At 52.6% G+C, this 141223-nt stretch overlaps 2 protein-coding genes across 2 annotated transcripts in view; both read left to right on the forward strand.

Moving 5' to 3' along the window:
- Positions 1 to 18642: 18642 nt before the first annotated feature.
- Positions 18643 to 110913, forward strand: FAM120A (family with sequence similarity 120 member A; the record flags this gene model as incomplete). The annotated part of the gene is made up of 18 exons (XM_080709038.1): positions 18643 to 19116; positions 44437 to 44683; positions 48588 to 48670; positions 61101 to 61229; positions 61952 to 62048; positions 68119 to 68216; positions 68421 to 68704; positions 76566 to 76653; positions 78846 to 79073; positions 81945 to 82119; positions 87537 to 87786; positions 91780 to 91894; positions 100920 to 101129; positions 101713 to 101896; positions 102248 to 102382; positions 104525 to 104666; positions 105012 to 105108; positions 110602 to 110913. The coding sequence occupies 18 exons, from the start codon at positions 18643 to 18645 to the stop codon at positions 110911 to 110913; spliced, it is 3348 nt and encodes a 1115-aa protein (XP_080565164.1).
- Positions 110914 to 120502: 9589 nt separating this feature from the next.
- PHF2 (PHD finger protein 2) overlaps positions 120503 to 141223 on the forward strand; it is a gene marked incomplete at both ends in the record, with an annotated part of 96516 nt that continues 75795 nt past the window's right edge. The window contains one exon of the mRNA XM_080708668.1: positions 120503 to 120600. Within this exon, the coding sequence (XP_080564794.1) occupies positions 120503 to 120600 (98 nt within the window). The remainder of the gene's footprint in view (positions 120601 to 141223) is intronic.

The raw sequence follows: 141223 nt of genomic DNA on the forward strand, positions 1-141223 counted from the left end.
GCCTGCACGTTGATATCACAGCTATGTCTAGTCCTGGAGATGTGAACGGGTTACAGATCTGAGGCTGAAGCCTGGTCTTTTGTTTTCTATTATAAATATCTTGAAAGAAAGAAAGGAACTAAGAAGAAAGAGGGAGAGAGGGAGGGAGGGAGAAATGGAGAGAAGGATGCCTGTAATGCATGCCTGTAATCCCAATACTTGAGAGGCTGAGACAGGAGAGTCACAGATTCAATGCCAGCCTCAGCAACTTACTGAGATTCTCAGGAACTTAGTGAGACCCTGTTTCAAACAACAACAACAAAAACAAAAACAAACTAGCTCAGAGATACAATGCTCCTGGGTTCAACCCACATTATAAAAAAAGAAGATTGAATTTGTGACCTTGAAAATATCAAGGAGTTGCAGATATCAGGTGAGCCCAGGTTGGTCCTCCACAGAGTAAGGTCTCCCTGGAATTACTGGCGATAGAGGGACAGTCTTGCAGACCATGTTCATGGAACCTGCCTGAAACGCCAAGCACTCAAATGTCCTAGCTTGTCACTTGTGTGTGAGAAGACAAACACGCCCTTGGGCTCAGGACCCCCATTCCCTCTCCTTCTGTCACGAAGGCCTGCGCCCTGTCCACCCAGCCCGCAGATCCCTCCCTGGCCATCCCCGCACTGGCCTGCCAAGGCGGGATCCAATGGGACTGGTCCTGTTGGGCGCACAGGAGCCCCAGTGGCGGTGAAGCCCCATCACCGCCAGAGCCGAGGTTCCACCTGTCGCTGGAGGGCAGGCTGCCGGGGCTGCCCCGCTGTGAAGGGCGCAGCTCCACTGTGCCGATTAGAGCCAGCTGGATCACTTTCATGTAAATATGCTATTCCATGAATGCAGGTGGAACTGAATTTTCTAGTGGACCGTTCAGAGTCTTCTGCTGGGGCGTGAGAGTGTGATTAGAGATTTCTGTCCTCTGTGTCTGGTCTGAGTCGTGTGGACCTGTTTCTCAGTGGGCAGAGGCTGCTGGCTCTGTCCCACTTCCCCGTGAGCCTGTCCCTCCTCCTCCGGCAGTAATGGCACGAGATCCCCCAAGAGACTGTACGTGTGAAGGAGAAAAATAAACATTTTTGCTTGAAAACACTGTGAAACCATATCTTTTTCTTACCCTGTGTCCACATACAAGCCAAACTGGTCAGCCTCATAGACAGGGCCAGTGCAGGTGGCCAGTGGGCTCTGCTCTGAGTCCGCTCTATGGTCCCCGCACTCCAAGGGAGAGGCCTGGTGGGGGTAGGGGCCCAAGATCCAGGCCTCCAGGGGGGTCACCTGTCCCCAGCCCTTCACTTGCACGTCACAGGGGACTGCCCACCATCCTGCACCTGGCTTACTTTTAGAAGGGCAGATGGAAAAGCAGGCATGGTGGCGGACACCTGTAATCCCAGTACTTGGGAGGCTGAGGCAGGAGGATCACAGGTTCAAGGCCAGCCTCAGCAACTTAGTGAGACCCTTTTTCAAAATAAAAAATAGAAAGGGCTCTGGAAGTAAAATGCTCTGGATTCAATCCCACGAGCGCGCGTGCACACACACGTGTGGATAGAGGGATGAGCCTGGTTGTCAGGTGGACTGAACTCTTGTCCTTGGGCCTGGCCCCAGGAAGCTATGACTGCCCATGGCTCCCTTGCCGTCCTCTCCTAGTGGGCCCAGCTTGGGTCTGGTGAGGCTCTGCTTTCAGGCCCTTTCAGGACTTGAGGCGAGGGTCCACACGAGTCATGTGGGGGCAGGCTCAGGCCTGCGGGAAGGTGTGGCTCAGGGGCCCTGCCCTGTGGGTCCCAAGGTCCTCCCTCCGAAGCCTCCAGGTGGCCGCTTCCTCCCCCCCATGCCATGGGCCCACACTTGGTGAGTCAGGAGTAGCGGCCTCTGTTGCCCACAGAGGTTCCCCTGGGCTTCGCATGTCTGCCCAGGAAGGAAGGCAGTGCTGGGCTGGGCAGCTTCGGGCCCCTGTGGCCTCCCCACACCCCACAGGCTCAGGGACACTGACCACGAGGGGCCGGGGCGGCCTTGTCTGGGTTTGGGTGGTCCTTTTGAGTGCCTGGCTGGCCACAGAGAGGGCAGAGGGCGCCCACTCTTGGGAGGCCTGTAACAGCTGTGGTGTTTTGTCTTCTAGATCAGGAGAGTGAGGACCCTGACTGATCCCGCCAGCCTCGACCTCCCGCGGAGAAGCGACGACCTCCCTCGAGCCAGCCCGCTCCAGGACTCCAGTTCACGCTGTTTTGTAACCACTTTCTAAGCATTTTTTATTCACAATTGGAAACACAAATGTAATGTGAGAATAAAAAATATTTTGGGGGAGAAAGGACTTTGGTTTTTCAAACATTCTCCTTTCTGCCGCCCCCTGGCTGGCCCGCCATGTTCCCCAGGGACCGCTCCGTCTCTGTAGGAAGAGACCTCATGCATGGGGGCCCGCAGACGCCACTCTTGGACACCTGACATGGCCCCCCTTCCACATTTCATGTGCCCAGCCAGAAATGGCGGCAGCCTCCTGGGGTCCGTCCAAAGCACATCGGGGGGGCGGGACAGGACAGCCGCTCCACGCTCCACGGTGGGAGGGGTGCTGAATCCAGCGTGTGGGACGGGAAGCCGTTCTCCGGAGCGCCTATGTCATCCACCGTGAGAAAATGCCCAGCCCCTGGAATATAAAGGACATCTTATCGCAAGGTGCAGTGAGGCAGTGATCCCAGTACTTGAAAGGCTGAGACAGGAAGATTGCGAGATCAGGGCCAGCCTAACCTAACCCTAGCCCTGCTTTAGTGAGGCCCTGTTCCAAAATTAAAAAAAAAAAAAAAAAGGCTGGAGGTGTGGCTTCAAGGTAGAACTGCCCTGGGTTCAATCCCCAGCAGTGCGCGCACGCGCACACACACACAAACTTTGGCAAGCAGGTTATTCATGAAGTGGAAATTATACTTGTCTCTTCTTATATAGATTATACACACACACACAGTATTTGGAGGAAATCAAGATACATTGTGGCAGAAAACTTAGAGGTAGGGGCTTCCTTTCCTGGGCCCCAAGTGGGCTTGTGAGAGGGAACCCACGCAACCCTCCTCAGCCCTAAAACCTCAGCACCATGAACTCTGGATGGCAGTGGCCAGCGGTGACCCCGTCAGGTCAACTGCAGAAGGGCTGGTCAGCAGACAGGTGCCCAGCACTGAAGAGCTCTTATCTAGAGCCCAAGCACCCAGGACTATAGAGAAAGACAGAGGAGGTACAAAAATAGTCCTGCTATTTACTGATAGACTTAAACCTAACTACATTTTGTGACAGTATATTAGATGAGCTTATCACTTTAGTTAAAAGACATTGTCAGGTTATATTTAATAAGCAGCTAGACACAAGTATATATTCCCTACAGTAAGTGAGCCTTAAATATAAAAACACATAGGAGCCGGGCGTGGTGGTGCACTCTTGTAATCCTAGTACTTGAGAGGCTGAGACAGGAGGGTTGCAAGTTCGCGGGCAGCCTCGTCTACTTAGGCCCTCGCAATTTAGTGAGACCCTGTTTCAAAATAAAAGAATAAAAAATAGGGCTGGGGATGTAGCTCAGAGGTAGAATGCCCCTGGATTTCATCCCTAGTACCACGAGAGAGAGAGAGAGAGAGAGAGAGAGAGAGAGAGAGAGAAAGAACAAGCCCTGGGTAGCTGCTCACATGCCCCTTGGGGTACTCCTAGAACTTGCTCCTGCCAGGCTTTACCCTCTGTTGCTGCCCCAAGTGCAGGATGTGTAGCGGGCACGTGGTTTTACAGTCGGCGGCACTGGTGAAAGTCGGCTGAGCCTGCGGCGCCATTCGGGCGTGACGGATACAACCTGCAAGCGACATCCATCGCAGACCCGTGGCTGCAGGATCAACACGCAGGACCCCAGACTGCGTATCTTACGTCCATCTCTCTTCCAAGCTTCTGCTTTCTCCTCGTGCACGGGGTTGCACGGGGTGTCGGAGGCCGTGGCCACTCAGAACGCGCACTCGGCAGAGACGCATCATCTCCCCTTCCCGTCGGAAGGCAAGTCGCTGTCCGCGCTTCCTCTCCAAAGCTAAGAATCCATGTTTATGGCTTGCAACCTCTGGAAACGCCATTCCTCTGTGGAACTAAACCCCTTCCTCCCCCTTCAGTGAGACGTGGTGAGACTTGGTCACAGACCAGTTTTCAGCTCCCAGGAAAGTAAGTTCTGTGCTCTGGAAAGCACACTCTGGAAAGTTCTGTGTATGGAAAGAATGCTCTGGGTGGACAGCAGACACGTAAAGCTGTTGAGGCGCGCTCTTCACAGCCCCTGCGGCTGGTCCTTGTCACAAGGCAGAGAGAGACACAGGAAGAGATTGAAAAAAAGAATGTGCTGTCTTCTCAAGCATGTGGACAGCTAACTACCGTTCCTGAGACGGGAGCCCCTCTGCTGAGGCCTCACGCGGGTAGAACTGGCCCTCCTCGGCCTGGTGCAGTTCTGTACCGAGACTGACATTGGTATACTCACATCTGTACACGTGGTCGATGGTAGTATTTCCATTAATAAACGTCAGTCTTCCTCCTCCCTTTCCCTTAGACCACCTCTCTGGCTTCATTGACCCCCAAGTAAAGCGCTCAAGTTAGGATAATAAATTATAAGAACAAACAATGGTGCTTTACTTGGGGTCAAGTTTTCCAGCAGAATTGTAAAGCTTTAATGAACCACAAAAGCTCTTGAGCAGCTGGGCGGGGTGGTGCACACCTGTAATCCCAGTACTTGGGAGGCTGGCATAGGAGGATTTCAGATTTGAGGCTGGCCTCAGCAACTTAATGAGGCCCTCAGCAACTTAGTGAGACCCTGTTTCAAAAGAAAAAGAAAAAGGGCTGGGGGTGTAGCTTGGAGGTAGAATTCCCCTAGGTTTAATTTCCAGGACCAAAACCAAACCAAAACAAAAAAAACTCATTAGCAAGGTTGGAACTATGAGCGACACGGTCCAAATGCATCAACGATCAGTCAAAGAAATAACATCTCTTTTGCCAATGTAACTGATGTAGGATACAAGAAAAAATAGGTAAGAAGGAGACAGACAGAACAGAAAGAAAAAGTAAAATATAATGTTTGAAATCTTCTCACGAAAGACCCCTGCTGCCAAGGTCTTGCGATGTGATGTCCACGTTGCTTGTAGACAATTGAGCCACAGATTAGACTCAGACTCAAGGGGTTTTGTTACGTTTTTATTGGTGCGTCGTAATTATCCATCATTTCAAAGTGACGTAGACATCTGTGCACACAGCACTTGGGCCCCACCCCGACCAGCCTCCCCCGTCCGTGAGGAAGCCTGGCGGCCGTACCCTCCCCACGGGCAGCATTGTTTGAACTCTCCCCTCCCTCCAGCCTCGGTTCCCCCTCCTCAGCCCTTTCCACTCGTCTCCTCCTCCTTTATCTCAAGTCCCTCTTGTTTGCTGGTTTCTCTCTAACTCCCACATAGGAGGGAAAGCATGTGAGCCCTGACTTTCTGAGACTGGCTGATCTCAGCATAGTATTTTCTCATCGCAGCGTTTCCCTGAGTGACACACTTCTGTCTTCTTTGTGGCCACGTAGAATCCCATTGTGTGCATATACCATGTTTTCTTCATTCATTCACCAGTGGACAGATCCCTGGTTCCATGATTCGGTGAATTGTGTTTCTAAACACACGGGTATGCATGCATTGCTGTAGCATTTAGCGTTAATTCTTTGGGAAAGATAACATTATTTGAGCTGTGTTTTCCCTCACTCCTCCTTGACCCCTTCCTCCCCCATTCCCTCGCTCTACCCTGATGGTCTCTCTTTATTTATCTGAGGTCAACTGGTTTCATGTTTTCTCTCTGCCTTCAACATAGGACAGAAAAGATACCATCCTTCCCTCTCTGAGCCTGACTGCTTTCACTCGACGTAATATTCTCTAGATCGATCCCTCTTCCTGCATGTGAAATAATCTTGTTCTTTAAGGATGAGTAAACTTCCATTTGTGGGTCTTTTTGTGCATTGAGGTAAAACATCGATTCTCAAGAGAGGAAGTCGTGATGCCAGTTGTGGAACCACTCTGTGTATGAATACAGTGCACCAATAAAAAATAAAAAATAAAGATAAGGAGCAAGCCAGGCACCGCGCACATGCCTGCGGTCCCAGTACGGGGAAGGCTGAAACAGGAGGATGGCTGGTTTGAAACAACCTCAGCAATTTAGCGAAACTCAGCAACCTGAATTCCCTGTTCCAGAATTAAAAAAAAAATAAAAAAGGGCTGGGGATGGAGATTGGAGGTAGAATGACCCTGGGTTCCATCCCCAGTACCACAATAACAATGACAATAATAATAATTATTATTTTATTATTTTGGTGGTACTGGGGATGGAACCCAGGGTCTTTCTACCTCCGGGCTATACTCCCAGAACTATTTTCTATTTTATCTGGAAACAGGGTCTCACTGAGTTGCTGAGAGCCTCACTAAGTAGCTGAGGCTGGCTTCGAACCTGTGCGATCCTCCTGTCTCAGCCTCCCAAGTGCTGGGATTACACGCGTGCGCCACCACGCCCAGCTATTATTATTATTATTATTTTGAAAAAGAGAGAGTACAGTAGTGAGTGTGCTCCTGGGAAGTTTCTGATTCTCCTGCTCATGGGTGGATGCCTGGACATGTTCAGTATCCAAGTTTCTTTCATACTTCTGATTTTCAGCAAAGCCGGGCACCTACTTACAATAAAGAGCCCCGTGTTATTCACCTACACCGAGACATATCATAGTCAAGCTGCAGAAAAGGTAAGGTAAAGAAAAATCACGATAGAGGCTAGGGAAAGGAACCTAACTGCGGGGAAACAAAGATAGTAGCTGTGTCTGACTTCTCAGAAACTGAAAGCCAGAAGAACGTGGGAGGGGATATTTAAAGTGTTGAAAGAGAAAAAGTCCACCCACCTAGAATTCTGTAGCCTGAGGAATTATTAAAAGGGGGAAAGGCCGGGCGTGGTGGCGCACGCTTGTAATCCCCGCGCCTGGGAGGCAGAGACAGGAGGATCGCGCAGGTTCGAAGCCAGCCCCACGCTGGCTTAGGAGACCCTGTTTCCAAATATAAAAATGTAAAAAGAGGTCTGGGAGTGTAGCCCGGAGGTAGAAGGGCTTCCAGGAACCCCAGTACCACAAAAAAAAAAAAAAAAAAAAAAAAAAGGAGCGGGGGAAGAAACACAGAGAACCTGGGAATCTGTCTCTCCACCTAGCAAACAGCAGCAATGGCAGGATGTTGGGTGCTAGCCATTTCGGAACCGTGTGGTCTATTGAAAGCCTGAAGCTTTCAGGGGCAGGCTCAGGGCTACGAGACAGCTCATTCTAGTCAAGCTCAGTCCCCACATGGTAGGTAGGCTCTCCCCACCCCAGCCCAGCCCTGAGAGGCTCCAGCGCAGGTGTTCTGCAGCAACTACGTGCGGCATGTAATCCCGGTACTCGGGAGGCCGGGAGGATCGCAGGTTCGCGGCCAGCCTCAGCTACTTAGGGAGGCCCTCCACAACTTAGTGAGACCCTGTTTCAAAGTAAAAGAATAAAATTGGTCTGGGGTGGAGCTCAGAAATAGAACACCCCTGGGTGATAACGCCAGCCTGCCCTTTAGATGGCAGGGACTTGCAGGGATTTATTTTTATGCTTTTCCTGCCGCATTATCATTCTACATTCTACTGAGGTTCAGAGTGATAGAAGCTTCCATGGACACAGTGCTTGGTGAGTTTCTCTCTGGATCCACCCACCACCCACCCTTCTCAAGACTGGAGGTGACAGGCTCATGTATGACTTAGCATTATTTGCAGTTTTCTTGTTCAAGTGTGCTCACCTCTTTTCCCAATCTCCTTCAGCTATTCTACTGGTCCCTTTCTTTTATCTGAAATTGATTTTGGTTTTCTATTTTCTCTCCAGCTTCTGCATGTGAGAGGAAGTGTATGACTCTTGACTTTCTGAGACTGGCTGATCTCACGAGCATAATGTTCTCTAGGTCCATCTATTTTCCTACAATTGACTTAATTTTTTCTTCTTTATGGCTGCGTAGAATTCCATTGTTTGCTCTGTGCAGCAAAGGAAATAATCATGACTGTGAAGAGAGGGCCCGCAGAATGGGAGAAAAATCTTTGCAGGCTACTTCTCTGATAGGGGACTGATACCTAGAATATATAAAGAACTTTAAAAATGCGACACAGATACATAAAAAAGACATTCAGCATCATTGGCAATCAGGGAAATGAAAATCAAGAACACATGGAGATTCCATGTAACTCTAGGTAGAATGGCAACCATCAAGAATAAATGTGGCCGGGTGTGCATGGTGGCGCACGCTTGTCATCCCAGCATTTGGGAGGCTGAGACAGGAGGATCGCGGTTCGAAGACAGCCTCGGCTACTTAGTGAGGCCTTTTACAACTACTCAGTGAGACCCTGTTTCAAAATAAAGAATAAAAAATAAAACTGGGGGTATAGCTCAGAGGTAGAATGCCCATGTGTTCCATACCTAGTACTGCAAAAAAAGAAAATAGAGTAAATGTGGAAGCCAGGCGTGCTGGTGCAAGTTTGTGAGCCCAGCATTTGAGAGGCTGAGACAGGAGGGTCACGGTTTGTGGGCAGCCTCAGCTACTTAGTGAGGACCTCTGCAACTCAGTGAGGCCCTGTTTCATAGTAAGAGAATAAGATTGGTCTGTGGGTGTAGCTCAGAGATAGAATGCCCCTGGGTTCCATCCTCAGTACCACACATACACAAACACATACAGACACACATGAAAAAAAGAATAAATGTGAGTGTGAATGTGGGGTAAAGGAACCCTTACACACCAATAATATAATATAATCCTGTCGGTGGGATTATAAATTGGAACAACGCTACAGATATCAGTATGGAAGTTTTTCAATAGACTAGGAACAGAACCACCATATGACCGGGCTCTATACCATTCCTTGGTATTTTCCCAAAATAATTAACATCAGAAAACCACAGTGCTATGTGTCCTCTGTGTTTGTAAGCATCCCGATTCACAATAGCCAAATGGAGGACTGGTGTCTTCATCACTCTTGACCCGGGTTCCAGGGGCCAGAGAGGCTGGGGTCATGGTCATTCTTCCCCTGCTGTGGCAGCCTGGTCTCCTCCAGCTGAGGCTACATGCAGGAGATTAGATAGATAGATAGATAGATAGATAGATAGATAGATAGATAGATGATAGATAGAGATTTTTTGCAGGATATATATATATATATATATATATATATATATATATATACTTTATATAATTATTTATATTTTGTGGTGCTGAGGATGGAACCCAGGGGCATTCTACCTTTGGTCCACACCCCCAGCCCTGTTTTTTTTTAAATTTTTATTTATTTTATTGGTGCACTGTATTCATACATCATAATGGGATAAAAAAATAATACTTTTGTAGACATACATGCACACATCACCCAGTTAGCCCCTACCCGATCCCCACCCCGTTCCCTCCCCCTGTTTTTTATTTTTCATTTTGAAACAGCATCTCACTGAGTTGTAGAGGGCCTCACTAAGTAGCTGAGGCTGTCCACGAACCTCGATCCTCCTGCCTCAGCCTCCCGAATACTGGTATTACAAGTGTGCACCACCATGGCCAGCTTATACAGGATGTTTTAAAAGTCAGCACTCTTTCCTCCCCACTTTTTTTCTTTTCTCTACTTGGGAGCCGGACACAAAGCCTGGGACATTCAGAACAAGCTGCACACACAGGGAAGACCAGGAAGGGACTTCACCAGCCAGGGAAAAGCCAGGGTTCAGAAAGGACCTGGGACAGATTTAAGTTTGGACTTAAAAACTTAAGGTCCTCAGAAAGGACAACGTACAGTGCTTAAGAAAACAAGCAGTAAACAAAAGCAGGGCCCTGTGGCACACGCTTTTGATTCCAGTACTTGGGAGGCTGAGACGGTAGGATTGCAGGGCCACCGAAAAAAGAAAAAGAATAGAATGCTCCTGGCCTTGATCCTCAGTAACACACACACACACACACACACACACACACACACACACACACACACGCCAATGAACTCAAAGATCAAAAGAATGAACTAAAAGAGAATACAGAAAGTGTTGGCCTGGCTGCAGAATCCGATTCTGCACCCTCCCGCCCGAGCCGTGTCCCCAAACCTGCACACCTCACTTGTCGTGGGTGCCTTCATCTCCCTAGTTGGTATTAGCCTCTAATGAGGCTGACGGCTACTGGGAGAACAAGTCATAAATTAGGCGGTATTGTCCAAGAAGACGTACAGCCACCAGGGCTTCAAGTGTGGTCTTGAAGGAAGCGAAGGTCTGTTGCCAACTCCAGTTATGAAAGCACACATCTTCATGGTGTGTGTGTGTGTGTGTGTGTGTGTGTGTGTGTGTGTGTGTGTGGCGCTGGGAATTGAATCCACAGGTATTCTACCTCCAAGCTACACCCTCAGCCCTATTTTTTATTTTTTTATTTTGAAACAGGGTCTCACTAAGTTGCGAAGGGCCTCACAAGTTGCTGAGGGTGGCTATGAATCCTCTTGTCTCAGCCTCCCACATACTGGGATCACAAGTGTACCTCCATGCCTGGCCCCGCTGCCCTATTTTATCTTTTATTTTGAAACAGTGTCTCACTGGGCATTCAGAAACAGAGAAATAGACAAGATAACACAGAACCTCTCCACAACAACACAGTGTAATGAAGATGCCTAGCATACAGTTGTTTTAAAGTTTGGGTAATTATGAATAAGACTGCTATAAACTTCCATGTGAGATTCTTTTTACAGACATATATATATATATTTTTTTTTCTTTTCTTTTCTTTTTTTTTTTCAGTGCTAGGGATGGAACCCAGGGACTTTCAACCTCTGAGCTTCACCCCCAGCCCTATTTTTTAATTCTTTATTTTGAAATGTATGTCCCCGCTTGTGGACATAAATTTTAAACTCATGTGTGTTATTCTGTGTGTGTGTGTTATGGCAATTTTTTTTAAGTGTGAAGACATCCAGAACGCTCTTGCCTCAGTCTTAGTAAAATTTCTTTAGCGAATGCCGACAGGAACAGGAATGAAAGCCTTGGGCGGGCATGTCCTTGATCCAGTAGTTTTATTCTTAGAGCTATAATCTCAAAAGTCAGAGAAGGGATGCTACTGTCAACACATACACACACTTTACCACCTTGGGTGTGTGTGTGTTTGTGTGTGTGTGTGTGTGTGTGTGTGTGTGTGTGTGTGACTGGAGACTGAACCCTGGGCATTCTACCTCTCAGCTGCATTCCCAGGCCTTTTCGGTTTTCTTTTATTTTGAAACAGGGCTCTCTCAGTTGCTGAGGGTCTTGTTAAGTTGCGGAGGCTGGCTGGGACCTGAGTCCTTCTGTCTCAGCCTCCTGAGTCCTGGGGTGACAGGGGAGTCACAGCCTCCGACTCCTGAGCGTTTATTCTTGGCCAAGTTCCTAAGAGGCCTTCAGTTCCCACAACAACCCTTCCTGCAGGCACTTTCCTTACCCGTATTAGAGATAAGGACTCAGGCTGGCTGGGCCGTGGAAGGCGGCAGGGCTGGAGCCCTGGCTGCCGCTCCCTACAAGGGCGGAGTCTGGACAGCAGCGGCCAGTGCTCAAGAAAGTGAGGGCGGATTCAGAGGAAGATGCGGCCACATGGTGGCGGACTTGAGGCTGGGGGGAAATCCTCAGTGGAAGGAGGGAGCCCAGGGAACTTCCCTGCAAAAGGGCAGGGAAGCTGGATGTGGTGGCCCACGCCCATAATCCCAGAGCCTCCGAGAGCCAAGGGCCTATCTCCATGGTTGGTGAGTTCCGCCCTGATAGAGCGCAGGAGCTTGCCGTGCCAGCCTTAGGCCCAACTTCACTTCCGTGTTGAAACCTAGCTCTGAGCTGGGCGCGGTGGCACACGCTGGTAATCCCAGGCCTTGGGAGGCTGAGGCAGGAGGATCACGGGTTTGCAGCCAGCCTCAGCTACTTTGTGAGGCCCTCCACAACATAGCAAGACTGTTTAAAATAAAAAATAAAAATGGTGGCCGGGCGTGGTGGTGCAGGCTTGTAATCCCCGTGCTTGGGAGGCGGAAACAGGAGGATGGCGCTGGTTCGGAACCAGCCTTGGCTGGCTTAAGAGACCCTGTTTCCAAATAAAAAAATAAATAAAATAGGTCTGGGAGTGTAGCCCGGAGGTAGAAGGGCTTCCAGGAACCCCAGTACCACCACCACCAAAATAATAATAATAATAATAATATTAATAATAATAGAAAAAAAAGGTTGGTGGTGTAGTTCAGAGATAGAAGGTCTCTGGGTTCAATCTCCAGGAAAGGGGAGGAGGAGGGAGACAGACAGACAGATACAGACAGATAGATTGGGCACGATGGTATACACCTGTAATCTTAGTACTTGGGAGCTGAGACAGAAGGATTGCAGGTTTTGGGCCAGCCTCAGCAATTTAGCGAGGCCCTCAGTGCCTAGTGAGACAGTTTTGAAATAAAAAGTAAAAGGAGTGGGAGTATAGCTCGGAGGTAGTGTACCCCTGGATTCAGTCCCTAGTACAAAAAAAAAAAAAAAAAAAAAAAGGAAGGAAAGGAGGGAAAGGAAGAAACCCAGCTCGGATGCATAAGTTTTGCCTCATCCGGTTGTGAGCAGACCCCTCACTGCCTGCGCCCCTGAGTGCAGGTCACTCTGGCATCCCAGGAAGTCCTGCCTGGCTCCCTCCCGGGACTTCAGTTCCTCCAGGCTGACGCTCTGCCCTCTGCTGGCCGCTGCTCTGTAAGGCAACACACTGGCGGCTGCCTGGGCTCCTTCTCCCTGCCGGTTCTGTCACCAGATAGGGGTCCAAGGACAGCCTCCAAGGTGGCAATGTGGCCTCAGCTTACCCCTGGCAGGTTAGTAACTTTCCCTGCTAAAAAGAATTCTGGGATGTGTCAAAGGCAAGGCACAGCCAAGCGTGGTGGCAGATACCTGTAATCCCAGTACTTGGGAGGCTGAGACCAGAGGCAGGCCTGAGGCCAGCCTCAGAACCCTTCATGAGGCCCCCAGGAACTTAGTAAAACTCTGTTCAAATAAAAATAAAATAGAATGGGGGGGGTAGCCTGGGGGTAGAACCCCCCCAAAAAAGGGCACAAGCAAAGACTTATTTAAAAACAGGACAGCAAAGGTCTATGCACTCCAAACAGTACCACTGCGTCTCCGAGAAGAGGATGTGGTGGTGTACACCTGCAATCCCAATACTTGGGAGGCTGAGGCAGGAGGATCAAAGGTTCCAAGCCAGCCGCAGAAACTTAGTGAGACCGTTTCAAAATATAAAATATGCTAGGTGCGGTGGCATGTGCTTGTAATCCCTGCACCTGGTAGGATAAGACAGGAGGATCACACAGGTTCAAAGCCAGCCTCTCAGCTGGCTTAAGAGACCCTGTTTCCAAATAAAATATAAAATAGGTCTCGGAGTGTAACCCGGAGGTAGAAGGCCCCTGCATTCCATCCCCAGTACCACCACCAAAAAAAAAAAAAAAAAAAATTACTAAAATTTCACTTGTTATTTTCCAGTTTGACTTCACAGCACTGTACTGGGGTCACTCTTTGGCCTTTCTATGGGTGCTGTGTGACTGGAAGAACTTGCGAATTGGGCCTCTGGTTTATTTCCTCCGCTTAGTTTTCAAAAGGTGGCTTCCTGGATGTCTATTCATGTGTGCACTACAGCCTCATTTTCCTTTTGTAGATTTGGACGATTCTTCTCCCTGCGTCTCTTTGATGTCCAGAAGCCTTGGTCCAGGAAGCACTGTTGCTTAGCAACAGTTAACTCTCCGCCGGGAACCTCCACTTCTCTCTTTACTCAACCACCAGAGGCTGTGCTGCTGGCGGACAGCAAGTGCTGTCTGTCTCTCAACTGCAGCAAGATCAAAAAAGTATGTTTAAAATCCAACATTTCTTGTGAAAACACGCATATTGGTTTGACTTGATTTGGAAACGATCCTTTTGCTTAAAAAAAAAAGTCTTCATAATGAAATCAATCTTTCCCCCAAAATGCAAACTAAAAAGAAAAATAGGCATGATTTTAAGCTGATCACAAAAACTCCTCCAAAATATCCTCTCTTCTTTCCTTAATTGTGGTCTGGGGATTGAACCCAGGGACATTTTACCTCTGAGCTAGACCCCAGCCCTATTTTATATTTTATTTTGAAATAGGGTATCATTAAGTTGTGGAGGCCCTCACTAAATTGCTGAGGTTGGCCTCAAACCTTCAATTCTCCTATCTCAGCTTCCCAAAAACTTGAATTACAGGTGTGTGCCACTGTGTCCAGGTCCAAAATACCTTTTCTTATGAAAGTTTGTTTCACTTAGTATTTGGAATAGAGAATGGTGACCAAAATAAAATAAAAATATTCATATTATGCCAAATTTAAATATGTAGGGGAGGATAATTTTGAATTCACAAATATAGTACTCTAACACTTTGAGAAAAACATTTTTAAAAACTTTTTTACTGAAGATTGATTTTCAGGGGTGTTCAACCTTTGATTACATCCCCAGCCCTATTTTATTTTATTTTAAATTTTTGTGGTATTAGGAAATTAACCTAGGGGCATTCTACCTCTAAGCAATGCTCACAGCCTTATTTTATTTTTTATTTTGCAACAGGTTCTCACTAAGTTGCGGAGGACCTAAGTTGCTGAGGCTGGCCATGAACCTGCGATCTTTCTGTCTCAGCCTCCCAAGTACTGGGATTACAAGTGTGCACCACCATGCCTAGCTTTATTTTTTATTTTGCAACAGGGTCTCACTAAGTTGCTGAGGCTGGCCTTGAACCTGTGATCCTCTTGTCTCCGGTGTGTACCTCCATGCCTGGCTCTGCAGTGGGCTGCTGCTGCACAGACACTGCTGATGTTGTTAGAAGTGTTCTTGGACATGACATGGAGTCCGAATTATTTTTAAGTGTAGGGTGGCTGGGGAGGAGACAGAGATCTCCTGCTCTCTTTCCACCAGCATCTTTCTTTTATTGGGAGTTTTAACCAAAATATTGTAAAAATGATTAATCACAGGAGACAGGAAAGCAGTCGTGGGATGAGTCAGGAAGAACAACAAGGTAGTCATGGATAAATCAGGGAAGGAAAGAAAGGCCAACACAGCTGAGTGAGGGAATGAAAGGGCAAACAACTCTGGGGAGACTGTCAGGGTCCCTGCTTCTCAGTCCCACTTGGTCCTTGGAAACTTGCTTGCGAGGAAACAAATCTCCACTTGGGTGGGCAGTTTGTGACCCTCCCAAGCCAGACTGAGGTGCCTTCAGAGCCGATAACTAAGAAGGCTTCCAACATGGCTCCAAATAATTTTTTTTTTTTTTTTGGTGGGTCTGGGGATTGGAACCCTGGGGCATTCAACCTCCGAGCTATACCCCCTGCCCTATTTTTTTTTATTCTTTATTTTGAAACAGGTGTCACTGAGTTGCAGAGGGCCTCACTAAGTAGGTGAGGCTGTCCGTGAACCATGCTCCTCCGGTCTCAGCTTCCTGAATGCTGGGATTATAAGCATGCGCCACCATGCCCGGCTTCCAAATATTTTTTTAAAAATGCCTTTAAGAAATTCTAAAGTTAACCAGGTATGGTGGTGCACACTTATAATCCCAGTACTTGGGGGGCTGAGACAGGAGAATTGCGTTTCATAGCCAGCCTCAGCTACTTAGTGAGGCCTTCCACAACCTAGTGAGACCCTGTTTCAAAATAAAGAATAATAAATAGGGCTGGGGGTATAGCTCAGAAATAGAATGACCTTGGCTTCAATCCCCAGTACTAATACCACAATAAATAAAATAAAATAAATAATTAAAAATAGGGCTGTGGGTATAGCTCCGAGGTACAGTGCCCCTGGATTCAATCCCTAGTTCTGAGAAATAATATTCTAAAGTTAAATTCTATTGCTCTTTCTCTCTCAGTTCGTGCACAGACTCTGAATCCGTTCTCAGAGATTTCCTGGGAGATTCCCTGGCTCCAGGATTTTTCCTTTCCTGGTGCTCTAGTTAGAAAGGCGAGATCTCTCTCTACTTATTACCTTCAGTACCTCATGATTTTGCCAAAAGAACTACTCTCAGAAGAAAACAGAATAAACATGGATTCCTGGCATGTTCTTTAGACCACAGATGACTTCCTACTTGCCCTGGCTGGAGCCGCAGCAGGGTGCTGCAGCAACACCTAGCCAACAGAGAAAAGAGAAAGGAGATTTAAGAAGCAAAGACCAAAAGGGGTCACTGCCATGCTCTTTGGCTGGGACCCACTTACCCATACACTTATTTATTTGTGGTACTGTGGAATGAACTCAAGGACATTCTACCTCCAAGATACATCCCTAGCCCCCCCCCCCACTTTTTAAATTTTGAAACGGGGTCTCAGTTGCAGCGGGTCTTGATAAGCTTCTGAGGTTGGTAGTGAACTATTTGTCTCCTAAGTATTGGGACTTACAATTATGTGCCACTACATCTGGCAGTGATGTATCTTATGAGAACCTTCGTGCTGAGATGCTAGATATAGACTTCTTAGTGTAGTTAAGTGAATCTGTGGTGTTAAATAAATGCAAATTTTAAAAGGTGAATGAATCAAATAAAAATGGGACAGTTCTTTAGACATGTGGCTCAGCAGTACATGAGCTATTTGAGTTTAAGACTCAAAAGGCATGGGTTTAGCCCCTGTATCTTCTTTGCGTGCATGCGTGCGTGCGTGCGTGCGTGCGTGCGTGCGTGCGTGTGTGTGTAGTTCTGGGGATGGAACCCAGGGGCCTTCTACCTCCATGCTATACCACCAGACCTATTTTTTATTCTTTATTTTGAAACAGGGTCTCACTGAGGCAGTTGCAGACGGCCTCACTAAGTAGCTGAGGCTGTCGGTGGACCGCGACTCTCCTGTCTCAGCCTCTTAAATGCTGGGGTTACAGCGTGCCCACCACGCCCGGTTAATAACATGTAATTCATCACTGACTGTGTGCACAGGCGAGTGGCATAACTTAACCAGTTTAAAAAACTTCGTGGTACCTCATCAAAGCACCAAGAGCAGTTTATTCCCACACCTATCACACGGGCTCTATCAGGCTCCTGGGGGAGGAGGCGCCTGGTGCATCCTGCCCCTCTGCAGTTTTCTCCAGAAAGAGGACACACCAAGAGTAAAAAGGTAAGCAAAAGCCATGCGTTGGGACTCTAGAGAGCACGCGGGAAGCCTCTAGAGAGCACTGATGTCTCCCCGTAATATCTGTAGGTGCACGAGGCACAGGGGGCCTCCCCAGAAGACTCCCTCCCGGTGCAGGGCTGTCCCTGCCCAGAAGACTCCCTCCCGGTGCAGGGCTGTCCCTGCCCAAAGCCGCCCGCATCCCCGCAGACTCGCAACAGGCTGTCGACCCACCCCCATCTCCTGCACTCCGACGCAGCGGCCTCCCACCATCCCTGGCTCCAAACTCCGGGCCCTGGCCGCCACCATCCCCGGGCCCGCACCGGTCACCGCCATCCCCGGGCCCGCACCGGTCACCGCCATCCTCGGACCCGCACCGGTCACCGTCATCCCCGGGCCCGCACCTGTCACCGCCATCCCCGGGCCCGCACCTGTCACCGCCATCCCCGGGCCCGCACCTGTCACCGCCATCCCCGGGCCCGCACTGGTCACCGCCATCCCTGGCTCCAAACTCCGAGCCCTGGCCGCCGCCATCCCCGGGCCCGCACCTGTCACCGCCATCCCCGGGCCCGCACCTGTCACCGCCATCCCCGGGCCCGCACTGGTCACCGCCATCCCTGGCTCCAAACTTCGAGCCCTGGCCGCCGCCATCCCCGGGCCCGCACTGGTCACCGTCATCCCCGGGCCCGCACCGGTCACTGTCATCCCCGGGCCCGCACCTGTCACCGCCATCCCCGGGCCCGCACCAGTCACCGCCATCCCCGGGCCCGCACTGGTCACCGTCATCCCCGGGCCCGCACCGGTCACTGTCATCCCCGGGCCCGCACCAGTCACCGTCATCCCCGGGCCCGCACCGGTCACCGTCATCCCCGGGCCCGCATTCCACGCACGCACCGCCCGCCATCCCTGGGCCCGCGCCCCACGCACCTCCCGCCCGCCATCCCCGGCCTCGCACTGGCCACCGTCATTCCGGGGCCCGACACTCTGCCTCCCGCCATCCCCGGGGCCGCGCGCCACCATCTTGCCCTGGAGCCCGCCGGCGGGCGGGCGGCGGGAGCCGGAGCGGGGATGGCGGGCCGGCGGGCAGTGGTCCGGTGGCGGCGGCCGGGGCGGCGGGCGAGGCGTGGCGGAGGCGGACCGGCGGCGCTCGGCTGCGGCGGGGAGGCGCGGCCTCGGGCCCCGTCTCTCCCCTCCGCCCCGCTCCCGGCCCCGCCCCGCCAGGCCCCGCCCACCGCGCGGCCCCGCCCCCGGCTCGCCCCGCCCCGCCCCCGGCTCGCCCCGCCCCTTCCGCCGCCCCGCGCGCTCGGCGTCCGCGTCCGCCCGACGTCAGCCCGCCCGCCCGCCCGCCCGCCCGGCCTCGGCTCGCAGCGGCGGCGGCAGGTCCCTCCCAGCCATGGCCCGGGGAGGCGGCAGCACATGGCGGCCCCGGCGGCCCTGAGCGCGCCCCCGGCCCGCCGCAGCCCGCCCTAGCGCCGCCCGCCCGCCACGGCCCCGCCGCCCGCGCGCGCCCGCCCCGCCGCCGCCATGGGCGTGCAGGGCTTCCAGGACTACATCGAGAAGCACTGCCCGAGCGCCGTGGTGCCGGTGGAGCTGCAGAAGCTGGCCCGGGGCAGCCTGGTGGGCGGCGGGCGGACGCGGCCCCCGCAGACCCCGCTGCGCCTGCTGGTGGACGCCGACAACTGCCTGCACCGCCTCTACGGCGGCTTCTACACCGACTGGGTCAGCGGCGGCCAGTGGAACCACATGCTCGGCTACCTGGCGGCGCTGGCCAAGGCCTGCTTCGGCGGCAACATCGAGCTCTTCGTCTTCTTCAACGGCGCGCTCGAGAAGGCCCGGCTGCACGAGTGGGTCAAGCGGCAGGGCAACGAGCGCCAGACCGCGCAGCAGATCGTCAGCCATGTCCAGAACAAGGGCACGCCGCCGCCCAAGGTCTGGTTCCTGCCGCCCGTCTGCATGGCCCACTGCATCCGCCTGGCGCTCATCCGCTTCCACGTCAAGGTGCGGCCGGAGCCGGGGCTGGGCCTGGACTCGCCCGGGGCCGGGGTCGGGGCTGGGCCCGGGGTCCCTGGGGCCGGGGTCAGCGCTAGCCTGGGGTCCTTGGGGCCGGGGTCAGTGCTGGGCCTGGGGTCCCCCGGGGCTGAGGTCAGCGCTGGGTTTGGGGTCAGCGCTGGGGCTGGGCCTGGGGTCCCTGGGGCTGGGCTCAGCGCTGGGCCTGGGGTCCCTGGAGCCGGGGTCAACGCCGGGCCTGGGGTCCCTGGGGCTGGGCTCAGCGCTGGGCCTGGAGTTCTTGGGTCTGGGCCTGGGGTCCCCGCTGGCTGGGGTCAGCGCTGGGCTTGGGGTCCCTGGGTCCGGGGTCGGCGCTGGGCCAGGGTCCAGGGGAATCGGGGCAAGGCCTAGGGTGGTCCTGTTTCTGAAAGGCCCTGGGCCTCCCCGCCACCCTCCTGGCCCCTCCTGGGGCGCGGCGTGTTACCAGGCGGGGAGAGCGCGCCTGGAGCCGGCCGGGAGGCGCAAGATGGAAGTCCAGCGGTCCAGGCCGTGCACCGTGGGAGTCACCCCGCAGCCGGCCACCTCGCCGCGGCCTCGCAGGCGCGTGAGAACGCCGCGGGGTAGGTGGGGAGCCAGCGACAGAACTCGCGTGGGCGGCTGATCGGCCCGGGTGTTCCTAGGACTTTCTCTCCGTTTGAAGGCGGGCAGGTTACTCGCTTGCTGTGCACTTCAACGACATACTAATTTTTCGAATTGAGCCCGTCCTTTGCCAGCAACAGGTTTTTCTTAGAGGCCTGGAGGGTGAATAGCAGTAACGGGGGGGTCACGAGGACTCTGGGGAGAAGGCTGGGACAGTGCTACCCCCTGGCAGCGGGGTGGAACTCGTGTAGGGCCAGTGCTCGCAGCTAAAGCAGAACGCACCCTGCCCCCCGCCTTCCAAAGTGAGATGTTCACAGAAAGTGGCCATGTTTTTTTTCTGTGGGGTGTCAAGAAGTTGTACAGCCGGATAGGATAGGATATTGTCAGTTTTGGTGACTTAGAGCCTGTTTTTAAAGTAGTTCAGTTCTGGATGTCTGACATGAAAAATATAGTTCAAAATTAGGGGTGGGAGTTCTGGGGCCCTGCAGCCACAGGTCTGGACTTGCAGGCCAGCTTTTTGGGGTGCATGGTTGAGTGTGGCGTGACCTTCAGCAGTGCCCTGGTGTGGGTAATCAGAGCTCGGCACTCGCCGTGCAGAGCGCAGGGTGGCCTGCGCCGGGCCGGAGGTTCACCTCCAGTGTGGCGGGTGTGGGCCTCCAGTTTTGCGTGTTGCTTTTCATTGTTTCCCTCACAGCAGCTCTTCTGGGGGCCCCAGGCGGGTTTTTAGCACTTGCCACGCCGTCGCACCGCATGTTGTTTTCATTTCCCTTGGAACGGTACTGGAGTTCAAAGTTTGTGAAATTCTCCCTCTTCCTGATGGCCCCGCTGCCGGGATGAGATGGTGGTAGCTAAGCCTAAAATGATAGCGGAAGTCCCACCCAGGATCCGGTTGCAGTTGGCGAAATGTTTTTAAGCCTGTGGGTAGAGGCGGCTTGGGGACTGGTGATTGGTCCGTGAGCCTGGCAGCTACGCCCTGTGCCATTCCTCTGGGAAGTTCGTGTGAGAGGCAGGCTCACATTTTCTGTTACACCCTGGGGCTCTCGAGAGAGAAAGTGGTGCCATTTCTCTCGTGTGATCCTCCTCTAACGGGGATCCTGAAAGTGTGCATAGTTTTAGCTTGTTCAGAGTTGGGAAATACCACTTGAGACAGGATTAGCTTTACTTATTTGCTTTTGGTAATAGCACAGGCCACATTTTTAGTTCAGTAATTTCCTTCCTTCCTTCCTTGCTTTCTTTTTTGTTTTATGGTACTGGGGATTGAACCCAGGGGCGATCTACCTCTAGCTACACCCCCAGCCCTACTTTATTTTCTATTCTTTATTTTGAAACTAAGTTGTGGAGGGCCTCGCTAAGTAGCTGAGGCTGGCTGCGAACCTGCAATCGTCTTAGACTCTCAAGTACTGGGATTACGAGCGCACACCAGCATGCCCGGCTAGTCCAGTGATTTTTCAAGAGCGCGGTATAAATATTACTTCTGGTTAGAATCGGTAGTCTCTGTATGGTTGAAAGGATGGTGGAATTCTTTTTGTAACTGTGAGTTCTCTTTCTTCTTGCATCACTTTGAATGCTTTGCACATCTGGTAGGTGTTCAGGAAATTATAATTGAGCCACATTTAAGATACTTGCCCCAGCCTACGTGGTGGTGCACACCTGTAATCCCAGCACTCGGGAAGCTGAAATAGGAGGATCGCGTGTTCAAGGCCAGCCCCAGCAACTTGGCAAGAATTTGTCTTCAAATGAAAATAGTTCTGGGAGTGTAACACTGCAGAATTGCCCTGGGGTTCAACCTGTAGTCACACGCACGCATGCACGCTATTCCATGTAGGTTTCTGGGCACAGGCTAACTGTCTATATTTTGCTTTCCATGAGCTGTTTATTCCTGATACAGAATCATAGTGTTAATAGCACAGATTAGCAGTGTAATAACCCTGTTTCCTGGTGGTCCCTTACCTGGCAACTTCATCCTTTTGAAAATAAGATTTAGCACCTGGAAATTTGTCAGAACCAAGTAAGATGTGGGAAAGTCTGGCTACAGTGACAAGATACAATAGCCCGCTCTCTCCTCATTACAGAGCCCTGTGCACTCTGTCACTCAAAGACTGGCCTCTCCTCTTGCCATGTAAGTCTGACAAGTGTGGTTATCTGTTTTCTCAACTCGCAGTGAGAAGAGGGTGAAGGGCTGAGCCTGCCGGAGGCAGGAGCACCATTAATTCCAAGAAGTGACAAGAGAGAAGATGTAAAAAGCTATAAAAAGCAGACATAACTGGAGCTATTTTAGAAAAAGAAAGGCAACTGTATGTGCTTCAGTAGTCTTTGAGGGTAGCAGGGTGTTTATTCAATAAAGATGACTTTGAGTGAGTTGGAAATACTCACCGTCAGCCAGCGTTTGACACTGAAGGGAGCGAGGTAATATATATTGGACTGTTTTTAAAAAGATAACCCAGCCGGGCGTGGTGGCGCACACTTGTAATTCCAGTACTTGGGAGGCTGAGAGGGGAGGATCACAGGTTCGCAGCCAGCCTCCCTCCACAACTTAGTGAGACCCTGTTCAAAAATAAAGAAGGAAGCCAGGTGTGGTGGCGCACGCTTGTAATCCCAGCATTCGGGAGGCTGAGGTCGGAGGATCGCGGTTCCCGGACAGCCTCAGGTACTTAGTGAGGCCCTCTGCAACTCAGTGAGACCTAGTTTCAAAATAAAGAATAAAAAATAGGGCAGGGGGTGTAGCTCGGAGTTGAATGCCCCGGGTTCCATCCCCAGACCCACAATAAAAGAGAGAAAGCAAGCAAGCAAGCAAGCAAGCGGGGCTGGGGGTGTAGCTCGGGGGGGGGGTGTAGAATGCCCCTGGGTCGAATCCCCAGCACCACACACACAAAAAGAGATAACCTGCTAAAATGGTTAAAAATGGCCAGGCGTGGTGGCACATGGTTGTAATCCCAGCGCTTGGGAGGCTGAGACAGGAGTATCTTACAGGTTTGAAGCCAGCCTCAGTTTCTTAGTGAAGCTGTCAGCAACTTAGTGAGACCCTGTTTCCAAATAAATTATAAAATAGGGCTGGGGTGTAACCTGGAGGTAGAAAAGCCCCTGGGTTCCACCCCCCAGTACCACAAAAAAATAAAATAAAATAAAAGGTTAGAAATGTAAGGCCATGGTGAGATACCACTGTGTGTCTTTTAAAACGGGTAAAGTAAGATTCTCAACACCAAGTGTGCTCGCAGTGATGCTGAGCGCCAGGAAGCTCCACGCGCTTGCTTGGTGTGGAAACCAACAGCCGCCTCTCCACGCTAGAGAACAGTTCGGCGGTTTCTTACAGAGTCGAATCTGCGTTTATTGGATGGTCCAGCAGTCTTACTCCTGGGGTCCTAATGAAAACTAAAATAAAAACTAAATGTTTATAGCAACTTGGTTTATAATGGCCCCACACTGGAAACAATACCAATATCCTTTAATAAGTGGTTGGTGAAAGAAACTAGATCCATCTTATAGAATACTGCTGTTGATAGAGGTGTGCATCAACTTGAAACTATTTTTATTTATTTTTTGTGGTACTAGGGATGGAACCCAGGGGCTTTTCTACCTTCGGGCTATACTCCAAGACCTATTTTTTATATTTTATTTGGAAACAGGGTCTCACTAAGTTGCTGAGAGCCTAAGTAGCTGAGGCTGGCTTTGAACCTGTGCGATCCTCCTGTCTCAGCCTCCCAAGCGCAGGGATTACAAGCGTGCGCCACCACGCCCGGCTTCAACTTGGAACTTTAACATTAGTCTTATGCTAGAGTATAAGAAGCCAGGCCCAAAAGCTGCAATTCTGTGTGGGCTGTGTGTGGGGGTGGGGGTGGGGATTGAACCTAGGGGCTTTTACCTTTGAGCGACACCTCCAGGTGTATTTTATTTTTTATTTTGAAGCGGTCTTGCTAAGTTGTGTTGGCCTCACTAAGTTGCTGAGGCTGGCTTTGAACCCGGGATCCTCTAGTACTCCCAAGTATTGGGATACAGGCACGTGCCATCATGCCTGGCTCAAAAGGCGTGTTTCTCTTTCTGTGATGTTCTTGTAAAGATGAAATCGTAGTGACTGGGACCAGTCAGCGGCATCCCGAGTAGGGAAGGGGAGGATGGGAACACCTGGGCAGCTGGTGTGGGCCGTTCTGTATCTTGATGCCAGTGGTGGTAACATGTCTTAAGATCAAAACTACTTCAAAAGAGAATAAAGTAAGCCTGGCGTGGTGGCGCACGCTTGTAATCCAGCACTTGGGAGGCTGAGACAGGAGGATCACGGATTCAAGGCCAGCCTCAGCTACTTAGGCCTTCTGCAACTTAGTGAGACCCTGTTTCAAAATGAATAAAGTAGGGCTGGGGGTGGAGCTCAGTAGAATGTCCCTGGGTTCCATCCTCAGTACCTCAAAAAAAAAAAGTGAAAAAAAGTGAAGAAGTTAACTATGATAATTACTGTTTTGTAAAAAAAGGTTAAGCTTTGGCAAATGAAACGATATGAACACTTCGCTGTATATAATGTTGGATAAAAGACATTTCTCTTGCAAAAACATAACCATCTTACTGGTTAAGTTTCTTGTCTGGTGCTTTGTAAATTGACAGAAAAGTCTACTTTTCTGCCACCCTTCCTTAGGAAAATGCTTTTTCAGAAAGGTGTCTTTGTTTGGTGGTGCTGCTGGTTGAACCCAGTGGTGCTCTACCACCGAGCTGTACCCTCAGCCCTTGAATTTTCAATTTTCAGACAGGCTCTTGCTCAGTTGCTGCGGCCTGACGCTGTGATCTTCCTGCTTCGGGCTCCTGAGCCCTGGGGTATAGACGGTACCCACCACACCCAGGCAGAAAGCGTTTTTTTGGTGGAGTAATATCTGAGTTTTTGTAGTTATAATTCTGTGTTTTGACCATTGGAAGTTGGCCTCCTTGTGAACTTTATGAGCTGGTTCTGTTTAGAGCATGAAACAGACCAATTTGAACTTGTCCTTAGCTGGGAAGGGGATTTCCTCTGTGCAGGGAGCCCTCCTGACCTTTGAACTTGCAGTGAGTGACTTTGTTCCCTTTACAGTCTTGTTGGCCTCAAGTCCCTGGTGTTTTCCTACGTGTGTCTTCTGCAAGGCGGATGCTGTGTGAGCTGATCAGGAAGGCCTTTAGGTCTCACCCTGCATTTACTCCTATTGGACTTCTGTTAAGTCGTGCTTTGTGTTGACTTAGGTCTTAAATAAAATGGTGTTTGTACTTCAAGACTGGGAGAGTGAGATCAGACCATGGTGTCGGGTTTTCACGGTGAGGGGAATAGCATGGGATAGAAACGGTCTCTGTGCTTGGTGGGAGGGTCTGAGCCACGCTGCTCGCCCTCAGCCTCCGCGCTTGGGTGCCCACCCTACATGTGGAGAGGCGGGATCTGCTGACTCGTGGCTCCTGGGGACAGGGCGCTCGGAACCCTTCCAGGGAGAAGAGTGGCCCGTCAGAGTTCAGCGTGATTGTGTTAGAGCGCTGGGGTGAGCCTAGCTGCAGCTGGCCCGCCGTCAGTACTGACGGCAAAGCCCTCCCGTTGTCACAGCTGGAATAGGGCAGAGAGATTTCCATGCCAAGAAAACCCACCGTTAGCCTCTGAGAACTAACGAGACTTCTTTAAGGACTTCTAATTGATCACAAGGTAAAATTCAGAGTTGTTCATATCTTAAGCCAGTCATCCATTTAAATATTTTTCTCTCACATGCCCGTTTTGTGACTAGAGCCATGTGTTGCTATGACAGGAGCAGGTTCTGAGGACTGGGTCGATGGAACCCTTCTACCTCCGGGCTACACTCCCAGACCTATTTTATATTTTTATTTGGAAACGGTCTCTTAAGCCAGCGCGGCTGGCTTCGAACCTGCGCCATCCTCCTGTCTCCGCCTCCCAAGCACGGGGATTACAAGTGTGCACCACCACGCCCGGCTAATCCAAATAATTTTTTTTTTTTTTTGGTGGTACTGGGGTTCCTGGAAGCCCTTCTACCTCGGGGCTACACTCCCAGACCTATTTTTACATTTTCATTTTGGAAACAGGGTCTCCTAAGCCAGCGCACGGCTGGCTTCGAACCTGCGCGATCCTCCTGTCTCTGCCTCCCAAGCGAGGAGATTACAAGCGCACGCCACCACGCCCGGCGTGAGGACTGGGTCTTTAGAGGATTTTCTAGAGTACTTACACAGGCTGAATGGTAAGCGTTTGTTCCTTGGCTACACACCTGTGCTGGATACGGTAGGCCATTGTGACAGAACGGTAAATATTTGTGTACTGGAACAGAGCAGGTACAGTGGACCACTGGAACATGGGAACTTTTCACTCCTGTTACACCCTCATGGATCGACCATCATTTATACTGTCTGACATCGAAACCTTATTCAGCACGTGGCTGAAGTTCAGTTCATTTAGGTCATGTTTTAAAGGTTCAGTCATGAGCCGGGTGGGTGGTGCACACCCAGTACTGGGGTGGTGGAGACTGGAGGATCCCAGGTTCACATCCAGCCTCAGCAACTTAGACTCTCAACAACTTAGTGAGACCCTGTTTCAAAAAAAGAATAAAATACAGCGGAAGGTGTAGCTCAGAGGTAGAATGCTTCTGGGTTCAATCCCCATGCACATACACACACAGTTCAGTGTGTTGTAGCATGTGCCAAATTTTTCTTCTCTTCTTCCTCCTCCTCTTCTGTTGTTGTTGTTGTTGTTGTTCTTCTTCTTCTTCTTCTTCTTCTTCTTCTTCTTCTTCTTTTTTTTTTTTTTTTTTGTGGTACTGGGAATGGAACCCAGGGGCCTTCTACCTCCAGGCTACACTCCCAGACCCATTTTATATTTTTTATTTGGAAACAGGGTCTCTTAAGCCAGCGGAGGCTGGCTTCAAACCTGCGCGATCGATCCTCCTGTCTCCAGAAGCGTGCGCCACCATGCCCAGCTCTCCTTCCTTCCTTCCTTCCTTTCTTTCTTTCTTTCTTTCTTTCTTTCTTTCTTTCTTTCTTTCTTTCTGTGTAGTACTGGGGATTGAACTCAAGAACATTCTACCTCTGAGCAACACCCCAGCCCTGTTTTTTATTTTTTATTTTGAAACAGGGTCTTGCTAAGTTGCAGAGGGCCTCACTAAGTACCTGAGGCTGACCACGAACCTGTGATCCTCCAGTCTCAGCCTCCCAAGTCCTGGGATTAAAGCGTGCACCAACATGCTTGGCTTCTTTCATTTTTTTTATGCTTTATAATAATTCATTGTGTTGGATATTTGAATCTCTCCCACTTTGTGAATAATGTATAATCCTTCTATGAACATGGTATGCAAGTATCTGAGTGTCTTGGCATTTAATACCTTGTATATACTCAGAAGTAGAATTGCTGAGTCATATGGTCTGTTTAACTTTTTTTTTCTGTGCTGGTGCTGGGGATTGAACTCAGGGCCTCTTGTGTGTGGGGCAAACACTATCCTTGAGCCTTATGTTTAACTTTTATTATTTATTTATTTATTTATTTATTTATTTTTGTGGTACTGGGGATTGAACCCACAGGCATTCTACCTCTGAGATACACCCCAGCCCTATTTTATTCGTTATTTTGAAACAAGATCTCACTAAGTTGCAGAGGGCCTTACAAGTTGCTGAAGCTGGGATTACAAGCGTGTGTCACCACACCCTGGGGTGGTGGGCACGCTTGTGATCCCAGCACTCGGAGCCGGGGTGGTGGCACACGCTTGTGATCCCAGCACTCGGAGCCGGGGGTGGTGGCACACGCTTGTGATCCCAGCACTCGGAGCCGGGGGTGGTGGCACACGCTTGTGATCCCAGCACTCGGAGCCGGGGTGGTGGGCACGCTTGTGATCCCAGCACTCGGAGCCGGGGTGGTGGCACACGCTTGTAATCCCAGCATTCGGGAGGTGGAGACCGGAGGGTCGCGGTTCGCAGGCGGACAGCCTCAGCTACTTAGCGAGGCCCTTTGCAACTCAGTGAGACCCAGTTTCAAACATAAAAAGACTAAGTAATAGGATTAGGGGTAGAGCTCGGAGGTACAGTGCCCCTGGGCTCCATCCCTGATACCATCAATCAATCAATCAATGAAAGCCGGAAATCAGATTTTATTTGAAATTATCCCAGCTTTAAAACACCAATCCAAACGAGGCAGGGCTCCAGGCTACCCCTGGCTTCTAAATCACCGAGTTGTTATTTGAGCTCTGATCTTTATCAGCAGTTATCATCCCAGTGTAAATCTCTTTTTTAAGTAGAACTTTCAAAGCCCTCTGCCTCTCTACCTCCCTTCTTGAATGCTTTCCCACGAGCACAGTGCTGGGATTACCAAAATGTGACTTTCCCCAACGGCCGCAGCCCCCGGACCACCCTGCACGTCCCGTCTCGGCCCCCAGTGTCACTCCTGGTGCAGGAGCCGTGCCCAGCGCGCACTGGCCGCCTCAGCTCCGCTCGCCTGCGGACCCGCGGCGGGGGCCAGGTGAGGGGGCCTGTGCGTCTCTGGCGCCCACCCTTCTCCCCCGGTCTCTGGTTTCACTTTCAGCCCTGTTGGGCTTGAATAGCCCGCTGTCTACATCAGTGACAGTCGCACAGTCACTCCACTGGCTTCTCACTGTCCTGGCTCTACCCTGAGTGAACAAGAACTGGGGAGGGGGAGCCCCTGGAGCACACCTCATCTCCCCGTACTGACCTGGACTCTTCGTGCCAAGCAGAGACCTGTGAGGGGTTCTCAGCTGAGCTTTTTGAGACCTTGTTGTGTCTGGTGGCATTTTGGGTTGTCATAGCTGGGGGCCAGGGCTGACAACTCGGGTGTCGCCCTAACTGGGTGCAGGCCAGGGGTGCTGCTGACCTTTGCCACGCACAAACAGCCCCACCGCGAAGGGGATGAGCAGGGTCAGGCTGGGGGGCCCTGGGGAGCAAGGCAGCGAATGCTCAGCACCAGGGGGGAAAGGAACAAAAACCCAGCTGATATCCTAAAGCAGAACACCACACGGATAGCCCTGCCCCTAAAATACTTGTAGATCCACGCCATTCTTTATTTTAGTTTTTGGAGGAAAGAAGCTAATTAACACACGCTACACATTCCAGCCCCGGTAAGCCACCAGCCAGAGGAGTGTATGTTCAGTGCCAGCGACGAAGCAGAGATGTTGGAGAATTTGAACGACCGGCCTGTCTTCCAGCGGATTTATAGACAGGAATGTCTAAGCAAAACATACAAGTTCAGATAGAAATATTCTTAATTTCTCTGTCTCTTTAGCTCATTACTTACGTCATTTTTGCTTATTTTTATGTTTTCTCTAGGAAATCCCATGAAGACCTGGCCTGTTATCCATGGCTCAGAACAAACCCTTGTGATGAGCAGGTGTTTAGAAAACATTTGACGAGGGCTGACAGTATTTGGCAGCTCAGGGCTGACCCTCACGCAGGGTAGTGTGATGGCCAGGCACGGACTGGAAGTTTCCAGGTCCAAGTTCAGAGTTCATTGCAGAGGTGACTGGCTGCAGCGTGGCGCCTGGTGCTGGGGTTTCATCTCTGAATAAGCTTTTTATGCTTCTTAACCTAGGGGCCCTAAAGCAGAGACTGCTGAGGTGAGCCGTCGGTGGTCTCTTCTCTAGGTAACACCTAGGCCTGTGGTGCGCCGCAGACACCTTAGTAAAAGTGTGGGCTTGAACTTGGTACCCTGCGCCATCAGCAAAGCCAACGACCTGTGACTCCGAAATGATTGGTCTCGTGCGCCACTCGCTTGGCGTTTCTCACTTGTCTCAGGAATAGGTTAGCGTTGGGGCAAGAATGGACTGGTCACGGGGCAGTGACTGGAGGGTTGACCTTTCACTGGTCTACGGCGCAGTCTGACTTTATTTATTTATTTTTTGGTGGTACTGGGGATTGAACCCAGGGGCATTTTCCCTCTGAGCTATACCCCCAGCCTGATTTTATTATTTTATTTTGAAACAGGGCCTCACTAAGTTGCTGAGCCTGCTGTGAATCTGCGATCCCTGTCTCAGCTTCCCAGGTACTGGGATTACAAGCTTGTGCCACCATGGCCAGCTGCACTGTCCTGACTTCTGTACCAGAGCACACTTAGGAGTAGTAGCCCAAGGCAGCGCAGACTGCCTGCAGTCCACCTATGTGTAGGAAACAATAGCCTGAACTCTTGCTGTAAGCTTAAAGGATTTTATTATTACAAAGTCAGAAAGACAGGACAACTTAATAAAGCCCTGTACCAGAGGTAGTATAGGGGGGTGACTTGTAAAGAAGTCACCTGAGGTTTTTTGGACCCAGAATAGCTTTACACCAAGTCTTCTGACCCGACCAGATCCGCCCTTTCTCCAGGGCAGGTCTTTTGATATGGGGATTCTTCCCCTGGACCTGCCCTGTCTCCAGCACAGACCCCAAGCCTTTTGTTACACCTCAAATGTGTTAATTGATCATCAGTGCCTGGGATCTCTTGAAGGGGTAGCATTTCCCCCACATCCTTGGGGGAGTTTGCTTCTCTTAAAAATATAAAAGTCGCCGGGCGTGGTGGCACACGCTTGTAATCCCAGCATTCGGGAGGCTGAGACCGGAAGATCGCGGTTCAGACAGCCTCAGCTACTTAGTGAGGCCCTCTGCAACTCAGTGAGACCCGTTTTCAAAATAAAGAATAAAAAGTAGGGCAGGGGGTGTAGCTCGGAGGTCGAATGCCCCTGGGTTCCATCCCCAGACCTGCAAAAAAATATATATATATATATATATATATATATATATATATATATATATATATATATATGAGTCCCTGGGCTCCGTCTGTTCCCTTGGTGCCTGGAACTCCGCAGCCCTTTCCCAAACCTGGCACATTAATAATATTTTGATGCCCTTTTCCAATACTGGCATGTTAATACATTTTGGAAGCTCTTTCCCAAACTGGTACAGGAGATGTTTTCTTTTCCTTTCTTCTTTCTTTTTTTTTTTTTTTTCTGGTACTGGGGATGGAACCCAGGGGCATTTTACCTCAGATCTGTACCCCCAGCCCTGTTATTATAAAACAGGGTCTCACTGAGTTGTGGAGGACCTCACTAGGACTGCCCCCAAACTACAGTCCTTTGTGTTTCAGCCTCCCAAGTATTGGGATTACAAGTGTGCAGCACCATGCCAGCTAATTTTTTTTATTTTTTTTATTTTTAATTTTTAAATTTTTATTTATTTATTTATTTATTTTTGCGTGTCTGGGGTTGGAACCCAAGGGCATTCGACCCCCGAGCTACACCCCCTTCCCTATTTTTTTATTCTTTATTTTGAAACAGGGTCTTATTAAGTTGCAGAGGACCTCACTAGGCAGCTGAGGCTACCCGCACACCTGCTATCCTTCTGTCTCAGCCTCCTGAATGCTGGGATTACAACTGTGTGCCACCACACCCAGCTCTAAATTTAAATTTTTAAAATTTTTTTGGTGGTACTGGGGTTCCTGAAAACCCTTCTACCTCCGGGCTACACTCCCAGACCTATTTTATATTTTTTTTATTTGGAAACAGGGTCTCTTAAGCCAGCGCGGCTGGCTTCGAACCTGCGTGATCCTCCTGTCTCCGCCTCCCAAGCATGGGGATCACAAGCGTGCCCACCACGCCCGGCTAAATTTAAAGTTTTTTAATTGATAAAAAGTGACCCACATTATTCGTATTCAGTCTATTTTAAATAGTCTTGTATATTAATCTCCTAAGAACTCAGCTAAGTCATAGCAAGATTGTTCTTGTTAAAATTTCATTTGCTTAGCCGGGCGTGGTGGCGCATGCCTGTAATCCCCACGCTTGGGAGGCGGAGACGGAAGAATCGCACTGGTTTAGGAGACCCTGTTTACAAACAAAAATGTAAAAATAGGTCTGGGAGTGTAGCCTGGAGGTAGAAGGGCTTCCAGGAACCCTAGTACCACCAAAAAAAATTTAAAAAAATAAAATTTCATTTGCTTGCCGGGCGTGGTGGCGCACGCTTGTAATCCCAGCATTCGGGAAACTGAGACAGGAGGATCGCGGTTCGCGGACAGCCTCAGCTACCTAGTGAGGCCTCTGCAACTCAGTGAGACCCGGTTTCAAAATAAAGAATAAAAAAGTGTGGCAGGGGGTATAGCTCGGGACGTCGAATGCCCCTGGGTTCCACCCCCAGAACCGCAAAAAAAACCAAAAAAATCATTTGCAGTAGCACACACCTGTGTCCTAACTAGGCAGGAGGCTGAGATGGGAGGATGGCTTGAGCTCAGGAGCTGGCGTCCAACCTGAACAATGTATGTGACTAATAGTGACAGTAAGAAATGGTAATAAAAATTTAATACAAAATACCCACAGTTAAATGTCAGATTTTAGTGAGGTTCTCCACAATTTACTGAGACCCTGTTTAAAAATAAAGAATGAAAAATAGGGCTGGGGGTGTAGCCAGAGGTAGTATGCCCCTGGGTTCCATCCCCAGTACTGCAATAAATAAATAAATAAGCCGGGCGTGGTGGCGCACGCTTGTAATCCAGCATTCGGGAGGCTGAGACCAGAGGATCGCGGTTCGCAGACAGCCTCAGCCTCTTAGTGAGGCCCTTCGCAATTCAGTGAGACCCTGTTTCAAAATAAAGGATAAGAAATGGGGCAGGCAATGTAGCTCAGAGGTCAAATGCCTCTGGGTTCTATCCCCAGACCTGCAAAAAATAAAATAAATAAATAAATACATACATAAAATTTTCATAAGGTTTAATTTACTTTCTTTTGTGACACATGTGAGAGTGTGTCTGTTTGTGTATGTGTCTGTGTCTGCATGTGTGTGTGTGTGTGTTTTACTGAAGATTGAACCCACGGTGTTCTACCTCTGAGCTACACTCCTTGCTCTATTTTATATTTTTTATTTTGAAACAAGATCTTGCTAGGTTAATGAGAGTCTCACTACTTGCTGAGACGCTTCTCGAACCTGCGATCTGCCTGTCTCAGCCTCCCAAATACTGGGATTCCAGGCATGTGTCACCATGCCTGGCTCTGACATCTACTTAATGTAATTTTTTTTTTTTTTTTTTTTTTTGGTGGTACTAGAGATAGAACCCATTCTATCTCACTGAGTTGCAAAAAGCCTCACTAAGTAGCTGAGGCTTGCTGCAAACCATGATCCTTCTGTCTCAGCCTCCTGAATGCTGGGATTACAAGTGTTCACCACTATACCCGGCTGTTGTAATTTTTTTAAGAAGGGAAATAAAGTAGTTTTATTTTTCAGTAAGCACTGAACCAGTTTGGCTGTGATTATACCTCAATCTGCCAAAGAGATTGGAAAGAAAGAGAAAACTTACCTTTTTTTTTTTTTTTTTTTGGTGGAACTGGGGTTCCTGGAAGCCCTTCTACCTCTGGGCTACACTCCCAGACCTATTTTATACTTTTTATTTAGAAACAGGGTCTCTTAAACTAGCGTGGCTGGCTTCGAACCTGCGTGATCCTCCTGTCTCCGCCTCGCAGGCGCGGGGATTGCAAGCGTGCGCCACCACACCCGGCTTGAGAAACCTTACCTTTTGGTAAGGGAACTTAACCTTAAGGGAACTTCACATGTGTACCTTTGGGGTTTTTTTCCTTTGGTACTAGGGTTTGAACCCAGTGACATTCCACCTCTGACCTACACCCCAGTCCTATGTTATTCTTTATTTTGAAACAGGGTCTCACAAAGCTGCAGAGAGTCTTGCTACATTGCTGAGGTTGGCCTTGAACCTGCACTCCTGTCTTGACCTCCCAAGCACTGGGATTCCAGGCGTGCGCCCCCACGCCAGGCTTCTGCTGAACCTTTTGAGGAACCACCATTCTGAACTACCATTCTGTTTTGCACAGTAGCTGTAGACTGGTCTATGTTCCCAGGCTCAGTGCATAAGGGTTTTTTTCTCCACGTTTGCCAGCCAGTACATCTTATTAACGGTTTTCTAAATTAATTAATTTTTTGGTAATAGCCACTGAAGTGTGAGGTAGTGGCTGGTGTGATTGCATTTCCCTAGTGAGTAGGAAAGATGAGAATCTTTTCATATGCCACTTCCTTAGTTAATTTTGTGGTACTGGGTATTGAAGCGAGGGGCATTCACTCTACCTCCAAGCTGCACCCTTAGTCCTTCTTAGTTTTATATTTCAAAACAGGGTCTCACTTAATTGCTGACAGTCTCTTTAAATTGCCCAGCTGGTCTTCAAACATGTGATCCACCTGTCTCCACCTCCCAAGTACTGGGGTGACAGTAACTGACATCAGGTAACTTATTTTATTTATTTATTTATTTATTTATTTATTTATTTATTTATTTATTTATTGGTGGTACTGGGGGTGGAACCCAAAGGTTTTCTACCTCTGGGCTACACTCCCAGACCCATTTTACATTTTATTTGGAAACAGGGTCTCACTAAGTTGCTGAGAGCCTCATTAAGTAGCTGCGGCTGGCTTCGAACCTATGCGATCCTCCTGTCTCAGCCTCCCAAGCGCGGGGATTACAAGTGTGCGCCACCATGCCCGGCACCATGTAACTTATTTTAAAGAAATAATTGGAGCTGGGCGTGGTGGCGCACACTTGTAATCCCAGCATCTGGGAAGCTGAGACGGGAGTATCTCGGTTCGTGGCCAGCCTTAGCTACTAAGGCCCTTTGCAACACAGCGAGACCCTATTTCAAAATAAAGAATCAAAAATAGGGCTTGGTTGTATCTCAGAGGTCAAATGCCCTTGGGTTCCATCCCCAGTGCCACAAGGGGAAAAAAAAAAAGAAAGAATTGGTCCATTCCCTTATTTTAAAAGCAATGTTTTTCCTTGCATTTGAGACCACTGCCCACAGTTTATATGAAATAAACAGGATACAGAAGATAAGCTTATTCAGCTGATTTGGGGTTCCCTGAGAAGGAGAGATTTCTCTGTAGAGACTTTGCACTGTGAGTCATAAGGTTTAAGTTGCCCTTTTAAAGTAAGCATCTACAGCAGTCTCCACTCCTCTGGGGCTGATGGCCGCGTTCTCTTTCGGGAGTTAGAGGACAGGAGGGAACGGAAGCCAGGGAGCGGACTCCCAACCAAGCACCTGTGTACTGGAGAGTGACTGAGTATAGCTCAGGAATTGTCTTTTCTTTTTCCATTTTGTTTTGTTTTGTTTTGTTTAAGCCAAACCTACACTTTCTTGCCAACAGGTTAAAGTCTGCCATCTTGTGCAGCTGGATGAGAAGTGTCTCGTTTTTCTCCCAGCTAGAGTAAAATTACTGTGAGGAAGAGCTACATGAAGTATTATTTCTTTGTGTCAGAAAAATGTATTTGTGACAAGTCTTCCTGAAAAATATCAAAAGAAACCTTTTTCACGGAAATTACTAAAAAAAAGAAAAAAATAACATGTATCAAATGCCAATTACTTGAAATGATTCTGAACCATTTACATGTAGTGTGTAGCTACCCTGTGAAGAGATCAATACTTTTTTTTTTTTTTTTTTTTGGTGGTACTGGGGGTGGAACCCAGGGGCTTTTCTACCTCTGGGCTATACTCCCAGACCTATTTTATATTTTTTATTTGCAAATAGTGTCTCACTAAGTTGCTGAGAGCCTCACTAAGTAGGTGAGGCTGGCTTTGAACCTGTGTGATCCTCCTGTCTCAGCCTCCCAAGTACTGGGATTACAAGTGTGCACCACCACGCCCGGCTGCAATACTATTATTTTTATAGGTGAAGAAACGGAAGTATAGAACATATTATATAGGCTGAGGAGTTCATCTGTCTGGTGCCAGAGATGCAAAATTTCTTTGTAAAAGTGTGTCTTCTTGAGCTGGGTGTGGTGATGCACACCTGTAATCGCAGTATTTGGGAAGCTGAAACAGGAGGACGGCAGGTTCAAGATCAGCCTAAGCAATTTAGTGAGACCTTTAGCAACTTAGTGAGAACCTGTTTTAAGATTTAAAAAAATAATAACAATAAAAAGGGTTTAGCTAAGAGCCAGGCGTGGTGGCGCATGCTTGTAATCTCAGTGCTTGGGAGGCTGAGAAAGGAGGATCGCACAGGTTTGAAGCCAGCCTCAGCTGCTTAGTGAGGCTCTCAGCACCTTAGTGAGACCCTGTTTCCAAATAAAATAGAAAATAGGTCTGGGAGTGTAGCCCGAAGATAGAAAGCCTCTGGGTTCCATCCCCAGCACTACAAAAAAAAAAAAAAGAAAGGTTTAGCCAAGCCGGGTGTGGTGGCACATGCTTATAATCCCAGCATTCGGGAGGCAGAGACTGGAGGATTGCCGTTCGCGGCCAGCCTTAGCTGCTTAGTGAGGCCCTCCGCCACTCAGTGAAACTCTGCTTCAACAAATAAAAATAGGACTGGGGGTGTAGCTCAGAGGTACAGTGTCCCTGGGTTCCATTCTCAGTACTGCAAAAAGATAAAAAAAAATTAAAAAATAAAAAAACAAAAAGGGCTTAGCTGGACGTGGTGGTGCATGCCTGTAATTCAGTACTTGGGAGGCTGAGACAGGAGGATTGCAGGTTGGTGGCCAGCCTCAGCAATTTAGTGAATCCCTCCACAATTTAATGAGACCCTGTTTCAAAATAAAAAATAAAAAAGGGCTCTGGATGTAGCCGGGAGGTAGAATGCCTCTAGGTGTAACCACCAGGAACCAACCAAAAAGAGAAAAAGGATCTTGTTTCCCAGGAGGAGAGGCGTGAGCCGCAGTGTTAAGTCTTCATGGGGACAGGGCCCCATTTCTGTTCTCAGAACTAATCATTCTACTTACAAAAATAGGAGATTTGCTATGTCTTTTTTTAAATAATGGTTATATTTGTTAGATAAAATGATCACCTACAATGTGGTAAAATCATAGTAGTATAAAATGACCACCTTAAGCTAAATACAAAGTGCGTCTTCAGGTCCCCGCATGGGACGTTCTGCTGCAGCTGAGCTTTCCGGGACGCGCTGTGCCGCTGCCTGGTGCGTGGCCCCCTGCCCGCTGTCCTGGCCGGGCACACTGGGCGGAACACTCCTGGTGGGTGTGAGCAGAAGTTCTGCAGATCCGCTTCCCTGGCCTTGGGCTGCGGCATCTTGGTGCGGCAGGTGGGGTTTGCAGCAAGGAAGTGGCTCCACTCAGAGACATTTCTCTCTGTTGGAAGGTTTCTTCAGCCCCATTTACGAGGTACCTGTAAGTTTCTGGGTTTGATTCTTTTCTTTTATAGATTCTTTTGTTTTATAGATTTAATTCCCCAAATGTATTGTTTGGGAAATTAAAAATGAATTAGTCTTAAAAATATAGTGGTGCACACCTGTAATCCCAGTACTGCTGAGATAGGAAGATCACGGGTTCAGGGACAGTCTCAGCAGCTTAGCTAGACTCTGTTTCCAAATAAAAAATAAAACAGCGCAGGTGGTGTAGCTCAGAGGTACAAGGCCCTGGGATTTAATCCCCAGCACCACAGGGAAATAAACAAAACAACCCAAGGCTTTTCAACATTGTGTTTCATAGGTTTAGGTTTCTTTTAAAAATGAAATCCATAGATTCGTGAATGAAACTGTGGAAATACCAATGCCGTGGTCTCACTCCAGTCCTGGTGGGAAGAGAAGCGGCCCGGCAAGGGAGGGGAGCGGAGCCTGGTTACTGCTCTTTTCAGTTAGGTAGCTTGGTGGCGCCTGTCTGCTGCGGCCCAGACCTTTGGTCGCCATCTTCCACTCTGATCACATCCTCAGCCAGTGTGTGTGTGTGTGTGTGTGTGTGTGTGTGTGTGTGTGTGTGACTGAGTGGCCTCAGCCAGGGTGTGTGTGTGTGTGTGTGTGTGTGAGACTGTGAGTAGCCTCAGCCAGTGTGTGTGTGTGTGTGTGTGTGTGTGTGTGTGTGTGTGTGTGAGAGAGAGAGAGAGAGAGAGAGAGAGAGACTGTGAGTGGAGCCAGGGGGTGTGTGTGTGTGTGTGAGACTGTGAGTGGCCTCAGCCAGGGTGTGTGTGTGTGAGAGAGGAGACTGTGAGTGGAGCCAGGGTGTGTGTGTGTGTGTGACTGTGAGTGGCCTCAGCCAGGGTGTGTGTGTGTGTGTGTGTGTGTGTGTGTGTGACTGTGAGTGGAACCCAGGGGCTTTCTACCTCCGGGCTACACTCCCAGGCCTATTTTATATTTCATTTGGAAACAAGATCTCACTCAGTAGCTGAGGCTGGCTTGAACCTGTGCGATCCTCCTGCCTCAGCCTCCCCAGCGCGGGGATGACAGGCGTGCGCCGCCGCGCCCGGCCTCTCAGCCAGGGTTTTGTAGGCCGTGCCTGGTCTGGGTCCTAGGAGTGTCCAGAGCTGTGGGCTCTGCTCACTCACTCACTCGTAGTTGGCCACCATCTGTGCTTGGTCGGTTGTGACCTGGGCTGGCTGTGGGGTTTGCGTTTTCACGTAATGGGCCTTTCGAGACCGCTCTCAGGGCTGGGCTCTTTTCTCAGGTCCTTGATAACGGCGTTGTCCATCTCTTAGGTGGCTGACATAGTCTTCCAGGTGTAGCTGTGTCTTGTAGCATCTTGACTTTAAAGGCAAGACTTCGTTTTGGAAGAACTTGAATCAGGTAGCCACGCTGCAAGAGAGCAGAGTCCCAGAGGACGCCTCAGCACCTGGGACCACAGCAGCACGTGTCTGGACCCAGCTCTGTCCCCCGCTGACCTCTCTGGTCTCCACAGTCTGGGCATGGCAGGCAGGACAGGGCCTGGGGGCCTTGTCGTACTGGAATGCCCCGGTTCTTTGGGAGCGGTCAGTGAGTCTACATTATTTGAATTCTTCTGTATACCAACATGTATTAAGCAGTATGTCGGTCACAAGCGGCTTTCTGGCTGTGATCTGGCGCCGCGCAGCCACTATGTGGAAGGGCTCTGGTCTCAGCAGCTCCGCTGGGGGCCCTGGACACAGGGTCCCTGCCTGGGGTTTCCTCTTGCTTCCTGGCCTCACGGAAGCCTCGGCGGCGGGGCTCCCTTTCCCACGCTGGCCCAGGGGTCTGCGTGCACCCACAGCTACCAGGCCGCCTCGTGTCTGTGCCTGCCCACTCTTGGGCTGCCCACGGCCCCTGCCCACGGTACCTTCCTTTGCCAGGCCCCACTTGCGCCTGCCCCCTGATCCTGCAGAGTGGACTCGGGGTCCTTCACGTGGGCCCAGGACACTTGCCGGCCAGTAGTGTGGTGTTCGCCTTAGCCCAAGGCGCCGCTGTGCAGGGTGGACGGCAAGGCAGCCTTGAAGTTTAGGCCACCCTCGCAACGAGTTAGGGAGACACCCCCACCCCAGCCAGGGGGTTGTGGGGGTGGCATGAGCCTGGCTGGGCCAGGCTTCCCGCAGGCGCTGACACACACATTTGTCCTCAGGGGAAAACCACCTTTCTGGGCCAGCACTACTGCCAAATGTCACCTCCTGATGTGTAGCCCTCAGGGACCTTGGGGCAGCTCACCTTGGAACCAGGACGGGTGTGCCCGTGGCTGGAGCAGGAGGGTGACGCCTGTTTTGTTTTGTTTTGGTACTGGGGATTGAATGTTCTACTTCCAAGCCCTCCTTCCCTACCCAATCCTTCAGTTGTGTTAGGAATTGAAGCCAGGGCATCCTCTTCTAAGCTATACCTCCAGCTCTATTTTATTTTTTTATTTGGAAACAGGGTCTCCCTAAGTTGCCAGGCTGATCATGAACCTAGGATCCTCCTGTCTCAGACTCCCAAGTACAGTTGGGAGCAGCTTCTCTGTGGGTTTTTTTTTGTTGTTGTTGTTTGTTTGTTTTGAATTTTTGGCAGTACTAGGGATGGAACCCAAGGACATTCTACCTCCGAACTACACTCCCAGCCCTATTTTTTACTCTTGAAACAGGGTCTCATTAAGTTACAGAGTCTCACTAAGTAGCTGAGGCTGGCAGCGAACCCGTGGTCCTCCTGTCTCAGCCTTCCAAGTTCCGGGATTACCAGCGTGCATCACCACGCCCAGCCAGCTTCTCTGGTTTGAGAGGCAGGCCCACCTTCCAGGAGGAGCTCCTGGGAGCTCCGCCCACACAGGAAGAAAAGTCCTGGCTACCAGGTGTGAGGCCGCACAGGAGGGGTCCCTGAACCAGGATGAGTTGCTTTTTCTGTTGTTTTGTTTTTTGGTACTGGGAATTGATCCCAGGGGCATTCAACCTCCAAGCTATACCCCAGCCCTTTGCATTTTTTGTTTGGGTTTTGGAACCTGCCCTTTTTCTGTCTCAGCCTCCCAAGTACAAGATTACTAGTCTGTGCCGCCACGCCCAGCTGCATGATGAGTTTTGAGAGATGGAGAACGAGTCCCTCCTGGGTGGCCGGGACTCTGGGGAGCCTGGCACGAGGGTGGGAAGCCCTCTGCCGATGCGTGGCCCTCTCGTTCTTGGCTGTTTCTCCTTTATCTTTTGTTTCAGGACATTAGTTCTAGCTGTCAGCAATTTGTTGAATGTGGTGGTGTGTGCTTTGGGGGTAGGATTAACATATTGTTAATCATTTGTGAATTGGAGTTGAGTGAATTCTTTTTTTTCTTTTCGGTATTTAAAAAAATTTTTAAAATCCAGGTGTGGTGGTGCACGCTTGTAATCCCAGCATTCAGGAGGCTGAAACTGGAGGATCGCTGTTCGCAGACAGCCTCAGCTACTTAGCGAGGCCCTTCGCAACTCAGTGAGACCCTGTTTCAAAAAATAAAAATATTGTCTGGCGTGGTGGTGCACGCTTGTAATCCCCGCACTTGGGAGGCAGAGACAGGAGGATCGCGCAGGTTCGAAGCCAGCCGCGCTGGCTTAAGAGACCCTGTTTCCAAATAAAAATATAAAAATAGGTCTGGGAGTGTAGCCTGGAGGTCCGGGAACCCCAGTACCACCACACACAAAAAATAAATAAATAAATAAATAAATAAATAAATAAATAAAATAGGGCTGGAGGTGTAGCTCAAAGGCTCAATGCCCTGGGTTCCATCCCCAGTACTGCAAAAATAAATAAATAAATAAATAAATAAATAAATAAATAAATAAATTTTTTATTGGTGTACTGTAGTCATGTTAATGGGGTACAGGTTGGTAGAGGCGCACTGCACAGCGTGAATCCTTAGTGGCGCGTGCAGTTTGCTCCTCACCGCCCATCTGCAGTGGAATGTTCTGGGTGAACTGACTTCTCTTTGGGGTGTGGGGGGCTGAAGTGTTCCACACCACTTTGCTTTGTAGGGTTGCACAGGATAGTGGTCTCCACTAGAAAGACAGTATCTTCCTTATCTTCACAGACAGTTGAAGGAATCTGGGGACCCACAGGACGGGACAGCTTTTGCTTCTTTCAGTGTTTCTGGGCGTCGGGTGCCATGGCCCGCGTTCCCCGGGGCCTCACCTGTAAGGTTACCGTGCCGTAGCAGAGCCGTGAACAGGTGTGCAGGGTGCTTTCCGGCGGAACTTTCTAGCTTCTTACGAACTTTCTTTAGAAGAGCTTTCTGTACGGTGTTGGCGTTTCCCTTTCCAGTCTGTTGCCACAAACGCAGCTTAACATGGTTGTGTGTGCACCATGTTGTGTTCTAGGGTGCTGTGTACTGTTTCCTCAGGCGGCCCCCGAGGTTCTCCGCATACACTACAGTTGTGCGTGTCCTCCATTCCGTCCTCTTACTTCCTGTGAACATTCCTATGAGCCCTTGGTGGTGGCACACACCTATCTTAAGTACTCTGAAGGCTGCGGTGGCAGGAGGATTATGGGTTTGAGGCCAGCCTCGGGAACTTAGTGAGACCCCTGTTTCAAAAATAAAAAATAAAATAGGGCCTGGGGTTAGCTTGGAGGTAGAATGCCCCAGTACCCCCCACACGTATATACACACATGTACACACACACACACACTCCTTTTTATGCTTCTAATGTTCTTTATTTGGTGGTTTGGTTTTTTAGGCCCTGTTTCCTGCAGTTACTGGGTAGGGTCAGAGTATGACTGTTTTATAGCTCTGGGAACATAACTGCCTGTTTTCCAAGGTGGGGCAGTATTGCTTGCCAGCTAGAGTTGACCCCTGCCCACTCACAGCCTCATCTCCCTTCCCTTTGACCCAGGCGGCGCCCTTGGGGCTCTGGAGCCCGGGCGCCCTGTCTGGGCCTCCCTCCGCTCATGCTCCTTGGGGCTCCCTCGGTCTTGTCCCGAGGAGCTGCTTTTTGAAAGGCGCCTTTCACCCCTCTGCTTCCAGAGCCCCTCTCTCCTGTGGCCACTGGTGCTCCGTGGCGCAGGTGTGTGCCTCTGCCAGACCTGCAGACCAGCCGTGGCATCTGGATGACTTCACCACAGAGGCCTCTGCCACCAGCCTCCTCTCCTGGAGGCAGGTGTTAGTAACCAAGCTCGCAGATCTGAACACGGACGCACGCACCCACCTCCTTTCCCCAGCCCACCGAGTGCAGGATCTGAACGAGCAGCCATCTTGTTCTTTCCAGAACCTGGGGGATGGCGGGAAGGTAGCACCCTGCCAGCACCCTGCACTTGAGGATTCCTGTATCAAGAGTGCAGATCTACTGCTAAAGAGGAGTGGGAGACAGCCAGGAATCTCTAGGGATGGGAATATTCTACAGAAGTCCTGTAAACACAGGGTTCCATGCGATACAGTTATTTGGGGTAAAGAACTTGGACTTGGAGATTACCGTTTCTGGAACTGAGAGAATGAGGCTGGCCTAATTTGGAGTTTTTTTTTTTTTTTTTGGTGGTACTGGGGTTCCTGGAAGCCCTTCTACCTCCGGGCTACGCTCCCAGACCTATTTTATATTTTTGAAACAGGGTCTCTTACGCCAGCATGGCTGGCTTCGAACCTGCGCGATCCTCCTGTCTCCGCCTCCCAAGCGCGGGGATTACAAGCGTGCGCCACCACGCCCGGCTAGATTGGAGTTTTTTTAAAAAATATACTTTTTGCCGGGCGTGGTGGCACACGCTTGTGATCCTAGTACTTGGGAGGCTGAGACAGGAGAATCGTAAAGGTTCAAAGCCAGCCTCAGATACTTAGTGGGGCTCTCAGCAACTTAGTGAGATCCTGTTTCCAAATAAAAAAATTTTAAAAAGGTTCTGGGAGTGGAGTCTGGAGGTAGAAGGCCCCTGGGTTCCATCACCAGTTGCTATACACACACACACCATACTTTTATATTTTAGTGGATATACAGTATTTTTAGATTTAAAAACAGCGTCCTCTTATCCCAAGGACTAGAACATTATTTAGTTAATTGGATATTTTGGTCTTTTCTTACAAAGTAAATTTTTTGTTGAAATTTGTGTCAACAGAATGCAGAAGGTTAATTTTCCCCTTGAATAAGCATCTTTGACAGGTGTATTCTTCCTCTTGGTGAGATTTCATCATAGCCAACATTCACAAGATTTGGCAGCCCAGCCAGTGGTGTGCACCTGTGACCCCTCATTACTTGGAAGGCTGAGAGAGGAGGCCTGCAGGTTTAAGGCCAGTGCACACCAACTTAGGAAGCCCCTGTTTCCAGAAGGGGGCTGGGAGTGTAGCTCAGAGGTAGAATGACTTTGGGCTTGACCCCAGTACTGTAAAAATTAAGCCAACGAAATGACCTGGTTCAGAGCGCGCCTCCACGGTAGTCCTGACAGCGTGCAGGGACACAGGGCAATGGCAGCGGCGGTTTTAGGGTGACAGAGTGGCCCTCTCGTTGCTCCTCCTCAATGCCGCAGGAGCCTAGAACCGCTGGGTGGGTAAACGAGGGGCGGTGCTCGCCTTGAAAAAATGCTTCTGAGCCGGACGGGGGCGCACGCTTGTAGTCCCTGCCTTTAGGAGGCTGAGACAGGAGGATTGCGCAGGTTTGAAGCCAGCCTCAGCTACTCAGGAGGCTCTCAGCAACTTAGTGAGACCCTGTTTCCAAATAAAAAATATAAAAAAATAGGTCTGGAAGTATAGTCCGGAGATAGAAAGCCTCTGGGTTCCACCCCCAGTACCACCAAAAAAAAAAAAAAAAAAACTTCTGATGGCTGCACGCATTTGAGGACATACTTGATCTACTTTGGAAAGGTTGTTTTGGTTGTGCAGAGGCGTGTGGCTTCTCGTCTCCTTTCCAGTTTTCCTCCTTTGACCTCCACCCCCATTGCCCTTCTCTTCAGAATAGCGTTGCCCGCCGGGGGAGCGGGGTTAGCCAGCTTTGAGTGTTTTCAAGCAGAGTGATCTCCCTCCCTCCCCCCCCCCCTCTACTGAATTGAACCCAGAAGCATTCTACCTCTAAGCTACACCTCCAGCCCTATTTTATTTTATTTTTTGATTTTTGAAACAGTATCTTGAGCCGGGCATGGTGGCGCACACTTGTAATCCCTGCGCTTGGGAGGCGGAGACAGGAGGATGGCGCAGGTTCAAAGCCAGCCTTTTTGGCTTAAGAGACCCCGTTCCCAAATAAAAATATAAAAAATAGGTGTCTGGGAGTGTAGCTCAGAGGTAGAAGGGTTTCCAGGAACCCCAGTACCGCCAAAAAAAAAAAGTGTCTTGAGTTGCGGATGGCTTTCCTAAGTGGCTAAGGCTGTCCTGGAACCTGTGATCCTCCTGTCTCAGCCTTCCAAGCACTGGGATTACAAGTGTGTGCCCTCACGCCCCGCTGCAGGGTGATCTTTGAAATTGACAGGAGAGGAGCATGGACTGGGGTTGAGATGGTGACCCTTATCACTGAGGGACGAGCCCGCCGCCTGGAGCCCTTGCTGTGCGTTTCATGGTGGTACTTTCCGACGGGCTTCCTCAGATAACTTGCGTTCTTGCCCCCTTTGCAGCTGTGCGCGCACGGCCTGAGCGTCGAGTGGCGCCCACGATTCGGCCGCAGGTCTGACGCCGTTTCTTGCTCTCGTAGGTGGCGCAGAGCATCGAGGACCACCACCAGGAGGTGATCGGCTTCTGCAGGGAGAACGGGTTCCACGGCCTGGTGGCGTACGACTCCGACTACGCGCTCTGCAACATCCCCTACTACTTCAGCGCCCACGCCCTGAAGCTGAGCCGCAACGGCAAGAGCCTCACCACCAGCCAGTACCTGATGCACGAGGTGGCCAAGCAGCTGGACCTGAACCCGAGCCGCTTTCCTATCTTTGCTGCTCTGCTCGGTGGGTGCAGACGTACGCCGTGGGTGCGCCGAGCTTCTCCGTAGTCCAGGGCTTGAATGTGGCCGCCTGTGGGAAATTTGGAAAGCAGACTCAAGCGAGGAAAGGGCTCCTTCGCCTTCTCCCCCCTGTGTGTTGTGTGGCTGGTCACTGCTTGTTACTGAGCCTTCAGTTATGTATGTTCTGTCTAGGCCAAGAAGTTTGCTTTGTGAATCAATTCAAAGTTTGGGCGAAATGTGTGTGTGTGTGTGTGTGTGTGTGTGTGTGTGTGTGTGTGTGTGTGTGTAGTGCTGGGGATAGAGCCCAGGGGCATTCTACCTCTGTGCTAAACCCCCAGCCCTATTTTATTTATTTATTTTTTATTTTTTATTATTAATTTTTTTGGTGGTACTGGGCATGGAACCCAGGGGCTTTCTACCTCCGAGATACACTCCCAGACCAGTTTTATATTTTATTTGAAAACAGGTTCTCACTAACTTGCTGAGAGCCTCACTAAGTAGCTGAGGCTGGCTTCAACCTGTGTGATCCTCTTGTCTCGGTCTCCCAAGTACTGGGATTGCAAGTGTGAGCCACCACGCCCAGCTAGCCCTATTTTATTTTTATCTGGAAACAGGGTCTCACTAGGTAGCTGAGGCTGGCTTCGAACTTGGAGTCCTCCTTTCTCAGCTTTCCAAGCCCTGGATTACAAACTTGTACTACTACACGAGGCAGGGAAAAAAAGAAAACATGTAAATTACGGAAGCTAACACGTGTACACTGTGAAGAGGAGGCATTAGATCTTTGGCGTAGCTGGGTGTGGTGGGGGACGCCTGCAGTCCAGGACATGAGAGGCTGAAGTAGGAGGCCCACAAGACTTCAGCAACTTAGCTAGACCTTGTTTCAAAATAAAAAATCAAGGGCTAGGAGTGAAAAAAGAATCTTTGGTAGAGCTCATTTATAAATGAAGAGAAGATGCTGTGAATTAGCACTGTCGTGCTTTGTTTTTGTTGACAGGGTGCTCACAACCTAAAAGAACAAGTCCTTTAAAAGAAAACCAAAATAAACTTTATTACTCTATTTTCTGATACTGGGAATTGAACCTAGAAACATTCTACCCCCAAGTTCTGCCCCTCTCTCGACTCTTTGATTTGGAAACAGGGTCTCACTAAATTCCAGAGAGTAAGTTGCCAAGGCCGGCTTCCACCCTGCGACCCTCCTGTCTCAGCTTTCCAGGTACTGGGATTACAGGTGTGTGCCACCATGCCTGGCTAAAAGTAAACTATTTTAAGAAAATGTATGGGTTTTTTAAAATCCCTTGAGGAATTCCTTATACTATTAGCTGAAAAAGGATGATCTCTGCTACTGATGGGAACAGAAAACCAAAAAGGTGTAAAAAAAATTAAGGCAATTGAGGAGTCACCTTAATTTTTTAATTTCATTTTTTGAAATCTCGTTTGTTTGTTTATTAATTTATTTATTCATTTTTGCAGTACTGGGGATGGAACCCAGGGGCATTCTACCTCCAAGCTACATCCCCAGCCGAATTTTTATTCTTTATCTTGAAACAAGGTCTCACTAAGTAGCTGAGGCTGGCCCCGAACCACGATCCTCTTGTCTCAGCCTCCCAAACACTAGGATTACAAGTGTGCGCCACCATACCTGGCTTGAAATCTTGTTTTAGACAAGACTTTATAAACTAATTCCTATTACTTACCAAGTTTCCGACGGGTAGTTTATTCATCTTCACTCTATGTCTGCCTCACTTAGTTATGTTTTTCTTTTCTCTTTAGTCAGCTGCCATTTCTCGTGCTCTCTGTGTGTTGCGTCTCAAGCTATTTTAATATCCAGCTCTGACTTGCTGGCTTTGTCATAATTGTGTCCAGTGTGGTGAGTGCGTGTGTGGGGCGGGAGGCCCTGCCTGACGGCTCCGGCTCTGATCCGAGCGGTGTCTGGGCGCCCTCCCTCACGGTCACCTGCCTGCTCTTACTCAAGGTGGGTGCTTCTGCCCCTCAGGAGGGGTGCTGAGCAGTTATTTGAATGAACAGTAATCCGTATAAGTTTGGAAATCTGAGGAGGTTAACAGCCCAATCCCACCCGCCTGTTTGAGAGGGAAATTATATTGTGAGTTATTTTTATTTATTTTGTGGACCTGGGGATTGGAACCCAGGGGCATTCTACCTCCAAGCTATACCTCCAGGCCCCCCCTCTTTTTAAAAATTCTTTATTTTGAAACACGGTCTCACTAAATTGCATAAGTCCTCACTTATAGCTGAGGTTGGCCTTGAACCTGTGATCAGCCTCCCAGATACAGGGATTAATTACTCCGTGTGCCACCTCGCCCAGATGTGGGTTAATTTTATAAAATACTAGTTTTTAGGAAAATTTTCAAAAGTTCAAAGTTCTATTACGTAGCAGCAATCAATCTGATTTCTCAAGTTGTTTATTTGGGTCTAATTTCAAATGTAGCTTCTTAGAAAACTTTTGGCATTTGGAGGATTAATGCTAATTAGATGTATTTTCAAATATTAAAGCATGAAAGGACGCTTCCTCTGTTGAAGTGAGTGTGTGGGTGGCGCGTTCTACGGGAGGTTTCAGTCGCTTGAGTGTTCTGCAGAATGACTTCTGCACGTTAATTGACTTAATGAATATGAAAATTGCATGTTCTAGAACAGGGATGCCATAGTTATTTGAAATGTGGAGGAATATTCAATCATCGTATTTCAGAAATATTGAATAGGTTTCTTGGGAGATAATGCCAACTTACTCTCTTATATCTAATTATATTGTAAAATTGTGAAATAAATGAAAAACAAAAGCAGTAGTAATATTTTATTGAATTACTGTAGGTCTTGGAATCTCTTGAGAAAGTTTAATCAAATCAGAGGAAAGTTTTTACTTGGGTGAGCTTTTTTTTAATTTTGCATTTGGAGAAGTTTCCGTGTCCTCGAATGAGAACACTTATTTTTCTTTTCCCTGAGTTTTTGTCATAGGGCAGTTGAGTATAAAATCAAGTATTTTACCCATTTGTTCACAGAACCTGTTACTGATGTTGGAATTATTGGAATAGTTTTATTCAAATCAAATCTTCACAAAAAAATCCAGACACTTCATATCCGTGGTAAATTCTGTGGCGCGTGTCCCAGGAAGGCGCGGGAGGCCAGCCCACCGGTGACGGGCCCAGCTTCTCCACCGGCCCCTGTTCCTGTGGATTGCGACTGATCTCACCTTGTTTTGCTTTCCGTTAGCAGCTAACTAATGAGCCTGCCCTCTTAATGTGGAAGTGATTAAGTTGTGTTATAAAAATCACAGTTACTTAGGAAATTACTGTCTTTAAAATTGCATTACGACAGCTGACGGAACTGCGTGTCATGGTGGACCAGGCCTGCAGGCACCGCCGTGGGAGTGGAGTGTTCCCTCGAGGATGTCGTTTCCAGATGCGTGTGTTTCTTGGGTGGACAGCTGCTGGGTGGCAGAGCGCTGTGCTAGGTGTGTCTGTCACAGGTAGTCATGGTGGCCGCTCATCGTCCTGTCATCTTGCCAAGGGCGACTTTACAGCCAGGCAGATCTGCGCGAGCCCAGGTCACACGACTTTGAGCAGTAGCTGTTTCACAAGCAGAGGGAAGCCTGTATGTTGGCGTTTGGAATCTGGGCATCACTGAAGGACGCTCTGCAAACTGGCAGTTATTAACACTGGGCTGGAGTGTTGCTTAGGGCTGTAGCGCTGTGTCATTCTGAGTTTGAACACTGTTGGAACTGGACTGTACACGGTATCGTACTGCGAGGGTCCGCTGTATGTCACTTTATGTTAAAAGAAGCAATGGTTTCAGTTCCTGCTCCCGTTGTAGGTGGTGTGCCAACAGAATGCAGGATGTAGAAATTCCTCGGTGCAGCTCGGGAGGCCTTCATGGTGCTCATGTTTGTTTTCCAGGGAACCACATACTGCCTGATGAAGACCTGGCTTCCTTTCACTGGAGTTTGCTCGGTCCAGAACACCCGCTAGCCTCACTGAAGGTACGGACTCCATGCTGCCAGCACTGACAGTCCACTAGTGACTCTGCTCTTACTTTAATACTCTGTGCCACAGCCTTCACCTGCGAAGGAAATAGCTACCCAGTCACTATGCGCCCCTCATCTCAGGATCTGCACTGCCTTGAAGTGGGAGGCCGAGACAGGAGGATTGTAGGTTCGAGGACAGCCTCAGCAAGTAGCGAGACTCTCATCAACCTAGCAAGACCCTGTTTCAAAATAAAAATGTGAACAGTGCTCTAGATTTGACTTTGGGAAAATACTACAAGTAGAGAGTGATAAAAAGCATGGGTCAAGCCGGGCGTGGTGGCGCACGCTTGTAATCCCCGCGCTTGGGAGGCGGAGACAGGAGGATCGCGCAGGTTCGAAGCCAGGCGCACTGGCTTAAGAGACCCTGTTTCCAAATAAAAAAATATAAAATAGGTCTGGGAGTGTAGCCCGGACGTAGAAGGGCTTCCAGGAACCCCAGTACCACCAAAAAAAAAAAAAAAAGTATGGGTCAAGAAGAGTCATACTTGACACAAAGCTCCCAACATCCGGTGTTAAAAGGAACCAGTAATCTGGGCGTGGTGGGCACGCTTGTAATCCCAGTACGTGGGAGGCTGAGACAGGAGGCCCGGGGTTCGCAGATACCCTCAGCTACTCAGTGAGGCCCTCTGCAGTTCTGGGCTCTGAGCACTTCCATCCCGCATTCAGAGTCCAGCAATGGCGTGGTCCATTCACGAGGCAGCCCTGACTGGAGTGCGGTTCTGTTCCAAGCTTTCTCTCCACAGAAGTGTTCCCTGTGGCTGTCTGCCAGGCCTTGTTTGTGAGACCTTGCTTTGAAATAAAGAATAAAAAATAGGGCTGGGGGTGCAGCTTGGAGGCAGAATGCCCCTGGGTTCCATCCCCAGTACCACACACACACACACACACACAAAGGAATTAATAAGATTCCTGAGAAACTTTTATGTTACTGTCTAGTAAAAAATCACGAATGGCTGTGGATAGGAAGGCATCAGTAGTGCATAATTTATATAGTTCAGAATCCTTGGTGTGTTGGCAGTGCTACGGATCTTCATTACTTATTTAGTATATAAGTGGCATTCCGGGATTTTAATTTTTATTGTTTTCTGGTGTTGGGATGACTGCCCCTGCTGCCCTGCACCCTGACCCCTCTCTAAACGCCTGTGTAGCGCTGCACGCCTTGCCAGCCGGCTGCTGGATCTCACCTGGGCGGCCCCGCTGTGTGTCAGTGAGAAAGCCCAAGGTGCCCTCACACACCGAGCCCTGGTGTGCGTGCCGCGGGCGCACAGAGGACCAGGACTGATTAGGCCCAGACAGCAGAGGGTCCTCTGGAGAGGAAGCTTGGAGGAACCGCACGCCAGTCAGGGCTGCCTCGTGCGTGGATCGTGCCGTTGGCGGTTCCCGGACCGCAGAGGCAGCAAGCAGCCGGTGGCCAGCTGGCTTTTCCCTGGTAAGGTGGCCCCGAGTTCCCTAGAGGTGTGGAGGACGGTGGGAAGCCTTCCCTCATCACTCCAGAGCCCAAGGCCGGGACGCGAGGCGGAGCCGGTGACATTTGGTGAACAAATTGATAGCGTGTGAACAAGAGTGACGTGTCTCCCTCTGAAGTCCCAGCCCTCGTGGGCCCGCCTCCCTGCAGGCCTGGGGCCTGGCCGCAGCGGGGCACTGAGCACGAGCACCCGCCCGAGGCCGCACCTCCTTTGTTGAAAGCTGGGTCACAGCCAGGTGTACTCCTAATGCCCTGCTTCTCCTCTCTTCTTTTCTTCCTTTCTTTCTTTCTTTCTTTTTTTTTTGGTGGTACTGGCCCTCTTTTTGTTTTTCAGTTTATTCATTACTTTTTGAAATAGGGTCTCACTCGATTGTAGACGGCCTCACTAGTAGCTGAGGCTGGCCATGAGCCTATGATCTTTCTGTCTCAGCCTCCCAGGTACTGGGAGCGCAAGCCTATGCCACCGCACCCGGCTAGAGTGCCTTGCTTCTAAACAATACATTTTTCTGACGAAGCATTCCTGAAAAGGCCACATACTTTTTCTTTTCTTTTCTCTTTCCTTTTCTTTTTGGTTGTACTACAGGTTGAACCCAGGAGCATTTTACCTTTGAGCTAGCTACACCTCAACTCTATTTTACTTTTTATTTTGAAACAGGCACTCACTAAATTGCTGAGGCTTCCCTCACACCTGCGGCCCTCCTGTCTCAGCCTCCCAAGTGCTGGGATTACAGGTGTGCGCCACCGCGCCTGGCCGGGTCATACGCTTATTAGGCAAATCAATGGGGCACCCTTCCCTGTGGCTTTTTGACTCAGTATTGCAGTTATGAAGAGCCCTTTCCATATTCACAGGAATGAAAACCAGGCTGATGTGTCTTGGCCTTTTTTTTCTCCTCTCATATTTTTAGTACTGCAGATAGGATCCAGGGGTGTTCTACCTTGGAGCTACACCCCCAGGCCCTTTAATTTTTTTTAATTTATTTTTATTTTTTATTTTTGGTGGTACTGGGGTTCTGGAAGCCCTTCTACGTCCGGGCTACGCTCCCAGACCTATTTTATAATTTTTTATTTGGAAACAGGGTCTCTTAAGCCAGAGCGGCTGTCTTCGAACCTGCGCGATCCTCCTGTCTCCGCCACCCAAGTGCGGGGATGACAAGCGTGCGCCACCATGCCTGGCTAATTTTTTTTATTTTAAAAAAGGATCTTGCTGTGTTGTTGAGGGCCTCCCTAAGTAGCTGAGGCTGGCCTTGAACCTGCAGTCCTCCTGTCTCAGCCTCCCAAGTACTGGAATTATCAGCATGTGCCACCAACCTAGCTTGGCCTTTGGAAGAACCTCCCTCTTCTGGTCCTGCTGAGGGCCTCAGTGCCTGCTGGTTTGGTGCTCCTGGGGTGCTGTACTCTGTAAGAGTCGAGGGCAGCCCAGTGCTCAGGACGCTGAGCTTTCCGAGTGCCTTCCAGCCCCGCGGGTGGCGGCCCTGAGCCTGCCTCTGCCTGTTACTTGTGTGTAGTGACTTGGTGGGTCAGGAATGACCTCGCGTAACCAGCATGGCGGTGGTGCTGTCAGCCCCAGCACCGGGCCTCCTGGCTGTAGGTAGACATGGACGAGTGCTTTGTAAAAACATGCTGTTCGTGGTTTTTTGTTTTTTGTTTTAATTCTATGATTTTGTATCCTAATCAGCTATGGAAAGTTTTTATTTGGGGTGGGTCTTTTGATCTTTTAATACCCCCCCCCAGTATGAGGGCCATTCTACCTCCCCAGCTGTACTCCCAGCCCTGTTTTTTATCTTTTATTTTGAAACAGGGTCTCACTAAGTACCTGAGGCTGTGAACCTGTGATCTTCCTGTCTCAGCCTCCCAAGTACTGGGATTATAATATGCTCCACCACTCCCTGCTTGTTGTTTTAATTTTTAAAATATTTGTATTCACAGGTGGTGTTTGCTGGTTTTGTTTTCAGAATAATTTCTTGTCCTGAACCTAGGTTTTTAGAGCGATTTGTAGGACGCTTTTCTTAAGCTGGGTGTTCTACGTTCTCTTATTTGGACACAAAAATGTTGAAGTGGGACTGTTAGTCCCAGGTCATTTCACTCATTGTGAGGGCATGAGTGTGTTCCTAAACTTGAGTTCAGCTTCACGGGTTCTGCATGCCTGCCTGGCACCCAGACACTCTGCTTCTTGTCTGGGCGCCCACCCCGCCCTGCCGCCGACCCCGCTGCTGCAGCAGTCACTCCCACTCTCCCCCTTGGTACTGGAAATTAAACCTACATTCAATTCTACCTCTGAGGTATACTCCCAGCAGTTGCTAAGTTGTTGGGGTTGGCCTCGAACCTGCCATCTTTCTCCCAAGTAGTAGGGATTACAGGCATTTGGCTACTGTGCCCAGTTAGATATACATTCTACCCCCGCCTTTTTTGGTGTGTGTGTGTGTGTGTGTGTGTGTGTGTGTGTGTGTGTGTGTGTGTTACTGGGGCATGAACTCGGGCATTCTGCTTCCAAGGTACACCCCCAGCCTCTCTTGTTTCGAAACAGTCTTGCTAGGTTGCTGAGGCTGTTTTTTTTTTTTTTTTTTTTTTTTTTCTTGAGGTACTGAGGGTGGAACCCAGGGGGGGCATTCTACCTCCAAGCTACACCCCCAGTTCTGTATTTTTGTCTTTTGTTATTTTTTGTAGCAGGGTCTCACTAAGTTGCGAAGGGCCTCGCTAAGTAGCTGGCTGAGGCTGTTCTTGGACCTATGATCTTTCTGTCTCAGCCACCCAAGTATTGGGGTAACAGTGTATACCACCATGCCCAGCTAACTATACATTCTTTTTCTCTTTTTTTCCCCCTTTTTTGTAGAGGTTGAACCCAGGAGCATTCCACCTCTGAGTACCACCCTTAGTCCTATTTTAGTTTTTATTTGGCAACAGGGGCTCACTAAAGTTGTGGAGGGTCTTGCTAAGTTGCTTGAGGCTGGCTATGAACAATCTGTGATCCTCCTATCTCAGCCTCCCAAGTACTGGGATTACCAGTGTGTGCTACTATGCCTGGGTTAGCTATAAATTCTGGGGTTCCTGGAAGCCCTTTTACCTCCAGGCTACACTCCCAGACACCTATTTTTTATATTTTTATTTGGAAACAGGGTCTCCTAAGCCAGCGACGCTGGCTTCGAACCCGCATGATCCTCCTGTCTCCGCCTCTCAAGTGCGGGGGTTACAAAGCTATAAATTCTTAATGCTATTTTTGTGTGTGTGGTTCTGTGGATGGAGCCCAGGGGCATTCCACCACCACATCCCCAGTCCTGTTTTTTATTCTTGATTTTGAACACTGCCTCACATAGTAGCTGAGGCTGGCCGCAAGCTTGTGATCCTGCTGTCTCAGCCTCCCATGTCCTGGGATTATAAGCGTGAAGCGTGAGCCGCCACGCCTGGCTCTTCATCCTACTTTCTCTTTGTTTTGTTTTGTTTTTTTGTACCTTGGCAACTTTTATCTCTATGGAGCTGCGTGTTCTGAACGTTTCTGCAGATGGACCCCCGCGGCATTTGGTCTCCGAGTTCTCTCCCACTTGGCACACTGCGCCCACGTTCGTCCGTGCTGTGGTGCATCCTGGCACTGCGCCCTTTATGACCAAACAGCATTTCAGTAGACGCCGTGCCACGTGTTATCGTCCCATTTATCAGTAGATGGACACCCGGATATTTCCACGTTTTGGGGATCCTAGGTAATTCTGCTGCGAACAAGTGTCACTGTGCAGGAGTACGCTTCCGTTTTTCTTAGTACAGGCCTGGGATTGTGGTTTGGGTCCCGTGGTGCTTCTGTCTGTGTTTACTGTGTGGAGGAGCCAGGGCAGGCCTTTCCCCAGCGGCCACCCGGTCCTCACAGCCGGCGGGGCGGGGTGCCTCTGGTCGCCGTGTGGCTTCATTTCAGTGCCGCCCCGCCAGGCAGGCCCATCTCTGGTCTTGGCGTGCACTTCTCTGATGACTGTCATGGTGAACATCCTTTCCTGTGCTTGGGAGTCGTTCCTCTGCCCTCCCGGACAGATGCCTCTTCCTACCCTGCCTCCTTTCAATGGAGTGATTTGAATTTTCCCCACTGACTTGTTTGCGCGTTTAACGTACTGCGGGTGCACAGTTCCCATCAGCTGTACGTGGTCCACAGACATTTATGCTCCCCATGGGTGGCCCTCTGCCTCCTCCACGGAGGCTCCTGTACCCCGGCCTGGCTGTCCTGCTTGCTTTGTCCCCATCCCCACCCTCGCGCTCAAGGGCCCCGCCATCGCCGCCATCACCTGTCGTCTTGGGCCTCCTGTGCCCGTGGCGGCCTCCTCCCCAGAGCCTGCGAGAGCTGGGTCTTGCCCTCCAGGCTCTGTCGCTCCTGCCCTGCCCCACCACCCCTCCTCTCTCGGCGCCCCACACGCCCTCTGCAGCCTCGCTGGCTGGAAGCTCTGGGAGCCCCTGGAGCAGGGGGCCCCTGCGAAGGCACGGTCTAAATTAAAGAAGAGCCGGGCGTGGTGGCGCACGCTTGTAATCCCAGCATTTGGGAGGCTGAGACCTGGAGGATCGCAGTTCGCAGACAGCCTCAGCTACTTAGTGAGGCCCTCTGCAACTCAGTGAGACCCGGTTTCAAAATAAAGAATAAAAAATAGGGCAGGGGGTGTAGCTCGGAGGTCAAATGCCCCTAGGTTCCATCCCCAGACCCGCAAAAAATAAAGAATAATAAAAAATAAATAAATAAATAAATAAATTAAAGAAGAGCCCAAATGGCCGGGTGAGGAGGCGCCTTGTGACCCCAGTACTGGGGAGGCTGAGACAGAGGGTCAGGTTTAAGGCCACCCTCAGCAACTACTAGCAAGACCCTCTGCAACTTAGTGAGATCAAATTTCAAAATAAGAAGTAAAGCAGGGCTGGAGATGTCGCTCAGAGGAGGAATGCCCTTGGTTTGGTCCCGAGCCCCACACACAGCCCAAGTAGGTGAAGGATGTTCTGTAGTAGTTCATGGGTCAGGTGACTTCTTGTCAAGATGTTCCTTCTTCCCAGTGATATTTCCTGCAAGATTCTCTGTGGACAATAGTAACAACAATTTTCAAAAGGAAGAGCAAAGTTAGATGACTTAATACTACCACATTTCAAGGTTATCTCAGAGGCCACGTAGTAATTCAGGATGTTTGTGGGGTCCATGGTACACACCTGTAGTCCCAGTACTTGGGAGGTTGAGACGGGAGGATCACAGGTTGGAGCTCTGAAGAGCCTGTTTCAATGAAAAATAAAAAAGACAGGGAGTATAGTTCAGAGGTAGGATGCCTCTGGGTTCATTCTACAGTTCTACCAAAAGAAATCCAAGATGTTTATATTGATCTGAATCAGGTTAGAGTCCAGAAATACATTTGGTTAATTATTTTCATCAGACCCAAGGTAACTAAATGAGGAAAGGATTTTCTTTGTAACAAGTGGCTTATCCATACCTAAAAACAAAAATAACAAATACAAAAATTAACTCTAGAAGAAAATGTAAGAGACAGTCTTTATGGCCTTGAGTTACACAAAGATTTCTTCTTTAAGACAATGAAAGGCAAACAACAGAATAGGAGAAAGGACTTGCAGAGTAGAATGCCTCTGATAAGGGCATATCCGGCGTGTGTGGGGAACAGCACAGTAACAAGGCCCGGAGGCAGGTGATGACAGGACGCACAGCGGGCGCACAAGTGTTTCGTGTCCTCGCAGGGAACAAATCCAAGCCACCGTGCGGCGCCGCTCTTACCTGCCTGGAGCGAGCCAGGCGAGGGCTGGAGCTCGGGAGTTTTGAGCAGCCAGCCACTGTGCGACGCAGAGGTGGTCAGTGTGCGGGCGGGCCTATGAAGTTAGACATAACTCTGCCGTTGAACCCAGCAATCCCGCTCTGGAGCATCTGCCCCAGGACTCAGCCCCCTGTGCACGTTCACAGCGGCCTTTTGGTTTGTGCCCTCAGCCCAGAGTCGGCCTGAGCGTCTCAGCTGCCGAGCGGATGGGTGACAGCAGGGCAGGGACACAGCACTGGTCCTGTGGAGCGTGTGCGTTTCAGATCCTCAGAGAAAGGCCAGCCCTTAAGGACCTTTCTGTGGTTGGGTTTATGGAAGGCTCTAGCAGAGGCAAAATGGGAGTGACGGCGCGCAGACCAGTGGCCGCCTGGCCTCCGAGTCAAAGGGCCTGAAAGCGTTCAGGCAATCAAAGTGCTGGTACTGCCATTTCTTAAAAACTGCAAACACGTCACTCAAAAAAATTGCAAGTTTGGGTGCTGTTACCCAGGTCCTAACAATACGTTGTAAGGTTTCCCAAAGCAGATAACAATGAAATGTCAAAGAACTTACTAGACTTGCTAGTATATTGAGAGTTGATACATACCTATAGGCTTATTTATTTATTTATTTATTTATTTATTTATTTTTGTGATACTGGGGATGATTTCATTTGGAAACAGGGTCTCACTAAGTTGCTGAGAGCCTCACTCAGTAGCTGAGGCTGGCTTCAAACCTGTGCAATCCTCCTGTCTCAGCCTCCCCAGTGCTGGGATTACAAGCGTGCGCCACCGTGCCTGTCTTGCTACAAGCCTATTTAAACAAAACAAACATCTGTCTTTACGTGTGGGGGGTGTTGGGACTGAATCCGGGGCATTCTACCCTTCTCCAGCCCCGTGGGGTCTCCCAGAGTTTCTCGGCCTGATTTAAATTTGTGACCTTCTGGTCTCAGCTTCCTAAGTATTGGGATTACAGTACATGCACCGCCATGTCTGGCCTGTGTGTTTATTTTTAGTTTTGCTTTATTTAGTATTTGCATTTCTAATATTAAGTTTCATTTTCTAATTATCTTTGCAAAGGAAAGGGCTTAAGTCACAAACAGCATTTTTTTGTTTTTTTTTTGTTTTGTTTTGTTTTGGTGGTACTGGGGTTCCTGAAAACCCTTCTACTTCCGGGCTACACTACCAGACCTATTTTATATATATGTATATTTTTTTGGAAACAGGGTCTCTTAAGCCAGCGCGGCTGTCTTCGAACCTGCGCGATCCTCCTGTCTCTGCCTCCCAATCTCAGGGATTACAAGTGTGCGCCACCACGCCCGGCAAAAACATTTTTTACTTTACATTAAACGTAAAATACAACCTAGTGCAACTAAACGCAACCACTTTCCCTGTTTCTATATCAGTTGGGGGCCCTGGGCAAAGAGGCGACTACCTTACTTAGAGGGTGCTCCTCGAGGACTCGGGCAGGGCGGGGCAGCAAGCTGCACAGCACGTCACCTGCCAGGAGTGACCTGGCGCCAGCGGCCACCTGCTCACCCAGGCACAGAGCTGGTCACGGCCACCGCCGGCCAGGAGCGCTGCCGCCGCCCTCACCCCCATGCACTGCGCTGGCCGAAGAACCTGCGGGGCCACATGGCAGCAACGTCGTGGCCATGTTGGTGGGCAACAGGACCACTGCGGCCATGCCCGACCAGACCCAGACCTTTGCAGCCAGGAGCAGCTTGGCCTTGGTGAGACCTCTGCTCTGGGCTCCATCGGTGTGGAGGAGATAGTGTACCACAGTGAGTCAAGAAGCACATTGCCACTGTGCAGCCTACGACGGGTCCCTGCAAGCTGCCTGCTGCCGGCGGACAGAAACCAGCCAGCCGCAGTGCTGCCCGCGCCTGCGACCGCATGTGTCGCCATGCCAGCGCACGTTTTCCTCCCTGGCCTGGTGACCCGCGTGGCCGCCCTCTACAAGAAGCTCTCACGCTGGCTAGCCGGAACCTGCTGCCGACCCCATGCTGCCTCTGCCTGCTGTGGGCACCTTGGCAGGGGAGGGAGGTCGGCAGGGTTGGCTGCGGGTGGGGACCAGCCGTGGACCAGCTCCTCCCGTTTTCCGTAGCATGCTCCAGGGAGTAATTGCCTTCTCCCAATCTAGCCGGCCTGCCCAGCTGGGTCATCCCATCCAGAGCTCCTTCAGGCCACCCTCAGAGCCAGGCCCACGGCGGGCAGGTGGACACTGCCTGCATACCGCATCCTGCCCAGGCCGGCGAGGCCTCCACGCTCCCGGGTGCCGGAGACTCCAGCGGCCTCCTCAGCAGATGAGAACCGGGTGCTCAGCCCTGCGGTGCCGCTGCTGTGACGCTGAGCCAGGAGCTTGGAGTCTTCGGAAGACCTCTCCACACAGCGGAGGCACTTTCTTTGGATGGACAGATCATGTTGTGTTTTTACCCCCAGTTAAAGTATGTTTGTGGGTGATTGTGATCTACGTGGCGTATATACTATATATATGTATACTTCTGTTTAAATGTGCCCGAGAAGCCGGGCGAGGTGGCGCACACTTGCAATCTCAGCACTTGGGAGGCCGACACAGGAGATTGCAGGTTTGTGGCCAGCCTCGGCGGCTTAGTGAGGACAGGACCTCCGCAATTTAACAAGAAAGAGCCTCTTTCAAAATAAAAAACTGAATAGGACTGGGGGTGTAGCTGAGGTAGACTGTCCTTGGGATCAGAAACGCGTACACACGTCAACACAAACACGCACACTTCACAGAATCCTGTCACCAAAATAAATCCTATTGTAAATCCCCTTGAGACTGGCTACGTGTCCACAGGATAAAGCACCACATAGTACGCACGCTAGAGGCTCTTCTACGTGCCCCTCGGGCCTCACACACAGTCAGTCCTTCGCGTGACCCTGTGACGTTGTGCTTGCCTGTCCCCTGGCTGCTCTCCCCAAGGCAGGGCCGGGTGGCAGTGCCCTGGGGAACAGTGCGTGCGAGCCCCCTGCACACAGGCCAGGGAGCTCCCGTGCTGGGTTAGGAGCGGCCGGGGAAGGGGTGCTGGCTGCCGAGCTCGGCGGGCAGATGGCGTGTAGCTGTACTGTGAGCACCTTGCAGAGGGCAGCGTTAGCGGGTTGAGGTGGAGCACTTGTCTTTGGTGTTGCTTAGCCCCTGAAAGATGTAGGGGACACTGATTCTAGGAGCCGGTCATGTTGCGCTGGGGTGGGGCCCGATGGAGAGGGTGGCCACAGGAGCAGGGCCAGCAGACTGCAGCCAGCGCTGCCCGCCACCCGTGGCGCCCTGTGAGTGGCCGCACCCCGGGGGGTTTGCCCACGTTGGCTGTTTGCATATCCAGTGATTTCTGCTTTTGCCATGCTAGCCTCCCTTTCTTTGTTCTGTGTGGTGACGTCTCCAAGCACTGTGTGCCGCGTGGCGGGTGGCATGTCGGGGTCTGAGTGGTCAGCTGCCAGCCAGGTGAGGTGGAGGCCGCCATCACAGCCCCTCCTGGTGGCATGCTCGCCGTGGCAGGGCTCCTGTGTCCCTGGACGAGCCTGGGGTCAGGAAGAGTGGGCCAGCTCAGGGCTCCCATCCTTGCCGGCCTGGTTGCCTGGGGCCTTCCGTGCGCACCCCGGCGGGTGGGGGCAGTCGCCGTTGGCTGTCTGGCACTGCGTGGATGTCCGTATCGGCAGATGGTTCAGGAGCGTTCTGGAGGCCTTTAGAATCCCGCGTGAGAGAGGAGGAGCGTGGGTTCACGGCCAGCCTCAGCAACTCAGCCCCTCGGGAACTTAGTGAGACCTTGTTTCAAAATAAAATGGGCGGGCGGTGTAGCCCAAAGGTAGAATGCTCTGAGTTCAAGTCCCAAATGCTAATAGCTAAAAGGGAAATGCACTGTCGTAGGAGGTAGAGAGCCACTGTTCAAACACAGAGAAAACATGTTCTGAAGAGACACACTTGCCCTTTTTAAGAGGAAATTTGATGTTGTCTTACACTCTAAATCACGTCCAAATACAAGGAGGCATGCGCAGCGGCGGCCTCCTGGAGTGCGCCTGCCCAGCTGTGCAGGCCCTCCTCCTCCCCGTCCCTTTTCAGCAGCACAAGTACTGTGTCAGCCTTAGAGGAAGCAGGCAGGTGGAGAACGAGCCTGTGCTGCAGTCACGGTGTCGGCGGGCCAGCCTTTTTCTGGAGGCTCCGGGGTGACGGCTCCTGGGTCCCGTCCAGCCCAGCAGCTGCCCACATTCCTCGGCCTGCAGCCCCTCCCCGTCCTCAGCCTGCGCGCCGCCTCCCGGTGCCCTACCTGCTTTGCTTCCCCTCTCACACTTAGGACCCTGTGACCACTGGTCCATAAACACTGCCCAGGACGGTGTGCTTAGACCAGCCTCCCAGCAGCCTGAATGCCAGGCAGCCGTGGACGGCATTGGGAGGCTCTTACCACGGACCCCAAAGCCCTCGTCACATGTGCTCCCCGCCCTCAGCCTGGTGACCGGCCTTTGTCTGCTCCCCGCCACTCAAACGCCCAGGTCGGCGGTGGCACCTTGTCCCGTGGAGCACCGCTAAGTGTGGGCTTTCCAGGTGTGTTCAGTCATTGCACTTACTCTGGGAGTTTCAGGGCACCTGAGCACAGCAGTCGGGGAGCCCGTGGTGGCCCTGGGCTCCTCGCGGGCTGCAGTGTGTGCTGGGGTGAGGGGTCTGTCCTCAAGCTTGTCGAGGGTGGTAAAGCTCCTCTTCTTCTTCTTCTTTTTTTTTTTTTTGTGGTACTGGGGGTGGAACCCAGAGGCTTTCTACCTCCGGGCTATACTCCCAGACCTATTTTATACTTTATTTGGAAACAGGGTCACTAAGTTGCTGAGAGCCTCACTAAGTAGCTGAGGCTGGCTTTGAACCTGTGCAATCCTCCTGTCTCAGCCTCCCAAGTGCTGGGATTATAAGCGTGCGCCACCACGCCCAGCGTGAAAACTCTTCTAATCTAGCAGGCTTTAGCAGCCAGGCTGGGCGCACCAACTGAAAAGAAAACCCACTCTCTGACCTTGAGAGCGTGAAACACTTATGGGTGCTGTAGGGCTGAGACTTGACAGGCGGGTGTGAGCAGGCACTGCTGGTGTGTCGCCCACAGCACCCTGTGGGGGTTTCTGGGCCCTGCATCAGGCTTGCCTCGCTGTGGGGCCTTTGCTCACTGCTGACGCCCTGTTTGTCTCCCCAGGTCCGGGCCCACCAGCTGGTCCTGCCCCCCTGCGATGTCGTGATCAAAGCCGTTGCTGACTATGTCCGCAGCGTCCAGGACCCCTCTGACCTGGACGCCATCGCTAAAGATGTTTTCCAGCATTCACAGGTACAGGCCCAGGTGCACAGGCTCGGGCTTCACACGCTGCCGTGGCCAGGTGGGAAGGGGCTCGGGAGGGGCGGGCTGACTGGCTGCGTCTGAGCCCTGGGCTGCTGGGCAGCCCCAAGGCCGGGTGGTCTCAGTCACTTGACCTGCTTGTCCAGCCCAGGCAGCAGGTGGCGGAAAATAGAGGGCACCAGTTCTTTTTCTTCACTTCTAACATCTGTGTTCCAGAGTTTCCAGAAGATAAGCTGTATCCCATCGGTCAGGTGGGATTGTGAACTTCTGACTTGTCTGTCCCCTTCAGGTGGTGGTCAGGGGCCTTCCGTTTGGGGAGGAAGGCACAGTCTTGCGTTGGTAGGATAGTTTGGTGAGGTTTGGGCCCTGTCTCTGGGCAGGCCCCTCCCGCCCCGCATGCTCCATTCCCTGGCTGCAGGGGTTGGCTCAGCCTGGGGTCCGGCGATGGGGCCCGGTGAAGGCAGAAGCCGAGGGCCTGGACCGGGCTGCTGTGGCTCAGCGCCCTGCTCTCCCAGCCCCTTGCTCTAACAGAGCTGATTTGGAGTCGGAGTCTTCAGTAATAATCTCTTGATTTTTTCCTCCTGAAAGTTTTAATGTCATCCAAAATTCTTACCTAACTTGAAAGGCTTCACATTCTTATAACGTGCTTATTGTAAAATTCTGCTCATACACACGCCTAGTGGCGTTACTAAGGTTCTGTACGTCTGTTTCAGTCTAGAACAGATGACAAGGTCATTCGGTTTAAGAGAGCAATTGGATATTACTCAACGACTAGTAAGCCCGTGCCACTTCATCCGCCACATCACCTCGGTGAGTACGCGGGCTGCTGGGAGCGGCATTCACCCGTCGGTATCCAGGGGCCAGAAACTGCCCACCGAGCCATGTCGATCTGTTCTGCATTTACCCTGATCAGTGTCACCGAACTTCCTAGTGACCCGTGAGGTCTGGAGGACAAGAGTAGACCGACAGGCTTAGAGCAAGACAGCGCTGAGGAGGCAGCTCGGAGGACGTGGCGGGTGTGCTGTGTCTGAGCGACACAGGCGGCCTCTACATCTGTGACCTCCTAAGTGCAGTGCCTGCCTGCCTGCCTGCCTTCCTTTCTTGATTTACTTGTCAAAGGCCAGATTTACTGTAGAAATTTGAAATTGTTGTCTGCAAGTCATTGCGAGCTGTTAGCTGAAGCCTGCTTGCATCGAGCCTCGTGGGAGGCTGGGCCACACGGAGCCTGCTCCTCCCCAGAGCAGTAGGTCCGAGAAGCACTAGCCAAGCCTAAACCCGTGGTGCCACTGCCTAGGAGCCTCGTGGTGACTGGACTTTTCTTGGCTCCAGGAGTCTAATTCCTGTGTTGACAGAGTCCCTGAGCAGTCCTTTACTGTGATAGCATTCCTCCAGGGCCTCTGGCGTGGGCCACCTGTGTGCCAGGCCCTGGGACACAGCTCGGGATGTGCTGGCCCAGGTGGGGATGGGGAGCGCAGCTGCCCAGCCATGTGCCCGCCCAGCCTCTCCCTACTCCTGCAGGCAGTTGTCTGCCGCCTTCTCGTTTCCCTGCTGTGCCCTTTCTTGAGGAAGATTTAACATGAGGCCAGACTGTGCTTCAGACTCCACTGACTTCCTGTCCTACTTGGGCTGAGCCCCTGTGCCCGGTGTCCTGCGCCTTCCTCTTCCTGGGCCCTGGCTGTGTTCCTCCCCGTCCTCCCACCCCAAGAGTGCAGGACTGGGGCAGCTGGGTCTTGGGTGTCCCCAGTGGCTGGACCCTTGGCTGAGTGTTTACTTCGGGCGTCAGTGTAGGCTGTGGTTTGGGATCACTCTTGGGGGGGCTCGAGGGCTGGCAGGAGAGGTGTATGCTACTACGTCGGGTGATGTCGGCGCCCTCCTCACACATGGGAGCGCTTTAAGTTCTTGTTGGGATGATGGAGACAAGGCTGGCTTCAGTGCCGGGCCTGGCACGCGCGGCCCACACCCCTGACCTCGTCCCACTCTGTTAGCGTGGTGTCCTCAGGCAAGACACGGAGGCGCGTGTGCAGAGCTTCCGTGCGGGCGGCGCTCGCTGGCAGGTGCTGCCGCTCTCGCTGTTTGGGCTGGTGGTGAGGAGGGCGTCCTCCGAGCGAGCTAGTGACGGGACGCTGACATGGGTGTTGGGAAGCAGAGTTGCTCGCCAGGTGGGATGGCACCCTCAGGTGTCTGCCCATATCGCTCCTCCTCTAGGAGTTTCTCAGCACTAGAAGGAATGCCTGCAGCTGGGTAGCTTTATAAGGAAAAGAGGTTTATCTAGCTCACAATTCCGGAACTTCAAGGGCTTGGCCCTGGTGTCAGCCGGTCCTGGAGGACCTCCCCGCCAGTGGGACCACAGGGCAGGAGTATGTGCGTGGGAAGCAGCCCAATGACCAGGTGACCCCACTAAGCCTTGTCTCTTGAAGGTTCTGTTGTCTCACCACCAAGCTGAGGCCCAAGCCTCCAGCACCGCGAGCCCTGGAAGAACTGTGCCCGCGCGCACTACCGGGGCGGCCTTTTTGGCAGCGGTAGTTGAAGCAGTTGATACAGTAGGACTGTGAGTGCAGTCTTCATTCAGGAGGAAAAATAGCTCCGGCGTGGTGGGCGCGCGTGTCATCCCAGCACTCGGGAGGCTGAGACCGGAGGATCGGGGTTCGAGGACAGCCTCAGCTACTTAGCGAGGCCCTCCACAACTTAGTGAGACCCGGTTTCAAAATAAAGAATAAAAATAGGGCTGGGAGCTGGGCATGGTGGCACACACTTGCAATCCCAGTACTTGGGAGGCTGAGACAGGAGGATTGTAGGTCCGAAGCCAGCCTCAACAGCTTAGTAAGGTTCTCAGCAACTTAGTGAGACCCTGTTCCCAAATAAAATAGAAAGTAGGTCTGGAGGTGTAGCATGGAGGTAGAAGGCCTCTGGGTTCCATCCCTAGTACCACACACACACACACACAAAAAAAAACCTAGGGCTGGGAGTGTAAGTGTAGCTCAGAGGTCAAATGCCCCGGGGCTGCCTCCCCAGTACTGGGTGGGTGGGGGGGAGGAAAAATCATGGGAAAACAAATGCGGAGGAAATGCATTCAGCCTTTGCCTGTGGGTTTTCCACCCCAGATTCAACCAACTGCGAATTGAAAATAGTTGGCAAAAACAAATTATGTATATACCAAACGTGCATCATCCCTCAATGATACAGCAGCAGTTAGCATAGCATTTACCTATGTTACTGCGTAATCTAGAGGTGATTTAGAGTATAAAGAAGGGAGTATAAGCCGGCGTGGTGGGCACGCTTGTCATCCCAGCATTCGGGAGGCTGAGACTGGAGGATCGCGGTTCGTGGACAGCCTCAGCTACTTGGTGAGGCCCTCTGCAACTCAGTGAGACCCTGCTTCAAAATAAAAAGAATAAAAATTGGGGCAGGGGGTGTAGCTCGGAGGTCAAATGCTGCTGGGTTCCATCCCCAGACCCACAAAAAAATAAATAGAAGGAAGGGGTGTAGAGTATATGTGAGTACTTTGTCATTTTATAAAAGGGAATTGAGCACGTGTGGATCTTGCTATCTATAGGCAATCCTGGAACCAGTCATCCAGGTCTCCTGAGGGCCAGTCTTCACCTAACAGCGTTGATCTGGGCTAATAACGTCCATTTTGAACACTTTTTAGATAAGCAAAGTGAGTGTTAGTTGAGTTTTAAGTCTTTAAGACTTAATTTAAAAATATGGGATGTTTTACCCAGTGCTTTTATGTTGTTAATTCATCATTAGATGACGTTGTAGGTAAATTATTTTTTAGGTAGAATTCACTCAGAGTTAAGTTTTATTCTAACTACACAGTGGTTTTGGAGGCCGGGGTGGAGTTAGTAAAAGATTTGGGATGGTCAGTGGTGTTTCAGACAGGCTGCCCAGTGACTCCGTGTAAGTCCTTCTCTAAAGCGTTTCCTGGTGCTCATGGCTGTGACAGAAACCGTTAATTGTCTGCTGAGGGTGCGTGGGCGCGGGCCCAGGGGAGCCAGGCTGGGTGTGCAGAGCCCCGGTGGCTGTGGGTGAGACCAGAGGGAGAAGAGGCGAGGTGAGGAGGCAGGTTTGTCTCAAGCCACATACCGGAGCTTTGAAGCCCACGCGGTTTTTCCTGATAACTGCAGCAGCGCCCGCGGTGCGGAGAAGGCTCTTAATGATTCTGGCCTTTTCTGCTCCTGGAACCTCCCAGGGACACCAAGAGGGTGAGGAGGAGCAGCATGGACCTGGGGAGTTGGGCCTGGGCGTGTTTTTATAGGAGCCTGTGTGCAATTGGCAGGCAGGTCACAAGTGTCCTTGTGAGCCGGGTGTAGTGTGCGCACAGGCATGCACGCCCACATGCCGGTAATCCTACTACTGGGAGGTTGAGACAGGAGAGTCACAGATTCGAAAGGCCTGTGCACACCCCTCAGCACCTCACCCTGGGCCAGGCTTCCTCTCTGGCCTGGCGCCCCTCCTGGCGCCTGCGGACTGCTGCTCGCGCTCAGCTCCTGCCTGGGGACCTCTGGGCCTCTGCAATGTCAAGGGCAAATGGATCCCCACGCAGTTCCTGAGTAGCGATGGAGGGGTGTGGACACGGTGCGCTTCTCTCTCAGCAGGGAGCGGGCGCCCGCTCTGCTGTGTTTCGTTTACTGTACTGTGTCAGACAGAGGCAGCAGAAGGGCCTGTGTGGGATCTGGCTGGCCCGGCTCCTGCAGGTCTCAGTGGAGGCTCTGCTTTAACACCGCTCCTTACAGACCTCCGTTACCTGTGGAGCGCAGCCGCAGCTCCGGGGCGGGAGAATTCGCGGGCACCCAGCAGACTGCGGGCTGCTGCTTTCCTGGTACGTTCCTAAGGAAGCCCATAGTAGTTAACACTTGAAGTTATAAACGCTGACAATACTGTCATTAGATGCACTTGCCGTAGTTTTACCCTCCTGCCTAAAATATTCCTGCCTTGGAAACCTTTGGTGTTGTACTTTAACGTTACTTGTTACTTGTTTGTTCTGAGGAAATGTGCCTGATTTTGGGGAGTTTTCAGCTGGTAGTAGCCAAAAGTAGAAAGTACAGCAGACCCTGTACATTGACTTAAATGTCAGAGCTTGGCTGAGTTTTGTAAAGCTCTTTGCCCCAAATCCGGCTGTGACTCAGAATCGCCCGAGACGAGCCTTGAGCATCCTGGGTGTCTCTGATCCGTGCCCCAGGTGCAGCCTCCGCGGGCCTCCTTTGCGATCAAGGTGCCTCTGTGCAGGTGCGTGTGTGCGGGGCGTGGCCGCGCGTGCCCCTGAGCACACACCCTCCGTCGCTCCGTTCCCGCCGTTTGCACCACAGCTTCCTTTGTTGTACAAGGGGGCGCTGTGCCAGGTCTGCCGGGAGCGGAGAGCCAGGCCGTGGCATTCAGAGCTTGTCTCTGCAGTGGACTCTGCAGGCAGCTGCGAGTGTGCGGCTGGGCTTGGCTCTCGGGAAGCTGTGGGCCCACGGGTCAGGACGGCCCACCAGGACGGGGCTTACAGTCCTGCTCGTGCCTGTCTGGTGTGGCTTAGGAAGCCTCCAATCAGCTCTGCGATGGAGTGTGCTTTCAGAGAGCAAGAGGGAGACCTGGGGGTCTGTTCCCTCTCTGGCAGTGGGTGCATGAGAGGGTGATCGTGGTCTGCACGCCCCTGGACCAGTGCTGCTCAGATCAGGGGCTGGAGGAGCACTCCTGTTGCTTCTAGACGGGAAGTGCGATCTGGGGGGGTTTGGTTTTGTTCTATTTTTAAAGGAAGCTGAGAGCTGGGCATGGTGGTTCACGCCTGTAATCCTAGTACTTGGAGGGCTGAGACAGGAGAATTACAGGTTCGTAGCCAGCGTTAGCAACTTAGTGAGGCCCTCTACAACTAAGGGAAACCCTGTTTCAAAATTAAAAAATAAAACAAACAGGGCTTGGTGGTGCGTGCTTGTAATCCCAGTACTTGGGATGCTGAGACAGGAGGATTGCAGGTTCCAGAACAGCCTCAGCAAGTAGTGAGACTCTCATCAACCTTGTGAGACTTGTCAAAACTAAAATAAAATAGGCCTGGGTGTATAGCCCAGAGGTAGAACGCCCTTGGGTTCAGTCTTCAATACCAAATAGAACAAGCCTGGGGGTGACGTTCAGAGGTAGATGTTCCTGGGCTCAATCCCCAGTACCACAAAAGAAGAGAAAGAATAAGAGTAAGAAGCTGGGAGGGCCCACTGGGGCCTGTGTCCTCTGAGCGCCCGGAGCCGGGTCCTGGGTCCTGGGCCCTGGCGGGCTCCCCGTGCCCCAGCCCCAGGGTGAAGCACCCCGTGGCTGCACTCGAGCGTCCCCAGCAGCTCACCTCCCGGCCTCCGTGGCCTCCGCAGTCTCCCTCTCGGTAGAACCCAGGTGCGGATGATTCCAGACCTGCCGCGCATGTTGGCTTCCTGCTGTTGTGGCCGGCTGTTCTATGTGCGTTTCTATTTCCCAATAGAATTCTGGTGGAAATTCAAGCTAGTGAGAGAGTACTGAGTAGGAGATGCCACTGTGCATCAGGACAGGAGTATGAAACCGAGCTTTTGGGGAGCGTGGCGATCCCACGAGTTTCCCCCGTGACAGTGGTTCAGCTGTGTGGCTTTAGAACGGTGCCAGGCGTAGGCGGCAGCTGGACGCCTTCCTTAGGCTGGAACTTGCTCCCCAGCTGACACCTATGTGTTCAAAGCGTGTGGTCAGTGTCAGCTCTTCTGTGCTCGCTGGGATTGCAGTCAGGAGCGGCCTCAGTTTGTTTCTCACAGTTCTGAGGTCCGGTGGTGACTTCTGAGGGGGCTAGACACCTGGGCCAGGGGCTGGCTCCGGGGTGTCCCTGGGCGATGGCCTTCTGTTCACAATTGTTTTGTTATCTTCTTCCTGTGCGCTGATGAAACAGCCAGACCAAATCCGTTTGGAATGCCTGGGATGGTGCCGCCCTACGCCCCCCCGCAGATGCTCAACATTCCACACGCTGCCCTGCAAGCCGAGCCCGCGGTAAGGCGCCGCCCCGCGGCGGGTGGGCTGTGGACCCGGGTGGACGTTCTGGGTGGACGTTCCGTTGGAATGAACGCTAATACGGTTGGTTTCTTAAATCCCCGGATTGACACTTGAGTTAGATGCAATGTCTGTCAAAGCAGAAATTGCCCAGATGAGCCCCGACCCACCAGCCTCGCGCGCTCACCTGTGCCCATGCTTCAGGTCCCGCAGGTGCCCAGCCCAGGGCGCGTCCCGGGCCAGGGTCCGTACCCATACGGCCTGGCCGAGCCAGCCCTCCCTCTGGACACGAGCGGGAAGAACCTGGCCGAGCAGAACAGCTACAGCAACATTCCTCGTGAGGGGAAGCACACGCCGCTGTACGAGCGGGCCTCGCCCATCAACCCGGCCCAGGGCGGCAGCCCCAACCACGTGGATTCCGCCTACTTCCCCGGCTCCTCGACATCGTCATCCTCAGACAACGACGAGGGCAGTGGAGGGGCCACCAAGTGAGTGTGCGTGGTCGCGGCGCTCCCAGGCCTCTGGCCCAGGGCTCCCTCTGCCTGCAGACGCCCAGGTGTTCTACCAGAGGGTGTCTGCCGCAGGTAGGTGCTGCCCTGCGCTGGAGCCTGGGCTCCTGGCACGCAGGTCTGCCCTCTAGCCCCGCGCCAGGGCTGGGAAGCCTGCTGTGAGGGCTCGGGGGACCTGGTGTGGAGGCGAGAAGAACTTTGGGGTCTCACTGAGTGTCGCCGCAGCCCTCACGCACAGCAGCCCCTGCCGCCCCACTAATAGCACCCTGGGTGAAGGCCTCTGCGTTTCCTTCCTCCTCTAAGCTCAACAGCTCAGAGTACGTTCTTGAAATGCCACCGTTTGCCCAGCTCAGACCATGGGAAGCTACCTGGACCCAGGCCGGAAAGCTTTCTGAGGGGGCATCGGAACGCACAGATGTGCAGTTTGTTAAACAGATTCAGTCGAGGAAATCTTAAATGTGCACTCCCCTTTCTTTAAACGCTCTCATGTTAAAAAGTCAAGAGTTGGATTCCCTTTGGGCATGTGTTTCTCTCCTGGGCTTGGGCTCCATTCTGCAAGCTGAGTAATGTCGTGTCTGTGTCTTGTGGGGTGGGATGTTGCCAGCTCCGAGCTGGCATGAGAGGTTTCAGAGGGAGTCTCCAGCTCTGCCACGCGTCCCTGCAGCCCGAGATGCTTCCCCTGTCCTGTGTGTCCACGGCGAGAGGGCAGCTGTCTGCTGGCCCTAGGCAGTGGTCACTGCCGAGTCCTTTCCCCTCGGGGCAGCACAGAACTATCAAACTTGTAAATGTCCATTTGCTGTAGGTACAGTCCTAAGACTTCAAGATGGACTAAAGAGCTGTAAGTTAGCATCCAAGCTTTTAAATTAACCTTACGCAAGATGATAAATTTAAGACTTTTTGGACAAAGTGTCTGGGAATCTACATTTTTTCTCTTTTATTTTGCAGTACTGGGGATGAAACCCAGGGGCATTCTACCTCTGAGCTACACCTGCAGTCCTATTTTTATTATTTTTATTTTATTTTTTGAAACAGGGTCTCACTGAGTTGTGAAGGGCCTCTCTAAGTAGCTGAGGCTGGCCACAAACCACAATCCTCTGGTCTCCGCCTCCCGAATGCTGGGGTTACAAGCATGCGCCACCATGCCTGGCCTAAGCATCTGCATTTTATTTTATTTATTTTTTTTATTTTTGGTGGTACTGGGGGTGGAACCCAGGGGCTTTCTACCTCAGGGCTATACTCCCAGACCTATTTTATATTTTATTTGGAAACCAGGTCTCACTAAGTTACTGAGAGCCTCACTAAGCTGCTGAGGCTGGCTTCGAACCTGCGCGATCCTCCTGTCTCAGCCTCCCAAGTGCAGGGATTACAAGCGAGCGCCACCATGCTCGGCAGAGAATCTACATTTTAAATAAGTGCCCTGTGAGTCTCATGGGCTCATGGAAGTCTGGAAGCAGCTGGCCGAAGGTGCAGGAAACCCTTCACTCTAGAATTCTGAGGCACCATGTGCTTTCTTTAAAATTCACTTGTGTCAGCGAGACCGGCAGCCTGCTCAGTGTAGGTCCATCTGAATAGGAAGTAAATACTATTTGTGTGTAAAGAAATAACTGGGGATGGAACCCAGGAGTATTCTACCTCCGAGCCACACCCTCAGTCCTATTTCATTCTTCCCTTTGAAACAGAGTCAGTCTCACTGAGTTGCTGAGGCTGACCGGGAACCTGCGATCCTCCTGTCTCAGCCTCCCAAGTACTGGGATTAAAAGCGTGCGCCACCAGGCCGAACTTAAATATTCTTTCTAAGCTCTGCAACATTGGCAGAAGGCAAAGGAAGTGCGCTTTACGCTCAGAGAGTGACTGACTGCACTGGCGAGGCGTGGTGGCAGCAAGAGGCCTGGCGTGGCCAGGGCGGGGTGGCCCGGCACGGCAGGCTGCGGGCATTCCCGCTCCGGCGAATGTGCATCGATTTGGCCCGTTGTCTTCGTGAGGGGAGCGATGAGTCAGAGCAGGTGGCATCGCTACGCGTTCCTTTCTTCTCCCTGCGCTCAGTGCTTAGCTGTGGGTAATGCTCTGGGCCGCGGCCAGGGCTCTGGGCAGGATCTCCCTCAGCTCTCGAGCCGCCTGGCGCCTGTACTCCAACCATGGCATGTTACTGAGGGGCATCTTGCTTCTGCAGCCAGGGTTGAATTGCTCTCTGTCTCCTGGTTGTTTGCTGTCTTTATAGCATGAAGCATCACACAGAAGGCGTGGCGCCACGTCGCCGTCAGCTGCGAGACTGGACTGGGCTGTCCGGCTCCGCAGCGGTTTAATTTCCATGAATCCACTTGTGCGAAATACATCAGACCCTTGGGCTCCAGTGCAGGAAGGTAGAGGAGCCGGGTGCGCACGCCTAGGCCTCGGACTGAGCCCTTGACGGAGGCGGGCTCTGCTTAGGCAGGCCTGAGGTACAGCCGGGGTGTGTGTGTGGCGCGGCAGGCAGGGGTCATGGTGGCTTCCAGAGAGTTCTGTCTTGCTGAGAGCATAGTATTCTGTGCAAGTGTTTCATAGTTCTGCCCCCAAAGCTGGCACAGCAGCCATCACCTGCAGCCCCAGTTCTTCTCAGGGCTGAGGTGGGAAGGTCATGTGAGCCCAGGAGTCCCACGCCATCAAGACAGAGCAGAGGCTGCTAAATTAGGATTTACTTTTGGCTTGAACTTGAATTGGGACCCAGAACCTATACTGTGTTGTTTACTGGTGAGCAGAGCAGGGCTTGACGCACAAGGGCTGTGTGCCCTGCGCAGCCCCAGGTAATGAGTGTGAGCTGGCCGACCGGCTGGCCAGAGCCTTGTCTGCAGGGTGGGAAGGGGCGGGGCTCAGCACGCCCAGGCGTCTTTGGAAACGAGCCTGCCCCTTGGGTGCCCTTTCCCTTGGGGCAGACTGGTCTCTGGGCAGTTGAACCTCAGAGTTCTAGTCTGACCCCCGCAGCAGACAGACTATAGAAAGACTTCTAATTTCTAGAGCTTTGCAGACAAGGGACAGAGGCTTTGCAGGCGCCCCTTGAGGAGTCTCTCCTTGCGGAGCCTCAGGACTGCTCCGCGGCCTGGGTGGCTCACTAGACACTTATGGACAGGATGTGATTTCTGCCACGGAGAACAGAGGGGCAGCCTCTCCAATCTAGGAGGCAGTAAGTCAGATGTCCTCATTCCCCCAAGAGTAAATCAGTGACCTTTTTGGGGAGGGGTGTACTAGAGATTGAACCAAGAGGCATTCTCCCTCCAAGCTAGGCCCCCCAGCCAGCCAGCCAGCCTGCCTGCCTGCCTATCTAGCTCTCTATCTAGCTTTATCTACAGAGCCTTGCTAAGTTGTTATGGCCGGCCTCAAACCTGTGAAAACCTGTGATCCTCCTGTTCAGCCTCCCAAGTACTAGGATTACAGGTGAGCACCACTGTGCCTGGCTAGTCAATGGTATTTGTTTTCCAAATGGTGTTGGCGATGGGTAATGAGGACTGTCAGAGAATAAAAGAGCCAGCTAAGAAAGAAAAATGCTTCCTGCCAATTAAAAGATAAATGCTTTTAAATGCCAAAAGATAGGCATGTGCAATTGAGAGTAAAACAGGCATCACTGAACTTGTAAACGGGTACTCACGCTAAGATCAAAGGAGTGACACTGAGATAAAAAGGAGCCTTTGTTTTCTATTATTATTACTATTATTATTATTATTATTATTATTATTATTTATTGGTTTTTTTTGTAGTACTGGGGATGGAACCCAGGAGCATTCTAACTCTGAGATATGCTCCCAGCCCTATTTTTTATCCTTTATTTTGAAACAGGGTCTCTAAGTTGCAGAGGGCCTCACTAAGTAGCTGAGGTTGTCCATGAACTGCAGTCCTCCAGTCTCAGCCTTCCACTTACTGGGATTACAAGCTTGAGCCACCACGCCTAGCAAAAAGGTAACCTTTTCTAAACCCCAAAATTGTCAGGGGCCACGGGTGGAGAGGTTGAGACCTCGGGGCCTGGCTGGTCCCCTGCCCCTCGGCCCCGCCCACAGGTGTCTAGAGCCACGGGCACCCTCCTGTTTGCGCTGTTTGCAGGAAGGTGGTGTGGGCCGTGTGCACGGCAGCTCTCTGAGTGGGGCCTGCGCTGGGCCTTCCACAGTGTACAGCGCTGCCAGGCCTTGTGCCGAAAGGGCCTCCTTCGTGCTCCTTTTATCTATCTTTCCTTCCTTTCTTTCCTTCTTTCCTTCTTTCTATACTTTGACCAGCATGTCAGTTTCTCCAGTTGGGAGAATTGTTGAGCAGCTCTGGACTCGGGTTCTGTGGGAATGGAAGTCACAGAAGTTAGGCCAGGGCGGGGACAGGGCGGGCGGCCACCCCTCAGCTGCCACCGCCCGGCCGCCGGCGAGGTCAGGGCAGAGCCGCGCAGCCTGCGTTTGGCCGGGAAACCACGGACAGCGCACTGTCCTCTCTTGAGCTACTGTGTCCAGTGGAGGAAATCGGGCCTCAGGAAGTGGCGGTGCCGCTGGTTACAGGCCGTGACGGTGCATCTGTGAAGTAGGAGACAAACGCGTCGCTTTCTAGTTTTCTTTCCGATTACTTTTGTTAGAGCAGCATTGGCATTACCTGTCCTGTTCTTGGTTAAAATTAAACACAGCAACTCTACGTGACGCTTGCTCCCCTCCGGGCTCTGTCCTCCCGTCTCAGCCGGGTGAAGGATTGCAGTGGAGTCCTCCTGGAGGTGTTCGCTCTGTTACTTTCGTAGATTCATTTGGGTTTAAATACCTTGAGTCAAAACGAGCTTGCCAACTGTAAGTTTTTAATTTCTTTTACACCTGTTTTCAGTTCCCATCTTGATTCAAGGTGTGTAAACTTGAAATATTGTAAAATACAGCACGGAGAACCCTTCAGGTCTCAGCCTGTGGATGAGTGCGGATTCAGGAGATTGGCTGATTTTCCACACCTGGCTTTTCTCCTCATATACAAACGAGAGTGTAGAACCAGGCGTGGCGGGCACACATGTAATCCCAGCACTTGGGAGGCTGATAAAGTAAGGTCGCAGGTTCACAGCCAGCCTCAGCTACTCAGTGAGACTAAGCCGGTTCTCAGGCTGAGACAGGAGGCTCGCAGTTCGCGGACAGCCTCAGCTACTCAGTAAGGCCCTTTGCAAGTCAGTGAGACCCTGCTTCAAAATAATAAAACACGGGGCTGAGAGTGCAGCTCAAAGGTAGAATGTCCCTGGGTTCAATCCCAAGTATCACACACACAAAATAATAAAAATAAACTAGAGTTTGTAGAATACCTGGGTCTTGCGTTAGGAGCAGCAACTTGCCTTCTTTCCTTTTCTTCCTCCTTTTATGCTTTATACAGTTATGGAAGCTTATGTGTGTACCTCTTTGTGCATATAAACTCAAATATGAGGTCTTATTCAGAAGCTGGGTCTGGTAGCACGCACTTGTAATCCCAGTACTTGAGAGGTTGAGATAGGAGAATCGCAGGTTTGAGGACAGCCTCAGCAAATACTGAGACTCTCATAAACCTAGAGAGACCCTGTTTCAAAATAAGAATGAAGTAAGGCTGGGGGTGTAGCTCGGAGGTAGAATGCCCCTGGGTTCAATCCTCAGTACCAGAAATAAACACAAACAAAAACAAACCAAGAGTGCTATTCCTAGTTCTCCGAGTTTCCGGCTCCGCCTTTATTTGAATAGACGTGTGTCCGTCCTTGGGCACTGGCGCGTGTGTGGCAGAACATCTTGATGTGTATGGCTGGCTGCGAGGCTGATCATGTACTAGCATCTCTTGTGCGCTTTGCAGCACCCCTCCTTCCAGTCGTGCCGATGGCGTGTGATCCGGGCCACACCTGGGCCACGGAGTCCAGGAAGGCAGGCGCCCCGCGTGAGCACCCACCCAGGCCTGGGCCGGTCCCCAGGCGTGTTGTGTGCTGCGCCTCCAGGAGGGGGCGCTCTGCTGAGCTCGTTAAATTGCACAGCTGGCGCGTGCGCAGTGAATGGTGACTCACTCATTCAGAGGTTAACCACTGGAGCAGTATAGAGCTGAAATGCTGGCCTGGCTTTTGATGTAGAGCTGCCAGGGGCTTTCCTTGAGCTCCCTTTGACTTCGTCTCCTGGGAAGTGCTCCCGAGAGTGTGTTTTTCCTTTTCCGTGGTGTGGATATTTCCTGTCCACCCTGGGTCCTCTCAAACCTGCAGACTGAGGTGCAGTGTTCCTGCGCCTGCCCTGGCCTCTGGGCTTCCTAGTCCAGGGCTGCAGGGTCACAGCCCTAGCTGTTGCGTTTCTTCCAGGTGGTGGGGCTGTTGTGCCAGATGAGTCCACCTCACATTTGTATTTTGACTTTTTAACACACAGCAGTTTTTTCTTTGTTTTTTATTTTTTGGTGATACTGGGGGTGGAACCCAGGGGCTTTTCTACCTCGGGGCTGTACTCCCAGACCTGTTTTATACTTTATTTGGAAACAGTCTCACTAAGTAGCTGAGGCTGGCTCCTCCAGGCTGGGCTGGATGGTGTTTTATTTCAGTTTGAGGATGTGTTGGACACCAGGGCAGGCAAGCGGAGGCTGGTGCCTGTGTGCTCAGCGAGCACCCCGGCTGCGCCTCGTCCTCGACAGCAGTCAGAACCGTTGCTGCAGGAGATGGGCGCGGTTCGTGCTGCTGTCTCCTTCTTGGCATAGGGCGTGGTTAAGGGGCGCATAGGCCCACATGGCGTCCTGCACACCCCGGCAGTTATGAGGCGGTAGTCTGCTGACTCACACCTGTCCACATACTCAGCAGCTGGCTGAAAGCAGGTGCCCAGAGGCTTCCCTGGAGCCCACCGCCTCCTCCCGCTGGCTGTCGCTAGGGTGTCCTGCATCTCCACACTCAGCAAGCCAGGTGGCGGCAGCCGCTGGCACGCCCTGCATGTGTTCACGAGGTGACTTGGACCTTGTGTGGAGGGATGAGCGCAGGGCAGGGTCCCGGAGCTGCCTGGCCTGCCCCGGAGCCCCCGGAGCCAGCCAACTGCGGGGAGCTGGGAGTTGTGCCCTGCTTGCCCGCCCACTCCCCTCGGCTCTGCTGCTTGGAGGGCGGCACTTTTTACCTCTGCTGGGACCATGCAAGCCGCCCTAAACACAAGTGAACACACACTGAGTAAGCTGATGTTTATTCAGACCAGTTTTTCTGTTCTGTTTCATTTCACTGTTTTCAAATGTAAGCCTGCTGCATCATCTTGGGGGCCACCGTAGGTCATGGCAGTTTAACACGCGCCAGTGGACATGCCCTGTCTCTCGTCCACCTACGGCAGTTTAGCAAGCGCCAGTGGACGTGCCCTGTCTCTCGTCCACCTACGGCAGTTTAGCAAGCGCCAGTGGACGTGCCCTGTCTCTCGCCCGCCCACGGCAGTTTAACATGCGCCAGTGGACATGCCCTGTCTCTCGCCCACCCATGCTCTGCCACTCTGCCAGGTGAAGCCGTTCCCCAGATGAGCTTCTCCCGCAGCCGCGCCGCCGAGCTGTCGAGCTGTCGTCCGCAACGTCGTGCTCTTCCCTGGCCCCACCGGCTGAGGCTGCGGCCCCTCCCTCCACCACGAGGCTGGCGCTCAGCGCGTGTGCCGCCACCACCCAGACACAGGGTCTCGCTGGCCCCGAGCGCACATGGTCACTACTCCATCGTTCCGTCCCTGCACAATGGGCATCACCATGCCTTTGAAGCAGGAGGAGATGTTCCTATAAGTTGTATCTAGAGACAGAGTGGAGATTGGTGGATGGTAACCAGCAGGGTGGTCACCATGCGTCTGCAGGCTTGGCTCCCGCTCTTGTCTAGGGATCTGCTTAGCTAGTGGTCCGTGGCAGTCAGTGACCTTGTTCATTCTGTGTTCAGCCACATCAGCGGGAACAAGATTGGCTGGGAGAAGGCCGGAAGCCACACGGAACCGCAGGCACGGGGAGACCCAGGAGACCAAGCTAAGGTACGAGCCTGGCTTTCTGCTCTTTGTTTCTGGCCCAAGGTACGTTGTATTTGTGATCAATTTAAAGAAAGTGCTTAGAGATGGGCAAGAAGGAAGGGTGCGGAGCAAGGCGGGCCCAGCGCAGCTCGCCGTGCTCTGCAATGAGGTCCCGAGCCTCGGGAACCACCTTCCTCACGAGTGCTTTTGAGAATGAACTGAGAAATCACTGGATGTGCTGGGAGTGAACTCCATCTCCCTTCTTACCTGCTTGTACCTATGGTCGTCTTTTGAAATGTCCTTTTAGTTTGCAAAGCCGTGTCTGCCGCACTTGGTCCTGAGAGGAGCAGGTTGGTATACAGAGGGCCTTCTGCAGAGCAGAAGCAGACTTGAAACTTCAGCATTAACTAGTCTTACTAGTGAATGGTTGTCCTGCAAGTGCACGAGAATGCTTTGTGAATACCTATCATTTTCAAATCACTTTCCAAAGCTCTGAGCTGTTCTGCATCTTTATTCTCAGGGATAGGGAGAGTGTAGAAGACACTAAGAAGTACCCGTGATTTATTCTTAAGACTAATTTTGGCACTCGTGTATTAAAGGATAAAATGAATAACTTAATTGTAAACCATCGTAAAGTCATTTTATTCCAAAACAGAAAACAGTGTATGTATTCCCGGTAGCGCTAAATCAAAGAATAGACAATTCTCATTTCTAGCATTTATTTCTTTTTTTTATGCTGCAAGCTTAAGCAATTTTTATTATTACAAAGGTAGAAAGAAGGGACAGAAATTATTAAAGCCCTACGTCAGAGAGGTGACATAGTGGAGTGCCTTGAAGGTAAGACACGCCAGCATTTATTCTACTTTTTTTTTTTTTTTTTTTTTGATGGTGCTAGGAAATTGAGCCTAGGGACACTCTACCTCTGAGCTACCCCTTAGCCATTCCTATTTTGTATTTTGAAACAGGGTTTCACTGAATTTTGGAGAGTGTCACTGTGTTGCTAAGGCTGGCTGTGAACCTGCGATCCTCCTGTCTCAGCCTCCTAAGTACTGGGATTACAAGTGTGTGCTACTGTTCCCAGCCCAACATTTATTCTGATCAAGGAAAAAGGAAATCTTATTGTGAGAGTAATAATTGTTCTTGGGTGATTGCTCAGAAGGTTCAGATGATGGCAGAGCCTCCTTTTGGCCTCGCCTCTGGACCACTGCCTGGCACCGCCCAGCCCTGAGCTCATCACTAGGTCTAAATGCTCTGTTCTGTGCACTCATTGTGTGTCTGCTGGCGATAGCTACAGAACAGGTATTTTCCACCTAAGCGTAGACCATAGCCATTGTGTTGAGTACGATCAGCTTGAACTTTTTTGTTTTTGTTTTTGCTTTAATTTTTGCATGCATATAATTGAGTTTGAGGTTTTTCTTTTTTTCTTTTTATTTATTTTTTTAAGAAAAGGGGTCTCAGCCTGGCCTGGTGGCACATACCTGTAATCCCAGTCCTTGGGAGGCTGAGACAGGAGAATTACAGATTCAAGGCTAGCCCTGACAACTTGGTGAGATCTTGTTTCAAAATAAAAAATATAAAGGTCAGGAGGTGTAGTTCAGAGGTCGAACACCACTGGGTTTAGCCCCCAATTCAAAGCAAAGAAAGGGACTGGCGCACGGTCTTGCCGTGCTGCCCAGGCGAGCCCGGACCTCTGGGCTCAGGTTGCCCTCTTACCTTAACCTCCAGCGCGCTGGGACCGCAGGCATAGGCCGCCCGCCCGGTGGGCTGGGCGGAAATGCCATCTGTGGTAGCGAGAGCAGGACTTGACCCACCTAGACGTGACTCCAGCTCTGCGAGTTGCCGGTTGGCCGGTTGCGTAGGTCTCTGAGTGTTGCCTGTCCTAGAAATACTAGCGCGATGCTGGGGAAAGCAGATACACAGGACCGGGCCAAGCTGGTGGGTCCGAGAGCTGTGCAGGCGCCGAGGCGGCCACCAGGGCCGAGGGCTCCGAGCGGGTCAGGGAGCGGAGCAGCCTCCCACAGTGAGGCCGTGCGCCTCCACCCACCCGCGGACCCGCAGAGGCGCACAGGCTGGCCTTGGGGCTCCGTGAGTGTGGCGGCGTTCCTCTCTGCAAGGCGATCCAAGGACGGGACAAGGCCCTTGTCGGCTCTGAGTTCTCCATGCCGTCACTGGAGATGACGCGTGACTCAGTTGCCCCCTCGCCCTTTGCTCTGCAGGCAGAAGGCTCTTCCACAGCCTCCTCGGGAAGCCAGCCAGCCGAGGGCAGAGGGAGCCAGATGGGCACCGTCCAGCCAATCCCCTGCCTCCTGTCGATGCCCACCAGGAACCACATGGACATCACCACGCCCCCCCTGCCCCCCGTGGCGCCTGAGGTGCTGAGAGTGGCCGAGCACAGGCACAAGAAGGGTCTGATGTACCCCTACATCTTCCACGTCCTCACGAAGGTATCACCCAGGGGCCTTGGGGTGGCTTCTGCCGTTTGACAGGTGTTTTGTCCTTCTTTCCTTTGTGAACCGTTTTTCTGTCTTACTTTAAACCATTTGAAATCACAGTTCACTTTCTCCTTTGTAAACACTTAACAAAAGAGGAAAATTTATATCTGTAAATATCATTCAAGAAAACCTTATGAAAGGTTTCACTTTCTTTTTTAATTTAGTTTAAAATGTTTTTGAAACTTTTAATGAAATAATGGCATCACATAGTTTTATGATTTGTAATTTTATTTTTATATCAACTTCCAAATTTCTTACACCATAGCTGGGTGTGGTGGTATATGCCTGTAATTCCAGCACATGGGAGGCTGAGGCAGGAAGACTGAGTTGGAGGCCAGCCTCAGCTGCTCAGCAAGACTGTCCCTCCCAAAAAAAAAAAAAAAAAAACCAAAAGGGCTGGGGTGGTAGCTCAGTGGAGTGTGCCCTGGTGGAGTCCCCAGTAGCACCCCAAAAAATGTCTGGCATTGTATTTGTGCCGCAGTGTCAGGCTTCATCCTGATGTCAGATGCAGTATCCCATGTATCATTTGTCCTTAGAAAGAAATGTCTTCGCCGGGCGTGGTGGCGCACGCTTGTCATCCCCGCGCTTGGGAGGCGGAGACAGGAGGATCGCGCAGGTTCGAAGCCAGCCGCGCTGGCGTAGGAGACCCTGTTTCTAAAAATAAAATAGGTCTGGGAGTGTAGCCCGGAGGTAGAAGGGCTTCCAGGAACCCCAGTACCACAAAAAAAAAAAACAAAAAAACAAAAAAAGAAAGAAAGGAATGTCTTCCCTTTTGGGCGGCTAGCTGTTCTTCGTGTATTTTGAGTTGTTCATCTTACTGAGTGTAACTTTAATAGTATGGATAACAAAAGCAGGAGCACAGGATTTTGTGCATAGGCAGAAAATGCAGCTTCTTACAGTGTCATCGTTGCACTTGGCTAGAGTCCTCCCGAATGCATGCTTAAGTCTCCCCGTCTCCATGCCGCATGGATGGAGTTGTGGATTGTGGCGTCACCAGTGCATCCACGTGCACTCAGGCCTCTTCAGTGGTCTGTAGTCTTCATGTTGGCATTTACAGTCGTGGGCCCACAATCGAACAGCGGCTTCGGTGGCTGGATTATCATCCAGAATCGTGTGTTATTAACATGCTCTTGTCTTTACCACTATATACAATCAGGGCTTTTTTCTCTGCTTTCTGCAATCCATCTGTGGTTTGTAAAATGGAGTCAGTAAGTATAAAAGACTCCTACTCCACAGCAACGGGGAATGGACTGCTGGTCGACGAATCCAAACATTGCTTCTTTTTATAAAGTTAAGGATGTGAAAAATATTCAGCGAGTACTCTTGACTCAGCTCTTTTATTTTTTAGTTGTAATTGTCTCCAAATCTCACCTTACTATTTGACATTGGTATGCATGAATAGTATTGGTTTTCAGGTTGTGATTGTAAGGTAAATATTATTTTGAGGGTTCAACAGAAATTATGAAGGGTAAGTGTGGGAAAAACCAAGGTTTGGGGACAACATCTTTCAGAATGATGTGTGTGGAGACCGCGCTCTCTCCCTCGGGCTCTCCGAGAGGCAAAGCACCGGAGCCACCGCGGTCTCCACGCTGCCGGGCCTGCGGCGGGGCAGTCAGGTCCATAGGAGGCACGTAGTCTGTACAGCAGCCTCCTTCACTTCTCACGAGTTTCAAGGGAAGCTATTGCCAAAAAGACTATGATCGAGAAGAGAAAACTGTGTTCAGATTTTAAGATGCTAGGCCTTTTCTCTGTGGGAGTAGTTTAGGCCAGGATGCACTCTGCTGTCTGAGCTGAGTAGCTCCGGTACATTGTCCAGGCTGAGACGTTGGCAGGATCTAGAGAATCATCAAAGCATCGTGATTCATAGAGAAGACCCCCAGGTGACAGTGGTAAAGACACGTAGTTACCGGACTGATGGAAATGAAATACCAGGGAGAGGGGGAGTGACGTTTTAAAATTAAATTTATGTGAAAGAGAAAACGTTACAAGGTCATTCAGAGTATATACATCAATATATTTAACAGACACTGGAGATCATGAATGTGTTTTTATTTTATGGGTATCCATAGATAACATACAAAATATCGAGACGTATCTTGATGCCCTAAGTTAACCTGAGACAAAATGGCGGAGTTCCGGCAGCATGTCGCCCTGCCTGTTGGTGGCGTGCTCCCGAGCCACGCGCAGCCCTGCCGCCTCGGCCTGGAGCCGGGCAGGGTGGGGCTCCTCGTGGCCTCGCCAGCAGCGAGAGTTCACTGAGCACCACCACCCAGTGGAGAAGCCTAGTACACGCCGAAATGGAGCGTTCTCTTAGGTAGATCGTTTTTTTATATGTGGTGATTTTTAATGAAAAGCCGGGTAAAGAAAATTCACCGTTTCATTTTCAGATTACCGAATTCCTTGGATTACATGTAGGTCATTAAAAATGATAAGTTTGATCACACATGACCATCTTGATCACACATGACCATCTTGATCACACATGACCATCTTGACTATAAATAAAAGTTGCGAGTTCCCAGTGTTTTCTACTTGTTGTCTGGTGTGATCTGTTTAGATTGTTTCCAAGACTGGATCATGTATGTGTTTTCTTTTGTCCTTGGTTTGGGGGTTAAAGCTAAAGTCATTTAGGGCTTGTGAGTCACACGTTTGCCCTACAGACTAGCGACTGAGCCCTCCGCACAGCTCAGTGTGGGCCAGTTCAGCCACTGACAGGAATAGATTTGCAATGTCCTTAATGGAGATGATACAGTGTATTTCTGAGTGTATTGTAAATTCAACATGAAAAATGTGCACTATTATTCTGCTTTCTTCCATGCAAAGGGTGAAATCAAAATTGCTGTTTCTATTGAAGATGAAGCCAACAAAGACCTGCCTCCGGCCGCCCTGCTCTATAGGCCAGTTCGTCAGTATGTTTACGGAGTCCTGTTTAGTTTGGCAGAAAGCAGAAAGAAAACTGAGAGACTTGCTTTTAGAAAGAACAGACTTCCACCAGAATGTATGTACTGTCACAATCCATTGTTTGTTTTCCTCGATGCCTCGTAATCTCTTGTGCTTTTTCTAAAGCCTTAGAAGAACCGTGGAGAGTTCCCCCAAGAGCCTCCATGCGCGGGAGGCCGGGGTGGAGCCCCAGGACAGGAGGCGAAGGCCGCCTGTCCTGAGTCCCGTCCCAGCAGCGAGCTTGTCTATCGAAACGATACAGCAGCGGGTGTGCGCTCTAAGCCGAATGATGCTCTGAAAGCAGCCTGGAGTTGGCGTTGCTCTGTGACGACCACCGCAGCAGGCGGGACACCCGCGTGTCCGCTCTGTGTGGGTGACGTGCAGGTCCCCCTCGCCAGCAGCGTGGAGGCCGTGGGGCTGGAGGGGCCCTTGCGGGTTTGCTGTGGCTCCCCTGGGCCTCCAGCAGCAGTGTGACCTCCCAACGAAGCCCCAGAGGTGGGGGAGTGGTCAGAGTGTCGTTTGAAATATTGCTCAGAGCTGAAGGCGCTTTCCTTCATCTTCTAGTGCGCCGGTGTCTTATGGGAAGATGATGTCTTTCTATTCTTGGGAATTTTATCTCCTGATGGAAGGAATGTCAAAGCCACGGTGCATTCACTGGGAAATACAGAAAAGGTCCCCAAATGTAGAGTCTAAAATAACAACGGTACGCTGAGCATGGTGGTGCACACCTGTAATCCTTGTACTTGGGAGGCTGATAGCAGAGGATCGCAGGTTTGAGGCCAGCCTCAGCAACTAAAATAGTATTATAAATTTTGGAAATCAGCTGGGCGTGGTGGGCATGCTTGTAATCCCAGCATTCGGGAGGCTGAGACTGTAGGATCCCGGTTCACTGACGGCCTCAGCTACTTAGTGAGGCCCTGTTTCAAAATAAAGAATAAAAAACAGGGCAGGGGATGTAGCTTGGAGGTCAAATGCCCCTGGGTTCCATCCCCAGACCCGCAAAAAAAAGGAAAAAAAAAATTGGAGGTCATAAATGACTAGGTTGGTGTGTGTGTGTGTGTGTGTGTGTGTGTGTGTGTGTGTGTTGTTGGTGCTGGGGATTGAACTCAGGGCCATTCTACTTCTGAACTACAGCCCTAGCCCTGTCTTTTTTTTATTATTTGGAAATAGGGTCTCACTAAGTTGCAGAGGGCCTTGCCAGGCTGTTGAGACTGGCCTTGAACTTGTGATCTCCATGCTAACTTGGGTCACTTTTAAAGGAGACGTTTGGGCGCCCCCGTGCGGTAGGAGATGGCCTCGCTGAGGGCGGAGCTTGCGAGCAGCAGGTGCTCCACACTAGAACTTTACGTGAAGTTCAGTCATTTCTTACACTTTTGTTTGCAGTTTCTGTGCCAAAATTGTGATCCTTGTGGCTTTAAAACAGCGCACCCCTCCCTGCTCTTCCCTGGGGTGTTGTCCTGAGAGCGACGTGGCCTTGCTCGTGTGGCTGTGGCTGGCGGAGGCCACGCCGGCCCCACGGGCCTCGTCGCCTCTGCCCTCTGTCCCCGGCAGCTGGGACGCTAAGTGTCCCCAGCGGCTCCTCGCTTGGGCAGGCCTCCTCCCGTCCTCCTCTCGCTGGCGTCTGCCTTCGCACCAGGCTGGCTACCATCCTTCCTGGCCGGGTTCCGGCCCCTCGCCCTCACTGCGTGGTACTGCCCTGGTTCTGGGGCACGAGGTCTTCTGTGTATTTTGTGTATTTGCTTATGAATCCTGAAAGTGGGGTTACCTTTCCACAGCAGATGTCCTCCTGGCAGTCTCTGTAGCATCTCTGCTGTCCCGGAGCTGCCTTGACAGCCCTCCTGCCGGCCTTCTGGCCGCTGTGCTGTGCCGGCCCATAGCCGGGTGCGAGGCTGGCGTCTAGCCAGCACACGGGAAGGGCCGCAAGGACGGGGCGGGGCGCTTGGCTGCCCAGTCCTCTCCAAGCACGCCAGCCCGCGGAGGTCAGAGGCCATGGGAGCAGAGGCAGGTGAGGCCTGCAGAGGGTGCCATGGACCTGACGGGGAGGCAGGAGGCCCGCAGCAAGGAGGCCTGGCCTCCTCCCACCCCCTCCCTCCTCCCCAGCACCTCCTCTGTGAGAGTGGAAGTTGCTTTTGTGCTATTGAAGGACTTAGTGGGGTTAAGATGAGTGCTGCAGAGGAGGAAATTAGGAAGTTGTGGGCCAGGAGCCCCTGCTGACGGGGGATGGTGATGGAGGGCCCACGCTGGGCACTGTTCTTGGTGAGGGCAGGGGCCTCCGGTTTCAAAATAGAGAATAAAAAATAGAGCTGGGGGTGTAGCTCAGCTAGAATGCCCCTGGATTCCATCCTTAGTACCACAGAAAAAAAGGAGAATTATTTTATTATTATAAGTAATGTATAGAATGTTGCTTTGTCCCACGGTTTTCCCTTTGTGGTAAAAGGTTCTGGGTGTTTTTGTTTTGTTTTGTTTTTGCAGTACTGGGGATGGAACCCAGGAACATTCTATCTCCGAGCTACACCCCCAGCCCTATTTTTTATTTTTATTTTGAAACAGGGTCTCACTGAGTTGCAGAGGGCCTCACTAAGTAGCTGAGGCTGTCTGTGAGCCGCGATCCTCCTGTCTCAACCTCCCAAATGCTGGGATCACAGGCGTGCGCCACCACGTGGCGGTTTTTTTCTGTTTAATCATCAGGATTGCGTTGCACAGTATGGGTTTAGTGTCTTGTCTTAGTCCCTGGAGTTGGGCCAGGCCTAAGAACCTCAGAGGCCTTCACTGAGGCGCAGGCACTGCCCCGCCTCCCCTACTACACGGGAGGGGGACACCGAGCCCTTGTTCAGTGGTGTCCAGAGGGTCCACCCAAGCTGTCCCGTCGTGCTATCCCTAAGGACAGGCTGGGTGCCTCTGCGTCTGGCGCAGGCTCTGCTACTCCCTCATCTTCCCGCGGGGACAGATGTGTGTTTCCTGAAACGGGTTCACGTTTTGCACGTCCTGTGTGTGTGGCAAACCACATACTGCTTCGAGAGTCAGGGTTCCTGCCCTCCTGGCTGTGTCTGGAGAGGAGTCCCCACAGCCCTTGCGCTTGGGCGCCTGGAGCTGGAGCGAACGCTTCTGAGGGCACCAGCAGCCAGGGCGAGAGCCTCCCGGCCCACCTGGAGCGAAAACCAGACTTACCGCAGTGGGATGATTGCCAAGCGCGATAGAGAGGCAAGCCACAGCACGTGGAGGGGAAAGAGAAACGTTGGAGAGAAAGATTTCGTAAGATTCGCTCTTGAGCTGGGCGTGTCGGCTATCCCCTGTAATCTCACCCCTCAGGAGGCTGAGACAGGAGGATCATAGAGGAGGCCAGCCCCAGCAATACAGCGAGGCCCTGTTTCAGAATAAAAAATAAAGGGCTGGGCTTCTAGCTCAGAAGTAAAATACCCCTGACTAATCTCCAGTAGCAAAAAAGAGAGAGACAGACAGACCAACAAACAGACAAAGGGAGAAAGCTAGGGAGGAGAGAAGGAGAGAAGCCCAAGAGACTCTTAACAATTCGTTTTTGTTGTTTGATTGGTACTAAGGATTGAACCCGGGGGCAGTCTACCTCCAGCCCTGCTTTATTTTTTGTTTTGAAAGCGTCTCACTACGTTGATGAGGCTGTCCTTGAACCTGTGACCCTCCTGTCTGGTGGAGCCCCGTGTTGGCCACAGCTCACTCATGCTTCCTGGCCCACTCTCCTCTTGGGACCACGCAGCCTTTGTGCCCGAGTCGGGGAGAAGAGGGGGCCCGGTGGCCTCACGCCATGATCCTGTGTGTGCTGACTACTGCCAGGGAAGCTTCTGAAAGCTGAGCTGGGCTCCCAGTGGACCCAGGTCGGGGACACTTAGATTGTGCGTCTAAGGACAGGGTCTGCCTCATGACGGAGATTTGACTGCCTTTCTACCTGACACCGAAAAGTAACTAGTAAAAACAAATAGAGTGTATATCTGCACACACTTGTGTATCTGTGTTCTTGAATTGATGGGCTTTTCAAATAAACCATTTTGAGTGTTTCAAACATCCCTTTAACATTTAAATACAAAAACAGTAAAATGTCAACGAAGGAGTTTGCCTAATGATGGCAGTAAGCTTTTCGTAAAAGGCTGGCCTTGGCAACTGTCCTCCCTGTCGCCCTGTTGCGAGCCTCACAGCCTTGGTACAAAGGTGTCCGGCCGGGGCGCGGCCCGGGCGCAACCAGGATGTTTCCCCTGGTATAATACTGTTACCTGCCCTGTCAGGAGTTGAAACGTGTTGAAGCATTTTTTTTTCCTGTTACTGATAAACTGTTAATCCAAGTATCTTAAATGCTGGTGATGTTCCTGACATGCTAAGAGATGATTGTATTGCGTGGCTGCTTAGACTTGAAGTAACCTGGAGACAGTCCAGTTATCTGTGTAACTGTCGTGCAGGGGAGTCTTCGGAATCTCTCACCTGCCTTAGGCGTGACACGAGAGAGAACGAACCCAGAGGGGGCCTTGTGCACATAGGCTAACGTGAAGAGAAAACGAATCCTGCCCCGGTGTCCGCCCGTGGTGACCGCTGGTGCTGGGGTTCGGACTGAGCACTTTCCAGGTCACAGGGCCACGCTCGGGTTCTAAACTAAAGGAAGCCTCTAGTGACTTCTGCAGTGGACACTCAGATTTTGCCGTGAGAGTATCACCTTGGTGCAGCTCTGAGGGATTTTAACATGCCACTGGCCACGTGAGTGGTCTTCACTGAATTCATACCTTCCGAGTGTTTCTCTGGATCTATGTGGAAATGATGTGGGGAAATGTGCATGTTCCTGTCTTTTTAAGATTGAGTTGATTCTAGTAGCAATTAAACACGGTGGCTAAGAGGTCACTGTTTCTGTATTGTGTGAACTTTGAACGTCTTTTCTACCTTTTGAAGGAAAACTTGGCGCTGTGTCTAAGTCTTGCTGAATATGATAATGGTGTGCTGGCCTCACTGGGGACTCAAAACCTGAATACTGTCTCTACTTGTGTCTTACTGGCCACTCGTTAGAGTTGACTGTTTACTCAGGATGGCTGCTCTTAAGTCAAGTGTCTGCCAAGCACAAACTATTCCTCAAGTCCGATTCGTGAAAGGATTTGTGTAGGAAAAGAGCTTAGCCAGCTACCCAAGTTGAATTTCCATGTTGAAATACCCAGATAATTACATACTTCTTTGAATCAAACCTATTACTTCTAAAACTATTAGCATAGGTTGCAGACAGTAATTAGTTCTAACAGCCTTGATTTACGCGCTGGGCATATGGGAAACCCAAGTCATGATCTGACGGAGAAGTCTAAGTGTGGCCCCACTGCAGAGCCGCCTGAGCCGTTAGTGGCCCAGGGGAGCACAGGTGCAGGGCCCGGCAGCCGAGGGGTGCCGGCTCCTCCCTGGACCAGTTTGTGTTGCGCAGTCTGGGGTCGGCGAGTCGCGTGCCTCAAAGTGTCTCTCTGGTTTCCTTCCCTGCAGTCTCGCCAGTGATCATTAAGGAGTGGGCAGCTTACAAGGGGAAGTCTCCTCAGACCCCGGAGCTGGTGGAAGCCCTGGCCTTCCGGGAGTGGACCTGCCCCAACCTGAAGCGCCTGTGGCTGGGCAAGGCGGTGGAAGACAAGAACCGCAGGATGCGGGCCTTCCTGGCGTGCATGAGGTCCGACACCCCAGCCATGCTCAACCCCGCCAACGTGCCCACCCACCTCATGGTGCTCTGCTGCGTCCTACGGTGCGTGCGGGGCGGCGCGGCGCCCACCGCCTCCTACACGGAAAGCCCGCTCTGGGAGTCATGTTGTCTGTCGAGAGCTGTGTTGACCACCTATTTATATGTATCCTAGAAACATGCTTTGAGTATGTTCATAACAATGGTGTATTTGAAGTGGGTGTGATGGTGCACACCTCTAATCCCAGTACTCGAGAGGCTGAGACAGGAGGATCGCAGGTTGGAAGCGGGCCTCGACTACTTAGTGAGATCCTGTTTCAAAATAAAAAGCTAGCTGGGCATGGTGGCGCATGCTTGTCATCCCAGCATGTGGGAGGCTGAGACAGGAGGATGTGGTTTTGTGGCCAGCGTCATCTACTTAGTGAGGCCCTCTGAAAACTTAGTGAGACCCTGTTTCAAAAAAAAAAAGAATCAAAAATAGGGCTAGGTGTGTGGCTTGGAGATAGAACGTCCCTGGGTTCCATCCACAGTACCCCCAAAAAAATAAAAATAGAAAAATAAAGCAGTAGATTGGCTGTGGTTCCTCTGGCCTGACACAGAAAAGTGCCCCCTCTGGGCCCTGCCCCCATGCTTGTTCACATGCCCTGTGTGGCGGGTCCCTGGCTTCTTCCCTCTCCAGAGCCTGTATCTTCCCCGGTACGCCGTGTGCTGACCCGCCTCGCCTCCCTCCTCTCCTCGGGTCCTGTCTTTCTGGCATTAGGAAAGGAGGAGCAGAGCTGTATTCCTGTTCATGTGTGTGTGTTACTGGGGCTTGAACCGAGGGGCAGTCTGCCTCCAAGCTTCACCCCCAGCCTTTTTTATTTTGAATTAAAGTCTCATTGAGTTGCTGAGGTTGGCCTCAAACCTGCAATCCTTCCGTCTCAGCCTCTCAAGTACAGGGCTACAGCATGTGTGCGCCAGCCACCATGCCCACCAGCTGTATGAATTTGTTTGCAAACACAGCTGGCTGCCCGTGGCTGGGGTTTCCTGCCCCCATACAGTGGGCCTTCATTCAGGTGTGACAGGCCTCTCCTCGTGGTTGGAGTCAGCCTCTGGGGAGGCACCCAGAGGCGCCTTTCACCTTTGCTGCTGCTAACATTCTGTGTGCTGAGTTATAACCGCAGTGTGGACGAGGGAGCCGTCGGTGTGGAGCATTGGATGGCCAGCAGCAGAGTCGAGGAGAGCAGCACAGCAGGGCTGGCTGGGTGAGGGGCAGAGCAGAGGCCTTCTCTGGTCTTTTTCTGTGATGCTGAGGACTGAATGTGGGGCATTGTGCGTTCGAGGCAAGCACTCTGCCTCTCGGCTACGGAAGGTCGGGAGGTGCGGTGGGCAGTCAGTGAGGCCCTTCTCAGCAGACAGGCAGGTCAGCAACACTGGGCCAGTTCCTGGAAGGATGGAAGTCAGTGGAGACCTGGGGAGGGGGCCCCGCCAGGTCAGGCCCAGCCCTGGTGCGCAGGGGACAGAGCCGAGCGCCTCCAGGCCGTGTCTCTGACCGCTTTGTTGTCTAAGAAGAGCGCTGCTGGCATTCCAACCAAGAGGGCCCGTGCCCCAGAGTCTACGCTGCCAGCGAACCAGGAAGGACCTCGAGCAGGCGGCCTGTGCTGCACCGGCCAGGGCTCTGTTCTGCCGGCAGGTCTGGGTACAGGGAGGTGAGGGCTGCCGCTCAGACGGTGCAGGTGCGCAGAACCCCCGAACGGACGTGGCCTTGGGGGATGTGCTGGAGAGGGTACATTTTGTGCTATGTCTATCTAGCCACCAATTTATTTTTTATTTATTATTTGTTTGTGTGTGGCACTGTATGTGGGTGGAACTCAGGGCCTGCTACCTCTAAGCTACACCCCCACCCAGACCTATTTTATATATTATTTGGAAAGAGTCTCACTAAAACGTGGAGGGCCTCACTAAGCTGCTGAGGCTGGCCACAAACCCGAGATCCTCCTGTCTCAGCCTCCCAAGTGCTGGGACTACAAGCTGCACCACCACGCCCGGCTGCAAGTTGAAAGGTAAGTGAGAGTGGAGTGTAAAGTATGGTTCAGAGGGCAGAGGGCGCTGTGCTGAGCACGGCCTCCCGCACGCTGGGGCTTCCCGGACACTATTTCTTTTGTTATTTTATTTATTTTTCTTTTTTTGTCAATACTGGGGGTTGAACCGAGAGCTTTAACTGATGCTGACTGCGCGCTCTACCACCAGGTCACATCCCAGCCCCATATTCACCCTTCCATCGGTCCATCCCTGATTAAAACTCAGACCATTGCATTTAAGATTTGTGGCACCCAGTCAATTGCCAAAGATGTAATTTTCCGCATTACAAGTGTGTACAGTTTAAGGAAAACTGAGGTTACCTGTTTTTTAAAATATAGAAATAATCACTATCATTCCCTTTGAAATTGCGTTTCCCTCTTTTTACCACAAAGTTAAAATCCTAATGCTTTGTTTCCCCAACTCTAAAATGAGATGGTAAACTGGGTATGGTGGCGTGCACCTGTAATCCCAGTACATGGGAGACCAAGACGGGAGGGTCGGGGGTTCGTGGCCAGCCTTCTCAACCTAGGGAGACCCTATTTCAAACTTTAAAAAGGGCTGGGGGTATAGCTCAGAGGCAGAATGTCCCAGGGCTCAATCCTCAGTACCACACACACACAAGTCAATGAGAGGACAGTCTTTCCTGCCTCTGAGTTGCTGGATGGTCGGTTCACTTGAGTGTGTAATGTCTCAGACCTGTGCCGGCACACGGTGACTGAGTGTGTAAGATGCCAGATTGAGCGTGAGTGGAAAACACCTTTCTCGATGGGCTCGGTGGACCTGCACCTCCCTTGTCTGTGCTCCTATGGCTGGTATTCGAGAGTAGAGCGAGTCGGGGGTCAGACCAGCTGACCCTGGTTTTGCTGCAGCCCCGGCCTTTAAGCTTGAGAAGGCATCCTGAGCGGGTGGGGTTGGAAGGCGCCCCTGAAGCAGTCGCCAGCTCTCCAGACCACCGAGGCGTCTCCGGAGACCACGCCGCGGTCATCACAGGTTGCGTCTAGTGACCAGCTGCAGGCGTGGTCAGCGTGTGCCGGCATTTCACTTCTGTGCCACACACCAGTGGTGGTGTGCTCTGGGTGTTGGCACCTGGGCAGTGTTGCTGCAGAAGGGGAAGCCCACGGCTCTCAGCTGCAGCTGCTCGTAGAAGTTGCCGTTGGGTGCACCCCACTGAAGGCAGTGACCTCAGTGCCCGCCTGGGCGGCTCCCTCGGGTTCCCCCTGCCATGGACCTTTGCGCCACTTCCCAATGGCTTGCTGCCTGGCATCATGAGATCCATCTTTCATACGGTGACCGGGGTTCTGCTTCCTTGGCATCCTGGCCTGAATTAAAGCAAACCAATCATGTGAACAGGCGCTGATTTAGTGTACTTTCAGGGTTTAAACGCTTCACGAGAGTGAAGTTGTATTAGAAATCACTGGCCAAGCCGGGTGTGGAGGCACTCGCTTGTAATCCCAGCATTCGAGAGGCTGAAACAGGAGGATTGCAGTTCGCAGCCAGCCTCAGCTACTTAGACTCTTCGCAGCTTACTGAGACCCTGTTTCAAAATAAAGAATTAAAAAAAAACTAGAGCTGGGGTTGTCGCTCAGAAGTAGAATGCCCCTGGGTTCCATCCCCAGTACTGCAAAAAAAAAAAAAAAAAAGAAAAGAAAGAAATCACTGATCATGCTGAGCGTGGTGGCATCTGTCTGCAGTCCTAGCAACCCAGGAGGATTACAAGTTTGAGGCCTGCCTGGGCAATTCAGTGAGACTCCGTCTCAAAGTAAAAACCAAAAGGGCTGTGGATGCAGCTCAGTGGCGAAGCTCCTTGGGTCAGAGTCGCTGACCGGGGTCTCGAGTGCACAGTCATGGGCTGGCTGCCTTCTCATCTGTGGTTGGCGTCAACGTGTGACAGTATTAAAGCTGGACGAGGGCCCTGGGGCTCTCTTGAGCGCCGCGCTAGGTTTCTACCGGCAGTAGGTGACCTCGGCCGACACGCCTGACGTCTCTGTCCCTCCCCAGGTATATGGTGCAGTGGCCCGGAGCTCGGATTCTGCGGCGTCAGGAGCTGGATGCCTTCCTGGCTCAAGCACTGTCCCCCAAACTCTATGAGCCCGATCAGCTGCAGGAGCTCAAGGTAACGTGTCGGCCTGGCCCGTGGTCTTGGGGAGCGTTGCTTTGGGTTGGGGTGGGAGGCGATCGCCCTCACCGGGCAAAAGGGCTCAGTCCTCTGAACTCACGCTCCTAAATCGAAGTGACTTGAGAGCCTTCAGGGCCAAAGAAGCCTTTGCAACTGGCTCCAGTTTTGCCGTCCCCAGTTGCCGTCGGGCGCACCCCACCGAAGGCACTTTCGCAGAGAAAGGTTTCCCCTTGTTTACCAGCGGGTGTTAATTGTTTTCCATAGCAGGAAATAAATACACTTCTCGTTTTTATTTTAGGAGGGGCTTGATCTTTAGAATTTCCTAGCGTCTAGCCAGGATTCTTTTTCTTAGTTCGTTCCGTTGTTCCTAGTTTCAACTTTAGTTTTCTCTAAAAATGATTCCTTACCCCTCTCGTATTAAACGGTTCCTTTTTAAGAAACCATTGGAAGAGCGGCGTTGCACTTCACCCCAGGCGCAGGCTAGTGAGCGTTTACCCTCCTGTTCCTTTTCATTTTGCCTTCTGAGTAATTCTTTTTGTTCTTTGTTTTGACAGTATTTATTTTCTATTAAGTTGTCACCCAATTTTTTAGTGTGTGTATCTTTTTCAGTATACTGTTTATTAGTTGCTGTGTTCACATGATTGGAATTTCTTTCTAATTTCTATATTATGTATTAGAAAGTTCAAGACTTTCTCAAGTCAGCTAAAATTCCTAGGTCTGCCTTTTATTTTTAATGCACAGGGGTTTTCCTTTGCTATCGGTTATTTTTTTTAACACAGTTTCATTTGGAACCAGTTAGCCCCTTTTGCCAAAGTCGCCTTCTCTTTTAGTTCTTTTTACCGTTCTTTACGAACGCATCTTTTCCCTTCAGAGGAATCATAGACTCGCTTTAGAGCTTTCCGATATCTGACAGGTGATGCTCCATAGATTCTGATTTTCCCTAAAATTACCGTGTTAAATCGCATAATTTGGTGTCCAGTGGCACTCGCCTGAACGCAGAGTCCCGCAAATTGCGTCCTTTACGTTGTGCATCAAGCTTTTCTGTTTGCCAGGCAGAGATGTGACTGTCTTTAATGCTTTTGTTTTCGGTGTCAGGCAGTGTGGTGGGCCCAGGCGGGTCCTTCCAGCCGCCGCAGGCCGTCCTCGCCGCAGGCTGTGCTTCGGGGGGTGGACACTTTCCTAGAGTGGCGCCACCCTCTACCTCTCCTCCTGTTTCTCTTGTATAGATTATTCCTTCAGTATTGACATCCCAGTTCTGAAAATCAGACCGCCAGGGATCAGGTATGGCCGCCAAGCCTATCACCATCCACCTCCTTTTCCCGGTCCATCTTCTCTCCCATGCCCTGTCATTTCGGATCCGCGCGCAGGGTGTCACTTTTGGAAACCAGTCACGCACAGCTTCATGGGGCTCCTTTGAGTCGTCGTGCTCATGGTTTTCTCCTGATTCTTCATCTAAGGCAAGATGTTTCTAGATGAGAGAGAGAGAGAGAGACGCACGCCCCGTGCGGGCGCCGCCCTGGGTCTTCTTGCGTGGAGGTCTCCGGCCCTGCTCGTCAGCCCAGCCGTGCCAGAGAGCGCCATTGCCAGAAAGAGTGCACATTGAGGAGGAGCTGTGGAGGAGAGCAGCGTCTGCTTGAGCAAGGGAGTCCAGTTGTTTTGTTTTTTCCCCTCCTCTTTTTTCTTTTTTTAAGAGTTAACGATCCTCTCAGTAATCAGATTGAGAACTGATAGGGATAATCCTTGTTTCCGTGCTACCCGAATTCCTCTGCAGAGCTGAGGGTTCCAGAATTCACAGCGCTGGAAAGTTAAATTTTAGAGCTACCTTTTCATCTGCCCGCTGGCGTTTTCTGGCACACGGGAAGCACCGGGACACAGTCGCCTCTTGACTGTCGCTGTTGCCAGGCCAGGGCCGAGGCTCAGTGTGCGGTCACCCAGACCCACGCTCTCCCGTCAGCGCCGCGCGCACGCGTGGCCACCCCAGGAGACCAGGCTCTCATGTGGACTCTCATTGGCGTTCCTGCCGGGGTTCGGTGGGGAGAGACACTGCAGCCATTACCTTAAATGAATTTATAAGAATCGCTGTCATCCACGCTTTCTCCGTCTGCCATGTCCATGAATAATTGAGTGTCCTGTCTGTGTGGCCCCCTGAACACCTGTGACAGTGACTGATGACCCTCATTTTCCCCTGTTATATTTTTTTAAGCATTTCTCTTAGGTTACCAGTGTGGACTATAGTTATGAAGGCAAAATGAGCCCGGAGCCTGGGTTTCTAGGAGGCAGATGGAGGAGGAGGAGGAACTTTGTACAGTTGTAGTATCGGTCCTGTTTCTTCTCACGTATTCGTGACATCCCCATAACTGCCTTCAACTCTCTGACAGTTGCACATGCCGAGTACAGAATATAAAAGATGGAAAATGAAGAGCTTGAAAGGCAGTAGGGTGTGCAACATGTCTGCGCTGCCGACATGTGAGGATGCTTTTGCATATAAGTAAATAAGACAAAGTAAGAGCCTGTTGCCCAGTAGTTAGAGGTTAGACAGAGTCCCTTCCCTGGAACTTGGTTTTAAAGATACTTGGACAGACATTAAATTCCATATTTATATTTCTTATAAGTCAGATTTTTTTGTGTGTTTCTCTAGTTGAGAAACTTTGGATTTGCTGAATATTTTATCCAATTGGTACAAAGAGTAATGAGGTCACAATGAATACTGCAGACATTTCTGCAGTCCAGGGTTCAAATCTGGGTTCAGCCGATCCATAGCTCTGATTTTGAGCTCTGACCATTTGTACAATGAAGTACTATTAGAAGCCCTCTGTCCAGCTGGGTGCGGTGGTACACACATGTAATCCCAGTTCTTGGGAGGCTGAGATAGGAAGATCACCAGTTTGAGGCAAGATTCAGCTATTTAGTGAGACCATTGCAAATAATAAAATAGGGCTGGAGGTGTAGTTCACAGGTAGAATGCCCTTGAGTTCAATCTCCAGTACCAAGAGGAGAAGGAAAGAAGGGAGAGAAAGGAACCTCTGTCCTGTAGGTGCTGAGGGAATGATTTAGAAATGTCCATCAAAACATACGTTAAGAAAGGCCAATTCTGATGCATATATGCTAAGTTTCTCATAAGCATTACATACTATTGTAATGTGTTGAGAGAAGGAAAACCTAGTACTCAATATAAGTTTTATTTTTTTTTTATTATTATTTTTTTTTTTTGGTGGTACTGGGGTTCCTGGAAGCCCTCTTTCCTCCGGGCTACACTCCCAGACCTATTTTATATTTTTGAAACAGGGTCTCTTACGCCAGCATGGCTGGCTTCGAACCTGCGCGATCCTCCTGTCTCCGCCTCCCAAGCGCGGGGATTACAAGCGTGCGCCACCACGCCCGGCTCAATATAAGTTTTAAAAATTGTTTAGCTGGGCGTGGGTACACTCTTGTAATCCCAACATTTGGGAGGCTGAGACATGAGGATCTGGGTTTGCGGGCAGTCTCAGCTACTACTTAGGCCCTTTGCAACTTAGTGAGACTGACCCTGTTTCAAAATAAAGAATCAAAAATAGGGCCGGGGGCTGTAGCTCGGAAGTAGATGCCCCTGGGTTTCATTCCTATTACCTCAAAAAAAATTTTGAAGGGAGCAAAATCTGTTTTAAGAAGTTCTCTTTGATTAGCCAGGCACGGTGGTGCAGGCCTGTGAACCAAGACAAGAGGATCCTAGGTTGGAGGCCAGCCTCAGCCATTTAGCAAGACCCTGTTTACAAACAAAAGTGCTGGGGGTATAGCTCAGAGGTGGAAAATCCCAAATCCAAATCCCAGTTAAAAAACAAAACAAAATTTCTCTCTGTTAAATTAATGGTAGTTGTCATTACTAAAACTGAAAATTATCTTGAAACTGGAAAAAATTTTGTTTTATTAATGTGGTACTGGTGATTAAGCCCAGGGCCACTCTACCACTGAAATACAACTATCTATCTCTCTTGTCTGTCTGTCTATCTGTTTTGTGATACTGGGGATTGAACCCAGAGGCATTCTTCCTCCAAGCTCTACCATCAGCCCGATTTTTTTTTTTTTCCTTCAGTACTGGGGATGGAACCCTGGGGCATTCTACCTCCAAGCTACACCCCCAGCCCGATTTTTTATTCTTTATTTTGAAACAGGATCTCACTAAGTTGTAGAAGGCCTCACGAAGTAGCTGAGGCTGGCCACGAAATGGTGATCCTCCTGTCTCAGCCTCCCAAGTATTGGGATTATAATCATGTGCGACCACGCCCAGCAGTCTAATCTTATTATTTGGAAGCAAGTTCTCGCTAGGTTGCTTGAGAGCCTTGCTAAACTGTTGAGGCTGGCCTTGAACCTATGATTGATTCTCTTATCTTCAGCCTCCCAAGTACTGAGTTTAGGGACCTAGTCGCTACACTTTTTTAAATGAATAAATAAATATGGCCCAACCTAGGTGTGGGGGTGCTCACCTACAATCTCAGCGCTTGAGAGGCTGAGACAGGCTGCAGGTCAAGGCCAGCCTTAGCAAGGTATTAAGACCCGATTTTAAAACTAAGAAAGGGCTGAGGGTGTAGCTTAGAGGTAGAATGGGTTTAATCCCCAGTATCAAAGGTGGGGGCGCTTTAGCTAAGTATGGTGGCTCCCAGTCAGAACTGAGGGTCAGGATTAGGGTCTAGCTTGACGGTAGACTGCCCCAGGTTCAGTCCCAGGACTCCCTCAGTACAGTTCACCCGCCAGTGTTGAGAAGCCGCATTAGTCTGTATGTTTCTATACAGTCTTGCCCTCTCCTGTGCTGTGTGCACCTGCCAAGGTTCTTTAACTCGGCTTGGAGGTGGCAGTTTGGCCATTAGTTGGTAGGGCTTTGCCTGTGCCGTCACCCACAGCAGCCTGTGAGCAAGCGGTGCTCGCAGGCTGCTGCCCAGGCGGGCAGCAGGGCACTGGGCAGAGTCTGGACGGATACGCACCTCTTTAGAGCACCGCAGGCCTTCGCACTCCCCCAACTCTTGGCCCAGCCCCTCTGTTCTCTGGTAGGCAAGGGGTCTGGGGCCAGAAGCGCGGCGGTCTCACCCGGCCAGAAGGCTCCGTGGGCCCTCCTGCATAGCAAGGGCCAAGCGGCCCGAGGCCCGGCGTGGTGCTCACTCAGGCCGCCTCCGCTCTGCCACGGTCCCCAGGCCCAGCTCTTCTCTGCTGGGAGGATCCTGCTTCCTCTGTGTAGCTCAGAGATGGAGTGGCTGGAAACACACCCAGTGTGTTTCCTCCGTTCGACCGTCTCTCCACATTGTACAGAAATAAACGTAGACATCGAGTTCCATCACTCCGCCCCCTGCGTCTGAGCAGCCGCGGGGCACAGGGAGCGAGGGCCAGTCATGTGCAGAGGGCAGCAGTGTAGGCAGACTGCCCCACACAGTCACCAGTCGTGTGCAGAGGGCGGCAGTGTAGACAGACTGCCTGCCCCACACAGTCACCAGTCGTGTGCAGAGGGCGGCAGTGTAGGCAGACTGCCCCACACAGTCACCAGTCGTGTGCAGAGGGCAGCAGTGTAGACAGACTGCCTGCCCCACACAGTCACCACTCGTGTGCAGAGGGCGGCAGTGTAGACAGACTGCCCCACACAGTCACCAGTCGTGTGCAGAGGGCGGCAGTGTAGACAGACTGCCCCACACAGTCACCAGTCGTGTGCAGAGGGCGGCAGTGTAGACAGACTGCCTGCCCCACACAGTCACCAGTCGTGTGCAGAGGGCGGCAGTGTAGACAGACTGCCCCACACAGTCACCAGTCGTGTGCAGAGGGCGGCAGTGTAGACAGACTGCCCCACACAGTCACCAGTCGTGTGCAGAGGGCGGCAGTGTGGGCAGACTGCCCCACACAGTCACCAGTCGTGTGCAGAGGGCGGCAGTGTAGACAGACTGCCTGCCCCACACAGTCACCAGTCGTGTGCAGAGGGCGGCAGTGTAGACAGACTGCCCCACACAGTCACCAGTCGTGTGCAGAAGGCGGCAGTGTAGACAGACTGCCTGCCCCACACAGTCACCAGTCGTGTGCAGAGGGCGGCAGTGTAGACAGACTGCATGCCCCACACAGTCACCAGTCGTGTGCAGAGAGCGGGAGTGTAGACAGACTGCCTGCCCCACACAGTCACCACTCGTGTGCAGAGGGCGGCAGTGTAGACAGACTGCCCCACACAGTCACCAGTCGTGTGCACAGGGCGGCAGTGTAGACAGACTGCCTGCCCCACACAGTCACCAGTCGTGTGCAGAGGGCGGCAGTGTAGACAGACTGCCCCACACAGTCACCAGTCGTGTGCACAGGGCGGCAGTGTAGACAGACTGCCCCACACAGTCACCAGTCGTGTGCACAGGGCGGCAGTGTAGACAGACTGCCCCACACAGTCACCAGTCGTGTGCACAGGGCGGCAGTGTAGACAGACTGCCTGCCCCACACAGTCACCACTCGTGTGCAGAGGGCGGCAGTGTAGGCAGACTGCCCCACACAGTCACCAGTCGTGTGCACAGGGCGGCAGTGTAGACAGACTGCCCCACACAGTCACCAGTCGTGTGCAGAGGGCGGCAGTGTGGGCAGACTGCCCCACACAGTCACCAGTCGTGTGCAGAGGGCGGCAGTGTAGACAGACTGCCCCACACAGTCACCAGTCGTGTGCACAGGGCGGCAGTGTAGGCAGACTGCCCCACACAGTCACCAGTCGTGTGCAGAGGGCGGCAGTGTAGGCAGACTGCCCCACACAGTCACCAGTCGTGTGCAGAGGGCGGCAGTGTAGGCAGACTGCCCCACACAGTCACCACTCGTGTGCAGAGGGCGGCAGTGTAGACAGACTGCCTGCCCCACACAGTCACCAGTCGTGTGCAGAGGGCGGCAGTGTAGACAGACTGCCCCACACAGTCACCAGTCGTGTGCAGAGGGCGGCAGTGTAGACAGACTGCCTGCCCCACACAGTCACCACTTGTGTGCAGAGGGTGGCAGTGTAGACAGACTGCCCCACACAGTCACCAGTCGTGTGCAGAGGGCGGCAGTGTAGACAGACTGCCCCACACAGTCACCACTCGTGTGCAGAGGGCGGCAGTGTAGACAGACTACCCCACACAGTCACCAGTCATGTGCAGAGGGCGGCAGTGTGGGCAGACTGCCCCACACAGTCACCACTCGTGTGCAGAGGGCGGCAGTGTAGACAGACTGCCCCACACAGTCACCAGTCGTGTGCAGAGGGCGGCAGTGTGGGCAGACTGCCCCACACAGTCACCAGTCGTGTGCAGAGGGCGGCAGTGTAGACAGACTGCCTGCCCCACACAGTCACCAGTCGTGTGCAGAGGGCGGCAGTGTAGACAGACTGCCCCACACAGTCACCACTCGTGTGCAGAGGGCGGCAGTGTAGACAGACTGCCCCACACAGTCACCACTCGTGTGCAGAGGGCGGCAGTGTAGACAGACTGCCCCACACGGTCACCACTCGTGTGCAGAGTGCAGCAGTGTAGACAGACTGCCTGCCCCACACAGTCACCAGTCGTGTGCAGAGGGCGGCAGTGTAGACAGACTGCCTGCCCCACACAGTCACCAGTCGTGTGCAGAGGGCGGCAGTGTAGACAGACTGCCTGCCCCACACAGTCACCACTCGTGTGCACAGGGCGGCAGTGTAGACAGACTGCCCCACACAGTCACCACTCGTGTGCAGAGGGCGGCAGTGTAGACAGACTACCCCACACAGTCACCAGTCATGTGCAGAGGGCGGCAGTGTGGGCAGACTGCCCCACACAGTCACCAGTCGTGTGCAGAGGGCGGCAGTGTAGACAGACTGCCTGCCCCACACAGTCACCAGTCGTGTGCAGAGGGCGGCAGTGTAGACAGACTGCCCCACACAGTCACCACTCGTGTGCAGAGGGCGGCAGTGTAGACAGACTGCCTGCCCCACACAGTCACCAGTCGTGTGCAGAGGGCGGCAGTGTAGACAGACTGCCCCACACAGTCACCAGTCGTTTGCACAGGGCGGCAGTGTAGACAGACTGCCCCACACAGTCACCAGTCGTGTGCAGAGGGCGGCAGTGTAGACAGACTGCCCCACACAGTCACCAGTCGTGTGCACAGCGCGGCAGTGTAGACAGACTGCCCCACACAGTCACCAGCAGCCGTGTTTGCGATTAAATCCCTTAAAGGCCGGGAAGCGGCGCTGGCCCGTAGCAGGAGCCTTGGCGCCAGAGCCGGAGGCGGCAGTCAGTCACAGCCTCTGCGCACGGCACGGCAGCGAGCTTGCGCTCTTTCACGCAGAGCCGTTTTGCCCACCACTTCCAGGCTTTCCTTAGCCTGATGCCCCAGAGAGAGGGGTTTCTTGAGAAGCCATCGCGGTGGGAGCAGTTAAACCTGGTCCTGGGTGACCCAAAGGCCAGGCCCTTCTCAGATAAATGGCCAGGAGGGGAGAGGGCCATGACAGCCAGCGCGTGCTTGGACCACAGTGTCCTGCACTGTCATCTTATTTATGAGCTAGCCCTGTCTCCTGAAATACTCTGACAGCTTCATTAATAAGTTGCTATCTGACACATTAATATAAAAAGGACCCCAGTGTGGTGGCGCATGCCTGTAATCCCAGTACTTGGGAGACTGAGACAGGAGGATCACAGGTTCGAGGACAGCCTCGGCAGGGAATGAGGCGCTCATCAACCTAGCGAGACCCAGTTTCAAATAATAAAATAAGGTAAAGCTGGGAGTGTAGCTCAAGTACAAATTTATGTTGGAAACAAATCATACTCGGGCATTTTCTAATGTGACTACTTGAAAGGTGGAAAACCTTAGTGAACACCTGGCCGTGCTCACAACTGAAGTGTTGAGTTTCTTATGAAGGACTTGGGGGTGGGGACATGGCGAGTGCTGGTGTAAGAGGACCAGAGCTGGGCAGGCTGAGGCTGGGGACATCCAGGGCTGCCTGCGGGCGAGGCGAGCTCTGTCACGTTGGAGAGCTTAGCAGTGGGACGGCTGGAGGACACTGCCCTACAGTCACTCCATGGGAATTTCTCTTTTCAATTTAAAGATTGAGAATCTTGACCCCCGCGGAATCCAGCTGTCGGCCCTCTTCATGAGCGGGGTGGACATGGCCCTGTTTGCCAACGACGCGTGTGGACAGCCCATCCCCTGGGAGCACTGCTGTCCCTGGATGTATTTTGACGGGAAGCTCTTCCAGTCCAAGCTCCTCAAAGCCAGCCGGGAAAAGACCCCACTCATTGACCTCTGTGATGGTCAGGTATGTTGGGGCCTGGACGGCACCTCTGAAGGCAGATGCCGGCGTAGGCCAAGTCCTCGAGGAAGCCGGGTGCCCGCCAGCGTGAGTGCGCCCCGCTGGGGCCTGCTCGGGACACCCACAGCACACGGTAGAGCCGGGTGCTAACGTTCCTTGGAGATGGGGGGAGCTGTTGCCTGGGACACTCGGGGTCCACGCCCTAGCACCTAGCCTTCCTCCCCGTGGGTTTCTGTTCACCAGGGCCTCATTGGGTACGCACCGCCCACTCGTAGTGCCTGGCTCGTGGCCCCAGCCACATCAGGCCGCACATACACACAGCGACATCACCAACGAAAGGGACAGGCACACAAACCGTGGGCTGAGCAGGCCGCCGAGCGTGCAGGCGGCCTCCGTCCATGCGGGATCTGGGCCTGCCCGCCCCCTGCTCCGTGGGTGTGCGGGTGGCTGGGCTGGGTCGCACCTAGGTCCCAGCTGGGAGGAGAGCGTGCAGATGGAGGGCCTTGGCAGCCCTCGGCCGCTCCGGCTGGCCAGTGCTCCTTCCTGTCTGCTTAGAACACTGAGAGGCGTTTTCTCCCGCGGCTTGCAGGCTGACCAGGCCGCCAAGGTGGAGAAGATGCGGCAGAGCGTCCTGGAGGGGCTCAACTTCTCCCGGCAGAGCCACCCGCTCCCCTTCCCGCCGCCTCCCGCTCTGGCCTTCTACCCCGCGTCCGTGTACCCTCGGCACTTCGGGCCCGTCCCCCCCGCCCAGGGCAGGGGCAGAGGCTTCCCAGGTAAGAGCAGAGGCCTCACTCGCTCGCTGGGCTGCAGCCGGTGCTCGTCGGGCTTGGGGATGTCACAGCAGCTCTTCCAGCCTGCAGGAGCCAAAGGCGAGGAGGAGAGGGGCCTCGGCACAGCTGACCACTGTGCTCACGGGAGAGCAAATGCTGTGGGTCAGAGAAGGACGCCTCGCAGCACCCACCTCCCGGGCCAGCACCCTGTTGAGTCCCTGCTGCGGGGAGGGTCAGAGGGGCTGGGAGGTCTGCCCCACAGCTGAAGGGGTGGCATCTCTGCCTGGCCCCCAACCCATCCCTCATACGTGTCTGTCTGTCTGTCTCTCTCTCTCTCGCCCCCGGGTCCCGCAGGAGTCTGTGGCTTCGGAGGCCCCTATGGGGAAGCGGTGGCAACAGGCCCTTACCGTGCCTTCCGAGTGGCGGCGGCAGGACACTGTGGGACCTTCTCAGGCAGCGACGGCAGCAGGACTAGCAAGTCCCAGGGCGGTAATTACACTCACCCCTCCCAGCATGGCCTCTGCTCCCTCTGCTCACCTCGGGCCTCCCCCGCCAACGGGCTCCTGCCTGGGCACCGCCTCCCGTTGAGGGCAAGCCACGGAGTGGCCAAGAGCAGAGCCCGCACCGGGCGCCGGCAGCCCCCTCGGCAGTGGTGCCTGCCCTGGGGAAGACGGTGGGGCTCAGGATGAGGAGGCTGTATCCGTTTGTTTCATAGGAACACTCTTAGCTCGCTTGTGGAGTCTGTTAACCTTAGCTTACTATAAATCACTTCTCCTTTCGTTGTGCTGATAACATGAAGCTTCAGGAGGGGGTTCGGGGTGCTGCTGGAGGACGGCCTCAGTGTTGTCCTCGTCCCACGTTTGTGGACTGCAGTCAGCGTCACCATAGGCCGTGTGGCAGGATTGCTCTGGCACCTCGGGGCGCCCGTAGGGCCGGCAGCTTGCCAGCTCAGTCACAGGGCACTTGCAGAGCCGCGCACGGCGAGGGGGTGAGGCAGCTGTGGACTGCAGCAGCGGCCCTCACCGCCCCGGTGCCCGCTCCCCGGGGCTCCTCGCCTGCAGCTGCTCCAACACCACACCCTGGGTGGGCCCGCGGGTAGGAGGACCGAGGGAGGGCTCAGGAACCTGCCTCTGGGTGGCCTTGCCGTCCAGCCCCACGCAGCAGCCACGGTCCCACTGAGCACCTGGGCTGCGGCAAGCAAGCACACGCCAGATTTTTGGTTTGGTTTTGGTGCTGGGGATTGAACCAGGGGCGTTCTGCCTCCCGGCTGCCCCCTCCCCCCATTTTATTTTTTTGTTTGTTGAAACAGAGTCAGAGTCTTGCTAATTGCTGATACTGGCCTAAAACCTGTGAATCTCCCGCGCCAGCCACCCAAGTACCAGGACCGCAGGTGTGCACTGCCACACCGGGCTCATCACAGATTTTAAGGATGGAAAAATGGACAGAACGGACGGACAGCCATTAACTTTCTCTCTCTCTCTCTTTTTTTTTTGGTGGTACTGGGGTTCCTGGAAGCCCTTCTACCTCTGGGCTACACTCCCAGACCTTTTTTTTTTTTTAATTTTATTTTTGGAAACAGGGTCTCTTAAGTCAGCGCAGCTGGCTTTGAACCTGCACAATCCTCCTGTCTCTGCCTCCCAAGCACGGGGATTATAAGCGTGCGCCACCACGCCCGGCTTTTTCTCTTGATTACGTGTTGAAATAATATTGGATATATATATATTGGATATATATGACATGTTATTAAATAATATTGGATATATATAACATGTTATTAAAACTTCATTTCTTTGTACGGTTTTCGTGCGGCTCCTAGTAAACCGAAGGCCATGGTAGATCTCTGTTGGCCACGGCAGTGCAGTAGTGGCAGGCTTAGGACAGCCCATTTCCCCAGGAAACAAGGTGCTCGGGCCTCCATTCATCCGATCTGAAGTTTTGGTATCAGTTAATAATTTGAGTTTTGTTTATTTTTTGTAGTACTGGGGATTGAACCCATTTCAAAACGGGGGGGGGGGGGTCTGGCTAGGTTGCTGAGTCTCAGTACATTGCTGAGGCTGGCCTCAAAACCATGATCCTCCTGTCTCAGCTTCCCACGTACTGGGATTACATGCATGCACCACCACACCCAGCTGAGAATTTTCTTAGACAACTTTAGAATATGCAAGCTACCTATAATTATTAGACATTGATGAACTCACTGAGTATTCAGAGTTCTACATAAGGAAAATTGATTTAATAATACACTAAGAACTTAGGATAGATTTATTTGGTTATTTTCTATAATGTTTGGCTAAAGAAGTAAACCTGAAAGTGTCTCCTGTTGAGAAAAACACATTGAGTGTGCAGAATCCCACCGGGCATCCTGGAGGGCATCCCGGTGCACCCAGCGGCACGCTCTCCTGACTAAGCTTGCACGTGGACCTTAGCCCTTGGAACCGAATTCAGTTGTGTGGCTTCTTAACACCTTAATCACTGTAGGTCAGGACACCGCGTGGTAAAGGGGAAGTCCTCGCTCAGCAGGAGAGTACGGCCTCACCCTCAGCAGAAGCCGAAGGCGTGCTTGTTTCTCTCTGCTAGTCTTGATGCTGTGACCGTAAAGATTGTGTCTTCTTGTGTTTTTCTTTTGTGCAGGAGTCCAGCCAATACCTTCTCAGGGAGGGAAACTAGAAATAGCGGGCACCGTGGTCGGCCACTGGGCTGGGAGCAGGCGGGGCCGAGGGGGCCGCGGGCCCTTCCCTCTGCAGGTGGTCTCGGTGGGAGGACCCGCGAGAGGGTAAGCGTGTGCGTGTGCGTGTGAGCTTGGCAGGGTGTTGTATCCGCATGTGCACTTTTGTTTATAGCACTGAATAGTCGTTCAGCTATCCATCATTAATGAGTTGCTTTTCAAAAATATTCTAAAGCATTTTTAAAGTGTTATTTTAAAAATTAAGTGCCTGGGAGACGATCTGGAAGAGTAAGATTGATTCCTTAGAATAAATCTTTGGTGTGACCCTATTTTATAAACTGGCTGCCTCACAGAACATGTGATCAGACCCCTTTAAGTCCGCTTGATAGTACTTGAAGTGTGTTCTGTCATGGATCAAAGTCTATCGGCTCTGGCCCCTTTCCTTGCCCCTAGGCGTCCGAGGGGAGTTATTTCCACCCCGGTGATACGAACATTTGGAAGAGGTGGACGGTACTACGGCAGAGGCTACAAGAGCCAGGGAGCAATTCAGGTCAGTGCCGCGTGTCTCTGTTCCCTCCTGAGCCGGTCCGGGCTCGGGCACGGCGCCTGGCCTGGGTGACCAACGCTTCGGGCGCTCTGCCCTTCACTGGCCCGCGGGCGTCAGCCGCTTCTTGTTCCGTGGTCCAGACTCGCCCAGACAGGGACCTGCCCGTAGCTCCTGGGTTGCGTGGTGGGAGTGGGTGCCAGCCGCCTCCGCGCTGCGGGATTGCTGCAGCTCCTGGTCCTCCACCACAGATGGTCTGCGTGCTGCACGGGAACACACGCAGACACGGCTATTCCAGGCTGCTTTCGTTTTGTTTGTTTTGTTTTGTTTTTAAGGATAAAGGTCCTCATGAACTCCTGCCATGCCATTGTTTCTAGATGAACCTGAGGGCAGTGGGCTTTTATTTCACCTCTTTTCTCTTACCTTGTGTCCTTTCTCCTTTCTTTCTTTTTTTTTTTGCCAGACAGTATTTTGTTTTTATTTCTACTTTCATGAGTGCAGTATAGTCTCACGTCATAGTGCAGTTGACAGTGAATGACATCTTGCAGCGCTGACGGGCTTCCCCGGCTCCCTCCGCATCCAGGGCATTGAGAGTGACATGTCCCCCTCACATTTGGACAGAAAGCCGCTGGTAGTCATTCCTCAGGGAACTTCCCTCTCCTCTTCTCCTCCCCCTCGACCACCTCCTGGCTCCCCTGAAGTCTCTCCTCCATTTTCTGGAGTCCCTTGGTTAACCCGATTACTCCCCAGCTCTGCAGAGAGGAGAATCGTGTCCCTGTTTGGGGCCTTTTCTTGTGGTCAGCACTAGGGAGAACACAGGTGCACACCCCCAGGAAATACTTCCTGAGCCGATGTGGCATCTTCCCTTGCCGGCCTAGGACTTAGGAGTTCAACCTGCCCTTGCATGGAACATCTAAACGTCCTTTCTTCCATCCTGAGAGTCTGGGCTGTTGAAATGCCAGGGCTGATCAGTGCATCGCCTAATGAATTCTTGCTTTATTCTACATCGCACACACGGGCTCGGTATGGCCGTCCACATCACACACGGGCTCGGTATGGCCGTCCACATCACACGCGGGCTCGGGATGGCCGTCCACATCACACGCGGGCTCGGTATGGCCGTCCACATCACACGCGGGCTCGGGATGGCCGTCCACATCACACGCGGGCTCGGTATGGCCGTCCACATCACACGCGGGCTCGGTATGGCCGTCCACATCACACGCGGGCTCCGTATGGCCGTCCACATCACACGCGGGCTCCGTATGGCCGTCCACATCACACGCGGGCTCGGTATGGCCGTCCACATCACACGTGGGCTCCGTATGGCCGTCCACATCACACACGGGCTCCGTATGGCCGTCCACATCACACACGGGCTCCGTATGGCCGTCCACATCACACACGGGCTCGGTATGGCCGTCCACATCACACACGGGCTCGGTATGGCCGTCCACATCACACACGGGCTCGGTATGGCCGTCCACATCACACACGGGCTCCGTATGGCCGTCCACATCACACACGGGCTCGGTATGGCCGTCCACATCACACACGGGCTCCGTATGGCCATCCACATCACACATGGGTTCACTATAGCTGTCCAGGTCGCCCACAGGCTCAAGATCACCGTCCACATCGCTCACGGGTTCGGTATGCCTGTCTACACTGTGACTCACTCCAGACAACTAAAAGAAAATGTTGGTAAATGATGTGTGGCCTGCGTTCCAGCTGCTGAGCCTGCCTGACACTCCTGCCCCCATGTCCACTGCACCCCTCAGGGGCTGCCCCCCAGCCGCAGCCCGGGCGAGATGGTGAGCCGTCTAAAGAGAAGAAACATTCCCGTGCGTCCTTCCTTCAGCCATGCCCTGCACGGCTCTGCTCTTGCCTCTCTTGTCTGTGTTCTGTCATAGCTTCGTGCCCACCCGCCTCCGGGTCCAGCAGTGCGCCCTTTCCTCGGCGGGTTCTGCAGAAAGCGCCTCAGAAGATCCTGGAAACAATATTGGTTTTCCACTTCAGGAAGCAGTTTCTCTCCCAGTTATCGTAGGCTATTTTGTTTTCTTTGTGCATCAAGTTTTGCCAGCAAAGACGTATCTGTAATCTTTTCCTTTTAAGTCACTTGGAGATTTGGCTCTGACTACCTGTGGCTCTTCATGACAGTTAGTGCTTTTTCTGAGTCACACCCTGGCCCTGGTTAACCCAGGTCACTGTGCTCATTACAAGGGCGCTCTTCTTCCACATGTAAATACAGATCTTACTCTATTTCAGACTTACCTTTTTACGGTACTGGGGATGGAACCCAGGGGCATTCTACCTCTGAGCTACACCCACAGCCCTGATTTTTCTTTATTTTGAAACAGGGTCTCACTGAGTTGCAAAGAGCCTCACTAAGTAGCTGAGGTCCACAAAACACGATCCTCCTGTCTCAGCCTCCCGAATGCTGGAATTACAAGCGTGTACCACCATGCCCGGCCTTCTTTTTCATTTTTAATCAGGCTCCTGCCCCCAGGGCTGCTGAGGGCCCAGTGCTGGCCGAGGCCATCTTCCTCCTCAGCTCTATTGGCTTGTGCTGGCTGGCAGGCTCTTTTTTTTTTATTTATTTTTTTTTTTTTGCAGTACTGGGGGTGGAACCCAGGGAATTCTACCTCCGAACTACACCCCCAACCCTATTTTTATTCTTTATTATGAAACAGGGTCTCACTGAGTTGCAGAGGGCCGCAGTAAGTGGCTGAGGCTGTCCTTGAACCGCGATCCTCCTGTCTCAGCCTCCCAAATGCTGGGATGACAAGCGTGCACCACCATGCCCGGCCATTTTTATCTTTTATAGGGTCTTGCTGAGTTGCCCAGGTTGGCCTTGAACTTGTATTTCTCCTGCCTCAGTCTCCCAAGGAGCTGGACCTAGAGGTATTGCCAGCGTGCTTGTTTTCACCACCGTCAGACTCAGAGGCCGCCCCTGGGCCTTTTTCAGGAAGGTGTCTTTGTCAGCGCTTGCTGTCTGGAGGGTGTCAGCTCACAGTATTCTCTTGGCTGAAAGCAAAATGATCTGTAGAGTGGTCCTTTCTTTTGCACACTTGTATATTAAGTTGGCTTGTGCACACCTCCATAAGGATGGAAGACATAGGTAGCTTTTCTTTCCTGTTGTTTTTATCAGGAAACATAATTCCTGTAATCCCAGAAAGTATAATTTCTGTAATCCCAGCTACTCAAGAGGCTGACAGTGGCAGAGGTTCACAGAGATTGTCTCTCCCCACACGTGGAGAGCCATGCCCGCATCCTCTGCGCACACCCACCTGACTGCTCCCAGCCTCCTGCAGCAAGGAGCCAGGAGGCAGCTTCCTCGCTCTGGGGACAGATGCTTGGGCTGGGCTGTCCTGCCGTGTGCTTTGCCTGCGACGGAGAGCCCTGCGCTCAGAGGTGTAGTTGAACCCCCAGGGTTCTCCTCCTTGCCTTTTCGTTCCTGCTGTTTTTTATATTGACTGTTTTTCTCAAGCTGGGGGAATAACTCATTTTAGAACACTTACCCATTGTGCAGAGAGACCCTGGGGTTCAGTCCCTAATACCACCCAAACAAATTGTCTCAACGTACAAGGAAATGACAGCGGTATCTGCTCAGCATTCTTGCAGCTACACTCTAAAGACTGACCACGTACATAGAGGAAAGATTTATTTTCTTACCGTTTCGGGTTCAGTCTACGTGAGGCAGGGACCATGCATCTCGGCATGGCGGCAGGAAGTGCAGAGAGGACAGCAGTGGGCTGAGCGCCTCACACCTTGGTGGCCGGAAGCCAGAGCGAGCAGGGAGGGGCAGCCATGTATATAACCCCAAGGCTGTTCCCAGCCTTCAGCAATACCCTCCTGGTCCGCTAAGTACAACCCAGGTGGTTTCATTGCAGGGGGTTTTCCACTGCTGGAATTATAATCCTCATAACACAATCACATCGGCTCCAAACATTAATAAATGTGCTCTTTGGGGACCTTTATATCTTAACTATAACAAATGACATTGACCTCTGGTGACTGTGAGCTAGTCCGTCTGTCTTTGTGTGTTTGTGGTACGTGGGGTTGAACCCAAGGATATATCTCTGACCTATACCCCCAGTCCTTTTTAATTTTTATATTTATTTATTTATGTATTTATTTATTTATTTGCTATGTGGTACTGAGGATGGAACCCAGGGGCATTCTATCTCCGAGCTACACCCCACCACCAGCCCTATTTTTTTTTTTTTTTTTTTTTTTTTGTTGTTGTTGTTGTTCTGAGGGTGGAACCCAGGGGCTTTTCTACCTCCAGGCTATACTCCCAGACCTATTTTATATTTTATTTGGAAAAAGGGTCACACTAAGTTTCTGAGAGCCTCACTAAGTAGCTGAGGCTGGCTACAAACCTGTGCGATCTCCTGTCTCAGCCTCCTAAGCGCGGGGATTACAAGCGTGCGCCACCACTCCCGGCTCTTATTCTTTATTTTGAAACAGGGTCTCACTGAGTTGCAAAGGGCCTTACTAAGTACCTGAGGCTGTCCTCAAACCACGATCCTCCTGTCTCAGGCTCCCAAATGCTGGGATTATAAGCGTGTGCCACTACGCCCAGCTTACTTTTTATTTTGAAACAGGGTCTTGCTAGATTGCTAAGGCTAGCCTCCAACCTGCAATCCTCTTCTCTCAGCCTCCCAAGTACTGAGATTACATGTGTGCACCACTACGCCAGGCTATGAGCCGGTATTCCCAAACACTGGTGTTGGGAGCTAAACTGAAAGATGTATGGTAGAATGTGGGGGATCCCTGTTTCCTGGTGAGGGTCACAGGGCGTACTTTCTCTTCCTCTGACTCAAAGAAGTGCCTTTGTCCTCTACAAGGCACATCCCCTGGTGCTCAGGATAGGAGGCCTGGGGGAGGCTGGAGGACACCCCTAGTTTTCTGCTGGGAAGGGTCTGAGGTCAAAGTCGGGAGCCTGGCTCCGGTCTGAACCGTGATTGTGTGAAGAGGGAGCCCTGGGTTTCCTCTGCTGCTGTCCCGGCGGCTGAGCCACCTGGGCGCTTGCAGATGCTACTGGCTTCTGTTGGGTGGAGGCAGCTCCTGGGGCACCCCATGCCGGGGAACTGCCAGGGCCCCAGGACCCCGGGCCACCCTAGGGTCCCCGTCCAGAATGTGCTGCATGGCTCCAGGTTCTTGGTGCCCAGAGAGCTGGAGCTAAGTCTGGGGAGGGGCGTCCCTGAGCCGAGTGCCGGGCAGCAGGGCCGGCGCAGCCTGCCCAGGGAGGCGGCTGTGTGTGCTGGTGTGTACTGCGGGCATGGGGACAGATCCATTCCAAGGCGACTTCACGCTACGACGCGTGTTCTACTCAGGGACAGACGGAGCTCCTGAAGTGGGGTGCCCTCGTTCTCGGGGACGTTCCCCGCAGAGGAGCTGAGGGAAGGGGCCGCGGCAGGTCTTTCCGACCCCAGGCTGCAGGCAGCGCCCCGGCCCAGCCTCCCTGGCCTCACCCACCGCTTCTCTCAGCAGGGCAGACCTCCTTACGCTGCTTCTGCGGAAGAAGTAGCCAAAGAGCTGAAGTCCAAGTCCGGGGAGTCCAAGTCCTCTGCCGTGTCCTCAGACGGGTCCCTGGCCGAGAACGGAGTGCTGGCGGAGGAGAAGCCCGTGTCCCAGATGAACGGGAGCGCGGGCGACCCCCGGGCCCCCGGCCACCCCGGAAGTGCCTTGAGCAGTGACTCTAAAGCGTGCAATACGAATCCTCACTTGAACGCACTGAGCGCGGACGGCGCCCGCCGCCGGGAGGCTGCTCCCGACGCGGCTGTCTTAAATAAAGAAGAGTAAACTTATTTTTTATAGAGGGGGAGGATGCTGGAAGGGTAAGGATTTAGGAATATCTGGAGAGAAAGAGAGCCTGCAGTTACGTACATTTTGTCCTTTCCGTAAGAGAAAACTGAGGACTTTGGAAATTCAGATCCCTCTTTGATATCAGAGTTTTCAACAACACATTTTTAGTTTTAACCAGTTGTAGTCAAAATGCTACAATAAAATAAAAAAGAGAGAAAGAAAACGAAGAGCATTTGACTCCCGCACTTAAAACGAAGTACACATAAAGCTAAACTGGTTACGACAAAAGCCTCTAGTTGTGTTTCTTGAACTATAAAGAAAACAAATTTTGGCAGTCTTTTAAGTATATATAGCTTAAAATATCATTTTTAGCATTTGGCACCATATGTATGCCATTATATTTGATTTTGCATTACTGTTTCACAAAGAAGCTTTGTTTAAGGCTTTGATTTTTATGATTATGAAAGAAATAAGACACAACCACAGTTTTTCTTTCTTACTTAAATTTCATCACCGTTGATGTGGTTCTTTCGTGTTAAAAAAAAAAGTGCAACTATCGAAACTAAAAATTATAGAGTAATATTGCCGTTCTGCTGATTTTAAATATACATCGTACATACTTTACAAGCGAGTTAAATGGAGATAAGGTTGAAATCAGAGATGAGATGACCTCAAAATCAACACAGCGTGTTCTGAACCTTTGTGACTGACACCATGCATCTGTGATCAGTGAACTATGTGAACCGGACGTAGACCATTAGTACTACTATTTGAGCTAAACCTCTGCATGGTTCATAATTTTTAAAGTGTGTAGTTAATATTATGCATGTTATTGTCCTTTCTTCCATTCTTACCAGTATGTGCCCATTTGCAAAACAAAACCGCTAATAATCAGTAATAGTCCTATAAAAGATGTTAACTCTGTTTAGTCATTGACTGATCTTGCTCTAACTTTAAAATTTTGTGATTATTGACCTCTGTTGCATTTATTCTAAAACCCCCCGAAATTATCTAGCCGTTTTGAATATCAGCACTACCTGGTGCATTCACTGCTGTATGCATTATTGTTCTTTGTTGCTGTTTTTGCCTTCATATTAGCAAATATGAAATTCTGTGAAGAAAAAAAAACCCTTTGATCTTAAAAAAAAAAAACACCCCCCTTTCCGTAGCAGGAAACAAATTGCTTGTTCTTGAGAACTTTCCCATGGAGAATTTAGTAGAAACAGGTATACTTCTATCATTTCGATGTTCTGTTCATGTTTCCAAACAGTGTACTTTGAAATCAGAATCACTTCTTACCGTTTTCATATACTTCTGATGCTCTTCATCACATTAGTGATCAGAAATGAGGTGTAATTCCCCAACCCCTGCCCGCAAGAGCTGAGTAGGATCTTACTGTAAGTTGAAGGGAGTTCTGCCCCAACTCATGGATTGTGGAGAATGAACTGCTGTTGGTCTGGTTGACTGTGGATGGATCGTGGTGTGGCGTATCCGGAGGCTATTGAATGCAACTTACAATGCTTAATAAAAATCTTTATTCTTTTAGTATAAAGTATGGTGTGGCTTTTAAATTCGCTTGCAAAGTCGTACATTTTACACAGGTTTAATTCCAATTGCGAGAGGTCTGACAGGAAATACTGCGCCCTTTCAAAGTAGTTCCAGCTTCTGGCTCTAGGGGACCACAGATACGTGGTTAATGCGAAAATGAGGCCGATGCGCCGCATTTGACTTTCATATGATGAAAGACGACGTTCTGCCCGATAAAACAGGCTTAGAAGTCGAAAACTTCGTGAAGCCCCGTGGAAGAAGTAAATCTGACCCCGATTAAACCACGTTTTCGAAACTCAGGCTTACAGGTGTGGCCTGCTTTCTGCGTCCGGGTCTCCATCCCCAGCGGTTCCCCGCAGCCTGCCTGGGGCCGCGGGCCGGTGTGGGCGGGGCTCAGTGGGCGGGGCCGCGGGCGGGGCGGGGCTTAGGCGCAGAGGCGGAGGCCTAGGCCGCCGCGGGTGTGGGCGGGGCCGGGGGCGGGGCTTAGGCGCAGAGGCGGAGGCCTAGGCCGCCGCGGGTGTGGGCGGGGCTCAGTGGGCGGGGCCGCGTGCGGGGCGGGGCTTAGCGCGCAGAGGCGGAGGCCTAGGCCGCCACGGGTGTGGGCGGGGCCCGCGGACGTGCTCCCCCGCCCCCGTGCGTCGGTGCGCGCGCAGCCCGCGGCTGGGGCCTGCTCCCCAGCGCGGCGTAGGGCCGGGAGGCCGCGGCCCGGAGCCTGCGCCCCTGCCCCGCGGGACCTACCCGGCTTTCCTGGAGCCCGGGCGGGCGCTTCGGGCCCCGCTCCCCGTAGGCCTGACCAGGAGGGCCCGGAGCGACCAGCCGGGTCACCGTCCGCGCCCCCGTGTCCCCGAGTCCCGCGCGATGGCCGGGACCGGCCTGGGGCCCGGCGAGGCTGAAGCCTCCGGAGCCGGGCGCTCCCCTGCACTGCGGTGGCAGCCACGGCCGGCCGAGGGGATGGAGGCCGCGCCCTGTCTCTGTGCCATCCCGGACGCTCACCGCGCTGGCCCTGGGCGAGCTGGGCCTGCTGGCCGGCTGTGTAGTGGGCACCGGGCACCAGGCCGGTCTCTGCCGAGCGAGCCAGGATCTCCGTCTACCACCACCGCCGATCCCGGCGGACTGCGGCCCCGGGGAGCAAGCCTGGCCCGCCCGCATCCAGGACCGGCGTCCAGTCCCACCAGCCTCCGCCCACCCACAGTGACCACACACGCAACCACACGAGCTTCTGGCTGTTTATTTCCTTTTTTATTTTTTTATTTTGAAGTACTGGGGATTGGACCCAGGGACATTCTACCTCCGAGTTATACTCCCAGTCCTCCCTATTGTTTTTTTTTTTTTTTTCTTCATTTGGAAACAGGGTCTCACTAAGTTGCAGAGGGCCTTACTAAGTAGCTGAAGCTGGCTTAGAACCTGCGCGATCCTCCTGTCTCTGCCTCCCAAGTACTGGGATTACAAGTATTACTGTGCCACCACACTCCACTTCTTTGCTTTTTCCTAATAGATTTTATTGATTTTGCTTGTTTCAAAAAATATATGTTTTAGGCGGGCATGGTGTCACATGCTTGTAAACCCAGCATTTGGGAGGCTGAGACAGAAGGATCACGGTTCAAAGTCAGCCTCAGCTACTTAGTGAGGCCCTTTGCAACTCTGTTTTGAAACTGTGAGACCCAGTTTCAAAATAAAGAATAAAAAAATAGGACTGGGGGTATAGGTCAGAGGTAGAATGTCCCTAGATTACATACATGCACACAACACACACACACACACACACACAGTGGTCAAAGACCTAAACACATGAGCCACGGAACTTTCACAAGAAAACAGAGAAAGCTTCATGGTATCAGACTTAGCAATGTTTTCTTGGGTATGACATCAAAAGCACAAGTCACAAAAGAAAAAATAGAGTGTGTGTGGTACTGGAGATAGAACCCAGAAGAATTCTTCTGAGCTAAACCCCTGTCCTTTTTTACTTTTTATTTTGAAACAGGGTCTCACTAAGTTGCTGAGGACCTCATTAAGTTGCTGAGGCTGGCTTCAAACCTGTAATCCTTCTGTCTCAGCCTCCCAAGTACTGAGATTACAGGCATGTGTCATCATGTCTAGCAAAAAATAGATAATTTAGACTTCATTAAATGAATAGCTCTTGTATATAAAAGGACATTATTAGCATAGTAAAAAGACAGCAACAATATTGGAGCAAATATTTGCAAATCATAAATCTAAGAAACAATATCCAGAATAAATAGAAACTTTCTAGTAAACAGCCCAATTCAAATATGGGCAAAGGATTTTTGGGGAGGGTACTGGTGATTAAACCCAAGGGCTTTCTACCTGTGAGCTATACCCCCAGCCCTTTTATTTCAAAACAAGGTCTTGCTAAGTTGCTAAGGCTGGCCTTAAACCTGTGATTCTCCTGTCTCAGCCTCCCAAGTACTGGGATTCCAGGCATTATTATTAATTAATTAACTTATTTTTTTACTTATTTTGGTCGTGATGGTGCTAGGAGTCAAATCTAGGGCATTGCACAGGCTAGACAAGCATTCTGCCACTGGGCTATAACCCAACCACTTTTTTTTTTTTATGCTGAAATAGGGTCTTACTAAGTTGTCCAGGCTGGACTCCAATTTGAGATCCTCCTGCCTCAGCCTCCCCAGTGGTAGAAAGCCCTTGTGTTCAGTCCCCAGTACCACAAGACAAAACAACAACCGGGCGTGGTGGCGCACGCTTGTAATCCCCGCGCTTGAGAGGCTGAGACAGGAGGATCGCACAGGTGCAAAGCCAGCCTCAGCTACTTAGGCTCTCAGCAACTTAGTGAGAACCTGTTTCCAAATAAAGTATAAAATAGGTCTGGGAGTATACTCTGGAGGTAGAAAGCCCCTAGGTTCCACCCCCAGTACCACACACACACGCACAGACAAAACTGAGAGAAATAGCAGGTGTTGACATGGATCTGGATCAACCTGAATGCTCATGTACTGCTAGTGGGAACGCTAATTGGCACAGCCTTTTGGAGAACAACTTGGTGGTGCCTCATAAATACAAATCACCAAAGGATCTGGCAATTCCACTTCTGGAAATAGATCCAAAAGAGGTGGACAGAGGTGGACAGATATTTGCATACCAGCAGCATCGTTCAGAACAGCCGAAGGGCGGAAGTAACCCAAGTGTCCGCCATCAGATGACTGCAGAAGCAAACCAAAATATACGTGCACGAACAGACAGCAGGATGGTATCCAGTCTTCATACAAAGAAAACTCCCTTGAATGCTGCAGCAAGAGTGAACCTTGGGACTTCGGGCTACGTGAAATGAGCCCGGCACATACACACACCAACCAAATACCGCCTGAGCCTCCTTAGAGAAAGTCCCAGAGCAGCGGATTTCATAAAGAGAGCCAGAAGCCGGGCGTGGTGGGCACGCTTGTCATCCCAGCATTCGGGAGGCTGAGACCGGAGGATTGCGGTTCGCGGACAGCCTCAGCTACTTAGTGAGGCCCTCTGCAACTCAGTGAGACCTGGTTTCAAAATAAAGAATAAAAAAAAATAGGGTAGGGGGTGTAGCTCAGAGGTCGAATGCCCCTGGGTTCCATCCCCAGACCCGCAACAAAACAAAACAAAACATAAAGAGAGCCAGAAAGTAGGCTGGCGGCTCTCAGCAGGCGCGGGCAATGGGAGCTATTGTTTAATGTGGCGAAGTTTCTGCTTGGGAAGATTTAAAAGAGGGTCTGGTGCCCATTCATGCTGATGGCGGCACAACAGTGTGAAAGTGTTTCGTAGCATGCAACTAAGTTCGAAATTATTACAATGAGCCGGGCGTGGTGGCGCACGCCTGTGATCCTAGTACTTGGGAAGCGGAGACAGGAGGATCGCAGGTTCGAGGCCAGCCTCAGTAGCTTAATGAGATACTGTTTTAAAATAAAAAATAAAAAGCCAGGCATGGTGGCGCAAACACTTAATCCCAGCATTTGGGATTATCAAATGCTGTGCCTGTACCCTGTTTCAAAATGAAGAATAAAAAAACATAAGGCTGGGAGTGTAGTTTGGAGGTAGAATGCCCCTGGGTAGCATCCCCAGTACCATAAATAAATAAATAAATAAAATGGGGAGGGGGTATCAGAAGTAGAATGCCCCTGGGTTCCATCCCCAGTACTGGAAATACATACATACATACATACATACATACATACATACATACATAAAATGGTGAGGGGGTATCAGAAGTAGAATGCCCCTGGGTTCCATCCCGAGTACTGGAAATAAATAAATAAATAAATAAATAAATAAATAAATAATAAAAAATGGGGTGGGGGTATAGGTCAGAAGTAGAATAGTCCCTGGTTTCCATCCCCAGCATCCCCCACCACAAAGACTGGGGTAGCTGGGCGGGCGTGGTGGGCATGCTTGTAATCCCAGCATTCAGGAGGCGGAGACCAGAGGGTTGTGGTTCGGGACAGCCTCAGCTACTTAGGGAGGCCCTCTGCAACTCAGTGAGACCCTGTTTTAAAATAAAGAATAAAAACTAGGGCAGGGGGGTGTAGCTTGGAGGTCAAATGCCCCTGGGCTCCATCCCCAGACACACACACACACACACACACATAGAAGACCGGGGTAGAGCTTGGTGGTAGAGCATGTGTGAGGCCCTGGGTAGGACCCCAGCACTGAAAGAAGAAAAAAAAAAAGGTCAAAATGGCAAATTCCTTTGTGGTGCTCCAGCCCTTTTCATTTTCTTTTGAGACAGAACCTCTGGCTGAGTTGCTGAGGCTGGCCTCTAACCTGTGCTCCTCCTGTCTTAGCCTCGCAAGTACTGGGATTGCAGGCATGCACCACCAGCCCGGCTTTTTAAGCAGGATTTGAAGCAGACGTGCCGGAGGGTCCGTCCGTTCTGCTGCTTGAGCGTGAGTAGATCGCACATACATGAAGAGACAGGTGCTCTTGTCAAGGAATGGCACCGCTGATCTCTGTTGAGAGGGGAAGAAAGGATGTCTGCCTCAGCCAGCGTGCAGGGCTGCAACCGCGCTGCTCCGGAGTGCCAGGGCGTGAGGCCGCTGGCAAGCGCACCTCCTTACATGTGGGCGGCCCAGGCTCGCGGGGCCTTGGGTAGTGACCTCCAACACAGGCACAGACTTCTGGTTGGAGATTCCACTCGAGTGCAGAGGGTGGCGAGGTCTTGGCAGGCAGCTGTTGGGGCCTAGGAAGCACAGACAGATGGAGCCACCAAATTTGGGGCACTCCACCCACAGCAGTTACAGAAGTGCACGGGGCACAGCTGTCTGAGGCACACAGCTTCTTCCCCTTAAGGCAGAAACTAGGCCCTTCCCTTGCTCGCTCTCTCCCTCCCCTCTCCTCTCCTCTCCTCTCCCCTCCCCTCCCCTCCCCTGCCCTCCCCTCCCCTCCCCTTCCCTCCTCCTCCTCCTCCTCCTCCTCCTCCTCCTCCTCCTCCTCCTCCTCCTCCTCCCTCTCCCTCTCCCTCTCTCTCTCTCTCTCTCCTCTCTCTCTGCATTGGGGGACAAGGTGTTCTATCTCTGAGCTACCCCCCCCCCCGCCCTGTTTAGTTTTTTATTTGAAAACAGGGTCTTGCTTAGTGAGGCCCTCTGCAACTCAGTGAGACCCTGTTTTAAAATAAAGAATAAAAAATAGAGCTGGGGTGTAGTTCCAAGGTAGAATGCCCTTAGGTTCCATTCCCAGTACTGCAAACAACAAAACCCCAAACCAAAACCAAACAAACAAACAACCCAGATTCTTGCTGAGTTGCTGAGGCTGGCTTTGAACCTGAGTCTCCTGCCTTAGCCTCCCAGGTATTGGAATCATAGGCCTGTGCTACCACGTTCAGGGGTGTGTGTGTGTGTGTGTGTGTGTGCGTGCGTGCGTGCGTGTGTGTGTGTGTGTGTGTTACTAAGGATGGAAACCAGGGGCATTCTACATCTGAGCTACACCCTCAGGCTTTTTAAAAAAATTATTATTTATTTTAAAATAGGGTCACCGGGCTTGGTGACGCACGCTTGTAATCCCAGCATTTGAGAGGCTAAGACTGGAGGATCACGTATGGCAGACAGCCTCAGCTACTTAGTGAGACCCTCTGCAACTTAGTGAGACCCTGTTTTAAAATAAAAATACAAAATAGGGCAGGGGGTGTAGCTTGGAGGTTGAATGCCCCTAGATTCCATCCCCAGACCCACAAAAGTAAATAAATAAATGCATAAATACATAAATAAACAAACTGTTTCTCCCTAAGTTGTGGAGGCCTCACTAAGTAGCCGAGGCTGGCCACGAAACTGTGATCCTCCTTTCTCAGACTCCCAAGTACTGGGATAACAGATGTGCACCACCATACTGTGTTTTTTCTTTGTTTGTTTTGTTTTGTTTGTTACTTAGAGATTGAACCTAGGAGCATTAAACCTCTGAGTGACTCCCCCAGCCATTTATCTATCTACCTATTTATATATTTAGTGGTCCTGGGGATTGAACCTAGGGGCATTCTACCTCCCATCCCTTTTTATTTTCAAACAGGGTCTCACTCGGTTGCTAAAAGTCTTACTAAATTATGGAGGTTGGCCTTGAACCTGCCATCTTCTGTCTCAGCCTCCCACGTCCCAGGTTTACAGGCCTGTGCCGCTGTGCCCAGCTTCTTCTTTTCTTTTGGTGTGCGGGCACTGCCTGGGCTGTGCCGACCACTGCTCACCCCCCTGGAGGGATCCCTTCCCTGCTTTTAACTCTGAGCTTCGGATAGCACGCCCCTGCCCTGCCCCTGTCCTGGGCGGCCTTCCCCTGCCCTGCCCCTGTCCTGGGCGGCCTTCCCCTGCCCTGCCCCTGTCCTGGGCGGCCTTCTGGGAGCGTCTCTGTCACCCCTTAACCCAGTGCTCTTCTCCCCAGCTCCTCTACTCGTGTCTGCACTTATGCATGTACGCATGTATCCACAGAGACTCCGTGAGCTCCAGTGTTCACTGCCCTGGCCTGCTTACAGTGGGTGTGCAGGAGTAAACAAGCGTTTATCAGAGAAGAGTGCCCGTGGGAAGGGGGAAGGTGGAAGGGGACAGGGAAGGAGCGTGCCCAGCAGGGGGAGAACAGGAAACCGGCAGGTTTCAGGGGAGGCCAGGAGGCCTGTGCCATGCCGCAGGTGGCAGGCAGCCCTGGAGGGTTTGAGGACCCGGGGAGTGTCAGGCGGACATGCACGGGGACAGGACAGTGGGCACCCTTGCTGCAGGACAGCAGGGAGGATGGGCAGAGGCTGCTGGTGGCAGAGAGGAGGGGCTTTCCCCAGGGCCTGGGAAGGAGGCTGCTCAGCTCAAGGCTGGGCTGGGGCTCCTCCTGGGTGCTCCCTTTACCCTCTCTGCAGGCAGCTCCTCTCCTGGCTAGACATTTCATTGCTGGGAGCTGTGTACAGTGGCCAAGGCTTGCGAGCCCGGTACTTGGGAGGCCGAGACAGGATGGCCGCAGGTTCCAGGCCAGCCTGAGCAAAGTGGCAAGGCCCTGTGTCCAGAAAACAAGATATAGAAAGGGACTGGGTGTCACTGCGAGGTGCGGTATCCCTGGGTTCAACGCCCGGGCCCCACGCACGGTGAAAACCGCTGCCCACTTGGTCTCGCCTCTGTCAAGTGGCACGGACCCTGCCTCCCTTAAGAGTGCCCTGGGTGGCAGGGCGGGTGGCCGGCGGGTCCGCGGAGGGGACCTTGCGAGGATGTGCCCCGGGGGGGGGGGGCGTCTTCGGGGGACGCTGGAAAATGTTGGATTATTTGCAAACAGGGAAACTGCCGTCCCCCGCTCCTGCGGCGGCCCGGGGCTGGGCCACGGTCAGCGGGAGGTGGCCGCCGCCTCTGCCCGGGCGGCGCCGCACAATGGCCCCCGCGCGGCCTGCGCCCGCGAGCCCCGGGTTCGCGGCCCGGCGGCGGCGGAGGCGGCGCCACCCGGGGCGCTGACGTAGAGGCCGCGGCCGGGTCCTGCGGCGGCCGGGCTGCCGCCCCCGCGCGGGTGCTTTGTGTCCGCGCCGCGCAGCACGGGAGCGCCGGGCCCGGCCTCACAGGCCGGAGCCGCGCAGGGCGGCGGCGGCAACATGGCGACCGTGCCGGTGTACTGCGTGTGCCGGCTGCCCTACGACGTGACCCGCTTCATGATCGAGTGCGACGCCTGCAAGGACTGGTTCCACGGCAGGTGAGCGCCGCCGCGCCCGCGCTTTTGTGCGGCGGGCACAAAGCGGGCGGGAAGTTGGCGCCGAGGCCGAGGCCGCCGCCGGGCCCGGCCGCAACTTGCCGCAACTTTGCCCGCGCGGCCTCCGGGCCGCCGCCGTCCTCCCCGGCCAGGCCCATCCCGCCGGCCCGGTGCTGCCCGGCCCTCCCGGCCCTCCGCGGTCCCCCGGTCCCCCGGTCCTCCCGGCCCTCCTCGGTCCCCCGGTCCTCCGCGGTCCTCCCGGCCCTCTCGGTCCTCCCGGGTCCACCCGGGTCCTCCCGGTCCTCCCGGTCCTCCCGGTCCTCCCGGGTCCTCCCGGGTCCTCCCGGCCCTCTCGGTCCTCCCGGGTCCACCCGGGTTCTCCCGGTCCTCCCGGTCCTCCCGGCCCTCCTCGGTCCCCCGGTCCTCCGCGGTCCTCCCGGCCCTCTCGGTCCTCCCGGGTCCTCCCGGGTCCTCCCGGCCCTCTCGGTCCTCCCGGGTCCACCCGGGTTCTCCCGGTCCTCCCGGTCCTCCCGGTCCTCCGCGGCCCTCCCGGTCCTCCTGGACCTCCCGGGTCCTCCGCGGCCCTCCCGGTCCTCCTGGACCTCCCGGGTCCCCCGCGGCCCTTCCGGTCCTCTCGGTCCTCCCGGGTCCTCCCGGCCCTCCTGGGTCCTCCCGGTCCTCCCCGGCCCGGCCCCATCCCGCCGCCGGCCCGCGGAGCCGCCGCGGTGACAGAGGCCGAGCCGCCGGCCTGGCCGGCCTCTCCGCGCCCGCGCCCTCCGCCCGCCGGGCTCCGGCTTGACAGGACCTCGCGCTCCCTCCCGAGGAGGACGGGGACGCCCGAGACCGCGAACCCTCTCGCACCCCTGGCCCCGACCTGGCCCGCGCCGGCTACAAGCGCCCCGTCCCTTCCCTCCCAGAAGTAGAGGAGGCGGAAGAGGCGATCCTCCTGCCTGAACTGCACCAACAGGTTCCCGAGAGCCACTTTGCCTGTGGGGCGGCTCGGCCCGCCGGCCAGGCAGGGTGCCCGCCGCCGGTCTGGTGGTCAGGCCTGGGGCCGGCTGCAGGGACGGCCCTGGCGGTGGTGGGTGGTCCTGACCCTCCTGCAGGGACATCCTCCTGCTCCTTCCTACTGTGGGGCTTTAGGGTTGGCCGGTGGCCCTTAAAAGTGAGCCGTCCCCTCTGTCCAGCCTGGTGCACTCCTGAGGGAGCTAGGTGGCCAGGATGTGACGGCCTGGTTCCATCTGTCAGCCCTGGTCCCACCTCGTGTCTGTGACAGGGATGCCTATCCGGAGGATATTGGGCTCTGTGGCCACTGAGGTCTCTTGAGCCTCCTGGACTGTCTCCCCGGGAGGCCCAGGGAAGTGGACGCCAGGTCTGGTGCCTGGGCTCTGCCCCAAACAGGCCCCTCCAACCCCCTACCGGCCAGCGTCCGCCTCAGAGGGGCCAGACCACGGTGGGCAAGAGCCTGCAGGGCTCCTCAGATTCCGAGGTGCTGAGCAGCTGGCCCTCAATGGCCCTGGAAGCGCTGGGTGTCCTCCATAGTCCCCCTCCCCACCAGGCGCCCTCAGAGCCCCCCGGGCACCTGCCAGCTCCTAGCCACTGGCCAGATTCAGTGCCCTGACTGCGGCGACCTGTCCTGTGCCCAGGGTGAGCCTCCAAGAAGGAAAGACTAACTCTGGGCTGGACTTGTGGGCCAGGGGAAAACCCAGAAATAAAGGACGGGGCGGGGAGAGGCTCTGAGAGCGAGCAGCCTGAGGGGCTGGTGTTTGCGACCCTGTGGTACAGGCCGAGGCAGAGGAGATACGACCCTGAAGGCAGACTTTTGGGAGGACCATCTCCTTATCATCTCAGGACTGGTTTGATTCAGTGCTGGACAGTACTGGTCAGCACAGATCCCTTTCCACCTCTTCCCGTGGCCCTGGGTACCGCGAGGGGCTCAGCCTCGGGATACATCTTCTTATTGCTAATCAAAGCCTCCTGGTGGGTCTGGATCCCTGGGCGGCTTGGGCAGGGGCTGCAGTGGAGAGAGGCGGGTGAGGGCCTGGTCTCCTTTGCTCTCCCTCAGCTGCAGGAAGAACCCAGCCCTCCGTCAGCATCCCTCTTCTTGTCCATAAGACGAAGGTGCAGGGCCAGCCCTTGCGCTTCTCACCTGCATATATTCTTAGGTGACCCTGCAGGCAGCATGTACTATTATTTACTCTTGAGCTCACATTCTAACTCACTTTTTTTTCTTGGTACTAGGAATTTTACCCAGGGCATTCTGCCTCTGAGATATACCCCCAGCCCTATTTTATTTTTCACTTTGAAACAAGGTCTGGTTAAGCTGATGAGGGTCTGCTAAGGGTGGCCAGGAACCTTGCAGTCCTCCTGTCTCAGCCTCCCAAGTGCTGGCGTCACAGACGTGTGTCCCTGAACTTGGCTTTCAGCTCACTTTTAATTTGTTTGTTTGTTTATTTATTTATTTATTTGCAGTACTGGGGGTGGAACCCAGGAACATTCTACCTCCAAGCTACACCCCAGCCCTATTTTTTATTCTTTCTTTAAAAACGGGCTCTCACTGAGTTGCAAAGGGCCTCGCTAAGTAGCTGAGGCTGGCCGTGAACTTCGATCCTCCTGTCTCAGCCTCCCAGATGCTGGGATACAAGCGTGTGCCACCATATCCGGCTTCATCTCACTTTTTAAAAATTTGAATACCTCACACTTGTATTTTGTGGTATTGGGGACTGAACACAGGGAGATTTTTTTTTTTTACCTCTGAGCTATGCCCCCAGCCCTTAATTTTTTTTTTTTTTAATTTGGAAATAAGGTCTTGCTTATTGGTAGGGTCTTGGATCAGGAATTTGGCTGGGGCAGCCCCTTCCGAGGACTGGCTTCCGCATTGTCTCAGCAGGACATGGAGCACGCAGCACCCCTCCTGTCCTGGGTGGGCGGCCCCGTGGGCTGGCCCGGGGGAAGGAGACTCCTCAGTGCCTGGAGGTTTGCCTTACCTGGATTGCCTTGCCTGCCGGGGTTCCTCCCCTTCGCCTTGGCTCCTGGGCTGGGCACCCAGCTTTGATTTAGAAAGGGTGCGTTTGTGGGCAGGACCTGGCGGCTCAGGCTGGTTTCCGTGCACCTCTTGCTGTTTGGTAGGGATGCGGGCCCCATGCAAGGCACCGTGGACGCGTCCCCTCCGCTCAGGGTCTCACCTGTGCAGAGCTCTTGAGTGAGCGCCGTGGGCCCTCCTGTGCCTGGTCTTCCAACTGGAGGACGAGTCCAGACCCCACTCCTGCCCCTGCCTGAACCTGCTTGCTAGTGCCCCGGCCGCACCTCGTCAGCTGTTTGCGCTCTGGGAAGCGGGATGAGTCTGTGGAAGTCCCCAGCATCCTTAGCTGCAGCCTGGAGCCCTCACTCAGGCGTTCGGCCTACTGGATCGGAAGGGCCTGGGGAGCATCCTCAGTCAAGTTGACCCGAAAGAGCTTGAGAGCTGTGCGGTGACTTTGGTGGCGAAAGTCGCATGTGTCCGCAGTGACTCTGGTCGGCCCGTATTCTCAGGCCTGCCAGACCTTGCCTGCAGGGGCTTTCTCATAGAGGAGGCAGAACTGCAGGTGGAGAGGTCCGCCTCAGTCTGCTGGGTCTTTCACAGAAGGCTAGAAACTGCGGGAGGCAGGGAGGCCGTCAACGCAGGGCCCCTACATTGCTAGCCAGGGAGCCCCCCCCCTCCTTCTTTTTTATTTTTATTTTTATTTTTTTGCAGTACTGGAGATTGAACCCAGGGGCATTCTACATCCAAGCTACACCCCCTACCCTCTTTGAAACGGGCTCTCACAAAGTTGCAGAGGGCCTCACTAAGTAGCTGAGGCTGTCCTTGAACCACAATCCTCCTGTCTCTGTCTCCCAAATGCTGGGATTACGAGCGTGCGCCACCACGCCTGGCTTTGAGGGGGAGCACGTCGAGGGGCCACTGGTCATGTGTGTTTGTCCTTGGCTGTCCTGGTGTCGATCTCCTTTGTGGGCTGTTATTGTGTCTGCAGCCGCAGGCTCTGTGCAGCAGAGGTGCGCGGGACACCTGGGGACGCGGGGCAGGCCTGGCGCTGTGCCAGTGGGCCAGCGAGTGTGTCGGGAGGGGCAGAGGCCGTGCCATGGCTTAGGCACCAACATCGAAATCTGGGTGACTGGAGGCTCTGCCGCTGTGATGTGTGCAGGACTAACAGTTCATTATTTTAAGATAAGGAATTCTCAGCAGACACGGGAGGGTTACAGGTTCGAGGACAGCCTCGGCAACTCAGAGAGGTCCATTCTCATCACAAAAAGTAAAAAGGGCTGGGGGCATAGCTCAAAAGTAGAATGCTTCTCAGTTCAATCCCAGTACCACAAAAAGAAAAAAAAAAAAAAAAGACATTTTGAATTGGTGCAGTTTCAGAGGAGCAGGGGCATCTGGCCCACGGAAGGGGGAGGCGCGGGTTGCTGCGGCGTCTCCCGAGTGCGGCGTCTCGCAGGAAGCCACTCCGTGGAGCCTCATCATCGCCACCGGCATGTTTGTTTTTTGTTGGGAGTATTTGGCTAGAAGCAGGCATGGTAGACGCAGCCCACGTTTGTTTGGGGCCTTGCGGGTGCCAGGCATGGCTGCAGACGGCCGAGGTCTGGGCTAGGCTCGGGATGCTCCTTCCAACCTGGAGCCCTCTCCTCCATGGCCACGTCTCCCCAGAAGATTGAGGGGATTTCTGCTGGGAGTAATGTGGTGTTCCACGATGGAGCACATGGGAGGAATTTTATTTTTGGTACTGAGGATTGTACCCGGGAGCATTCTACCTTTGAGCTACACACCCCAGCCCTTTTTTTTTTTTTTTTTTTTTTTTTTAATTGTGGTACTGGAGATGGAACCCAGGGGCTTTCTACCTCTGGGCTACACTCCCAGACCTATTTTTTCATATCTTATTTGGAAACAGGGTCTCACTAGTTTGATGAGAATCTCACTGCTTTCTGAGGCCGTCCTCGCACCTGTGCTCCTCCTGTCTCAGCCTCCCAAGTGCTGGGATTATAGGAGTGCGCCACTTCGCCCGGCCTTGGGAAGGCTCTAAGTCCTCTAAGTCAGGTGTGGATGAGGCAGAGTGGGTGTGTGCACTTTGGATGGGGACCGATGATGGCATTCGGCACCTTGACCGTGCCGACCGTGGTCCAGGTGGGTGGGTCACTCCGTCACCCTGGCCCTCAAGGCAGCCAGGGGAGATGGCACAGAGCTCGGGGAGTGCAGGCCCCCGAGCCAGGAGGTGCGCTCTGACCTGCAGCCGAGGACACGCTGGTCTCCAGCGGGCACAGGTGGGAGGCGAGTCTGGCTCACGTCTGGCTCAAGGGCCTGAACATATCCAGGTGCTGTAGCCACTCGCGTCTGGGGTGGGACAGCACGGCATGGTGGAAGGACATCGAGGAGGCTATGGCCAGGTGAGCAGTGGCCTGGCTCCTGCCCCAGGGAGACCCGCTGCGTGCCCCCGTCCCTGCTCTGTGTCCTTATCTGTCCCTTCCCATCCCTGAATCTCTGCTGACCTCCATTCCCAGCAGTCCCCTTGCCACCAAGTGCTGGGGAGGGGGAGGCCAGGGAGCATTTAGATCTGTAGCCACGCTGGCTTCCAGCTCAGAGCTTACGGACAGAAGATGGAGCCGGCGTGGTGGACTCGCTGGTCATTCCAGCACTGGGAAGCGGAGACAGGAGGAGCGCAGGTTCGCGGCCAGCCGCAGCTACTTGTGAGGCCAGTGCAACCGAAAATAAAGACTAAAATAGGCTGAGGGTGTAACTCGGAGGTAGAATACTCTTGGGTTCAATCCCCAGTGACACACACACACACACACACACACACACACACACCCTTCAAAACAACACAAAAAACCAAATAAACAAACTAGGAGGTCCTTGTGATATACGTCCAGACAAATGGAGAAGCTAGCCTTTGGTTTTTTAACTTAATCAAGAAGAAATTGAAATAACATAAGTTGAGCATTTTTAAGCTTGCAGTTTAGTGGCATATTGTTGTACAATAACACATTTATTTATTTTGATTATTTAGCTAATGGTACTGGGATTGAACCCAGGGGCATTCTATCTCTGAGTTACATCCCCAGCCCTATTTTACTGTTAATTTGGAAACAGGATCTTGGTAAGCTTCTTGGAGTCTCACTGAGTTCTTGAGGCTGGCCGCAAGCCTGCGATCCTCCTGTCCCAGCTTCTCAAGTACTGGGATTACAAGTGTGGGCGACAATGCCAGGCTCACCACCTTTATGAAGTCCCCAAACATTTTTTGTAACTACAAAGTAACCTGCTCTATTAAGCAGCCACCCCCCTTTTCCCTTCCCTCTACCAGTCCTAACAACCACCAGTCTATTTTCTGGCTCTGTGGATTTATCTATTTTAGATGTTTTGTGTTTCATGTTAATAGAATCATCTACCTTGTAACTGTTTGAGTCTGGCCTCTCTCACCAAATAGGATGTTTTTGAAACTTATATACTCTGTAGCATGTGTCAATGTTTAGTGTGTGTGTGTGTGTGTGTGTGTGTGTGTGTGTGTGAGAGAGAGAGAGAGAGAGAGAGAGAGAGAGAGAGAGAGAGAGAGAAAGAATGAATTGGGGATTGAACTCAGAGGAATATACCCTAGGTTGCTAAGTCTCACCAAGTTGCTGAGGCTGGTCTTGAACCTGTGATTCTCCTGTCTCAGTCTCCCAAGTACTGGGATTATAGATTCATTGATTTTTTGTGTGTGTGTGTGGTACTGGGGTTCCTGGAAGCCCTTCTACCTCCGGGCTACACTCCCAGACACCTATTTTGTATTTTTGTTTGGAAACAGGGTCTCTTAAGCCAGCACATGCGCCTGGCTTCGAACCTGCGCGATCCTCCTGTCTCCGCCTCCCAAGCGCGGGGATTACAAGCGTGCGCCACCACGCCCGGCTAGATTCATTGATTTTTATGGCTGAATATTACTGCATTGTAAGGATAGGCTGTAATTTATCCACTTAATGGTTGATGGAAATTTGAATTTTTTTCTAAGTCTGTTGTAAGTAATGCTGTCATGAACATTTGTGTACGTATATTCGTTGAACACCGGTTTTCAGTTCTTTTGGGTATATAACCACATGTGTTACCACTGAACTATTCCCTCAGCCCTATATTTACCTTTTTTTTTTGGTATGTGTGTGTGAGGGTACTGGGGATTGAACCCAGGAATATTGTACCTTTAAGCCACACTCACAGCCTTATTTCATTTTTTAATTTGAAACAGGGTCTCACGAGTTGCGGAGGGCCTCGCTGAGCTGCCGAGGCTGACTGTGTTGGGATCCTCCTGTTTCAGCCTTCCAAGTACTGGATTCCAGGCGTGGCCACCACGCCCGGCTTCTGTCTAACTTTATGAGGAACTAACAAACATCTTTCACGGGGCCGCTGTCCGCGCTCACCGGCACTTGTTATTTCCGTCTTTTCATTATAGTCATCCTGGTGGGTGTGAAGCGGTGTTTCACTGTGGCTTTCACCTGTAACTCCCCGATTATTAATGATGTTGAACATGTTTTTATGTGCTTGTTGTGGACGTATGCATATCTTCTTTGAGAAATGTTTACTCAAGCCCTTTGCTTTTTTTTTTTTTTGATACTGGGGATTAAACCCAGAGGCATTCCGACCTCCGAGATATACCCCCAGCCCTATATTTTATTCTTTATATCAAAACAGGGTCTCACTGAATTGCTAAGGGCCTCACTAAGCAGCAGAGGCTGTCCTCGAATCATCGTCCTCCTGTCTCAGCCTCCCAAATGCTGGGAGTACAAGTGTGCGCCATACTTTTGCTTATTTTTAACCTGGATTGTTTGTCTTTTTATTGCTGAGCTTTCAGAATTCTTTATATATTCTATAGACTATACCTTTATCAGATACATGATTTGCAAATACTTTTTTTAATTCTTTGGGCCTGCCTGCCTGCCTGCCTGACTTTGTTTCTTTCTTCCTTCCTTTGCTTTTTTTATATTTTTTATTTTTTGGTGGTACTGGGGTTCCTGGAAACCCTTCTACCTTCGGGCTATACTCCTATACCTATTTTTTATATTTTTTTTATTTGGAAACAGAGTCTCTTAAGCCAGCGTGGCTGGCTTTGAACCTGCGTGATCCTCCTGTCACCACCTCCCAAGCGCGGGAATTACAAGCGTGCGCCACCACGCTCGGCTTTCCTTCCTTTTCTTGTTCTAAAGATTTAGCCCAGAGACATTCTACCTATACCCCAATCCTTTTCTTTTTTTTTTGAAGTAGGGTCTCGCTATGTTTCTGAGAGTCTTGCTAAGTGGTTGAGGCTGGTCTTGAACCTGCAGTCCTCCTGTCTCAGCCTCCGGAGTACTGGAATTATAGGCATGCAGCAACACACCAGCTCCCCCTCCTTTTTTTTTTTTTAATAAATGTTCATTGATGCACAAAGCTTTTAACGTGTGTGTGTGTGTGTGTGTGTGTGTGTGTGTGTGTGTGTGTATGTGGCACTGGGGATTAAACTCGGGGGCATTCTACCTCGGATCTACAACCTCAGCCTTTTTAATTTTTTATTATGAAACAGGGTCTCACCAAGTTACCATGTGCTGGCCTTGAACCTGCAATCCTCTTGTCTTAGCTTCCCAAGTGCTGGGGTTACAGGTGTGCACCACCACACCCAGTTTATAGGTTTTAAACTTCAATGAAGTTCAGTTTATCTGTTCTTTTGTTGGTGATGTTTTGGGTATCATATCATATCTGTCACCAGACCCAGGGTTATAAACATTGGCTCCCATGATGTCCTCTAAGAATTTTATGGTTTCAGCTCTTACAGTCAGGTCTTTGATTCGTTCTCATGTGTTTTTTGATGTGTGAGTAAGTCTAGGTTTCCTTTTTTATGCTTGGATACCCAGTTATCCCAGCACTGTCTGCGTATGAGCATGCACACTGCTGGGGATAAAATCCAGAGGCTTCTACCTCTAAGCTACACCCCAGCCCTGTTCATTTTTTATTTGGAAACAGGGTCTTGCTAAGATTCTTGCTAAGGTGCTGAGGCTGGTCTCAAACCCGTGATTCTCCTGTCTCAGTCTCCCCTATACTGGGATTACAGGCATCTCCAGGTACTCTTGTTGAAAAATCACTTGACCATATGCACGCGGGTTTATTTCTGAACTTTCAATTCCCTCGGTCTGCACGTCCGTTCTATGTTCTTATTACCATGCTCTTTTGATAACTGCAGGTGTATACTGTTCTCCCTACCACTAGGCAAACACTCTACCATTGAGCTATGTCCCAGCCCAGTAGCAAGTTGTTGTTTTTTTTAAACTGGGGACTTAACCCATGGGTATTCTACCTCCAAGCTATGTCCACAGACCTATTTTATTTTTATTTTGAAACAGGGTCTCACTAGGTTGATGAGTTACTAGTACTTTTTTTGTAGTACTGGGGATTGAACCCAGGGGCGTTCTACCTCCAAGCTCCACCCCTAGCTCCAGCGCTTTTATCTTCAATTGGGGACACAGGTTGCTGAGGCTGGCCTTGGCGTGTGGCTTGGCCTCCCAAGCCCTGGGCTTACAGTGCCACCATGCCAATTTTTGCTAGTTCTTTCTATTTTTTTCCATGCTGGCAAGCACTCGCCCACTGAGCCCGACCCCGGCCCCATTGCTGGTACTGTTACCTTCTCTGTAATCGCTGCCGAGGGGCGGTGGCTGGGTTTGGAGCCACATGTTTGCAGGGTCCTGCCTGCCCCGCTTCCCTCTTGCAGTTCTGTGTGCTGGCGCTCCCCAGATACCAGGTGCAGCGCGTGTCCCCGTGCTACCTGAAAGAGTGCTGGCTCCGTCTTGGCCAGGTGCCTGTGCGTGGGACCCCTTTATGCCCCTGCGGCTCCCCTGTGTGTCTCTGTCACCTGCCCCTGACCGCCTTCCTCCCCGGGGGCCGCCTGGGCAACCCAGGCCTCCCACGCCTGGGGAGGGAGACAGCGAGTGCGCCTGGGGGCAGCCTGGAGAGCTCCGCGCCCCTCCTGCTGGGTGGGCCAGCCCTGGAAGGGCTGGAGGTTCCAGCTCCCTGGGCAACACGGCAGAGACAGCTGGAGGTGCAGCAGGGTCACTCCACTGAGAGAAGTGACGGAAGTGCCAGGCCAGGGGAGCCCACCGTGCCAGGAAGAAGACACCCAGAATGCCCTAGGGCCAGAGGGTAGACTGTCCGGAGTTAAAGCTGGCTGGGTTGCCAGGTACGGTGGTTCACACCTATAATCCATGTACCTGGGAGGCTGAGATAGGAGGTGAGTTTGAGGCCAGCTGTAGCAATTTAGCCAGACCCTCAGCAACTTAGTGAGACCCTATTTTAAGACAAAACATTACAAACTAACAAAAAAGGCTGGGAGTATAGCTCCAAGGTAGAACACCCTGGGTTCAGGTCCAGTGTGTGCTTTGGCTAGCAGAGCAGGAGGGCCCCCCAGGACCCTGCCTTGGGGTGCTCCTTCGGGCCCAGGGACCAGGAAGCCTGCGGGAAGCAGGAGGGAATGCCCAGGCCGTGCCGAGGCCTGGCCCGGGGAGGAGCCTGCATCCTCTCTCCTCCCTCCTAATGCCTGTCCAAGGTGAAAGACCAAGTTGGTCCCTGTGCGCACACCTTTAATCCCATAATCCCAGCACTTGTCAGGCTGGGACAGGAGGATTGCAGGCTTGAGGACGGCCTCGGCCTTAGACTTTCAGCAACCTGGTGAGACTGTTTCCAAACAAAAACTGAAACGTCTGGCCAGGGGCATAGCTTGGAGATAGAAAACCTTTGGGTCCAGTTGCCATACCAAACCCACAACTAAGCAACCAAACACACAAACCAAAAGCAAGTGATGACCAGGGAGGGAGGCGTGGTCCAGGCGCCTATGGCTGGACAGGGAGGGGGCAGCAGGCAGAGCCGGCTGCTGTGCGGCCTGAGACATGGCCTCCCTGCACGCAGGCCCAGGGCGGCACGGGAGCTCACTGCTGCAGAGCCCAGGGCAGGCAGGACTGTGTCCTAGGAAGGTCTGGGGGCGGGGCCTCGAGGCTGGGTTTCCCAAAGTGGGAAGCTGTTTTCCGATCCTTGTGGAATGCAAGGAGGGCTGCAGAGCCCTCTTCTGTTGGTTCGTTGGTTCATTCAGGTCTTTTTTCCTTCTGTGCTGGAGATCGAGCCCAGGACCTTCCACGTGCTAGTCAGCTCTCTACCTCCACGCTGTACCCGGCCCTCCTCACTCATCCTCTCTTCTCTTTTGTGGACTGAACCCAGGGGTGATCTACCTCTGAGCCATACCGTCGGCCCTTTTTAAAAATTTTTTATTATTTATTTATTTATTTATTTGTGTTACTGGTGATGGAACCCTTCTACCTCTGGGCTACACTCCCAGACCCGTTTTTTTATATTTTTATTTGGAAACAGGGTCTTTTAAGCCAGCAAGGCTGGCTTAGAACCTGCAGGATCCTCCTGTCTTTGCCTCCCTAGCACAGGGATTACAAGCGTCCACCACCACGCCCGGCAGCCCTTTTATTTTGAAACTGTCCCGCTAGGTTACTAAGCCCTTGCTAAGTAGCTGAGGCTGTCCTCAAACCCAGGATCCTCCTGTCTCAGCCTCCAAGCACTGGGATTACAGGTGTGCGCCACCACACCTGGCTTCTTACTCATTCTTGTACCCGACAGGTTGTAGGCTGGGACAGGCCACAGCACTGGGCACGTGGGGAGGCCTGATGGACAGTGTCCTGGGTCTCGGGTGGGCAGCCAACGCAGGCAGAGAACCGGGGCCGGCCCTTGCGGCCTCAGCCCACTGTTTGACCTTGTGAGAGGGCAGGCACCTGTGCACTGGGTATTTATGAGGCTTTGAGATTTCGCCCCTTGACGCACCTTCCCCTAGAAAACCACATTGCATGCCCCTGGGTTCCATCCCCAGACCCTCAAAAAAAAAAAAAAAAAAAAAAAAAAAAAAAAAAAAAAAAAAAGAAAACCACATCGGGATGGTTGTGTGAGACCCGGGGGGCACGAGATCTCCGTGCCGCTCTCTGTCCGTGGCTCACTACCGTTGTGGGGTAAGGACACACACTGACCTGGGGTCCAGACCCTGCTTGCCCCCAGGAGAGACGGAGGCTGAGGGTCTGAGAGCAGTTGTAGCCGGAGCCTGGTGGGCAGCACTTGGGCCCCCACAGGCCCCCTGAGTGCAGAGCTTGGTCACCCTGGGCACTGGGCCCCCTTCTCCTGCAGGTGGGCCTCACCATGCTGACTATGCATAGCCACGCCCTGGGGCGCACACCTGCCTGCCATTGGCACTGCATTGGCCCTCCTCCACACCGAGCCATGCAGCAGCTCCTAGGGTGGGGGTTCCTGGGTCTAAGGGTGCTCCAGAGAAGGACCACCAGCTAGCCGGCCTCCGTGCCAGCTGCACCGAGGCTTCCAGGCCACTCACGGCTGTGCGTGGGGAGTGGGAGCCACCATGACACGTCTCTGGCCTCTGGAGGGCCCAGCAGCCAACAGGCCGTGCCGAGAGCCGGGGTGTGAAGTGCTGGGCTCGGGCCTCCTCTGGCTGGTGTCCGGCTGACCACAATTCCAAGCCATGGGGACCGCGCTCCGTCCTGGTGCCGGTGCACAATGGCCCTGCTGGGGGCTCCGGGGCACCGGCCGGGCCTTGGCTCGCTGGGGGCAGTCTGTGCAGCCTCTGGGTGGTGGCCCAGGGCCGGGTATGGGGAGGTGCCGTGGTCTGCGGGCCATGGTGGGAGTCCCCGTTTTATGCCCTGCTCAGTAGGATCAGGACAGGCGCGCGCCATTATCCAGCCTGCATTTACGGAGGTCCCTCGGAGTGCTGCTGGGGCACGCACATGTTGGGTGCGCTAGAGCAGGCAGCTCCAGGTGAGGGCCCTGGTTCCGCCGGGGGCGGCTGCAGAGGAGGGCTAGCACCGCTGCCCTCCCTGCCCCTTGCGGGGTGCCCGCCAGGCTCCCTGCCCGGCCACCAGCAGGGCCCCTGGAGATGGAGACCAGTCCTCGGCTCGAGGGTCTCACACTCGTGTTGCCGCATGACTTTTTCTGTGGTTTTGGGGCTCAAACTCAGGGACATTCTACTTCCATGCTACACCCAGCCCTATTTTATGTTTTATTTGGAAACGGTCTCACCAAGTTACTGAAGCACTAGCTAAGTTGCAGCACTGGCTTTGAAGCTGTGACACTTCTGTCTGACCTTCCAAGTACTGGGATTACAGGGGTGTGCCACTGCACCCAGATATCCCAGCCCGTACCTGCCCTCTGTCTCCCAGTGCCCACCTGCCCAGCACGTTGGCCGCCAGGCTCCCACCTCTGCCCCCAGGGCCCTGCCTCAGCCTTGGCCTTCAGCTGTCTGGGTGTGCCCAGGTGCTGGATGGAGACAGTCTCCGTTAGTCTAGCCGTCTCCCTGGCAGCCACAGGAAGCTGGCCCACGCTGGAGGCGGGAGCAGCTCTGCACCCCCCTCCTGGAGCTGCGGCTGTGCTGAGACCAGAGCTCTGAGTGCGTCAAGGGCAGGCCTCAAGCTGGTTACCAAGGGGGTCTGGGGCAGGCTTGCGAGCGCCCGGAGGCCTGCAGCTGAGCCTGCGTAGACCGCCGGCTCTCACGGTACATATGGGGTCAGTGTGGCGCTGCCCGGGCCAGCCCATGGCCGGGGACGGGCTGCAGGGGAGGGCAGCACCAGCACACTCAGCATCAGCCGGGGAGAGCCCAGATCCAGCCGGGGCCATGAGAAGAGCTGGCCCAGCCAGACAGCCCTGCTCAGCACTAGCAGAGGCAGACAGTGATGAGATGGCTCGCTGGATGTCACCGCAGCGCCCAAGCACCTGGAGACGTGGCAGTAGGGTGAACCTGGAGCGGGAGCCCTGATCTCTGAGCTATACCCCTAGCCCGGTTTTTCTTTAATTTCTTTTTTTTTTTTTTTTTTTTGTACTGGGGATTGAGCCTCCAAGCTCCCATTCTACCTCTGAGCTACACCTCCAGCCCTTTTTATTCTTTGCTTTGAAACAGGGTCTTGCGAAGCTAGCCTCAACCTGCGAGCCTCATGTCTCTGCCTCCCAAGTGCTAGGATTACAGGTGTGTGCCACCACGCTCGGCTTTGTGCCACCTATTCTCTAAAGGAGTCGCTGTGGGGGAGATCAGTGTCCATCCTGAGGGGGCCTGGTCCTGGGCAGCGCGTGGTGGGCCCCGGGGGCGGTCAGGCTAGAGCCTCCCTGCCCCCTCCCTCCGGCCCTGCACTCCTGGCACCTGCTTCTCCTGTGACATCTGTGCCTTGAGCTCTGCCTTCGGAGTGAAGCGCCGGTAGCCACTTCCCCGCCACTTCCCCGCCACCGTGTCCTCTTCCACCTGAATGTCTGGCTCCGCCCCACAGGTCCTGTTCTGCGCTGGCCCTGCCTCGCTCCTCGCCGGGCTCCACGCAGTGTCCTGCCTCCCGGGGGCTGGATAGGGCAGGGCTCAGGGCCCCTTGCTCACTGGGGTGGCATTTCTGTCCCTGACTCACTGGGATTCCTGGGTTTTCCCTATCAAGTGTGTGGGAGAGCCATGTCAGGGCACCCGTAGGGCCGCCGCAGACCGGAGGGCCGCGTGTGGGGGACAGCCCCGCCGGTGGCCTCCTGCTCACCGGGGCAGCGGTGTCTCGACTTGCCTGCACCCCCGCCCAGTTGCCCAGTTGCCAGGCTTCTTGGTGATGCGCCCTGGTCGCCTGCACCGTCGCCCAGTTGCCCAGGCCCAGGCTTCTTGGTGACACCCTGGTGACACGTGGTTGCTTTTGCCAGTTGCTTGGTAAGAGGAGTTTTCGGGGCTATTCCTAAAATAACCCCGTGTGCTGGGTGAAACTTAGGGACGAGACCTACTTCTCCTGGTGCTGCTGAGAGTCTGCTGGCCGTGCTCAGAGCCCCTCCTGAGCCCAGGGGGCTGCTGTCCTCTTGTCCACCGGCCATTGGTGCGAGGCATCCAAGCCGTGGGGCGTGGGGGCTGCCGCCTGCTGCCTGCTGGGGAAGAGGCTCGAGGGGCTCTGTGCTTGTGGCTAAGGTAGAAACTGCTCGGTCTCTGGAGCATTCTGCCACTGAGCCACACCCCAGCCTATTTTATTTTTTTAATTTAAAACAGGGTCTTGCTAAGTGGTTGAGGGTCAGGCTAAGTTGCTGAGGCTGGCCTTGAACCTGCCATCCTCCTGTCTCAGCCTCCCAGGTCCTGGGGTCACGGTGTGTGCACTGCACGGCTGACTTGGTTGTTGCTGCGTGGTCGCTGGAGAGGCTCGCTGGTGCCACCCCACCTCTGGGAGGGCACACAGCCCCGCCCGCCCAGGCCCTGCGTTGGCTGGGGCTCAGGGCCAGCTCTGTGGAGGACCCTGGGGAGGGCTCAAACTGCTCTGCCAATCTAGATGTCTGTTTCCTAATCTCTGCTTTTCTTGTTCTATATGATTCTTTTAAAGGTCAAAGAATAGATGCGAGATGTTCTGGCAGTTTGGGCCAGAGAGTGCACAGTGGGGACCCCAGGGCCCAGAGAGGTGGGGAGGGGCCTCCTGACTGCCACCTTGCCCCCCCGGAAGGGCTGAGCACAGGGGCGCCCTCCTTGGCTGTGGCCCCTCTCTGTGAATAGGACCGACCTGCCTCTGCTCCAGTCAGATTTGTCTGGGCTCTGAGGGCTTTAGTCAAATAGAAGCCTGTAATTTCCAGTGCTTCCCGGAAGAGATATTTGCTCTATATCTGCATACAATCGGTTTCCTTAGAAACCACTGGAGTGATGCTTAGAAACCTGCTCTGATTTTTAAAGAGGCCGTGTCTTTTATCCAGGATAAAAATCCACAGAGCAGGCTTAAAAGTACACACAGAGACAGCTTGCATATCCACTGAAGACATCGGGACTCCCCGCTGCTGCGTGACAGTGCCGAGGGGCTGGTGAGGTAGACCGCACTGTGTGCTCACCCCGGGAAAGCAGGGTGCCTTTGATGGCCAGCAACGTGGGGGAACGCTCACGATGTAATGGTGAGTGGAATGCTGTAGGCATAGCAGGATCGTTGCTGTTAATCAATTAAAACAAACAATATGCTGGAAATTAATTTTCTCAAAATTTCACCATACTGAGGACCGAACCCGTGGCCTTGAGCATGCTAAGCAAGCACCGTCACTGAGCTGCATCTGAGGCCTGGACAACCAGAGCGAGATTATTAAAGATTAAGGTTACTTTTTCCAGCTGGGCATGGTGATGCGTTCCTGCAATCCCACTGCTTGGGAGGCTAAGACAGGAGGATGGCAGGTTCTAGGCCAGCCTCAGCTGGAACTTAGACCCACAGCAACTTAGTGAGACCCCGTTTCAAAATAAAAAATAGAGTTGGGCATGGTGGCACAACAGCTGTAATCCCAGTACTTGGGAGGCTGAGACAGGAAGATCACAGGTTCGAGGACAGCCTCAGCAAGTAGTGAGATTCTCATCAACCTAGTGAGACCCTGTTTCAAGTAAAAATTAAAAATAAAATAGGGTTGAGAGCATAGCTATGAGGTAGAATACCCCTGGGATCGAACCTTAGTATCTCAAAAATAATAGATAAATAGATAATGAAATAGGGCTGGAGGTGTGGTTCAGAGGTAGAATGTCACTGGGTTCAACCTCGAGTATCCAAGGGGGGAATGGAGGGAGAAGATTGCTTTTTCCTCCCACTTCTATACTTTTCTATACTCTCCACTCGTTTTCTAGGCAAGGACATAGATGGTCAGAGGTCACTGGCCAGGCCTCGTCTCTTACCATCTTATGAACCCTTAGTTTTTTGGATACCAGGGTTTGAGTAAGCCTCCCTGGCCCAGAGATGGCCCAGAGCTCTGGATCCTGAAGGCTGGGTGGGGCGTCCCCGCCCTCCCAACACACCTCTCTTCTGCTGAACCCCCTCATTACCGCACACTAGCTTGCTCCACCCTGGCCAGAGCGGCAGCAGGTCCTGGGAGGCGGGGCGGGCTGCAGGAGGCGTGTGCAGTCCCAAGGGCCTCCCCTCCTTTGCACTGACCCAGCACGAGGGTGGCATGATGGGGCCTCCCCTCACCGGCTGGGCCTCCTCGAAGCTCTGGCGTGCTGTGGCACTCCCTCCTGCTGACGGCACAGAGGTGTGAGCCAGGTGAAGCCCTGGGGTGAGCCCAGGGAGGTGAGCTCTGTCGGGGAGAACTGAATACCACCCTTCACCTGGACCTGTAGAGGAGAGCCTGTGGCTGCCCGCACACTACAGATGTGAAATGATTCCTAACAGATTACTTTTTCAGTACTTATAGGTGGGAAATAATTTCTAGCAAGTACTCGGATACTTACAAATACTGGGGATTGAACCCAGAGACGGTCTACCATTGAACCACACCCCAGCTCTCTTTAGTCTTTGTTTTGAAATGGGGTCTCACTAAGTCGCTGAGTCTGGCCTTGAGCCCGTGATCCTCCTGCATCAGCCTCCCAAGTACTGGGATGAAGGCGTGTGCTGCTCTGCCTGGCTGATTTCTGAACATTTAACGTAAGCCTTGAGAAATGTAGGATTTGGAGTCATGGCGGATCTCTCCTGGCCATCCTCACCGTGTGGACGTTTGCTGCTGCTGTCCTGTTCTGGGATGCCAGAGAGTTCTTGCCTGGGGGCCGTGTTGGTGGAGGCGGACCACACCTGCCCTGTCCCTGTGCAAACGCACAGGGCCCATGTGCAACAGCAGCCCGATGTGCGTGGAGAGCCGCCTCGCTCTTGGTGGAAGTGCGCAGAGCGCTGGCATTCTGGGTCTCCTCGGAGCAGCAGCCGGCCTCCTGGCGTGAGTCCACTTCCTGTTTCAGGGCGCAGGCTGCGCCCTCTGTCTCACAGGCGAGAACTGAAGGGCCAGTTCGGGTTTGATACCTGCCTTAGTCTGAATCTCACACGTGGGCAGCCAGTAGCTGGGTCACCCCCTGTCCTCCAGGTGAACCCCTGGCTCCTCACCCCTGGCCTTCCGTTTGTGTCGGTGGCCCCTCTCCTCTCATTGGTTGAGGTTGGGGCATCGGGGGATCGTGTCCCTGAAGCCGACTTGGGTGCAGGATGCCAACTTAAAACAGCTGTGGGTGTGTGCGGGGGGTCTTGGAAGTCTCCCCCTGAGCCGAGGGGAAGCTGCCTTCACCCTGCTGCAGCTGGTGGGTGGGGCTCCATCCGCCCTCTGGGTGGCATCTTCTGGTGGAGGCTGAGGAAGTTCCTTGAACTTGAGCTGGAGCTGCCTCAGGCGGGCCACCATGTCCCATCCCTAAAACCTGCACCTCGCGGACATGGCGGGTTCTGTGTATCCCCAGGGCCTTGGAGGTGGGCTGGTGGGGGCGCTCCTGGGCGCCTGGCCCTAGGAGGCGGGGCACCCTCCCCCAGGCCCGGAGGCCTCCTCAGCCGTTCCTCTGCACTCATGGGTTCCTCCGGCCATGGAGATACCCCATAGCCAAGGCCCGGGGATTTCTAAAGATCTCTCCACTCCGCCCTGTTTTTACATCCCCTCCCTCTCCAGGGGCCGTGGCCTGGTGCCCGTCTGCCTCTGGGCACCCGGATGAGCAGGAGTCTCAGGAGTATACGGGACACCACGGCACCTGTGACTCAGCGGGCCCCGCAGGCTTCGCTGTCCAGTGGCTGCGTTTCATCCCTGCGGAGTGGCCACCCTTTTGGGGCAGTGCCCCCTTGGGTGGTCCTGCCAACCCCTGGCGATACACATGCAGGACTGGGGGCTTCAGAGGCCCAGATGTTCCAGGCATGGCGACTCACACCTGTAATCACAGCACGTGGAAGGCTGAGACGGGAGGATCCCAAGTTCAAGGCCAGACTCAGTGACTTAGTGAGCGCTGGTTTCAGAATGAAAAATAAAATAGGACTGAGCTATAGCTCAGAGATAGATTGCCTCTGGGTTCAATTCCCAGGCACACGTGTGTGCGTGTGTGCACACACACACATACACACAGTCCAGATGCCGCCGAGGGGAGGTGGAGGAAGAGCCTGGCCCTCCCCAGGACGCCACACTCGGGGCCACTGGACGGGTGAGTCAGGCCTACTAGTGCCGATGAGGCTGGCAGTGGCTCCGGTGGCTGAATGCAGAGACTCGCGCTGTCCGCTGGACACAGTGGTCAGGATGGTGCCCGGCACTTGAGGGCCAGGCTGTCTGCGGGCATTAGGGCACAATGTACATTCCGCTTACTCTAAAATGAAGTTGTCACCCCTGTCTCAAGAAGGCCGAGTCCACGCTGGCCCTGGCCGGCTGAGCCTTGCCACCCCCGCCCACCCCCTCCTGGGGCGAGGAGAAGACCCCCGAATGTGTGTGAGTGTTAGGAAGAGGCTTGCCTGGGTTGGGGAGGTCTTAGCAGGCAGCCTCTGCCCAGGAGAAAATGTACTGGGAACCCAAGAAATAAAATAGGGCTTGGGGGTGTAGGTGGAATGCCCCTGGGTTCCATCCTCAGTACCACCAAAAAACAAAACAAACAACCGTGTGTTGGGTACAGCTCCTTCCTATCGGCTGGCTCTCGTCCTGTGCCCGTAGGGGCTTCCCAGGAGCCCCTCCCAGCGCAGGCTTGGCCCTGTGCGTGCACCTGCCCTGCTTTGCTTGTTTTTTTGGTACTGCTCCGAACCCTCTTTTTTGTGTATGCAGGAGGTGTCTCTTCAGCACCTCTCTCTAGTGGCGCCCTGGGGACCCTCTGCAGTGAGGTGGGACCCTGCAGGGCTCCCCAGGATAGGCCCTGAGGTGCTGAGCGTGTGCCTGCCACTGAGGGAAGCTCGGCTTTCTCAGGCTGGATTTGGGGCGTGTGCTTATGCCACCAGTGGGCAGGTACTTGGCACCAGTGATGCTGGCCTGCATGACCCTGGAGACCTGCTGCTCTGGAAGTCTCAATGGAAGCCGGGGGCCAGGCAGGGTCCAGACCAATTCCAGCTGAGCCACGGAGGTGGGCTGAGGAGATGGGGATGAGGCTAGAGACCAGGACATTGGAAGTCTGAGCGAGCTGGCAGATGGCACACACCTGGCATCCCAGAATTTGAGACCACGATCAGCCACTTAGCAAGACCCTGTTTCCAAATAAATTAAAAGGGCTGAGGGTATAGCTCAGAGATAGAATGCCCCTGGGTTCAATCTCCAATAGAAAAGAAAAGAAAAGAAAGAAAGGGAGGGAGGTAGGGAGAGAGAAAGGAGGGATGGATTCCTGAGTTTTCAGAGCGTCCAGTCACAGAAGTTTATGTTTCACGTGCAGGACAGGTGCACAGACATGGCTAGGGTATCTGGCAGCAGTGGGTTGGGGGCGCCCGAGGTCACCTTCCTGGACTTTACTGAGTCGCACTGTCATACTGGGGCTTGATGCGTGAGTGACCGTAGTGCCCAGGGCCTCAGAGCTGGGTGGGACTTGGACTGGCCCCCCAGCACCACGTGTTCCTGTTTGTCCACCACTGAATTTCCCTAGGCCCTGCCCACCCACCAGCAGGGCGGCTGCGCGTCAGAGACGGCTCCTGAGGGGGCCTCGCTGGGAGGCCCTGGCTGCTTGCAGGAGGTCTGCCCTGGGACGCCCCGGGCTGGAGTGTCTGGGAGTCCTGTGTCCTGCTCTGTAGTGTGTGTGTGCGCGCACGCGCGTGTGTGTGTGCTGGGTGTTGGGTATGTCTGCCTGGCAGTGTCTGGGCAACATCGCAGGCCTCCCGTCAGCCTAACCTCGTGCTCTGGGATACAGGA

This window comes from Muscardinus avellanarius, assembly GCF_963383645.1.
Source record: "Muscardinus avellanarius genome assembly, chromosome: 13".
NCBI lineage: Eukaryota > Metazoa > Chordata > Mammalia > Rodentia > Gliridae > Muscardinus > Muscardinus avellanarius.